Below are 123,394 nucleotides of genomic sequence, written 5' to 3'. Positions count from 1 at the left end.
GAAAGATAAAGAATGGAACCCAAAATGGAACCCAGTGAAAATTTTACCACTAAAAAATGAATTTGAATTTGCATTAGGAAAATACATAGCAAGAAGTTTGAGAAGAAAGCATCAGAATTTTAGGTCTTTAACCAAGATGAAGATTTAATGGTCTTAATTAACTTAAATTTCAAGTTTGATCTTAGACTCCACAGGCAAATATGTTCCAACCAGGTAATGCAATTTGAGGGCTACAAGCCTATGGCCAGAGAATTTACAGCAGTAAATCAGTGAAGTTTACTGAAACCAAGAGAATCGCAGTTGGTATGATGCAGCTCTATGTGCCATTCAATACTATCTTGAAGCCAGTATAGGAGCTATGGTTATCAATTGCACACAGGAAACAAAAAAGCAACAAAGGGCAGGTTCTCTTGCTAGCATTGCTCCATTCCACTGTTTCTCACTCACACTGCTGTAGCAGCTAAGATCAGAAGATCTCTACCATCACAATAAAAGACAAGCTCCCCCTTCCAGCAAAGGAACACATCCTGTAAGTTAGCATAGAGGGCCACAAATGGGCAGGCAAGGAGTACTAGGAAATGTTACCATCCCATTGATTACAGTGCACCAGTCCTCACCATGGGCTACTATTTTTTGTGGCCAAGAGTTTTAAAGTGGTGTGTGAAGAAGAAAGAAGAACATAAAAGGAAGTAAACCAGTGCTTAGTATAAAATGCAACATATGGGCAAGTGAAGTCAGCATCTTAACTGATGAGAAACAATAACTTTAATCCTGATATGGAAAGTCAGATGTCAGACAAATGACAGGCATCTGTCAACTTGTGGAACTGGGACCCACTCATCCTCTGAATGCCAATCTGCTATTTTTGACTCTATAATATACAGAACTTGGGACCCTGCCTCCATTCCACACAAAGCAAGGGAATGAAAGCTGAAGGCCCTCAAAAATGCAAACGTTTGCATGTCTAATGCTAAAAGATTCTGCCTGAAGATCTTTCTAGCTTTTTTAAAACTTGCTATTTTGAATATTAGTTTTCCTGGACTTAGCCTTAACTTCAACTAGCTTGGCTAATCAGATGAAAATAGGAGCAGCTTCAAAGTTCAGAGTCATCTGAATTATTAAGAATGAATGATAACCCTTCAACTGATCATCCATAGCCACAAACCAGAAAACTTTCCATTGGAATGATAGTGCGCTTCCATGGCAAAGTAGTCTCTCCCCATAATGTACAGGATACACTTTCATGACCACCACATCTACAAGATACCCAAATGTGAATTACTATTACCTGCTCCCCAGAGGAAAACACTAGCTTATACCTGACAGCTGCCAACTGGCAGCTGGCAACTCAATGCACCACAGAGACTTTATGAAAACAGGCTCTTAACAAATGGGTATTCTGGCTTCTTGTTCCCACTCCATTTAAATCTAACACCACCAACTCCCACTCTCCACCTTGGTTGGCTCCTGGACTTAGCCTTTGTTCCTGAGTAGTTCAGATTGCTTCATACATACACACACAGACATACACACACACTTTTTATTATTTACATATTTTATCAGAGTAAATATTAACTAACTATATTTAATCAAAGACATTTTTTCCAGTTTGCTTGCAAACAGGCCTGATTTGGCTACATCATGTCAAACAAAAGAAGTCACATATTTCTGTGTCACAGACTTTAATCTTTTGATTGCCAAATACATATTCCCATCCTCTCTTGAGGGAGGACAAGATTAATAGCACAGCAAGAACATATACTGCTGCCCTGAATGTTCAATACTGCCAAGTGTTTTCTTAAGTTAGGCTGCACCTAAACAAGAGTTAGCATGCCTAACTACTTCAAATAAATGAAGTAATTGCTCTTTCAGTTTGAAAAGTTTAGCAAAAAAATGGCTTTTACTTGTCATTAAGTACAAACATGATTAAACCTTATTAGTCCAGTAACTTTTTAATAGAAATTTCTGAAACTATTATAGTGAAATAAGCAGGAAAAAAATTAATAAAAAACAACCAACAAAAAAACCCAAACAAATACCCCAGGGGCTATGTAAACAAATAGCAAAATGAACCCCTCTTGAAAGTGTTCTGCCCCAGGAGGAGTGAAAGACATACCTGTGGAAAACTGAAGCAGATCTTATGGAGGCATTACAGCTAGCAGAAAAATACACAATTTTAAAAAAAATAAGTATTGAAATACATTATTTGCAGTATGCAGTAATAGCTAACCAGACAGAAAATACGAAGACATCTCATCATCTTGCTCAAGACAGTCAAGAAATACAGTGAATTTTAGACCAACTTCTCTCAGATCTGTCTACATCCTACTCACATCATCAAGCTCCAAAGATTAATGAATAAAACACAGAAGATTTTATTACTAAAAGTCACTTGCCCAATGAATGTAGGATACTGAGCATGCCAAGATTCTATGATTAAATTACTTCACTGAAAAGTGAAATAGGCTTAGAGAGAAATAGAAATAGTTTGGTTCATGAAAACAGCAACCTTAAGCTGTATTCTTTCACCTTGTAAAATGAAGGACCAGGCGAGGGTTTAGAAATAACTGGTAACTATGACTTTGTCTCTATACTAAGAAGAGCTGTTTCTTGTGGGTTTTGGGGCATGTAGATGTGCTCACCCTAGGCAGAAGTCATTTCCAGAGGCTGGGAAAAACTCTCAGGTGCGAGATCTCATGCTACAGGTTATTCCTCCCAGAATTGCAAAGAAAGGACATGAGAGTTCTAGCATTAGATCAGTTCTAGTTTACTGAAACGTGTAATTATGAAGTGAATACTATCATCTTATTTACTGCCTTGTCCCTTTACTGCAGCCAGACTGACACTAGCTGGGGGAATCCTTAAGCAAGAGGCCTGGACTAAAAAAGCTTCCTACAGGGCAAGCTCTATCAATTACAGCTCTTTTTAAAAATACTAGCTACTGGAGAGACTTTATGTAGCTCAACAGAGCTACATAAAGTCTCTCCAGTCTTTTTTCTGGAATGATGGAGTATGTAAAAGCCTCTCAAGGCCACAGAATCTTTTATACCTTAAATACACTTGAGTGTTATTTATTTATAACTGAAGATACAAAGTTCACTAGAGAGAACTCAGTTCTTTCATTTGCCAACAGGATGACTAATCAGCAAGTATGTGCTGGCCAGAGCATGGCAACAATTCAGCTATGCACTAACCAGACAGTACACACTATCTGAATCCACAGGGATGATCACAATTCTCAGTGGAAGATGGGAAGCTACTGAAGCAGAGGTGGGAGAGAGTTTAGAGAGACAATGGAAACAAATCTCCAGGAATTTAGGCACAGTATATCCTGCTGCTCCTTGGATAATTTGTTTTCTTTGCTAATGTGGAAAATTCACAAAATTATTTTATTAGACAGAAAGAACTAACAAGACTAGTTCAGACACGGCATCTGGGGCAAGCAGCTATTGGTGATGGCTGATTTCATAAGAATATTCCAGGTTGATTTTGAAAAGCTGCCAAATCACTCACAGGAATGTACCATCCATCAGGACAATTCATTAAATCCATTGCTATTTCTGTTCATCTAGTCTTCAAAATTAAGAATCCTAATTTATGGTCAATAGAGGTTTTTGCTTTTTAAGTAAACAAAACTCTAGAACTTCTGACTAGACATTTCTGCTATTCAGATAGCTCTTTAAGTATCACTACTTTAGCTCCAGCAGTTTTACCAAATGCAGTTGTAGGCTACAGACCTTTTTGATTCTTTCCTGCTTTTGCTAAGCAATTCAGATATCTTGAAAAGAACAAGCAGTACATTGGCAGGAAAGTACCTTCTCCTTCTTATTTTTCCTGCTAATTTCAGTGGCATGTATGACGGCATGTGCTGGGAATTGCTGACTAAGCCTCATTCTCTTGTTGCCACTCTAATGAGAATTGTATTTGTATCTAAGATAACTGAAATAACACTGATCCTGTTTTGTTGTTATCTTTATGTGTAGTGTAGTACTATTTGAGCCTCTCCTGGAAGGTATGACTTCCAAGGCTTATTTCTCATGGTCTTCCAAGAATACACATTATAACTGTTACAGGTGCACAAATAAATGTTTACTCTTCTTCTGGGTATCTCATGCCGTAGGAAACAAATCCACACTTTACTGTGTTGTTACACAGGGACATGACAAAAGGCATCACTTAAATTCTAAAAACATTCACAGTTTATGCAAAATCTAATCACCAGATAAAAAAAATCTTGCTCTGAGACGTTTGCTTCATTCTCAGCTTTGATTACACTCACAGGGATCAATTTACCTGAATCAGACCTGGCAAAATCTGCACTAAGACCTCCACAATCCAAGCAATGCTGTAACACATCCCAGACTACTAAGCCACACCAAAGGCCAAATGGTATTTGAGTTACTCCTCAGCAAGGTTGATCAGATCAGCTGAGAGCAACGAGAACAAGCTTCTGACCTACATTTTACCTTTGTAATTTAAAACCAAACTTTACTTCAGTTTTAGCTCTGCCTGAACCAGCTTTGCCTAGCTCAAGTTCTCTGTTTCTGATATTCTGGATAATTACATCCTTTTGAATGTCTCTCAAACAAATGGCTGCCTTCTATTTGTCAAGTACACCAACTATTTAGAAATTGTTCTAAGATTATATAAGAATATACAATCATAATAAAAGGTGTCTACTGCCATAGAAGCACTGTTAAAATAAAAAAAAAAATAAATAAATAAAAGAGACATTTCCTCATTAAGAATAAACAACTCAGCTACACCTTACTTTACTGCAGATTCAACTAGCTATAAGTGGAACACCTACACAGACAATGCAGTTGTTTATGTTTGGATAACTGAGACACTCTTCACCTTATCTTCTCTTCTCCTCTTCCAAAACATCTGATCTGTTTCTCCACAAGTGATTAATGAAATTTGCCTGATAAAAGCAAATGTCTGGATGCCGATTCTTTGAACTGTCTGTAACCAGAAAAATGATAAACAGTTCAAGTGTCAACTTGATAATCCAAAAAACAAACAGTAAAACCTGTTCATCACCCTCTTCGCCCTATATTTACCCAAGGCACATTTTTAAACACAGTCTTCTTGTGGGAACACCTTTTCAAAGTGGCTAGCAAGGTGCATAGCTCACTCTCCATGTACAAAAAAAATGTTATACAAGAAATAAAAACTTTAAAATTCTAAATGCCTAAGTTTTCAATCAAGAATCTTACACTTTCTTGGAGTTTTTAACATGGTATTTTTAATGCCATCCTGAGAATTCTCTATCTCTTTTCAATGAAGTGTATTAAAACATAAAATAATTTTTCCTCTTTTATTGGAGAATGGGCTTAATAATCAATTGAAACACATTTATTAACGAGAAATATATAATTGAATAGAAATCTGTACGTCACAATGATTAACATGAATAACAGGGACACCATCAGAATGAGGATAAACCCTTTAAGCTTTCAATTATTTTACTGTTTGATAAAGAAAGGTCAGCCTATTAGCAGTATAACAGATGCCTTAATGACAAATTAAGACAAAACTGTGAATGGAAATAAATGATAGCTCTGATTTTGGCACAGGTGAAGGGGAATTTAAAATGTCTTATTCAGCTATGATACAGAAAGTGAGAATTATAGGCTTAATTTAATGGTTCCTTTAAGGAGATGTCACTCATTCTTTCCTATTAATACATGTCACTCAGCATCCCATTTAGCGGTTATAGGCAGGTCATATATTTGCCATTCTTTTAGAAATTAGGAGATTAGAAACTGAATTCTCTTCTGTAATTGTTTCATTGCTGCTTCTGCTTATCATCTTGGAAGTGCTTCTTTCTGTCAAACAGCAGAGTCACTGTGCTTGAATGAATCAGGACAGCAAAACAGCTGTGACTGCACTAATGCAAAGGTATTTATGGAAACAAAATGCACAGTAAAAACATGCATTTGTTTTCTAAGCAGGGCTCATTAATTGGTGTCATTCTTTTAATACAATGATTTATTATACACAGCATAATTTAAATTTAGTTTAGCTGTAGTCTCAACAAGGAGTCAATTAGGACAGTTTGGAGTGAAGGTAAATGTGATTCTTGACAAGAGAAAGGATTTTTTATTTTCTTTTTTTAAAAGCCTGATAAAAGCAGAAAGGCTCCAACTGACCGTTGTGTGGTGTGTCGCATAGCCCTTGGCTTTGTTTAGAACTCCTGGTTTTATGGCTTTAATTTCTTTTGCCTTTGCCTTATCAACTTGCCTTACCAACCAGTAGTTACATTTTTTTTCTGCCCCGTTTCTTTTCCTCCTACAAACAAAGCTGATATTATTCTTTTTGTGGTTTCCTTCACACCCTTACAACGCTCTAAAACAACTAGTTAACTAATTATGGTTAAAGTGAGCCATTCACATGCACTTACACCTAACTACACTATCAGCTTTTCTCTTTGTCATCTTTCCCAGAAATGACATTTTAAATATTCACTTCAATTTGCATTACATTTAAGATCAGAAGGTATTGTCATACCATTTGTAGCAATAGTTACCCCAGCAAATTTAAAACAAATTAGGTGTTCCTTTCTCTGAAAGAACTGATATCAAGCTGTTCTAAGCTTCTTCAATGGCACAACATGGATCCCGTAGCCTGTACAGGATTTGTGTTCAGGTGATCCCAGTAGGAAAATCAGGCCTGCTGCCTTCTGCAAATTAAGCTGAACATCTGCTTCATCTAAAACCATATATCATGATCAGATTTAAATGTATGATCAGAGATATCAGGCAGAAATATAAGAAAAATATTCTCTGATCAGCAGAAGACAATAGTCTCTCTTATTTAACATTCCGTTTCAGTTTACAGTTGCCTGTGGGCTGGGAGAAAAAAGTCCTGATGCTATAAGAGATCAACACAAACCTCCAAATGACCATTAAGAAGGATGGTGATAAGCATAAACATACAATACTGTATGAACATTTGTACCTCTGGGAGTATATTTTAGTCTTACAAGGGAGACTTCTTGGGCAGAAGAGTGTACAAGCAAGTACTGAATACACCAATTACAAAGTGCTGGCAGCTCTGTGCCAAAGTAAACAGAAGTAAGGAATTTGACAGTCAATTTAAGCCAAAAAGTTAATTTACAGTAAAACAACAGCAATATCCTTCTGAGTGTCCTTGCCTGTCCAGTGGCTTCAATGTTCTCAGTATCTCTTTTCTTACCAAAGTGCTATTTCCAGTAGTGTATCTTCAGGAAAGTGTGTCCCACATTAACCACAAACACCTGTTGTCTCCATTGACAGTAATTGCTACTTGCAAGAATATAGTCACATATCCATTTCTTTACTAATTTACAGTATTTTCAGTAATCCCAGTTCCAGATTACAATTTTTTTTTGTGCTTTTCTTAGGACAATTTATTCCTTGCATTGTACTTTCCAATTTGCTGAAATGTTAATAATTCATCTTGTTAGCTTTTCTATGATAAATTCTACATTGCCATGAGTACACCTACTCCTCCCTAGCAGCTTTTAAACTTGTCCAGCAGCTTTAGTCTCACCAAACAAAAGGGAAGCATCTTGAAAAACATTAAGTACTAACACATCATGTGAAAGTAAGAATCTGGTAGAGTGCCATAACCAAGTGAAAAGTTCAGATATTCAACTGAACTACACACGTATTAACTCACATGAGAGTAAGTTTCACTCTTTTGGATGTTCATAAAACTGGTTGCTTTTACTTCTACTGCCTGAAGTGTTATCAGTGTGCTCACAGAGATATCCTGTTACTTGACTAAGTATCTAAGTGCAAATCCCATTTAAAAATGCTGATTAATGCTCTCCAGTAAATTACTGTTTTTGGTTAGCTTCATGGCATTACTATCCAAAACACAGTGCTACCCTTTGATTTGAGAAAAGGCTTCCTTCTCCACACATCCACTTGCAAAGCTCTTGAATTTGCAAAATTGTTTTGACTCAAAACACTGTATTTATGGTCAAGACTCAAAACTGGGTTTTGCTTTTTTCTTTCAGACTTTTTAGAGTCATGCCAAACTGGTATTTAACCCAGTCTCAAACTGAATGTCGGTATCAAGAGGCATCCAGAAAAAACCCAAGTTTATTTTCTAAGTATTAAAAGTATTTTTAAAGCCTCAAAAAGCCTTGATGGGGAAATGACCGTCTGATACTACAAACTTCAAACCCTTTCACTCTGTTGGTTGCAAAAGTGCTCTCTGGAAGGTTTGCCACCCTGTTCCGTAGAATCTGTCACAGAATGGGTCAGGTTGGAAAGGGACCAGAGCGGGGCATCGGGTCCAACCTCCTGCTCAAGCAGGGTCAGCCCAGAGCACACGGCACAGGATTGTGCCCGGACGGTTCTGAGTATCTCCAGTGACGGAGACTCCATAGCCTCCCTGGGCAGTCTGTTCCTGTGCTTGGTCACCCACACAATAAACTTCTTCCTGATGTTCAGGTGGAGCTTTCCGTGCATCAGTTTCTACCCACTGCCTCTTGTCCTATTACTTGGCACTGTGAAAAAGAGCCTATCTCCGTCCTCCTACACCGTTAGGCATTTATACACATCTACGATGTGTTCCCACAACCTGGGCGGTTAACTGGATGCGAAACGCGGTTTAGGGCACAGGGAGTGATGCTTTAGGCGGAGTCGCCACGTAAATGCCGCCCCCTCGCCTCTCCTGCCTCCCTCCCTCAGGGGACGCCCCCGCTCCCTGACGGCGCGCGCGCGCCCCAACCCTCGCGAGAAGCCGCCGCTCGCGCCCGCCTGTGCCACGTTCAAAAGGGCCGGCGGCGGCGGGAGAGCGCGGCGGGCGCGCGCAACTGGCGGGCCGCTGCCCCACCCCCTCGCGGCCCGCCGCCAATCGGAGGCAAGCGGCGCCACGCCTCGCTGACGCGATTGGCTAGCGGCGGGCGCGGGGGCGGGGCCGCGGAGCGCTCGGGGTCGCGCTGCCGGGGCCTAAGCGCGCTCCCGCCGCACGCAGGGCTCGGGTGGCGGCGGCGGCTCCCGACGCGCTCGCGCTCCGCCCCCTGTATTGCCCGACGGGAGGTGCGATGGCTTCCCGCAAGAGCTCCAGAGCCACCGGCGGCAGCCCCAGCCCCGGCTCCAAGAGAGGTGAGCGGCGCTGCTGCGAGAGCGAGGCAGTAGTTCTGCGGGGGAAGGGGCGGGGGCTCCAGCCGCGGCCGGAGCCGGAGGGCGGGAAGGGCCCTCCCCGCGACACGGGGCAGCCGCCAGGCAAAGCGCTGGGATGCTGCGCCTTCTCCCTTCCCTTCCCTTCCCTTCCCTTCCCTTCCCTTCCCTCCTGCCTGCCCCTCTGGTTCCCCCCGCGCTGTGGGAGCTGGGGAGGGGGACGCAGGGTTGGTGGCTGTGATGTGTCCCTCGCGTTCCCGCCGTTCCCTATCCAGGGAGTTCACGTGGAGGAGAAAGTTGTCGGGCCTGGGCGGCGGGGACTCCCCTCGAAAGCTCCCTAGAAGGGATGAGATGAGCGCCGGGCAGGCCTCAGCATCTCTGGGTTACCCCCGAGACCGCTTCCTCCTGGCGGTGAGGTGGAACCGGCATGCCCCAATCTCAAATCTTTCATATTCTCGTATCCAAACTTGGATGTGGAATATCTCCTCAGACTGACCCGGTTAGGTCAAAATTATTAGATCTGTTGTAGGTGGAGCACCTAAGCTGATGGCTTCTGTAACTATCGAGGCAAGGAGGAAGAGTTTCAGAAAAATGCAAGCAGGAGGTGGTTTTGAGGCAACGATCCCCCACCCCACCAGTAAAGAACCCCTTGACAAATCTGACTGTTCACAGTTTAAGTAGGGACAGTTTTATGTTCATTGTCATTTCTCAGCATAGCAGTACACGCCTGAAAGGGGAGAAAAGTGTCTGTACTTCTGGAGTCACTAGGCAGCCATGTGCACTGTACTGGAGAGAGAAGGTTTTTTACCACTGAGTGTTTACGTGTCATAGCTTCTTTGGATTCGAGTTTGGTGTGCACAGAGCTCCAGTGATAAAATGTGGTGATGACACAGAAATAATATCTGTTGTTCCTCTTTGAATGCAGCAATAATAGTGAGAACAATGTTCATGAGAGGCTGAGCCATATTGGATTAGGTTACCTGTCACATGAGGAATTAAGAGGGAAAGATTTCAAATATACTTAAGCTTAAAAGAGTTTAGAGATAATATTGCAAAGTTTGTAAAAGTGTTGTTTTTTATTTTATTTTAAAATCCTTTTTTCAGTTGCTGTCCTATGCTGTTTAGTCTATGTTAATTACATTTTTTCTTGGACTGGACATGCTATGATGATCACCCAGTATTAAGCATGCTAAATACGCCTTTTCAATTTTAATGCCTTAAAAACCTGCATCCCTATTGTAACTTTGAATACTGAATATGTTACTTAATATTTTAAATATCACTTTACATGTTTGCCAATATCTGAAAAATAAATTTATTGGTAAACTGAATCTCTAACTGAATAAAGAAAACATTCTATGGGTTTTTATTTGTAGTCTGAGTAAAATTTTCTCTCTTTATATTAAAAGATGTCTTTGAGGGAATGAAGCAGTATGGGTGACATGTAACCTCTTAAATTTGTTAGTATACAGCACTCCTAGTTAGAATCCCTTAGACAGCCATAGCAATTACAGCGTGAAGCTGATGCTGTTTCATAGTTGCAGCTGCAGAGAGAGGTGAGGGATGGTAACTCCTGTGTGAATAAAGGAACAGCTGGAGGAGCAGGGTGCTCACAGCAGCCAGTAAGCTTTCCACAGTCAAGGGATGTGAAAGTGAGATGAGGAAATGATTTTGAGACAGCAAGTAATTGAGACTGAGAAGTATGAAAACCTCAAATCTGAGGCACTTTTTGCTTGATAGAAATATTCACTTTCACAGCCGTTCTTGAGAGAGGATGTGGCTTCTTGCCAAGGCCTTGCTCACAGCTCAAGCCACTGAGGCTAACAGCTTATTTCAAAATCTGTGCACTTAAGACAATGCCAGCATCAGTAATCTGCTTTTAGGTTTCTCTATCAGAAAATATTTACAGTAAACTAATAGATTAAGTTCTAACTGTAGTTTATATAGGTGTTTTCAGGTGCACTGTATTGTCAGAAGTGGAACTAAGCATCTTTTAGAAATAGAACTCTAGCTTTTACTTTAGAAGTCATATATGAGAAGCTGTCAAATCAGTCTTAATTTTAAAAAACCACTTTATTTTAGCTTTGTAGTGCTACTTATTCTTTGGAAATTACATTTACAGAATGTAAATGTAATTTACATTATTGTCATTGTGGACTGTACCAATGATTTTATTTAGAGTACAGAAGTGAAAACCAGGGAAGAATTTGACAGATTGGGGATCCTTAGTGAGGGAAACATGTGTTTGTTATTATCTTTACTGGAAAGTTTGGCTGCTTACTAGCCTGCAGAATCCATAGTAAAGACTTGGCCTCTCAAAAGGAAGAGTATCAGTTTTAAAGACTAGACAAAGTAATAGATACTTGCTGACTTATTACTTGAAGCATCATTAGATGAAGGACAATTTTGTTACAGAAACAAATGGATAACACCAGGTCATGAATCAACCCCCTCAGATTTCATGAGATGTGAAATGTGGGAATGTCTTGGACATTAGCAGGTGCCTGTGGAGAAGACTTTCGGCAAGACTGAAGATCAGCAGCCCAGCTAACTTTCGAAATACAGATGGCTGAAAAATTATGGATTACTTTGTAACCAATGTTTACTTAGTCCTGATCATAAGACAGCAATCATTATGCTGTGTGTGGGTACATTGTGTCTTACAGTGTGTAAGTGAGGACTTACTTAAACATAATTTTTATTGAAGATAAATTGTGCAATAATTGTTTTCTTTGCATCTCTGGTGTTAAGTGGGAGAGTTCTCCATTAGGCTAAGCACCATACAGACCGCACATTTCCAATGTAAAGCATCGTCTGTATCCACAGAGAACTGTATTTTATATTAAAATACCCATAGTCCTGTCTCAGTTCTGATGCTGTGTTGCCTTCAGTCTCTATGATGACAAAGAACTCTAAAATTGCTTTGGTAAATTTTCTTTAATCTCTACAATAATGACTGAGAATCTTCTGACATTTTCTACTTTTCTCTGCAAGATGCCAGATGTTTTTTTTCTCATTTTGCTGTTTTAATCATGTGGTTTCCTTACATGTGCGATTGTATTACCATGTTTTTAACTCCTTTCACTCATCCTTTGGACCCTCTAGTGCCCCTTGCTGTAATTCTTTAAATAATTTTAGGTGTTTCAACTTTCTTCAGATTTGTTTGGGGCTTTTTTTGGAATGCGTTCAAGGTGACCTGATGTACTTATCCAAATGTAATTTTGTGTTATCATTACAGCTTTTTTTAGTTCACTGTATCACTTCTAGAAAGAAGTTGTGCCTGTTAATTTGCAAGAATTTCCACTTTTTATCTCATTTTTGTTGTAAAGACTACTTTAGAATGTGCTTTTATCTGGGTGAGGATCTCCATTAGCTTTCTAGTTAACCCAAAGAGCAGAGAAAATTCATAAACTAAACATTTTGCTACTGAAGTTCTTTTGTTGGGAACACTGAACTTCGCGTCATTGCTTGAAGTGGGATTGCCCATCCATTCTGTGATGTCTCTCAGCTACCCAGCTGTGCTATGGTATAATATCTCATTTTTTTTACACTGTGGATGCTGTTTAAATATGATGCTTTTATCTATATAAAAATTTGGTCTCTAATTTCTGACCTCAGCTGCTTCCCAGTGTGCTTTTTTATGCTCTTTACAGTTGTGTAGTGTGTCATCTGATTTTTTGTATTGCAATCTATCCATTATTTCCTTTATTTTAATTGAAACCCTTAGGAAGAAGAGTGTTTAGGTATTGGAGGTTCTAAGTGAGATGTAAATTTGGGATGCTCTGTGGAGCTTAACAAATGTTTTGACTTGTCAAACTGTTTGCTGACCAAAAGTGACCAAAGTCCAAGAGTTTGCTGAATCAAAAAGAATTCTCATGATTCAGTTAGTCTGCTGCTCTGTGCTTTGATTTGGCTTTTTAAATTCAATGTCAAAGTGTTTTCTTGTAACATTTTTAGTCTTCAGAAATATACAGTGAATTGTTATTACTATGTTAGAGTTTCTGGAGGTCTGTTGTGGGCAAATGAGAAATACTTTGTGTCTCACTGGTAGAAACTTTGTATACTGTTTAAGAAAATTCTGCCGTGTTTTCTTTTGGAAGTTTATCCTATTGCCTAGTTTAGTTGCTTACAAATATTTGAAGAGCTTGTATTTTTACCATTAATGCCAGATGCTAATACAAATGGCAAAACCATGGAAATGTAGACAGCTCTTTATAATTTTTCATCTGTCTGCCTTGAGTCTTATTCAGGGTGGCCTTTCTGGAAGACATTTTAAAATACTGTAAAATAGTCTGCCAAATTAAAAAATTGTAGCAACAGTAATGGTCCAGACATCAATTATTTGCATGGTGCATTGCAGCACTTCCACTGGTGAAATTACTACATTTTCTGATTCTCCTCCATTCTTCTCTTTTTTTCTTCTTCTTTTTATCTTTAAATGTCTTGTGCAAAGTTGGAGGCAGTAACTCTTCAAACAAGTCAGTATTCTAGCTCTAGCTCTTTTTTCAATGAAAGTGATATAAAAATATCTTAAAATGGTTAACATAGATATTTCTCAGCTCACTTGAGCAGATTTGCATTGAAATAGTGAATCCTCAGTAGACTCTTGATTCATTTGTCTAATACTAAAGTCAAGAGTCAAGTGAGCTCTTGAGGACAACCCCTAAGGTTTATCTGAATGAAAGTTTCTCTACACCATTAACTGTTGACAGGTGCAGTAGCTGATTGCCAAAGTTACTCTGGAAGTAGAAACAATCAATTTGAGCACAGTATATACTTTTATGCCTTTCTGGTTTTCCCATGTTGCCAGGTATTTTTATTTACTTCCTTTTCTTTTTCTCAAGGATTTATTATTTTGGGTTTTAAGATTCATCCTGAGTGTAGCAGGATGGACATAAATACAAAGGATCTGATGCATTCCTCTCAGTTCTTTTTCTCCTGAAGAATTCTGAAGCACTGGGAGAGTCCTCTCCAAACTTCCAGAGATGCTACACTTGATGAAGAGACCAAAGCTCTCATGCCCCTTTTGATCCAATGTGGACTGAAATCTTGGACCTGCTCTGTGTTTTCTAATGGATTTTATGTGTTTGCAGCAAGTCACTGTGGGCTAAAAGAAATTATTCACAGTGCTTCAAATATGGAGGAAGGTTGCACTTCACATCTGCAAGGATGTTTGCTTCAATGTACTTTTTGAGTATTTTGTTAAGTGTTTAAATGATAAACAAGCCTTATCCTCAAACGGCTATTGAAAAGGTAAAATGCTAGGTGGAAAACCTAAAGTATCTCTGGTATCAGGGAGACAGGAAGCTGGAGTATGTTTTCTCATGTTTTGGCAATTACTCTGAAAATGCACATGAGGATTCTTCATCAGGGGTCATAGCTACTCAGTGTTCAGTCACCAAGGATGTATATCATATTGGGGGATTAAGAAGTTAAATTTTTTTAACAGTTTAAGCTGTAGGTCTGCAGTTAGCTTAATCTAGTTTGAAGTTGCTCTGCAGCCTTCCTCTTTTCAAAGCCCCTTCCCTGTACCTGAATTATTGGCTGAGCAGGTGAAGTGCATTATTGGTGCGAGGTGAAGCACATAGGGAACTGATAAGCAGAAAGCTGATTTTTTTATTTCCTTCCTTCGACTGGCTCAATGCATGGCTTTATGGAAAGTCATCTTGGGAGGAGGGAAGAGATGACAATGGGCATTAGGGGAGGGTGAGGTTAAATCCAGAGTTTTATGTTCGATCATGTAATCATGGAGCCTTGGTGTTAACACCGAAAGATGGGTGGTTTGGTTGGCTGTGCTGATGTTATAGCTGGATATATAAGGGCTTCAGTAAAGACAACAAAATTTACTAGCAGGGAAAGGCCTGTGTGTCAAGATTATTTCTAATTATGGAGTGCATAAAGAGGTGACATTTGAATAAGGCTGTCTTTTTTAAATGAAAACCGCTTGGCTGATTGCCTGTATGAAAAGCAAGGGTTCATTTTCAGCTGGAATCACTTTGAAACATATAATAAGAATTCCTGTGCTAATTTGTATGTTGAATTCTTCATTGTAGAGAACTTGAGCAATGAAGTTCTGATTTGCCCCAAGCGGTTCTTTCCTGATGAAGATCACAATCTGGTAATCTGTGTGATAGCCTGCGGCAATTTTTTCCCTAACTGCATCTGTGGGATAGCTCTTTGCATGGAAAAGTTTTGAGCTATGCTTTGAAGTGGAACTCATAATATTATGTGACTTGAAACGTGGTAGATATTAAGTATGCAGATAACTATGTATTGAGTTTGAAAATACTGCAGTATGCATGGTTCAACTTTGTTAGATCTTTAAAGATTAAACCAATTGCAGTTGTCTTCATGTGGAGTTGCACTCTTACTATGCATGTACTTAACCTGATGTAACCAATGTTACCAAGTTGTTTACTTGAAGACTTTCTTTACAAAACATCTAATAGCTAGAGGGAGTTGTAACCACTCAGTAGTGGTTTTCTGGTTTAGTAGTTTTATTTCCTGAGGATCTGTTTGTTAACTGACAATTAATTACTAATGCAACATATCTCACTTTCTCACTCCTCACGCTGGTGTTTTCTAAATTTAAAAATTCCTAAAGAAAGTTCACATAGCAGTTTGTAACTGTAGTCCTGTTTCTTTCTATAGTAGTTAGAGGACACATAGTGACTAGAAGACACAAACATATCTTTTGAAGCCAGACAGCAATTTCTCTGCAACTGAGATCTCGTAAAAACATATTTTAGTAACATATGAGATACCTAAAACCTCTTTTGTACTCCATAAGAGTTTCAGGTGCATAGCACCCCATGGACAAACACTCATTAAATTGGCTTAGTATCAGATTTGAAAACTCTGATAAGTTTTTGGCATTTTAAGCATTTTGAAGTGTTCTTTCTTTCCATGAGCAGAAACCTGTGAAAAGCAGAGTTGTAGGTGCTTGTGTGACAACTGGAGTTTTTCTGTTTGAACTCCCTCAAAGCACGGGGAAAATTTAAAGATAGTCTGTTTTCTTTATTGTGGCTTAATTAGGACTTGTTGCTAAAACAAATTGATGTGACCCACATTACAGGATAGGAAAATGGAACAAGGAAAAAATACCCTTAAATTAATGCCAGCATGTTATGTACGGCGATGAGGATTTTCAACCTTATGTAATAGAATCTTTTTTAAAGGTCACCACCAGCAAAATTTGCATGTTCTTGGCCCAAGTATTTCTTGTATTTCCTCTCTACATTTACCTTCCCTGAACTCTGCTCTGTCCTAAATACAACCATTTATTTAATTAACCTAGTAATTATGTAGGACTGTTGGCTGCATTAAATCATTCAAATGCAAGATAGGTAGAGTGTATAATTTTAGATCTTATTTCCAAATGTTCTGTGGTGGGAGAGAGCTGGTTAATCAAAATAGCAGCTATTAAAATATTTAAGTAATTTGTACAGTTAAAATCAGTGTTTTGTCTACTCATGGGTGTTACAGAGATATTATTCCTACAGCAGAAGGCAAACTAAAATTTCTTTTTAAGCATGTGATCTCAACCTTGAACCTCTTGGCTTGATGTTTGAGTCAAGTAAGTTTACGAGAGGCACGTTCTACATATGTTTGACTTTAATTCTGTTTTGTGCTTGTATACACATTAAAACAAAACTAGAGAAAATTGACAGAAGTGTTTGGGAAAAATATGGACTTTTCTGTACAAATCTATTTAGATTAGATAAATGTATAACAAAATATTTTTTTTCTGTCTTTACACATCTCCTAGTTTTTTTTATTTTTTTCTTCCAGTGCTAATTGTCTAAGCTTATTATTGTACTGTCTTTAAGTTTGTGGAGAAAAGGTTTAAAAGACAAAGTAATCCAAAGTATTCAGATAGTGACAGATGCAGTAAATATTGATTTAAATATATTGCTGTTGATAGTATTATAAAAGTCAAGTTGTAAGCAATGTTGGCTTTAGTCATTTAAGCTGTGTGCACATCTGTGTGTATTTCTTCCTTGTAATAAATCCTTCTTGAGGAATTACCCAAAGAATAGTCATCCAAATAATCAAAAACTAAATTAAAAAGCCAAAACATGGCTTAGATTAAATTTGACTAGGTTTTGGATGCGATCATCTTTCTATCAGATTTAGAAAAGAAGCAAGTATTTCAGCAGAAATCAGAAGCAGATTCAAGATTTTGTCTTATGAATAAAAGTCACAAGTCTGTCTTGTTTTCTTCTCTGACTTGATCAGTTATGCTCAGGTAAGCAAGACTTGAGCAGAAAGTTGTTAACAGCAGCAGCTCTCATGGGGCAAATGGCTGATTTCTCCAAATCTCACTGAGAAGTGTGGAGCCAGTGCTGCGAGTAGAGTCCATTGCTCTGCTGTATTTAGATGAAGTGCTTTTGACAAGTGTCTTGAAACTGCAACCTCCTAAATTTCTAAATTTCTCCTTTTCTTTCATTTGTGACTGTTTTTCTCATAGAGACAAATCCTTAGGGTTTTAAAAAAACCAAACAATCAGCAACCCTGAAGCTAGTTATTATTGTGATGGGTTTTCTGAGTGGATTTCTTGGGAATAAATTTTACTATTTCTGTTGTGGATGTGTTTGAAGAATCACGTAAGTGGAAAGCAATAGGATTTGTTTATAGTCAGAAAAAATGTAACTGCTGAGGAATAATAAATAAATGTAAAAAACCCCACCCTGAGGATGATCCTTAACTTCAGTCAGCCAGATGATAATCTTATCCTTGTTTTGGATTTTTTTTTTTCCTGAAGAATGAATAATTCTGACTTAGTAACACATCACCTTAGCTTGTAACTAAAAAAACTCTTCTAAATATTGTGCTGTTCCCTGTGAGTCAGAAAGCTATCTCTAGGCTTAAAAGTACTTTGAAATATAGCAGCTTATATTCAGAAATGGACTTATTGTCCATCTCTTTATAAAGTGAATATAAAACAGCTAAAAAACCTGTATGTGTCTCTTGTACTTGAAGCATATTTTCAGATAATAGAATCTCAGATCTGATTTTTGAGGGACTAAAATGGCTTTGATCTTATACCTTTGGGTATACTTAAAAATGTCTTTTAGACCTACAAAGAAGTTCAAACAGTGTTCCCTAGAGGAGAGAACTGAGGCTGATCCTTCACAACCTGAGTAAGTGAGGAATTCAAGGAGATGTTTCAATGGAATCACTTAATCTCTTGAAAGGAGGAGCTTCCTTTCACTAGGGAAGTTCAGCAGGATGCTTATGATCCTAGAGGCTTTTTACGTATTTTGTGATGCATCCGTTTTTTTTTGCCAGCTATTTTTTTCCACCCTTCAGTTGGCCATTCCCAGCATCTCAACAATCAGGCTGCTTTGTTGTCTAATCCTGAATTTATGACTTTTCTCTTGCTTTCAGTATTTATGTTTTTACATTGTTTGTATAGTGGGTTATTTTACTGTGAGAAGTCTTGTAGGTGTTGAAAATTAAGTACACAGAGGTTTATGTTTTGATTGATTATATGTGAAATAAGGAAAAGTTCCTCAAATACTAAGATAAAAATCTGTTAAATGTCAGCAGGAGATCCAAAATTGCATTTCAGTTAGTGAATTTTTATTTCAAATATATGTTCTGGTCTTTGTATTTCTTTTGAAGTTAGTGCTTTTTCTGTACCATCAGTTTCCCCATTCCTAATCAGTAAGTTTCTGATGTAGATTATTAAAGTCTTTTGGTAGCATACCGAGGTACCTTTTTAACCATATAGTCTAGATTATACAAAGTTCAGATCAAAGATATAGTTTTAAATGAGAAAATAGTCATTAAAAAATCTATTTTCCTTTCTCCTAATTTCCCTTAAGGTTGTAGTGCTGAAGAAATATTCTTAGAAACTAAAAGGAAGATCAATTTTATATTGCAAGGATTTTTTATTGAATTTATTGAAAGTGAACCTTTTCCTTAAACTTTATATCTACCTCTAAAGACCCTGCTGCCATGACTGTAAAACAAACAAAAATTTCTGAGTATGAATATTAGTGGAATATTTCATAAATGATATAATAAGTATTTTAGTAAAAATCTCTGTTCCATCTGTGAAGTAAACCCAGAGAAAATAATTACCCTGTCATCCTTTAAAAAATAAAATATAGTTCATAAAAGGACAGATTTGTCCATTAGAAGTGTATTATTCTACCTGTGATGTAGAGTAACACTGAGTAAAAATAAAATATGACAATAATTTTGATTTTTGGATTAGCACTTGGAATCAGTATGGTGTAAGGACTTCTTGGAATGCAACAATATGCACAATATGTGCTTACTGAATCAATTATAATATACATATTGTAAAAAGTCTCTGTGTGTGTATACCCTTACATGACCTGTCTCTCAGTAGAGAGAGTGAATAAAAACCTTGTATTTTAATATAAAGGAGAAAATAGATAGGGGAAAATCAACAGAGAAGGCTCTGAATTTCCTGTGACACTTCAAAATGCATGTTACTGACTCAACCCGATAAACTCCTCTATGTAAAATCAGTTTAAAATAATTATCTGCAGATCTATTAGTGGAAGGGGCTTGCAACAGTTGCTTTATCATTAATCATATTGGACAGGATAATTTGGCAAAAATTTCAAGCAGTAGTAGGCCGTGCTTATAAAATAGAGGTTGTTTTCTGTCTTTGCGCTGCTGCAAGTTCTGCTTGGTTGGTGATAAGATGGTTCTTTTGTACCTTATTTTAGCTTTTTAATTCTCTCCCATATCTGCTTTTTATTACACTGCATTTTGTTCTTAAAAGCATGTGTTCTAAAGTCTCCCTTTAATCTAGCTGATTAATAGTTTTTACTTCTAAAATGTAATTTTTTAGTTGTTTCTTTGAGGGTAGTGTTTTATTGCTTTTTCTTTTAGTGTGTATTTCTAGTTTCTAATGATTGCTTGCTTTTGTGCACCCTTATCTTCAAGTGATAAATTGTAATTTCTTCCATGTTACTTCCTAATCACCTTTGTGGGAAATAATTTTACACATTACAAAAGCTTAGCTTGATGATTTGAAGCCTGACATTTTGTGTTTATAATTGGCTTTTTTTCTCCTCTAAATTTCTTTGTTTGTACTTTGGTAGTGATGTAGAGGTGTAACTACTGCTGCTAGTCTGAATTGTCAATTATATTTCTGTAAAATTAATTAAAATACATGGGCTGCATAGTTGTAACACAACTAACTTGAAGATAGTTTTTTAATTTTAGAATGGTTATATAAATCACCAGAATTTGTGAAGAATAATAATTTTGAGTATTAGAGAAGCAATTGGAATTACTTCAAAAAGAAGCAGCATCTGAACACAGTAGAGATGAGACATTGTAAGAAGTCAGCACTGTTGACTTTGCTGTCCCAATGTCAAATTGCATTGTAAGTAAATACATATTCAACTTAACCTTTGTCTTTCATAAAACTAACAAAAATGATATTGTGTGGTATTTTGAGCTAACCTTGATCCATCTTTCTTTTGGTCCTTTTTCCTTTTGATGAATTTGAAGAGTTTCCCCATTTTAGTTGTAGCCTCCTCCTTCAGGCAGGAAGATGTTTGTCTTTCTTGCAATAAATTAATTTTTAAAGGGCACAAGAATAAAACTTTGGGTACTCGGCTAGAGGTCAACATATATGTGTTAGTTCAGATTTGGAGTGTACATTTGAATTGAATTAATTTCTTGATTCTCTCAACTCACTTTCCTTATAAGCCTTATGCTTGTTGTCCCTGAAAGGAATTTGCTCGCTTAGGTCTGAGTGAAAGGTGCTAAGAGGTGTGCTGAAATCATTATGGGTGTTCAGCCAGGTAAGGTCTGGTTCAGATCAGTTCCCCCAAAATACATATCAGTGGATGGGGAGGTTCCCTGCATCAATTAAATGCTTTATGAGTGCACTTGTGGTAAGATCTGGTGTCTGCAAATGCAGGTGCAGCTGAAGTGAATTTGCTATAAATTACCTAATCTGATGCCTGTCAAAACACTGTGTTGTTTATATATAACAGAATAAATATCATTGGGTGTAAAATTATTTTGAATAAATTTTTGATTTCTCCATGTTCATTTACTTTCACTCTGTACATTTCTCCGTGTTTTGTACTTAATAGCTTGTGCATCAGTTACGTTACTGAAAAGTACTATTCAGGAGGTCTTTCTTAAAGCATCTGATGCATTTAATGTATTCAAGTGGCTTTAAAGATAGTTAAAAGATACACTAGTTATAGAATCAACTGCCTATATTCCTTTTCATCCATATGAAGAGTATTTACATCCATATGAAAAGCTCTAGTGGTGTTTCTCAATTTTTTTCCCTTGAACTCTTGGGAATTGCATTTGCTGGATTAAAACCACAGGAGGTATGTGTTGTTTTTCAAAGTAGCTGTAGCATTCTTCTGTTCACTCCATCTACCTGGTAGCTGTGTTATTTAAAGAAGCATGGGAATAACAGGGCAGAGTGGTAGATCCTAAAGCTTTTTTTTTTTGGTTGTAGTGATTGAGAAATTAGTTTGTTTCTGACTTCCATCTAAAAGGAGCTGGCTTTGGTTTGACAAACAATGGGAAATAATCGTTTGCTAAAATTGAAGATGGAAAAAAATGTTTAAAAGTGTATTAGTGGGTTTTTGCTCTTTTTCTGGTCCTTAAAAAGAGGGTGTATTGGTGATTTAATTTATATTAGCTTTAAATTGTACAGACAGTAAGCATTTTGTCAGAATTTGTGGGAGGGGTAAGTGAGATAATGTAGTGTTAACCTTTCTGGAAAGGGTCTGCCAGAAGTAAATACAATGTGCACACTTCTGATATGAAAATTCCTTGGGAAGAATGCATTAGGTTGGTTTCAAGTAATTCTTTTAGAAGACTCAAAACTACATTATTGAAAGTAGTCTCTTTTTTTCTTAAAGTATTTCGCAAGTTTCAAATGAGCAGTCTGCAGGGTACTCAGAGGCTGGTAGGGGAGTGCCAACATGGAGAAAGTTTCTTGGATGAGGGCCAGCGTAACAAATGCAAGCAGGCAAGCTTTGTGTCCAGACTTGTGTTTCAGCTTATGCGAATGGATTTAATGTCCTTAGAGATCAGGCACTGTGGCATAAATTGCAGCAGAAGTACTACAGTACAATGTGCTTGGTTTCATTTGCTGTTGTTTTTGATGTTGGAGGATTAAGGGGAGGGGAAAGGATCAACTACCCAGGATGCTCTGTTAGGAGGAGTAAGTGAATTTCATTGTCGTCAGAACTAGATTGCCATATGAGTTCTGAAAAGCGTTTGGCTCCTGAGGATAACTGCTCTAAAAATAGATTTGGAGGAGAGGTTTCTCTTGGGTCCAGTTTCAGGTTCCAGCTGAGCTGGCTTTAGGAAACCTGTTTGCTTCTGTTGCAAACAGGAGGATAACAGTGAGGATATTTCTTATTCTTCCTTCAGCATTAATTTTTGGATATACTGACACACTCTCTCTGTTGGTGGAAATCGAGCACTAATGTTATGGCTGACGACACAGGTATAATCCTAACCTTTTTTTTTGTGAGCAAATGGAAAATGTGTACTTGCAAATACCAGTTATGTCTGATTTTATAATCAGCAAAATAACTGGCTTACTGTTGTATGTTTTCTTGACAGTTTGCTGTCTAGTCTGTGTTATAGGCTGCCTCTGTTACGTGTTCTCTGGACTAGAGGTATTCCATGAATTTGTGGCCGGTGGTTAATTGTAAATAATATTTTGCCTAATAGAGAATAAATTAACAGAAGACATAGTGTTTTGTCTTCAAATATTTGATATAAATGTTAATTTTAGAGAATGTAAAGTTGTAAGGTGTCTTGAAGGTAAGCTAAAGTGAAAAGGTTTTCATACATTTTTAGCTAGATGTGACTTATTGGGGGGTGGATGAGGTATAGGATTTTATAGATTTGCTGTTGAGCGGTACACCGTGCTTTAAGACTTTCTGATGTCTGCATAAAGACATCTGGTGGTGTGAGCACAGGCTTACCAGATATGGCAAGTGACCTACTTCTGGCATGGCTGGCAGCATGTGCAGGGAAAGGGCTTGAGTTGAGAATTAACTGTTTGGAATGATCTCTGAGCCTGTTTCAGTTCTTGCAGTGTTATGTTCTGACCCTGCTTGTAGCATTGTTTGTGCAGATCATAGGTAAATATTTTTGTTACATAACCTCCATTTATATAAAAGTGTTGTGTGATCAAGCTACCGTGCTTGAGTTGTTATATAAGAGTTTTGTAAATAATTTTGCTATAAGGTAGAAAGCCCGAGAATAAAAATATACCTTTCTGACTATTGTGAACTACATTCTTAAGGCAGAATCTATTTTTGAGGACTTTGCATGAAACGATCTCTTATACTGGGAAAAATATGAATAGTTCTGCTTGATTCCTTAAATAAGTTGTATTTTCCTTCATTTTCCTGTTCTTCTGATACGTAAAGCTTCTTTCTTGGAAGGCAAATAGCAGTAAATGGTAGAAAACAGTAAGGCAAATAAGTGTGAAATGCAGTAAGATCCTCTTTCCTGTTTTCTATAGAACCAAGTTGCAATCTGGAATAATTTAAACTGTTTTAACCTAAAGATTTCATTTTAAATATGTGCAAAGCATTCATTGACTGCCCTGCTACACAGGTGTAGTGAAGCCCTGCTGTTACATACTGTAATTGTTTATTTCTCAGTATTAACATTACCAGTTCAAGAGTACTGTAAGTAATTTTCATACAGTTGAGCATATTTCTGAATGCAGACTGCTTGTCTGTCCCTCAGTTTTCAGGCTACCCCTACGTTTCCCACAAGAGAGATGTTACAATGAGCTGTGTATATGGATCCTGCGTATATATAATTAGAGGACTGTGCAGTAGCAAATGATATATGCCTGGTGTGAGGCTAAGTTACCTCAGTTCCTGTCTGAATATTTTTGGGCATTTGTGTTTAATGTAGAAAAGAAACTAAATAGTTGGTGTTTGATCTTTGAAGGGAGTAGTGTTAATAAAAGAATTTTATTTTTTTCAGTGAAATGCTGAGCTGAATAAGAGTTGTCGTGGGTCAGTGGTTTTTATATTGCTCTGAACTTTGTATAAAGCACAATGAATGTAATAAAAGAGTATTTTATTACAGCTGTAAACCTCCTGGCAAGCAGGGTCAGAGAGTACTTATATATAGTTCCTGTTAGAAAAACAAGTCAGTCACCCATCTCATTATTTATCTTTCAGATGCACCAATTTATTTTTAAAAACAGTTGTGTTGATATTTAGCTTCTAAGAGTATTTTTTGCCTTTTTCTATGATTAGTGTTGATAAATACATCTAATATTACTTTCAATTAGTATAAAAATAACTACTTAGCTTATCACAGTATTCATGACAAAGTTTCTTGCAATGTTCTTTACATCATGTAAGAAATAGTTTTGCTTAAATAACTGGGCCTGCATGTGGCTGAGCAGGCAAAAGTTGGTTTTAGAATGGAATGAAGTGGAATAGACTAATGGACTTGAACCTGCAGCCAAGTGCCACCCTTGCAGCAGTAATGTCAGGGGGCAGAAGAGCAGATCTTGAGCTTTGGAGAAGGCCACAGGCAGGCATCAGTTGTGTACATATTTATTTACTTTTTTATATATGTATATGCATATCCCTCTTTCACTAAAACAATCCTAAAACAACAGACTAAGCAATTTGTCTTCTGTGGGGATGATGCCTGTTTGAAACTTGCTACACATATCCTGGGTCAAGGTCTTTTGCAATCATTTGTTTACAACTGTGTGTAATTTTTTATATATATTTACTTTCCATATGTGCAGTTATAAGTGAAACCATGATTTGTGTTATGTCTCTGTGTCATCCTTGTCATTGTATGTTCCATAGGACTGAAATTCTAGAGTTGTATAGTGTGGAGTGAATCTCTGCTTTATTCCAAGCAGCAGGGAGGATGGTTTTAGGTGGCAAAGTGTTCTGAATTTGAAGTCTTACCCTTAACATAGTTCAGCTTTTAGAGTTTTCTTAGGCTATTTGAATTGTCACGTTGGTTCTGTGAGCTGTTTTGACTAGTTTTGAAGCTTGATTAATGAGAAATTCTTCTCTTGCAAAGCTTTTCTGCTGGCCATACTGGCCTCTGGTGGCAGTCTGGGAACTGTGGGGAACAAATGCAAAGCATCTCAAAAATGTGAAGCTCTGTGTAAATAGACATCAAAGGGGGGAGCAAGGCAGAATTTCAGCTAACTTGTAAGACAAATTAGATGAGGGCTTTTGGTGTTTGGTTGGTTATGAGGCTTTTGCTTAGATAATGATCAAGTGTCTCACAGTAATTCACAGTGAAATGGAGAGCAAGTAAAGGTGGTAGTTTTAAAAAACCCAACCAACCAAAAAACTTCACAACAATAACAAAACTCACAAATTTCATTGTTGCTGAAATGTCTTGTATTCTGTGCAATCATAAGCAACAAGTTTTATAATTGTATCTTCAGTAATAATTATCTAACTCTTACATGCATTTTTTCTTCTTGTTTTATTTTAACAGAGACTAAGCATGGAGGAAGCAAGAATGGAAAGAAAGAAGGCCTCTCTGGGAGCTCATTTTTCACCTGGTTTATGGTAATTGCTTTGCTGGGAGTTTGGACATCAGTAGCAGTTGTCTGGTTTGAACTTGTAGATTATGAAGAAGTTCTAGGTAAGAATTCTAAATCTTAAGATTTTTCTAATAATGTCAATGATATGCATTAAATGAATGCCATTTTATGTTTTTAGATAGATGATATGTCTACTGTAATGTTTGCAAATTATCTGCATTATAAGAATAGGCAGTGTAGTTCAAAATGTATGTTTTAATGCTGAGCACTATTATGATGTTAAAATGGGGTTCTCATAAAAGGGTATGAACATCCTGTAGGATGTCTTTGTAACATGGATACTGTAGCTAATTTGAGAGGTCAGCTAAATATGCAGTTCAAATTTAAGGTCTCAGAAACTTGCAGCAGTGGTTGAAGTTAGGCAGCTAATGTTAGCTCTGCTCTGATGCCTGTAGGGTCAGGACAACTGATCAGTCATCTTCTCACAAGTGAGATGTTGAATGACCTCAGTTTTAAGCTTATAGTGGTGATAACTGTATCTCAATATGACAATTTTAAGACAGTATTGCTAAAATAATATTTAAGGTTACAAAGTAATATCTCAAATTTCAAGATGGATGTCCATAGGTACAGCTGTTTTCCCTGATGTTGTAGGATTCCACATGCACTTTTGCACTTGGTGGCTTTACAAAATTTACAAATCTGTTGGTACATGCTTTTTTTTTTTTGATCTGGACTGATTTTTTTCAGAAAAAAATCTTCTGGTTTGAAACTTAACTGGGTCTAGTGATGCAAATAATGTTTTTTGTATTTTTACCATGCATGCAGCCAAAGCAAAGGATTTCCGTTATAACTTGTCAGAGGTCCTACAAGGTAGGATATTAGAGAAGTAAGCTTGCTTTACAGTGCCTTGGCTGAAAGTTTTGGTTTACTTTTATTATGGTTTTATATTTTTTTTTTTAAGAATTACTCTTCTTCTGCAATGAAATGAAGCTCAACCATTTCTCATCTGTCTCATTCTTCATGGTTTTGAAGATGATATAATTCTTATTTCTAGAGAGGTATATTTTGGCACCAGTCTGCTGTGTTTATCCAGAAACAGATATGGCTCCTTTCTAATGGGTTGTTTCCATACAATGGTGATGAACTTATTTTTCTATTCTAGACCCAAGTCTAAATTTTTTCTTCCACAAAACTGATTTCTTATTTTCAAAGTACCATATTAAGAACTGAATTTCGTTTATTTTGATAGCAAGAAAGTTCTACCTTCATTTAGAGAATGACAAGTGTAGTAAACTGTCAGACTATAAGGACACAAAATTCTGCAAGCTCTGCAGAGTTCTGTCCTGTTAAAAGTTGTGTCTGAGTTTTATCAAGCCTATAATTAAATAACTTTCTACTAGTTTGGTGGTTCCAGGATACTTCAAATCCTGGATACCATGCTTCTATGCTGAAAATTCTCTTTTAATAGAAACTGAGTTCTCCTTTTGCATATACTTAAGGCTGATAGAGCTGCAGTTTCAAAAACAAAAAGTGAGAAAACTGATTTGTTAGTCTTACATGAAAGGATGGACAACTTTTTTTGTCTGCATGGAAGGTTATGCAATTATTGGTAGAATTTGGAAATGGTTTTCCTTTGTCTGGGAAGTAGGCTGCTTACTTTCTCTTAACTTGGCTCTAAAATCTATCTGTATAGTTATCTCTTTTCCAAGGATTTAGAATTGCAGGAAGCATGCAATCAGAAAACAAATGGCCATTGTTTTACAAATTTTTGTTTTATTATTTTCCCTCAAACATGTTGAGTGTTTCTTGTGAACTTAAATTTTATTCTGAGCAAAGCATGTCCATGTCAAGTATGTATTCAGAGTTGCTTTAAGTCTACTGTCTGCAAAATCAACGCAGGAAAAAGACAAATTTGTGTTTGATCTCAGGAAATACAGAAGGAAACTTGAAATATTTGTAGTACTTCCCAGAAAATTTAAAATGTGGTTAAAAACAAATGGTCACAACCTAGCATTGACAGTCAACCATCGCACATTGAAAACTGTGCTGGACACAAATGGCCAAATGCCTAATTGTCTTTTCTTCCTCTCTTTGCACTTCTAGGCAAGCTTGGGATATATGATGCTGATGGAGATGGAGATTTTGATGTGGAAGATGCTAAAGTATTGCTAGGCAAGTACATATAAAGGGGAACAATATATATAATTTAGTTCCGTGTTCATGTTTTGCTTTTTTATTTTTAAGTCAAAACAATATTTCTGGTTTGTTTGTTTGTTTTTTCCTAGTTTGAAAACTTAAACTGATTTCATTGTGAGGGGTTTTTCCCTTAATGCAAGTTGTAGGATTGGGTGTGTACCTCACAGCAATTTTTGTTCTTTCTCTTCTAATGTAGCAATGCTAGTGGAAAACATTTAATCTTACAGGATGATTTTGAAATTACGTGGTTGATGCTACTATATTGAATGTTGAAAGATGGTTGTGATAATCAATAAATTTATCAGGTGCAGGACCTAAGATGCTTCTAGAGTGAAAACATTGTTTATGTTAACATGTTAAGCCAGGTCCATTTTAAAATTACTTTAAATGTGCCTTAGTACTTCTTAAATGACTATTTGTGTAGTGTATTTTTTGTATTGTCTTTCCTCTATTCTGAATTCTCCACAAGTCTGTTCATTTTTTTGGCCTTCAGAAACAGTATATGACATGAATTTTTCTTCTCTGGCATTGAAACGCTGGGTTTAGGCTTCTGTTCCTTGTAATTTGTGAGATATCTTTCTGCTGGCTGTGTATCTTCAAAGGGAAATTTCAATATTCAATCTCTAGACATGCTTTATGGTATTGTTGTTTACTTATATCTTCTAAAGCACTGCCTTCTTCAGCTTCAGTCAAGCCTTGGATAGATATTTCTTGCATACCTGATGGTAGAAATTTTAGTTAAGTTTGCTTTTCTTTAGATTTTCTTTAGCTGGTTTGTTCAAATTTAGACCTCTGCTGAGCACACAAACCTGTAGAATTAAAAAAATGAACAAAGCAATGAACCCCCCAGCATAGTAACTAACACTTGAACAGAGGACAAAATGGAATGTAGCAAACTAGTCAAAGTTATCAGTAGTACATTAGGTTATTCTGGTTTGCTATTTCAAATTCATACTCTGTAAAAATCAGCTTGTCATAATTTTATTTTTCCTACTTTTATCTAGAAAAATAAGTAAGCCTTTGGGAGGATGTGTGTTCATTTGTTTAATCCCTTCACAGTTTGTAGGAAATCCATGTAATAACTGAATCAGTTTGCAGTGGTGTGAATGTGAGAGTCACGCCAAAGAATCTCCAGCACTCTGAATGGCTACAGAGCTATAGATTGGGTATTAATTATAATTGGTGACTAAGATAATACTTGGGATAATTATAATCCTAATCTTTCTCTGTCTATTATGTAGGGTATAGAAACTGGATATCCTTTTCTTGACAGTCGTATACAGGCAGAAGCATTCTGCTGCTTTGTTCCATCTCTGTTTTATGCAGCCTGATATAGCTGGGAGTTCTGCCAGTACATGAAAGTGTTTCTATTCTAAGCTTGTCTTACCATGTATTCAAACCTTGTACTTCAAGTGTGACCTTCAAAGGTCACATATCAAAATTTATTTTTATTATTTTTGAAAAGCTGTTTAGAAATAGAATTTATTTTCATTTAAATTTGAGAATAATTTTAGCAGTATGAAAGAAATGATAGATTTTTAAGTTTTGTGACACTGAAAAAAATATGTATATAAAAAGATATTTTTTCCATTAACAAGCGTGGTATATTATTAACTGAACTTCCTTGTAAGTTACTGTGCTTGTTTACATTTAAAATTTAATATGAAATAAAAAATGAGCACCACAATGCAGACAGAAATTATTTCATTGATGCAGAAACTGGAAGACTGGATTCCCTCTTGAGGTATTTGTCTTCCAGAATTAAGTTATTGTAGTAAAGGAAACTGAATAGTAAGCCTACTTTCTGAATACTGAGGGCAAAGCTCCTTTTATTTGTGAGGATTTTGTTAGGAAGGCTTATTCCTTTCTGGGATTTTTTTCTGGGTCAGAATGCCATAACAGCAAGTGGTTTTTCTGGTATAAAGGGAGTTACTGCAGTTTGGTGTTTAATGATAGGAATTCATATGCTTTTTTCTTCTCTGTTCTGTAGCTATTACAGCACTAGTATTGTGTATTGAAGTTGTGGTATGTACAGTGGTTTAATGTTGTCCACTTCCATAACCTTTAGTTTTCCCTACAAATTTCAAGATTGAACTCCATATTAATGAAAAAATTAAATATCTTTTAAGTTTAAATTAATTTAATTGACTTTTTGAGAAATGCTTCTACCAGCATGAGTTTATTTTGTATTTAAAATAATGGTTTCAATAATTTGTAATGTACTACTTGGCCATATCTAAATAGAATAATTAAAAGTTATTATTTTATTTCTTGTTTGTATAAGGTATAATTGGATCTGTTCTTTTTTTATTTACTGGAATTAAAGCAGGTTTTATGATTAGGTTCTCTTGAGGGATTTGTGTAATTTTCAAAAGGATGTGCGAGAAGTTTGTTCTTCCCCTCTTCTCCTACTCCCCATGTAAGAGAAGTAAAAAACACCAAACCACCTACACCCCCTCCTCCAGTCAACCAACCCCAAGTAATTATGGAGTATCATAGCATTTATTAAAAATTATCTGTGGTGGTAATGCAAACTTGTTGAAGCTAGTCTGCCATTATCTTGCAGATTTTGTCTTTTTCATAGATATTTCTGAGGTTCTGTTTACAGAATTCCTTCTGGTTATGGGAAGAGAGGCTTTGTACTCTGGTCCTTTTGGGGGCTGCTGTTTGCAGTACTTTGCATCCCAGTTTTTGTCTACTTCACTCTCATTGTTCTCAGAAGAGTGTTATTCTTAGGGGGAGTGCTACACATCTGACCTTGCTTTAAATCAGTACAGTGCAGCAGTGGCTTCAGTGGTATTACCAAAAAAGTGTCAGGTACTGATGTTTGTTGTAGTAGTGACTTTGTAGCCAAGCTGTTTCTTGTACTTCGGTTCCTTTTAACAAGAAACAATATCCTGAGAAATTCTCCTTAAATGGTTGCAGTATTTTGTACAGTTTTGGAACTCCAGCTACAGAAAACAATCCCTTTATTGTTCTTGTGCATTTAGTTCAGAGTAGTCCAGCTATGCAGATAATGGCAAAACCCCATCCTTGTGTGTCAGCAGTCAAATGGTAATAAGCAGTAAAATCCAAGTAAGAAATCTCCTTTTCCTCTGTTTCACCTACAGTAGAAGAATATGTTTGCAGGCAGTCACTCTGAGATTTCATGTTCCAAAAATCTGTAGTGAGATAATAGGTGTTAAAAGAATGCTTTTGCACAGTTCAGCTGTTTAGGATAAGTTTCATGCTCTTTTCTATTTTTTTTGTGTTCTACTGTAGCACTTTCAAATATTAAAGGTTGGCTTGTGCTCATTTTCATAAGAGATGTTCACAAGAGAAGAAAAGCTTTGTCTTGTTAAATGCATGTAGGGAAGTCCTGTGCCCTACTGATTGTGGTAACTATTTGAACGGACAACTATTTTGACTCCTTCATTCACTTGGATTTAAACTGTCATGTTAAGACTTTTCTTGAAATAAAGTAACTGTATTTTTGAGTCCCTGCTTTAGTAGGGTATGGTTGCTCTGCTTTGGTCACCATTTTCAGATACTTGCTACGATGCTTTTGTGAACTTATCAGTTTTTCCTTTGAAAAGTAATTCTTGATTAGGGGGCGTGAATGAAGATGAAAAACAGAGTATTAATGAGTTGGTGGTTTTTCTGTAGTCTTTCATTGAAAGCAAGATAAACATATGAAATCCTGTAGTTTTTTTATTTAACTCAGGCTGAAGTGTTGCCTGAGGGTTTTTTTGGTTTTGTTCTTGGGTTTATTTTGTTAAATTCAAAGGCCATTATCTTCATCTTGGATAATTTTTGCAAAGAATTGTAAAGAAAAGGTTTAGGTTTTTTTGTTTGTTAGTTTTTTACAAAGACTGGAAGACATATTCTTCCAATTTTTGTGGTTCCTTTTGGAGTCGAAGTGTTTTCAAAGAAAATATGCTGCTGTACTCCATTTTATAATTGTCTTATTCTTGACTTTGTGCAATAACAGGGGCATCTGTATGGTTCTGTACGTGTGTACAAAAATGACTTCTTGAGGTCTTTTGGGAGTAGTGTGTTGAGGTTTTTTTGTCAGATTTTGGGTTTTTCCCCATTTTTTATATGAGATTCTGACAGATTAGAATGCCAGAAGTATTAATTTTGCATTTATAGCTTAAATTGTACTTTTAGGATTTTTAGATTCAAGTTTCCATTCTTATATTGAGATTTTGTTCTTCAATAAATATCCTTACTTCAGTTTATGTCTTTAATCTTGTATTATCCAAATTTTGAAAACAAATTAGAATAATTGAGTACTATGCATAAAGTTGTCTATAAAATTTAATTTTTATAGAACTAAGCCATGGAAGAAGTTGGAGAGGGATATTTATAATACCTTGATTGCCTCCTGGATTCAATCTGTCATTTTTAAACCTTTGGGCTATCCAGTGAAAAGTTAAAGAGAATGGCTGGTCACTCAAGTAGAGGTTCTGGACATCCAGGTACAAGGATGTGGAATATCATGGACTTGGAAGTTTCTTCAGAATTATCATTGATAATTTCACTATGTGCTGTAAGAAAAACGTGTTGAAATGTGTTAAATGTCTCTGCCATGAACTTCTCTATCTTGAATGTTTCATTAACCTGCATCTAATATTGCTTTGTAATCTGCATGTGCAACACGTTCACTTAATTTTATGTTTCAACAATCTGTCTTCACCTTTAGCTCACTTTTCTGCTTGTCTTTTCAAAACAAATGAAGGTTTGTTCTGGTTAGAAGTGGGGGAAATTCCTCCCTCTGCAGCTTTAAAGTGTACCAGTTATTGTTTGTTGTTGCCTGGTCATTTTGTTGTGCTTTTCCTAGAATGGAAAATTTGAAATGTTATTTAGTAACAACTGTAAAACAGTGATTTTAATTTAAAAAACCAAACAAATGTAGGCAAGACTTCCCCCAAAGCAGAAGGGGGAAAAAGCATTAGCCAGGCTTATTTGCACTTTACAAATGCCATTTAGATCAGTAGGTCTTGTAACATAAAATAGTAACTTTTAATATTAGGGTCTGTAGCAGTGATGAATTCACTCTTTGCTGTTCTGGCCTTCTCTACCTCAATTCTTTACCTTGCTTTAGATTTTCTATATAACAAAACTTATACCCTGTGTTGGCTACCTATTCATTTTTATCTGGTGTTCTGTTTATCCTCAGGTGTGGAAATAATTCCTGAGGATAAAGTGCATCCTATAGAAATCTATCAGAAAAAAATGGTTGAGAAACATGTTAAAAAAATGCAAAGCAAACAAACTGCAAATCCGGCAATTAGAATCCTCACTTCTAAGCAAAATCAAAATTCTGCATGGATAAGAATGTTATCCTTAACAGTGTGTCCGTGATGAGTTTGTTTATAAACTCTTAGCTTTTAAATGTTATTCTTGGCCATCAATTGCAAGCTCTTAAAATTGAACATAATGGTTTAAAAAGTAAAGAAAACAAATTGAGTGATTTTAAAGTAGTAAAAGATTACTGATAAAAAATGTCCAAATTGGTGTGGAAAACCTAAATATAAATGGGTTTATTTTTAGGACTAGGAAGAAAGGAAAGCAAAGCTGCTGCTTTTTTTTCCTCTTTTTTTTTAGTAAGATCCTGGCATAATATTTTGCATGTTTATTGCCTAAATTATAGTCTGTATTGGAAAGATTCAACTTTCTTAACATCCTTCTGTTTCCTAGTTAGCATTCCTGTAAAGACTTCTGTCTATGACAAGAGATATCTTTCACAGATCCTCCTTTTACAGTTTCCTCTTTCCACCTAACTGCTGTCTCTTTTTTCCCCTTCCCTCTCTCTCTCTTTCCTCTATTCTTGTATAGGCCTGACCAAAGATGGCAGTAATGAAAATATTGATTCCCTTGAGGAAGTCCTTAATATTTTAGCAGAGGAAAGCTCTGATTGGTTTTATGGCTTTCTCTCATTTCTCTATGATGTATTGACTCCTTTTGAAATACTAGAAGAAGAAGAGAGCGAAGCTGCAGATGATGTTGATGGTACGTCACAGAATGAAGGGGTTCAGGGAAAAAAGACTTGTGTTATTTTGGATTTACAGAACCAGTGACTGAAAGACTAATTTGATTGGCTTTTGAAAATGTCCATGAAGTCATCAACCTTAATATAGCAAGAATTTATGGCATTGAGGGAAACCTTCCAAATGGACACTCTAAAGATTGAACTAAAGTTAGCCATGCAATGCTGTTTCAGTAGTTGAAAGCCTTTCAATAATTTTTCCTTTTTTGTGACAGGATGGCAAATATTATGCAGGTGTGTAAATATATGTAGAATAAAATGTGTATCTGTGGTTGTGTAGTTGGTTTCTGTTATGTGCTTCAGTTTGTGCATTTTGTGCACAAAACTTACAAAGCTTAAGTGTAATAATCTCTGCTGTTAACACTATAACATTTGTCTTTCTAGCAAACATTAACTAAGCATTTTGTAACAGCCTTGATTATAAAATATTCTAGCATGACTGCATTTTGTAAATACATATTTTTATGTTAATCCTTGATATAGTCATGACAATGATAATTCTCTTGTGAAATATAATTTTAATAAATAACTTATTTTGTGATTCACTGGTTTCTCAGATAGGTTCTTTTTACTTGTTCAAAGAAAAGCACTAATTTAGAAGTGCTTGAAAATTCTACAGAAGCATTTATTTCTAAGTTAGCTAACATCATGTATTCAGAATCTCCACTGTCATATGGTTTATTCCCACTGATTAGTCTGTTTTCAATCTAAACCTTCAGTTATTTCTTTAATATGACAATCACATCACAAGGGCTGTTCCAAATTTCTTTTAGTTTCTAAGGTGGGCCTTCTGTGGAAGTGGGAAGCTATGATTATGTATTTCTAATGTAATACTGAATATATTAAAGACTAATTGGAAATTAGAATTTTATGTCTTCTGTTCCTTGAGAAATTGAAGTATTTAATTAGTCCTGCAAATTTTAATATTTTTGTTGTGAATCTGTTTTATGGCAGTTGTTCCAGTAATATTTTTCATGTATGTGAATTCTGTCTGCTATCATGAAGTTATTGGTATAGAAAGGGCAGTTTATAATTGTGTCCTACAGTCTGTATCAGGTATCAAAAGCTGAAACTGAGCTGTCATTTTAAAACATTAATAATGTTCTCATAAAAAATTACTATTAAAATTGTATTAAATTGGTTTCTGTAATGCCTGCTTTGCTGAAGTTTATATTGGTTTCCTAGATGAAGTTGATACCCAAGTTGAAACACTAGTAGTTGCAGGCTGAAATTTTAACTTCTTTTTAAAATAAATAAAATTTCACTTACTTTGGCATGCCATTTTTAAAGCAATTTATCATGACTGTTTGAAAAAACTTGCTCTAGATCATCCAATCCAGGTTACTATATAATATTTTAAAAGTAATAAAAATGTGCTAGTGTTAAGTAAGTGAAATGTTGTGATGGGCTGATACTGCTACTCAAGGTTTATGAATTAAATAGAGCCATGAGAGCATTGCTCACATTTTCTTCCAAATATTTGGGGATTAGGATATAAGAAAGCTAACAGCATAAAAATTTAATGGATTTTAAAACAAGATATATGAAGTATAAGGCAAAGAAAATAAATAAACAAACCCATAAACATTATAAAAATAAATGCTAGTAGATCTGAAATATTACTCAGCAATTGTTAGCAAGTGCAAGAAACTTGCAGTGTCTGAGATGTAGGAAATAAGTAAGCTTGGGTTGTTTGGTTTGAGAATTTTCTGTATCTTAATTTAGAAGAAGACTTCTTAATTAGAAGAAGATTTGAATTAGAAATAAGAGTTTCATCACCATTTTGGGATAATAATACCTCTTAATGTGAATTAAAAAATTGTCATGGAACAGTGAATTCTATTGTAGATGCTTCAGTAGTGGAACTAGATAGCCCAAAAGAGAAGGGAAACATCGGCTTTAAGAATTCTGTATAATGAAGTTTATACCAAATTTTTTAAAAATGAATTGATAAGCTGGAAATTTTTCAGGTGAAATCAAGGTGGATTGCTTGAACCATGAGAAAGCTTCAGGCACTCAGGTGATCAGTAAACAGTGAACTAGCTTAATGCGCGGGCTGCAGGTATGAAAGGTGGGCCAACAGTTCTGTTTTGATGTCATGCAACTTCCTTGCTGGTTTTATTAAGTGTAAGCATCTGCTCAAAAGCAATTATAGTGGGAATGAAGAATTTGTCAGGGGAGAAAGGATGAGGGGTGGATGCAAAGACCTAGTCTAAGTAAATATCTTTCTAGGGTACTTCCTTTCTGGAAAACAGTCTTCTCAGAAGTGTTCAGTCTTGCCTGGGGTTGTTCCTGTTGAGTTAACAATTGAACCCTCACCTGTGGTTCTCTCTGGAAGTCTGGAATAGAGGAGTTTGGTTTTCATGTATTCTCTTACTGGTTGTGATTACAAGCAGAACTTGGCCTGTAAGGATGGTAATAAGATTTAGTTGAATATTCAGTTATATCGGCATGGCAGGCTTTTTTGTTTGTTTGTTCATTTGTTTTAAAAAAGGCATTTAAAAGAAAAAAACATTAAGCTGAGTATGATGTGCAAATAAGCAAAGAAAACTGAACAATTTCCCAATTTGCTTGTGAGTCTGCCCGAATAGCTTGAAATTAGTTGAGGAACTTGAAAACTAGATTTTTAGTTTGATTGTTCGTGACTATAAAAATAAAGACATTAAATTTTTTTTAAGTATTTTTAAAGTGTGGGTTGAAAGCTGTGGCATTTTGACTTCTATTATGTTAGAATAATTGTTTTAGAGAGCAAGGCTGCTGCTTTCTTCTGCAGTTTCTGGTTTGAGAATTTAAAACAGGAGAAAATTAGTAGTAGACAATGTTTTTTTGGAATGTGTGTTTTTTCCAATGTGTGGAAAATATATTGTTTAAGTAATCGGAACTTGCTAGGTTTTATACCTGGCAAGGAATGAAACTTTACTGATTTTATAATAAATTGGACATGCAAGTTTCATTAGATACCCTCAAATTCCTTACAGTTAATTTATATTTAGTTTTCAGAATGCCAGAAATAAATATCTGTGACTAAAATTGTAGTCTTCCAATTTGTCCAGTGCTTTTAGAAATCTGTGGGCTGTTTTACTTTGTCATTTGTTGGTAAATGTTTGATATTTTAATTGCCAGTCTTCAAACAAAATACTGCATTAACCTTCATAGCAAAGCTTTTGCTTGCTTTCTTGTGATACTAATCAAAATAAATTTATAGGGGTAAAAACCCTTAATACCCATACATCTGAAATGGCTGAAAACTTTTGGAAGCTTTGAACCCCAGATTTCTGTGACCACCTTCAGCAGTATTTAATTTGAAGGTAAAAGAGTGTTATATGGCAGAGAGAAATCCCAATGCTCATAATGTATAGAATAACTTTGAATTGAAGAGAATAAAGAGTACAGATATGCAAATCTGTTAAACATTAAAATATGTTTAACAGATTTGCATATCTGTTAAAATATGTTTGCATATTTTAACAGATATGCAAACATATCTGTTAAACATATTTTAACAGATATGTTTGCATATCTGTTAAAATTTTTCTTGCGAAGATTTTTACCAGTATTTCCCCCTGCCCCCTTTAAAAATTTTTCATTCTTAGTTAGCCTCAATTGACTGGCTATAGAAGAAATCAAATTTTCATGACTGTTATTGGTATAGGTTGCATTTAGATGGCAGCATAGAAGAAGAATATATTGAAACAAGAGAAAGATTTTAATTTAATTTCATGGTCATATGGGAGAGATAAAACCCACCTGTTATATAAATGCAATTTGGGTTCTGGGGAAAGCTGCTGTGTACAGACCAGTCATTTTGGAGCGGTGTGGTACTGTATTCCCTGTTTGGTTTCCATCAGATAAGCAGCCATCATAATGATGTCCCAGTAGCATGAAATACATTAAGTATTGTCTTTCTCACGCTCAGTTAGGATGTATATCTCACGATGAGACGTAATAAAGGCAAGATTCTCTAGTTGGTTTCTTATATCTGCTCATACAGGATGCAGCATAAACATCCATGACTTCAGGGAACAAAAATGCTTTCTGCCACGTGTATCTGATCTGGACTTTTCTTCTGACATTAGGCAGTTAAATAAGCAAGACATATTAAAGCAACGTGTGGAGAATAAACTGAAGTTTGGTGGTTTGTTGTTTGAGAGGTTTTTATGCTAGTTGTATGAATTAAAACTCTTGCACTTGGAGAGTTACAGACTTTGGTAAGACAGGTGCTCTGAGCTCAGTTAAAGGTAAGTGGGTGTTAGCTTTCTGTCAGTAAACTAATTTTGTTTAGCAGATGACCTTGTATATCTAATATAGCATATTATAAATGCACAATCATAGTAATAATTTTGTGCAGGGGGATATACAAACAATCATAATTTTTTTCTGACTTGCAGTTCTTCTGGAAAAGGAAAATAAAAAGGAGAGAAAAAATGTTAATAATGATTTTGGCTTACAGATTTGTATTTCCTCTTTTGGTACTGCAATTTTAACATCTTCTGCTAATTTTTTGTGTGGCTAAGGAGGTTCTTGATGGAAGATCATAAATTAAGGCAATAGTGTGGACACCAGCCCTAGTGTTTTAAAACTCGACACTTTATATTCTGTTATCCAGGCTTTGCATAAATTACAGAAGGGTAGCAAGTGCTGTCTGTCAGCTGCTTAGTGCTAACCTGGCCCATGTGCTTTCTGCAGTAAGTGCAAAGTAGCTGCTCCCTTTTTCACATCTAAGTGGATAAACCACCTTGATTAGCTTACATTTGTTTCCTGGTGCTGCAGGTTAAAAGTGTTTATGCAGGTAGAGATTGTGAAGATTTTGACTTCGAGGAAATATTTCACATGTCAAAGCCTTTTGTCTAGCAGGATTATTAAGTGAATAAAATAGTATTTGCCCATGCCAGGTTTCTCAATATATTGTTAAGTATGAGAACGTTATTTGTCAACATCTGGGAAACTGCTCAAAAATTGAGAACTTTTTTTGCCTATTATTTTTGTTTTCAATGCTGGTCTTTCTAAATAAAAATAGTATTTATATATTTTTCTTCTTATGCTCAAGTTCTAAATCTCTGGTCTCACTTGGGACTTGTTCGTGGATAATGTTCTTGAAGGTTTTTATGGGGAAAAATAGAGAAAACAACTGGACTCTGTTGCAGAATAAGAATGCTTTGTAATATTCCTGAGCTTCAAAAGGTTAGTTAAGATAGCAAGCTGACCACCTTTAAGCACTGTATGGAAATGAACACTTTGAGAACGGTATTTGATTTATAGAATGATTATTTGAAGGAGGTATATAAAATATTTTAAACCTATCCAACTATGTTAACTTTGAACTCAACTTTTTAATTAACTAACTCCAATAATAGCCATTTCTGACCTTCCATTATACCCACATTTGATGTTAAAAATTGTATATTTTCTTCTTGCATTGCCAGCATTGGACATTTGTAATGTGGGATTGAATGGGAAAAAAAAAAAGGAGCTTAAAGTGTGAAGCCACTTGAATTGGACTTTAGAATAAGAGTCCGCAAGTTCAACTACATCATTTATAGAATTCTGGACATTTGTTTGTGTGTCCCTGTGCTGTAAGAGCCTAAGTCTTGGATGAATTCCCTTAGGTGCCAGATTTTGTCACATGGCCTGGACATTGCTATCTTGGAAAACAAAGTGGTTTGCACTCATCTTGCTTCAGCATAATTGGGGCTGACAAGTAAGACTTCCCTGTGCTGTAGGGATTTCCTTTTGTAGGGATCATGTCCAGGTGGGAATCAAGATGCAGCAGGATTTTGGTCTTGTGATTATTGCATGATACTAATGTTTTAAAACATATTAATTTTTATTTATACATTTATATTCATATATATATATGATATATTTAAAATATAATATTTTACATACTTTTCTGGTGAACAGGTCTATTAAGATGTTAAAGTTTAAATTATTTATATAGTTATGTAATGAATTGATAATATGCTGTGAACTTCAGTGCTATTCTTTGCATAAAAGCAGATTGAAACAAAATTATTACTTGTGTGAATATTTAACAAGTGAAATAACAGTAATCAGTAACAAGCTATTTTGTAATCTTTCAACATAGTGAATATATGTTTATTTTAAAATAATTTGAAATATCTGTATGATAATTGTTGTGTATATTGATATTTGTAAAATTTTGCAGTTTTCTTTGTCAACATATGCTATTCACAGTATCTTAAAATATCCAATAATGTTTAATTTTAATATGAAAAGTGGGCAGGGGGTGTAAATTTAAATATGGCTTTGTCCAACTTTTCTGAGTACCTTTTTATTGTTTATATTTTCACTGATAATGTAAATGAAAGTTGTAGTCTTTTTTCATATAAAATGAAAAATAAGGTTATTCTTCCATGCACTGCTTAGAAATAGTAAGACCGAATAATGATTTTAGTCAAGTTAGAGCTCTGGACATCAGCAATGGTGGTAATCTGTGAGGGAGGAGCTCAAAAAGACTCATATCCCAGGTATGAATTTGTAAGGAAATTAATCTAAAGCAAGTATTTTCACTGATTAACCTTTTTTAAAACAATTTTGGCCATAATGTCAACACCTGATATTTTGAAAACGTGTAGTATAGAAGTTAGATGCAAGGTGATTACAATGACTTTGCATTTAAATTCTTTAATTTTATGTTTTCTTTTTTTTAGTACAGGCTATTAGAGTATTGTTTGTTTTTTCAGATAAAATGGTATATGACACAGTTTAGGTAGATACTGTTTCCAGAAAACTTAAGCTCATGGTGCAGATGTTCAGTGTAGGTGTTTTGTATGTCTGAATGAGAAGCCTAATGTTGACACATGGGAATATCTCTTCTCTTCAAAAATACCTAGTTACTGTATCTTTTCAGTTTTTCTTTACATTCTAGTTGGCTTTTAGATAGCAACTTACATGATTTTTGTGGTCAAAATTGCTTTATTGTGGGATTTAATCCACAGCATCATGATAGTGATAATCCAGACTCTTTTAATGGTATTAAAAAGATGAAGCTAAATATTATTTGTATTTTTGGAAAGGCTTTTGCCTTTATGCCTCTTGTGGTACTAGCTATAAAGTACAATCAAGAGGCTGACTGCTCTCAGTTTGTTAGCTACAATGGGAAAAGAAGACTAATTGTCTTAAGGAGTCTGAAGTAATGCAGTTAAGTATTTTAACTCTAATGAACTGGTGACTACTTTTTAGACCTGAGCAATACCTTTGTCAAAACAATTTTTTTTGTTTGGATAAAGAAACAGATGTTGTAATTTATTGTAAGAAAACAGTTTCTCTACTCTGCAATACCTGTGAACTTGAAGGCCTTTTGAGTTAACGTGTTTATAAAATATTTATAAAGTTTTATAGAAACATAAATTAGTGCACTTGAGAGGGAACTGGCAAATACTTTGCAGAGAAATCAGAGGGGGTGTTGGTTGTAATTATGTGGCAGCACTTGTCTGGAGAGAACTGAGCAATCCCCAAGTTCAGGTGCTTCACAAGCACTTTTGGTACTTTTCTTTGATTAGTTTGTCTTTCTCGTCAGTACTTGTGATAGTCCTGCAACTGAAGTTGCTTTCTTTTTAATGAGTTAGTACTTTGTATTTTTCCATAGCATTGCAGTGTGCTATGTTAAGTGAACTTCTTATATAAGATGGCAGGTTGGAAAATTTAATGTCAAGTTTATTAAACACCACAAATATGCTCATAACCTATTTCCATTTTGCAACTAATTAGGTGAGGAGCCAGGAGGGGTAGCCAAGAAAAAAGCTAAACTCAAAGGTATTTTTAATGTTGTTTTTCATGCAGAACTCTTTGCAGATAGTGATGTATGAAATGCATGTGCATTACAAATACCAACTGTGGGTTATAATGTTTACTAATACTAGCTATGATGGCTAAATTTTTTCTAATGTTGCAGCAAACTATTGTTCTTGCAAATTGTCGGTGTTTTCTTTTACTTCCAATTGAAATTCAGTGGCAATGCGAGCGCTTTCCTAACTAGAGATGATATTTCGTTTGTGTGGATTTTTTTTTACAACAGGTGTCTTGTTTGGATTGTGAGTAATTTATGATAACCTGATATTCTGCATGGTTTTAAGTAAGATTTTGCTCCGTGTGAAATTGTCTTTGTTATCTTCCCTGAATTCATGATACCATTACTACATTGTAATTGGACTTGAGTGACTTAATTCTTCTAAGGCTGTGCCTTAATAGTTTCATCTATTTTTTTTCCTATGAAAATGGAAATTTAGGCAAAGTTCAATATTTTCCCCATTAATATTATTTGTGGGATTGATTGCAACATTTTTTGAAAGCTTAGCATGGGATAGCTTGCAACCAATTTATGCCATATATTTATTTATAATTACATTGCTGTATGAACGGGTCATGGTGTTGAAGACAAAAATAGCTAATTAGCCTCAGCAAACACCAAGGTACCAGGTGTACTTCAGGTGTGTAGCTTTTTGTATCTGCTCAGTTATCTCTGGGCAGCATGAGGCTATGGAAACAGTCCCTGTGTTACATTAACCACATATAGACTGCAGGGGGTTTTTCCCTAGCAGTATATGAAAAATGCATGCTGTTCACCATACAAACCTTCATGAGGAAAAAAGTGTATTTGCTAAGGAAAGTTTGCTGCTCATTTCAATGTGGCTTTTCTCGGCATCTTGCATCAAGTTGAAATTTTTAGCATTTGTTCCACTTTGTGCTTGGTATAACTTGGTTGCAAACTGCATGTTTCAAAGAATGTAATAACTGTCACTTAGCAATTCTTTCCTGAGTTTTGAGTTATTTTTCATTGTTTGATTTGAGAATAAATAAATGGCATATTTCAAATATTTTATGTCAAAAACCATTTGGAAGGAAATATGATGTCATTCCCTTTAGACTGAACTATGTAATTGAGTTGTTCACTCCACAGAAACATTGCACAGCAGCTAGAGGCAGACCTGCTTTTTTGCCTCAGCAGACTGCAGTTTCTCTCAAAAGTCTGAATAAAAATAGAGCTGTTTATATGTAGAAGTCATTATCACTTTCTTAATAATGTGGGAGTATTATTTTCAAAATTAAATGCAAATATTGCATATAGATTTAATGGAAAAATCTCTGAATTTTATTGAACTAAAAATTCCTTATTCTGGAGAATTCTACTGTTACTGACAAATATTTTCAAAACTATGGCAAAATGGAAGTAAATATTAAACGTTAAACATATTGAACATAAATTTCAAGGCTTCTGTTCTGATTGTTCTTATGACATATTATCTGTATACCCTGCCACAGCCAAATGTGAATTGAAGTAGAGAAGCACAAGTGACACAACTCCAAAACTAAAACAAAGAAAAAAATGTTACTGATAACTGAAAAGCAAAGTTGTAAGAAACTATTTACAATTATTGCTTTGATTTATTTCACTGAGTTTAGTCTAACCCAGCTAATGTTTTTGGATTTGATTTAATTCATCAGAACATTGCTGTTTCTTATTACTTGCACTTCTCAATATGTACTTCAGTTACCTTTTTGAAGTCTTTGCTTAATATGAGGTAGCAATATCAGTAAACCATAGTATTATAAATTTGTGGGTTTTAGCATTCTGCAGAAGTTAACAGTAAGATAATAGAGGCATGGTTTTCTCTAGATTAACACTTCATTTGGATGCAGCTGTAGTATAAGCCAAGGTTATTTGCTGGCTGCATGGTGTGAGATGTTCCTAAAAGTCAAAACTAATTTGTTTAAATTGCTTAAAGCTTAGGAGTTAACTATACAAGTTTAAATCTAACAAATATTAAATAATATTTGTTAGATTTAAACTTGTGATCAAAGTTTTGATCATAAGTTTTGATCAAAGCTTTTACATGGTTGTTCATAAGATGTGTTTTGGCCTAAGAATGGTTCTCTTATTGAACATTTCCTCTTTTTTAAATGAAAAACTAAAAAGTAAAAGAAGCTATTAAAGAATCACTCAAGAAGTTAAGGGAGAAGCAGGAATCCAAAAAGGAGGAAAATGAAGAAGAAAAAAAGAAAACCAGGAAAGGAAAAGATGCTACTGATCGAAAGGACAAGAAAGCTGTTGATATGAATAAATTAAAGAAAGATTCTGACAAGGCTAAAAGAGACAGAGGAAAGGAAAAAGGCCTAGACAAAAGTACGAAATCCAAGGAGACTACAAAAAGATCAGCTGGTGAAAAGGATGGCACCGTTCAGGTGGGAAAAGACAAAGAAACAAAAAAGGTAGTTAAAAGCCAATCCAAGGAAGACAAGAAAGAAAAGAAATAAACAAGTGTTCCTGTTCTGCTAATGAGGAACAGACTCAAGAATGTAAAATTCAGCATATTTATATGAATGTGGTAAATACGGCAATAAGAAAATAATTATTTCTGGAAATAAGTGTGAACAAAGGCTATATAGAATATTTTTTTAAAAACTGTTCAGTGTGTACTGGTATTATAAACACAAGGCAGAAACATCTGCTGTGAAACTGAAGTATGTACATATGTTAATGTGCCTGGCTACCAATGTGTATTGAAAACATTCAAATGTCAAATTGATGCCAGTTACTTCAATTCTACTCTAAATATGGGTTTGGGGTTTTGTGATTATTTTTTTTTTTTCTTTGTTTACTTTTATTTGCTTGATGTGGAGATGAAAGTCAAGTGTTCTTTATGAAATGCAAGTTTAAAAGCAATATTAACAGGCTTATCTGGACACATGTAGTGAAAACTCATAAAATATTTCTATTTCACAGAAACAACCAAGAGGAGCATTAAGGGACTGTAGTGTCCATTATTAACCCAATAAATGTAACTTATTCTCTGTCAAATTCTTTCCCTAAGGAAACTGGTTTTTTTTCCTGAGAAAACTATTTTGAACACAAATAGTCAAGCCAACTTCAAAGTTGCACTTTATCGTGAGACCTCAGGGTATACTCAATCAAAATGTTCCTACATTTTTGTCTTTTGATCCCATGACAATATGTTTCTGCTTTTCTTCCATTCCCTATTACTTAATTATTTTATTTCTCCATATTTGTGTTGGAAATCTTGATTCATTATCACTTTTTATTTAACTTTGTCCTGGTTTTTTTCCAAGTTCGCCAACCTTTTGGTAATGAATACTGATGAAAATTAGGCCATCTATTTCATCATTGATAGGCATTGTTGTATTCCAATTATATGTAGGATGTGATATGCTAGTACTACTCGATTCTGGTTGAACTTGTTTAGAGAGCAGCTTAGATATTTTGCAGCTATTATCTTCTTCAACACTTTCAAGTGCATGGTGCTTCTATAAGCAAAATCTTCTGTTAGTTAGTTCTTACAGCTTCTCTATTTTCAGCATCAAGGAAGAATTTATTCAGCAGTCTCATTAGAATAAATAAAGTTGCAAAAACATTTCTGCAGAGGTAATGGAGAGATTTTAGAATATTATTTAGTCTATGGTTGCTGTCAAGTTTATCTAGAAATGAATATTTTCCAAATAAATTTGAAAGCAAGTATATTGTATGGAACTGCACAATATAATTATACTGGATTCAGAACAAAATTTGTAATGGAAGCTTGTTTCTTGATGTACTGCAGTGTTAGTTTCAAGAACATAAAACGAAGGAGTGAAATTGAGAATCAGTATATATGTATATGCATGTGGATGGTAATTTAAGATTGAAGTCCTGAAGGTTAATTCTGTGTATGGTTTTGCTAAAACTTTGTGTATAACAGTTGGCAATACACTTAGCTCAGCTGTTCTATACATATGTCTGCATCATGCTTTGATCCCTAGTTATAGGATGTAATAATAAGGTTAAAGATGATTTTATTTTTTTTTTTTAAGAGAAAATGAAGCATTCAAATAGTTGTGAAAAGTAGTTCAAAAAAAAGCAGTAGAAAAAGGTACAGTCTCTTAAGATTCTGGCTGTGATAATTAACAGAGATTATCTACTCTGAGTATATTCTAAATATTTATAAATTCATGAGGAGGGAGGGAAGAGATGTGTATTGTGAACATTACAATGCCTAGCAAAAAATATGAGAGAGTGAAGATCTAATAAATGCACCTCCATAATGAACATTCTCTGTTAGGTTTTGGTGATGACAGATATACTTTTTCAGCCTAGCTCTGGTAAGTGTTAAAATGCGTATTTGACCAGAGGAGCATTCAAATCACACTTCTCAAGGATGGTGGCACAATGGTATGGTGCACATCACTTTTTATTTTCTCCTGTAATGTGCCAGAACTTTTAACTGTGTGGGAATGAAATTTCAAATGAATTGCTGTTCTGATTAAAATATTGTATCCATGACCCAAAGTTTATGGGGTTCTGGAAAGGTTGGGTTGTTTTATTTTTTTTTCCTTTCCGAAGAAAATTTTATTTGGGCAGCACTCCAGGCTATACAGACAGCCACAAAATAAAGTATTTTTGCTCCAGAGATCTGTTGTCTTGTTGTATATCTCTATGAAGTATTGTCATTAAACTTAATGCAACAAGTCACCACATAAGCTCAAAAAATGTACCAGACAAGTAAAAGCTAAATGCAATTTTAATAAACAGAAGAGAGAAAATAATATCTTACAAAAAGTACATTATTTAGTATATTACATACTTGACAAGATTCAATAGAAAACAGTGTTAAGCACAATAGACATGTATAAAAAGCTTGAAGGTTAAGTTGAGAAATGTGCAAGTGAAACAAAGACACTCTTGTTGGTTCCTTCTTTCCTGTTAAGTACTGTAGTGCTTGTTTGGTGTGGAGTACTGGCTGTCTTTTGAAATGCTTTGAATTCATTCATTGTTCCTGAAGCAGAGTATGTGGTTGTCTGATCTGAACATGGGGATGGCTTATTGAGGATACAAAAACTTATTTAAAGCAGTATATGTGTAAAGTACCTGAACTGTGTTTGTGTAAGCAAGGTGGCTGTTTCCATGCTTATGGATTCTGAAGTGTGAGAGTGGTTAATATGACTTACTGGTTTTGTCTCCATCCTAAGATGATTGCAGAAGGAAATAACTTCTTACTCTTGTAGCCATTAATAGTCCTGCAGGAAAAGATGAATGTCTTAATAATATTTTTTAATATTCTAAGTGAGTGGTTCTTTAATGACAGAAGAAAATCGGCCAAAAACTAAGTGTAAATTTGGCATTTTTCTTTAGCTTCTCCTTTTGACTCCAAAGTGGTGGACTCTTAGTTACACTACTTTTGGATACAGCCCAACTACCTATCTTCAAATAATTGAAATTTAAATAATAATATAAAGATAATATAAAATAATATATTTAAATAATATTAAATAATTAGATTTAATTCTGTTATCCTGTAACCATTGCTTGAAATAAATACATGTTTTTCTTACAATGTATAAAGTTATATCTCTCTACACGTATTAGTCCAATTTGCATTGCGATATGTTTGGCTCCAATAGAAATGTGGTAATTACTATTTTTTAAATTGTACTTACTTGAAATGTAATATTTATCCACTTAATAGTTGCTTTTATAAGATTGCTAGTACTACAGGAGTGTTCATTATAGTTTAGCCTCTGCTTTCTTACATTCTATCTTTTCTATTGATTTCCATGTATACAGCTATTGAAAACCTAGTTTGCTTTGGTCAGTGGTGTTTGTTGAGAAGGGAGTCTTACCTTAATTGACCTTGGATGTGGAATTATCAGCAAATGCCATTTGGAAAGGACTTTGGGAGATCCTTATTCCAACATCCTGCTCAAAACAGGGTCATTTCAGAGGAATGACCAGGTTACTCTGGACATTTCCCAGTGTGGTCTTTCAAACCTCCAAGGATGGGAATGCACAGCCTCTCTGTGCAGTCTTTTCCACTGATTTCACTGCCCTCATAGAGGTGGGGGATTGTGGGTGTGTGAGGTTTTTTTTATGCCCAGTCTGAACCTCTTCTATTAGTTTTGCTTGAACCCTCCTAAAGGAGAGTTGAGAGGAGAATTAGTCTAATACCAACACATTCTTGACTGTATGGTGTCTTAAGATGAGACATGATCTATCACAACTGTACCTTTATCTCCTGCCATGATGATGTTGATCATTACATTTATTGATTGCTTTCTTTTCATTGTGTTTTGGTCTAGAAGGAGACTATGGTATAGATAGTCACTATTTTAGTGGTAAAATTCCATCAGTCATTCTTTTTCTATAATCATTTAGTTGTCAAAACAGACTAATCTTAATCATATCTTCTAAGATGTAACACATGAATTTAAAGTAATTCTTATTCAGTGCAGCTTTTCCTAAAGTTCAAATTAGTTTTCCATAGAACCTATAAAATTGATCATATGAAGCACTTTTTGCCTTAATTGAAAACAGAGAGAAAAATTTGCTGTCTATATTTTTTACTGGATACTGAATAGATGTTGAGAAGAGCCTAGTCATTTGTTCAGTTATTTTGAAATAAAGGCAAGTGCTTAAATTTCTGTCCCTTTTAACCTCCTCATTGTATGTTTGTCTTCTAAACATCTTTGTTTACTATCTGAATATGCTTTAGTCTTTTTGTATATCACTGTATATTATGACAGCCCTGTAATTGTGATTATTTGAATGCATTTTTGGAGAGTGTAACATCAGTTAATTAAATTGAAAGAACTTTCTTATTTTATAACTGAATCAGTTCAAAAAGGGCATAAAGTTAACCTTATAACTAAAAAATGCAGGCCTTAAAGAAAGATCTGTCCCAGCACAGCCAGCATCACCAGAATCTGAAGAGAATGTCCAGCCTGCTGAAACATCATATGTCGAATCAGGTAAGACCTTTTGTGGATCATAGGTGAAACAAAAGGCATGATTTGAACTAAAATTCTGTTTTGTTAACATGCCAACTCTTTTATAGAGTTTGTGTTGCTTATCTACTGAAGTTTATTTAACAGGAATCATGGTTTATAACTTCGTATAAATCACTGACTGTGAAAATTGTAACATTTCGTAGTTACCATTGTAGGTATATCACATCAGAATAACTGTCTGATGATGTATGGTTGTGGTTTAGATTGATTTCCGGCTGTATATCCAGTCGGAATAACAGCAAATTCTTCACCTTAAAAAGAAACAAAACCCTCTCAACAAGCAACTTAGTAAGATAATAAAGTATTCCCTTTTCTGCTAAAACTACTAAAATATAATAAATAAAATAAATGGAGCTCCTACTATTAAAAAATAATCTAAATATTTTTAAAGCCCTATACTATTAGTGGAATATATTAGAATTAAGAGGGGTTCAAGAAGAAATATTTTACATGTCACATTTCACATGTGTGATTTGCATTAGTGTTATTCAGACAGTACATGTTTTTCCAGGTTATTGAAGAGGTTATCGTATGTGATGTTTAGGTGAACCTGATACATAAACATACAAATCCAGAGCATATGGCCAGTGGAATCTATGGAATATAGATTTTGCTTCAAAAGACTTGCATTACTTTTCTTAGGATATCAATTATAAAATATATCAAGATATGGTTTCCTCATTGGTGGGGGGTTTTTTTGGTGTGTGTGTGTGTGGTTTATATTTTTGTGAGACTGTTTTTCATAACTGGTGCCATTTTGGATTCTTATTTGAAAATGCAGCTGTTACCTGGTTTAGAGCTTTTTTTGTCAGATGTGTCATTGTAGGGTTTCTCAATGTTAATTTCAGGACATTTATATGAAGACAACACTTCATACAAATTCCTGTTATGTCCTGAGCTGGTGTGTTGGATGGCAATCACTTGTCCATGAAACCAGTTTGTGATTTCTCCTGGCAATTCGTAGCAGAACAAGACCTTGATATTGTAATGTATCTGTTTTCCCTGTTTATGAAGTTGACAGGACCCTACTTCTGCAACTCACATTATGTTGTCAAATATGACTTCCTAGTGCCACTGTCTAAATTGTAGGAAGGTAATGGATGAAAGTGTTAGTAAATAAATTCCTTAGAAGAGAGTTCTTAGTTTGAATAGTTACTTGAAGTTGTTACTACCCCTGGAAAATATATGTGCAAAAAATGCAGTGTAGATAAATTCTTCCAATTCATCTTCAGATGGATGAGTCTGATGTGATTGTTGCATACTTTCTATATTGGAGAATAAGCAAGACAAAGTTGTTTTTCTAATTGTGTGAGTTGCAGAGGTTCAGCAGGTCAGTCTCTAGGGAACTTTGTGAAAGGGATTAAGAACATTATGGAGCCTACTAAAAGCTGCAAGACCTGAATTAATGTTTAGATTTTGCCTTTTGCGCTTACCTTCTCTGCAATTTATAATCCTTTTAGAGCACAAGACTGCTGACATAGAATTGGAAGAGGAAATTCAATCTGTTCTTCATGAAGCTCTCCATTCCCATCCTGGTAATGCATTAACACTTAGAAATCACTGAAGAGTTTATAAATACTGCCGTAGGCTAGATGAATCTCAGAGTCTGGCTTTGGTATGCACTTAAAGTACTTTCCCCTGTATAAAACATTCAAATCCACTCATTTGTCATTTTCAAAAAAATTCAGAAAGTTCAGTCATCAAATCCTAAAACTGTCTTCTTACCCAGACTTGTTTGGCCGTAATAGCTCAAATCAGTCATTTTAACAAAAGCTTCCTCAAAACGCTGTGTAGAAGGCAAGAGTGGACAGAGCAGAGTTGGCCTTTACTGTAGGCAAAGAAGGTCCTAGCAAATTTGGTTTATAATGCTGGACTGTGCAGATAAGTTTTCTGTCACTTTCCATTCCCTTGGGAGACTAGCTGGAAGCCACAAAGGGTGTACTGAGGACTGAATATTTGCTGGTAATAGAATATACCAAAGAAAATTTAATGACTAACAATCTGCATTATTGATTAGGAGAAAGACATGAAGATGTAGATGAAAGTGTAAGTGACCAGTGGCAAATAAAGGAAGAAGAAACTTTTGAAGCTCCTGCAACAGATGACATGCTCAGAGAATTTGAGACTGAAATTTCAGAAGCATATGAGACACCAGACTCAGTTCAGAAAGGTATCTGAATGACTAAATACATTTAAAATAAATCTACAAAAGAAAAGTCAACCCAGACAAAAAAAAAATGTCTCATTAAAACCTGGACTTGTAATTTTTGCTTAAAACAGAGCCTTAGGAAGTGTCAACCACAGCATTATTTGGCAAATGCAAATATTTTAAGTCAAAATGGGATATTTTAATGCTTTGTGTTTTGGAATCCAGGTAACCATATATTATTAATTGCTACTTTATGGGCTTTCAACAAAATTATTCTGTGCTCCAAATATGCATATCTCTCCCCAATAGAGGCATGAATATAATCCTGATAGAATGGTTTTCGTTGAAAGGGTCTTTAAAGATCACCTAGTTCTAACTCTTCTGGCATGAAGGACACCTTTAACTAGACCAGATTATACCAAATCCCCTCTAGCCTGGCCTTGAACGCTCCAGGAATGAGACATTCACAGCTTCTCTGGGCAACTGTTTTCTGAAGCACTGTTCCAGTGCTTCGTCACCCTCGCAGTGAAGAATTTTTACTTTGTGTCCAATCTAAACCTGTTCCTTTTCAGTTTAAAGCCAAAACTCCTTTCCTATCAATATCTGTTCTTGTAAAAAAATCCCTCTTCAGCTTCTTTGTCTTCTTGAGATACCAAAAGGCTGCAATTAGGTCATCCCAGAGTATTTTTGCCTCCAGGGTGAACCCCAATTCTCAGCCTTTACTCATACCTTTGGAGATGTGTTCCATGTCCAGTTTTTCATCTACCAGCACCTCCAAGTGCTTCTTGGTGTGGATGCTCTCAATCTGTTCATTCCCCATCAGTAAAACCTGTATGGAGTCTGCTTCTGGACCTTTTGGTTTATTAAACTAAATTTGAAAGTTTATTAACACAGTCTTTTCTATACTTTATTCTCATTCTTCTTTCATTCAAATATGGCACCCTAAGAGCATTAATTAAATTTAAGTCCTGCAGAGATGAAGACATCATATAAAGATGCTCATCCTGTCACCTTGGGACATTGACTGGATGACAAAAATTGAAGTCAAAATATTCAAGCTGAGTTGTATGATCTAAATCCAACTGGGGGAAATTTTTCTGAATGCTCTTTATTTGTACTGTTGAAATTTTACCTTTCTCTTAATATCTCTTGATATCTTTTGATAAAACCCATGTAATTGATGTCATATAAAAGTTTTGATGCCTGGAAGTGCGCTGAGATTCTTTCTTCACAACCAAACTCTTCAGTCCGGGTCTATTAAACCTCCTTGTTTCTGTATCTGTCTTACTCATCTACTGCACAAGTCAAAGTAGAAGACTAGAGGAGAAATTCAAATTTTTTTTACTTTAAATCTTTGTAATTAAGAAGGCAAAGTGAACATATTCTTCTTTCCTCCAATGTATTCAGAAATTTCTGTGGAGAGTCCTCTTTTTTTGAGAAAATGAGTATAGAGTTTATTCATCTTTACTCATTCTCAATATTGTATTTAAATAAAATAGTAACTTTTTAAAGTCCATGTATACATATCCTGCTGCCATTAGGGGAAATTTGCTTTGAATTACAGCTTAGAAATATTACTGTTCTTACATAATATCTGTTAGAGGTTTGTGTTATTTTTTATTGATTTAAAAATGTTAAAATTTGTGTAAATGTATTTTTCTCAGATGCTGATCCTATGGTGGAGGATGTTGGAGCAGTGGAGTCTGAATCATACGAAATTCCAGGTATCTTTTTGTTTTTCAGTACTCAGTAATAACGGTTTTCTGCCTCAGTATAGCAAATTATGTGTGAGAGAAAAATAGAAAAGGTTAGACTGGTTTAGAAATAGATCCTTTTGAATTTGGTCTTTTTCTCTCAATAACTTGTTATTGTCTTGGAGAATTTTACTTTGAGATGACTGTATCATACTTGCTGTTGAAAATATTTATTACAGATTACAGATGACATTTATGGAAACTTTGCTTTCATTGGTGCAAAACCATTTTATTTACTATGTGTTCCTGCCTGTTATGTATTATTGGGGACTGTGTAGGCAAATGATCTGTGGTTGTACAATCTAAAAAGAGAGAATAGATTTATTGCTTGTATTCTCTTCAGACGGTCTATATTACCAAGGTTCTTCTAGAATATTTTTCTTGGCATTAGGAGCATCCAGTTTTTTGTACCTCTCCTTCAGGACTGTTTGTCCTCTGCTATCAGAGAGTGAGTCAACACCAAGGATGTAATTCTGAATTATCCTTGTTCTGTCTTTCTGCACATCTTAATTAATCTTGAAAGCTTTTTGAAATTTGTCTTGGACTAATCTGATTACCTTATAGTCATCTTGATGTTATGCTTGATACTGTGTACAATGGCATTAGCTCATCTTTCCCATTATGAAGAAGCCTTAAGTGGATATTGCAATTTCCCTACTGTCTGATAAGTATTTTCTTCAGGATTCTAAACATGTTTCTTTACAGTATGGACAGTCTCTGTCATTTAAATTAGACATTGATTTCTATTTGTCCTAGGCTTCTTATGTTTGACTCAGTGTTAAGACTTTGTAAAGACTTTAGACTTTGCAGTTGTGTTTGGTATCACAGATGTGATGGAAAAATAGTTGTATTTGTTTGATACAACTAAAAACTGTTTATTCTAAACTGTGAGGGGGATAACTGGTTTAGAATCCAAGCTATTATACTTCCAAAGTAAAAGGATAAGTTACTCTACCTTCACTACTGTGTTTTCTCAGATGTGTTATAGCGAGTATATTAACAACATTGAAAAGAATTGTCGTTCTAGAGGAAAATTACCCCCAGATTTAGCTAGGTAATGAAAGGAAGTAAATTGCTCTAAATCTGAGATGCCAGAAATAAAGTATGTATTTTGCAAGGTCAGTTCCCGGTTCATATCTTGTCTTCTATAGATCCATCACCAAGTGAACGTCCTACACGTTAGTAAAGAAGATATTTTGCAATTTTGCAGATAGAGTGTGTTTGCATTTTTTATTCATATAAATATTAAAAAATATTGATGGAGAGCAGTGGCTCTCATTTCTCTCATTTTCCTACAGAGAGTATGAAGGCTGAAAGAGAGAGTGGCCCAATACCTTCCATTAGATTGCTGTGTGTCAAGTTGCAAGCGTCCGTATATAAAGTTTTAGTTTTTCACTTTTCAGCTAAGGATCTGCATTTAACCATTGACATTATGGATACAAGTTAAAGCAGTGAAATATTAAACATATTTCATATTTTAATTCAAGATATTTTTGTTATATTTCATTACAGCCTAATTAAACATATTTCATATTTTAATTCAAGATATTTATTGTTATATTTCATTTACAGCCTTAGATGATTATGTTGCAGATTTGGAAGAGACAGTAAGCAATCCAGACACTCCAGGTTTGTACATCTTCATTACTTCAAATGATAATATAATCACACTTATTAAAATGTGCTACAAAGTGATGTGTCATATTGACTGTTTCTTCACGGTTTTATTTTCAAATGGTTTTTAGATAGTTTAAAGTAGGCCCGAATTTTATGCCACTATGTTACCATTACATTTGTAAGCATAACACTCCATGAATCCAATCTACAAATACTTAGGTAAGTATTTTGTTCTGTCAGGAGTTTCCCAGTCTAAGCAATGGATTGATTATCCAACACCTACTTATATTCCTAACTTTAAGCCTAAATACAAATATGCATGAACTTGTTGTTTTATGGTGTAGTTCCTTGCTGTATTTTACAATTCAGCTGTCGCTTTCAAATAAGATATTGTAGTATTAAGTCACTATGATTGTTTCTTTAATTTTTGAGCTAACTGTGTGACCTTTTTAAGCTCTCTTGTGTTATTTAGCTGTTGCATGAAAATTCAATTGTAATATAAAATATTCTATATTTCTATTTAAGGTAACTCTGAGACAATGCCAGAAGATGCTGTGGAACATTATACAGGTACAGTCCAGAGTCTTCTTTTTTTTTAATTGAAGATTTGCTGAATTTTGGCCCCAAACCAAGACAATCACATTCCACAAAAAACACCAAACCAAACAAACAAAACAAACCACAACAACACACAAGTCTTTGGAGCTTCTAGGTAATATTTTTTCAGAATGTAAATTGAAAATGTAGACATAATAACTTCTTAAGGAAATGATGCTAAAAGCCTGCATGAATACTACTTCTCTATAACATCAGCCAAATAGCCAGAATTATATTTTGAGGCTTGAATTTCCAGGAGAATGGGCATTGGTATTTTAAATTGTATAGAAGTGTTTCTGTGGATAAAGAATAATTTAAATATGCCAGAGGTGTTGCTGTTCGTGTGACATCAAGAAGAAACTAGTATCTCAAAGTTTTTTTAAAAGCAAGTAAGCCATAACAAGTAGATGCCAAAATTACTCTGTAGAAGTCAGCTGTATATATAAATGAATTATAAATAATTCAGAATCAAGATATTTATGAATATTTATGAACTGTATAAAAAAGCCTGCTGATATTGCTTTCTTTTTTAAGTCTGTCTTTTGATGCCAGAAAATCAATCAGTTCTCCTCATAGGATCTTTTAGAAATCTTCACCTTTGCACTTTTATTAGCTTTATTCCAGTATGAACTACTATAGTTTCAATTTTTTTTTCTGAATAAATTTGATATGGTATTGTATTATTTGTGTGTCTTTATTGTCTAAAAATTCCATACATTTTCCCGCTCATTTTTCTTTTTTCTTTAAACAGAGGATAGAGTGCATGAAGTTTATAGTGAGGACCAAGGTATGACAACTACTATGTTTAGTGAAATTACAGTATCAAAATATTTTCTAATGTGCAAGTGGAATTACTTTTTAAAAAACATTTCCTATGCTGCCACATTACTTTGTAAGTTCTCAACTAAGGTTTTGGGTTGTTGTCTGTTCAAACTCCCTGTGTTTGTAATCAGTCAATCAATCAATCTTTTAACACTGGTCCCAGTGCAGAGTATGCCTACTCATTATATTCCCATACTGGTCCTAATGCCTTAGTTTGTGCATATGTGGAAAAAGATTGTTGAAGCCTTTGCCATGTCTTTTTCCTTCTGAAACCCTGGCCAGGTCAGATGTGGTTTATTGCATCTGTTTAGCTCAGTATCACCTTTTCATCTTGTCTGCCACTACCAGTTCTTTGGGAATGACCGTTTTAGTTTGATTGGGTTGATGATTTGCTAATGATTGCTGAGACCAAATCAAAAAGTAAACAAGAAGAATAGTAGTCACAGCCTTAAAACAAAGGTGTGTGGTTATGATTCCTGCTGTGATATCCTTCTGGAGACTACCACACCTCAGAATAGTTAAACATACCTTTAAGGCACTCTTGTTTATTTCCCATGTTTATGTAACCAGAGCAAAGGACAGGGTTTCTTCAAAATATTTGCAACAGAAAACCTTGAGGTACATTCTTTGTTATCAGGAGACAAATTCCAACTTCCTCCTTTGGGATAGAAGTCAAAATTCAATTGAAAGACTTTCAGCGGCCCAAAGGTGTACTTAGCCCTTAGCCTATGTCTTTCTCAGTGTGCAGAAAAGAATTATTTGCCTCAGTTATGGTACCCTTGACAAAATGTCTCAGCAGTAATAGGATATTAAAGCAAGTGACTCTAGTTTTTTCCCAGGGCTTATTTTTTTCTTGCCTTTTCAGGACATAGTTTCTAATCAAGAATCACTTCTCTTGCTTCTCACACCTAGATATAAAGAAGTGCACCTTCTAATGTTTACTTTTCATACTCTTTCATATGTAGTGGTAACACAAACAGAAAGTGTTTCCATGCCCTTGGGAAGAGACATTATATCTCCTTTTTGACTAGGTTGATCAGGAAGGTTACAAAGTAAATTGCATCAGCTTTTTTTAAAATCGGTTCCAAAAGCATTTAATATTCTGCTGTCTCTTCTGGCACCCCAACACAATAACAGTGAATTACTGTATTTTGTGACTCACAACATACAGTGATTCATTTACTTCAGGAATCAGCAATGCTTCTCTGGACTGTAATGAGAGTTTTAAATAGTATCAGATAAATCCCCCTACACTTACTTTATTCTTGCCCATCCTCTGATTAGGACAATAAGGAGAATAGGAATTTCCATTCTTCCTCTCAAAAGGAAATTGTAAGGTAGCATGTGACTGTCAAAAAACCTCTATTATTCTTGGCTATTAAACTGTCAGGCTTCTTTATGTAGTAAATTATTTCCACAGTTCAACATAATCCATGGAAAACTGCTTTCCTCTTGATAAAATTTGCCTTTTCACAACATAATTTTACCTTGCTTTCAAGTTCCACCTTGAAGGCATTCTCGTTGTGAGAGAAAGCACAATGCGTCCTTTGTACTTTTTAGAGGAATTTAATTTCAGAGCTCCAGTCTGAAGCAGTGGAGAAGAAAAAGACCAGTGAGATGAGGCTGCCTTTCTGTCACACACCATTTTTTTCCTTCTCAGTTCAGTCTGAGTTCAGTCCATGGAGTTTCAGGGCATGTTCATGTTCATGTGCTAGACACCATTTAGCAGTTGCACCTGTTTTTCATCCCTTTTGTCTCTAGGCACATCTCTCTTTTACCTTTTGACATGGTTTTGGTTGGTGAAACAGATTTACTTTGTTTTTGGAGAAGAGTGATTTTGGCTCAGTTTTCTGAAGTGAAAGAATGCTTGGAGGCCATTGTGGGGATCTGAAATCCTTCCTCTCAAATGTGAAACTTGTGGTTTTTGTATGGGCTCCAAAACTGCAGTCGAACCCCACAAGAAGATTCACATTAAAGCCTTCATATGCAGTTGTCTGTGAAATCAACAGAAGTATTGCTTTGAGTCAATTTATCTTCCCCATTTCTATCACATGTTTCCCCTCTTCTGGCAAGACCTTCTGGTGAAATATTTCTTCAATCCTGTTGTTTTCTAGAGTTCTTAAAGCTGAAGACAGTGCAAGATGATTGCTGGCCAGAGCAGTCCAATTTTTTTTGTGACTCTGGCTTTTTGAAGCTTGGTTCTTAATTCAGATCAGGAGCTTCTCTAATAGGATCACTGTAATCACATCACTGAGGTTATTGCTAATGTTAAATATTCTTTAGTGGAAATAAGTGCCCACAGTGGAGGGTGTAAATGATTGATCCTAGAATTTGGAATACAAGAACTCAGTTATTGTACATAACTTCCAGTTTTATGAAGAGTTTCCTACATTTTCTGGCCATGAAACCAGAGAAAATCTCAAGCTTGCTTTCTTTCATTAGAAATAAAGAGTTCTGGATGTTTTTTTAAGGCTATTTTATAAGACCTCTTTTTCAAAGGAGTGTGGGGAAAGCCACACAACCATTAGTAACATACAACAATATTTTAAATGATACAATGATAATATAAAGGTGAGGGGGGTTTTTTGTTTTTTAATGTTATGTAAATGGCCTTTTTCAGATGAGGATTAGTACCTGTTAGATGGTTAAATTATCCAAAGTGAATGAACCATTTTCAGTCTAAAATTCACAGTAAGTGTATATTGAAAATTCAGACAATGGATAGCATTTTGTCTATTTTCAGACATTACCTAAAATTAAATAATGAATATTCTTGATCTGTTTCTTCTTCAGAATTACAAAAATTAGACTGACTATGCAAAGATTAAGAATGTAAGAGAATTGTAACAACTGTACTGAATGATAGATTTGTTGTGATTGCTTTCAAAATTTCATCTGTGTGATAGAAAGTCTTGAAATTTCAGCGATATGTACACATATGGATTGGGGTTTCTAATGTAGAATTTCTACTGCAAGCTCCAGAAATTCAGGCCCTCAAACCAGGGGAAGTTTATTTTTAAGGTGTTTGCTTTTGTCATTAACAAAAAAACTGTATGTTTAACCAAATTTTTAGAACACTTTGTACTTATCAACCACCCAGGAACTTTATTTTTCTTTCCTTTCAGAAAAGCAGACTGAGACTCAAGATACAGGTATAAACCTATACACACACACACACACACACATATATATATATATATATATATATATATATATATATATATATATATAAAATAAATATTTTAATCAAATTAGCATAAAGATTATAGACTTAATGTTTCTGTTTATATATATTGAAGTACACAATCTATGTGACCTTCAGTCAGGGTATTGCCAGTTATGAAGTTAGATTTTTGACTGCGAACTGAGAAACTTTGTTCTGATATGCCATCCTTGAGGATTCATCTTTAAGGTGTCAGCTAACACAGAGTGGGGTGTCTGAGGCTTTTAGTGGACAGCTAGACCACAGTAGTTCATCACAGACACTGCTTCTTGTAATGAGCCCTCCTCATAACCCTGCAACCAGTGTGTAAGATCATCCAAAATGTACAGGCTGTCAGTGCTCTGCTTTGATGCAGACCTCTTGTTGGTGCAGTTGTCTGATTAGTAGAAGCAATTACAAATTATTTGTCTGCAGTATTCTCTCTGGGTTCTGTGTACTTTGTTGTCTTAAAATGCCTGCTCTTTTGAGAGTCATCTCAGACAGCTGACTGAAAAAACCCCACAATCATTTAGTTTAGAAGGAAGTTAAGAAGTTCTCTAGTGTAAATAAATGGTAAGAATCTGTTTTGTCACCTTTGTTATCATAATCATAAGAGGACAGTCAAATGAATTTAAAAAGTGCCATATTAATAGAAAATAAAAATAAATTATTTTTTCTGTAGAATCCATTAAGTTGTAAAATTTATTTGTTGTGCTTCAAGAAAGAAATTAGGACTCACAAATGAATTGTATGTTTATCCAAATAAGACTTTTAAAGTTTATAGTTTGCAGTTTTTTTGGTTGGTTTTCACTATGTGAGATGGAGTTGGAGTTGATGCTGCAAAGCAAGAACATGGGAGTACTTGAATGTACTTAGAAAGATTAAGAAGTGGTTTTAAAATTTCAGTTATTGTGTCTTAATCCAAACGACAATTGTTGGAAAGGTACAATTTTGAAATAACTAGCTGATGAATACAAGAGCTATTTAGTGAAACAGGAAAGAATATTTAAGGTGTATTTTTTATTCCCTGGAATTTATCAAAGTGTCTGCTTGTTAATGTCAGGTAAACATGTCTACCTGCTAGCTGTGTTCTTTTGTGTAGTGTGTAAGTTCCATTGCTTGAGGGCTTAACTCCATTATTGCTCTGAATTGAATATTTTCTTAGCCGTTGAGGACCTTCCAAAGGGGGTGAATGATGCCATAGGACTGGGCATATATTTTATAATTATGATCTTAGTGTTTTGATGACATATTTATGTTTGAAAAACAGATTTAAAAAACCAAACAAGCTGATCATACACTTTTTTCCTTTTTATTCTTTTAGAGGAAATTAATGAAGATTTTGATGTTGCTAAAGACCTCTCAGGTATGAAATTTTATAGCTTGATAAAGCTTTTTTCTTCCATTTATATTTATTAATATAATTTAAAAAATAACCAAACAAAAGAAAAACACAGCAGAGAATAGAGTAGTGGAATAGTTTGGATTAGAAGGGATATTTGAAGATCATCGTGTTCAATCTCCCTGCCATGTCTAGGGACGTCTTATTCTTAGTCAGCTTGTTCAAAGCTCTGACTTTAGTCCAGCCTAACTTTAAACTCTTCCAGGGATTGAGCATCCACTACTGCACTGGCCACCCTGTTCCAGTGTCTGACCACACTCATCATAAAAAGTCTCCTTATGTCCAATCTGTTTCTCCTCTTTTTCACTTCAACATCAGTTGTCCTGTTGCTACAGGTATGAGTAAAAAAATCTCTCTCCATCTCTTTTACAAGATCCCTTATTGAAAGGCTGTGGTAAGGTCTCACTGGCATCTTCTCTTGTCCAGGCTGAATGGTCCCAGCCTGTCAGCCTGCCTTCCTAGGAGAGGTGCTCCAGCCCTCTGATCATCTTCATGGACCTCATCTGAACCTGTTCTAACAGGTCCATGTCTGTCTTGTACTAAAAACTCCAGAGCTGGATGCAGCACTCCGTAGTAGGGCTGGTGACAGACTCCTCTTTAGATGCATCCACAGATGCAGTTGGCCATGCGGGCTGGGAGTGCACACTTTTGGCTCATGTCCAGTGTTTTATTCACCAGAATATCCAAGTCATTCTCCACAGGGATGCTCTCAATCTCTTCTTCCCCCAATGTTTATTAGTATTGGAGGTTGCCCTGACGCTGGTCTTGTTGAACTTCTTGGCATTCTTATGAAGTGTTTATTCCATTGCTCAGTTTGGAGCTCTGTGGTCATTTCCCACATTGCTATTCAGAGAGGTTATGTTGTAAATTTTTGTTTGCTGTATTGTTCTTCAAGAATTTTAAACGAGTACTGTGTTAAAATTAATTTAAAGATCTGCTCTAAGAAGTTAAAAATTTTGTTAAAGAAGTTTTTCTCAAGCATGATGTTGGGTGAGTCAGCCAGAGCAAAGCGATTCAAGCAGTTTAGCCTGAGCACTGTGTGTAGGATTTGTGCTATATTTAGCATCAAATAACAGATTGAGTGAAACATTGTTTCACTCAAACAACAATTGTAACTGAAGTCCTTCTGGTGTGTGCAGTAGAAGTCCTATTTCTAGCAGGTAAACTTTTGGATGTGAAATGCATTTAGTACCGTTTTTCCTACTCTTCAGTTAACTGAACTTGTTAGTTTGTAATTTAAGTCTTCCTTTTTGGTTGATACTAATTAAATTGTGTGGCTGCTGGGAAATAAAAACAAAATTATGAATGTAATGTGAATAACTTTCAACGCTTCTTTTCTATCTAGGAATAGAAAGTAAGCAAACAGAAGATGACATGGCCATTGAACCAGAGGAATCAGGTTTGTATATTGTGTTTTCCATGCCTTTGCTACTTAAAAAATATAATAATTGGGAATGATAAATACTATGGAATAGGATTCTATCTTGCAATAAAAGTACATTCACAATTTTTTCTGCAGCTGTTTTCTTTCAAGTACAAACATATCTGTGTTTTTGGAATCTAGCATCTTGGACTTTTTAATGACATATTTAATGGCTTAGAAAGCACTCTTCAGTTTTAGAAGTTGAGAGTGCTTTCTTACAGAAAAACTTGTACCAATAAAAATGACCGTATTTAGTTATAGGATGGAACTGAAAATTTCTTTTCCATGTTCTGTTTTCCACCAGTCAGTCAGGTGTGCATACTCAGGAAAGAGGGTATATGTAAGGAATAAAGTGGAATGTCTTCTAAGCTTTGAGCTCTTTATTTATGGACGTCCCAAATCAGAGAATGTATTTCCCCTCCTTAATTCTTCCTATTATTTACAACCAGCATCCTGGCTATTGTGAAGTTTTTCTGGTGAGCCTGACTCCTTCCAAGCATGTGTGCAGACTTCAGTTTGCACAGAAATAGTAGCACTAGGTGATGTGTGACATGTCTAATTTAAACATACATATAGAAATAGAAGTGAATTTTGAAGTCAAGTATTTCACAGTTACAGCTAGAAACATAATAGCTATATGGATGTTTTCTAAGCCATCCTGTAGTAGCATGTGAAACTGGGATAGGTGTGCTTTGGGTAGTATAGTTTCAGAAATTTGAAGTATTGTTTTTGAAACTATGCAGTCCTACAATAGGCTCATTGGCCTACTTAAGTATGAGTCTTCCCCTTGGAAAAATTTAGCCAAAGTAGAAGTTTGCATCCCACTTCTGCAAAAATAGTATTACAGAGCAGTCTTAATAGGTCACTGTGAAAAAAAAAAGAGGGCTTTTTGTAAATATTTGGGAAGCAGTTGAGTTGGAATTATATTTACATTTTTTATTTACAGAAAAACCTGTTAAAGCTGGAGATTATTCAGATGATGTTCAAGTGGGTAAGTCAATTTTGGATGCTTGGTTTTCTTCCTAAAAAAGTGAAGCTCTAGCTACATGAAAATTAGTAATCAAATTACTTTGCAAGGGGATATCATTGTCAAAGTTGCTTCTTGGTTTAGAAGCAATATTTTTTCTGTTATGCTTGATAAATGCCAATGATAGTTATTGGGTTATATGAAAGCATTCCAAATAAACTAAGTAGTTCTAATTTAGAACTTATTTTTAACAATTTCAGATAGAGCTGAATACTTTTGAAAGGGAAATACAACAGTTTCAGGTCTCAATATGCATGTGCTTCCTCTCCAGAGCAATTATCATAGACAATGACAGTGTTACTTCTCTGTGTCATTCGGATCTATTGGAATCTGACTGTGGCACATTCTTTGGGTACTGATCTGGAAACAGGGATTGTTTTGTCATGTCATCACATTTTTCTTGGCATAACTGATTTTAAGAACAAGAGCGCTTCCAGTTTTTCCATCTGTTGCCTGACACTAGTAGACATGGATTTTACCAAAGCCATTTTTAGCGTCGATAAGTGGCTTCTAAATTCAAGAACTGCATATTGTTACATTTCTTGGAGTTAACTACCTCAGTTTGCTAATTTGCTTGTTGTACCAAACTCGTTGTGTTGAGTGGAACACAGAGTTGTATCTCATGGCAGTGCATCAGAGAACCTGCAATCCAAGACCTCTAACAGCTGTATTCTTGTTTTGTGCTGGGTAGCCTGACCCCCTTTCAGGGTTAGTTATTCTTTGTACTATGCAGGAGCTCTTACAACATGTGGTGCCCAGAGAGCTCTGCATTTTTGTTTCTTTTTCTTTACAGTATTTGTAGGTTCTTAGTCATGCCAAAAGTGGCCAGAGAAGTGAAGAAAACACAGGAGGCTTTTTGTGGTTGTCCAGTACATATTGGAGGCATGGTTTAGTTCATGTTTGAGTTTGTATGCTGAACCTTGGCTGAGGTGGTTTGAAATGCTCATATTGGTGCGTTACTGTGCTGTCTGCAAGGTTTTTCCAAGCTGTTTATCACAACAGCCATGTGGTGTGTTGGAAAGTTTGAAGCCATAGCTATTATTTAATAGATGCATTAACTGAAAGTGTTTTGTTTCATTATGAACATGAAGTATTTTTAACCAAAGCTTATAATCAGTGTAGGAACAAACAGTAGTTATCTTTGACAGTATGGGCAAGAAGTTCTGCAAAGGTAGTCTTCACTCAGTTTTTTATGCATTAAGTTGGAACTGGAGAAGAGGAAAAGATGTTTGCTCTCAGAAAAGGTTGCTGTTTAAAGTTAAAATAACAGGTAGGCCCTTAAGAAATGTTACAAAATTTCAGCAGTAGATAGTTCCACCACAAAATTTCAGTTGAGGATATTGAGATGATTTCTTGATTTACAGATACTATTTTAAAATTCAATCCAGCCTAGAAGTGCCAAGTTGCAATCTTGGGATTTTGGACCATATTTCTATCAGTTTTTATAATGTAATTTATGGCTCAGTCTTGCAGGTAATTAATTTTTCTACCTTCCCCAAAAAAAAAAAAAAACAACAACTTAGGTGTTTTATATAGTAGTGATGGATTTTGAAATATGCCATTTTGAATCATAGCATCATTTCCAATCATAGATTGGAAAGTCCAGCCCAGCTTTAGACCTAAAACTGGCAAGTCCACTACATGTCCCCAGGTGTCATATCTACACATTTTTTAAATGCCTCCAGGCTGGGAACTTCACCTCTTCTTTGGGCAGCCTGCTCCAATGCTTGACCACCCTTTTGGGGAAGAAATTTTTTCTCACACCCAATCTAAACCTCTCCTGGTGCAATTCAATGCTGCTTTCTCAAGCTATCTCTTGCTTTTTGGCAGAAGAGACTGATCCTCACCTGGCTACAACCTCTTTTCAGACATTTTTGGAGAGCAGTAAGGTTCCTCCTGAGCCTCCTTGACTCCAGACTAAACAACTCCGGCTCGCTCAGCTGGTCCTTATGAGACTTGTGTTCCAGACCCACCCCCTGCCCTGTCCTTCTCTGGACAAGCTGCAGCATTTCAGTGTCCTTCTTGCAGTGAGGGGCTCAAAACTGAACACAGGATTCGAGATAAAGCCTCCCCAGTGCCAAGTGGAAGGCAATGATCACTCCTATAATTGCAGATGTATTTGCAAATAAGATGGTGGAATTGAACCTTTCTATCTACTCTCCTTTTGTTGTATTGTGATACTGAGAGACATCTTGCCATTTTCAAACACTGCTAGAATGAGCAATAGCTTGTTCTACTTGGAAATTGTAGGTATTTCTGAATAAATCTTTTTGATTTATTCTTTTTTTTTACCCCTGGTTATTTTCAAAATTAGTGCAACATACCATTTAAAATCACAAAATTATCTTGACATCTATCCAGGCACAGCTTTTGGAAACACATAATAGCAGCAGCACTTGAAGGAATGAATTATTTTCTTCTTCCCTTCATAGGGAAAAAGTGAGAGGATCAATCAAAATGTGTTTAAAAGACAGTTATTACAGTTATTAAAGACACAAGTAATTATTAGATGTAGTAAAATGTTCATGATCCTTTGTTTAGGAAGTAGAAAATGAAAATAATTTGATCAGCACAAAATCTGAGCCCTGTGCTAAGTTAAGAATCCTTATAATTTGTGTAGTTATGTGGGAACCACTCGGAAGGCAGAAGAACCAGTATTTGTAACTTTTTCTAAAAATCTTATTGTTTCAGCACATAAAATTCAAGTAGCATTTTGGAAACTGACAGAAGAAACATAGGACATAAATTACTGACAATGAATAAAATTATATTAAATTATTAGTTTTTCTGCTATTAAGCATATTTACCTGTCTTTTTTTAATGTGAATATTTCAGTTTGAAAGCAACATCACTCTCCAGTTTTCCTCACAGATTATGACATTCATGTTTCCTGGGTTTCTTTTATATCTTTTTTGTGATTGAGGATTCAGTATGGAAGATTTTGTTGTCGGGAGTCTTTCTTCTTTGTTTGTGATTTTATTTCATCAGTTGTTCAAAGCTAATATTTCCTGTTCTTTAAGCAGTAGCAAACATAACTTCAGGCAGTGTAAAAGAAATTCAGAAATGTCGCTATGCATTTCTTATTCTTCAGTAGTTTAAAATATGCAACTGCATTTGAAGCATGGTGGCACCAGTTTATATCAAGTTTGGAGCAGTTGTTTGTTTTTTAGCTAAAACATAGGAACTTAGGGTTTTGGAAAGGAAGCAGGAGATAGCTCAGAAATTGAATTTAGCTCTTAGGAACATTCTCATATCACCAGGGAAAACACTGGGTGTGGCATTTGAATATACTGGAGTGCAAGTCAGAAGTTTTTTGCTGACTTTAGGGCATGTCACAGGAAAGTTCATACTAGTCAAGTACATCCTTAGGTACCTGTAAGTCCTGTTTTCCAGTTCTCTGAGTTTATTTCTGAAATTACTGCCAGTATTCTTTTCCAGATGCAGGTTACTTCTGCTGTTATAATCTGCACTTTTATAAACTAATGGACTTTATAAACTTATGGTTTGATAAACTAGCTTGAAATATTACTGGTTCAGATTTTCTGGCTAATCCTGCTTTACACTGGAACTTAAATTGCAGTGGTTGTGACAGAGTGGTACTTGTTGGACACATCTTAGGGAGACATGGCAGGTTTAGGGGGTACCATAACTCTCTGCATTTTCTTGTATGTGTTTAGATTTAAAATATCTACGAGCTGCTCCACTCCTCCCCTTCGCCTTGTATCCCTGCCATTTTTATCACTTTACATTTATTTTACCAACTGCTGAAACCCTTTTTTGTGTAGAGAAATTTCCACTTTAGAACCTTGACCCTTCCTCATTCCCTGGCTCCTCTTTTCCAGTTGCCTTTGACTTTAACAAATAAAACCCAAAATCAAACCGACACTAAAAACCAAACCAAAACCAAAATCAAAATGTTTAAATGAATTTGTGGCATGGCCTAGATATTCTTTACAAGGTAAATAAAGTGCCATATGGTAATAAATATACTTGTTGCCCACCTTACACAGCAACTTTGTGTATATTCATTAAGGTAGCTCTTAGAAATGATAGCATTTTCATATTAACTAGTCTGATACAAAGTTGCATTTTTTAGCATTTAAGATTTTTTTTGTTGTTGTTTTAGAGGAAGTTGTGTTTTGGTTGGTCCTTTAATATAGATTTCCCCTTATTTTTTCAGATACTTAAAGCTTCAAAAGAAAAGTCCCTACATCAGGAGGACCAGTCCTAACCATACGCTACAAAAGGGGAGCAGATGGTTGAAATAGACCTTATGATGTAATTACCAAGCAGTTCAGGGTTTGGGGAATGAACACTAAGATGTTGTAAATGGGTTTTAGCCAACTGTCATTTTAGTAAGCATTTTTAACACTTGGATGTTTAGTTTACATTCCTGTCTGATATTTTTTTTCCCCTTGGTCCAGTTTAGTGAATTCATTATTTTTCTTCTGTGTTTGTGACAAAGTTACAGCTTAGAGCTGCATTTCATGTACTGTTTAAGCAACTGTTAATATTCTATTTATAACATAGCAGCAAGTACATTTTTTTCAGATTTTAATATATATCTTTTGTTGTGGATTCATACAGTATGTACAGAGCAGTTTGGTCAAATGAAACATATGATGTTATGAATTTTTCAATGTTTCATAACTGCTGATATAGAATACAGCCTAATTTTATTAAAAAACACTAATCAGGCACACACTATGCTGTGAAGTTTGACTTATATCTCTTTGCACTGATGTTATGTCAACTGTTAACAACATGAATTTCAGATGATTTTTAAAATACCCTAACAAGGTATAAAATGTGTGTTTAATTCATACTAGTAAAAGGCCAGATTACAAAATCACAGTTTTCAAAAACCCATTATGTAGGAATTAGCACTTTTTAATTATGCTCATCTGATTTTTCAAACAAAAATGTCTAGAGACTAGATGCTAACCTGACAGGGAGTCAGTGGAGATTGCAACAAGACTGAGTTGCTGGAATCAGGTTGAATTCAGTAAAATTATTCCATTTTGGTTCACCTCCCAGTATAATGATCTCAAAGCTGGCTTTAATAAGCTTTATGTTCAGTAAATTATTTTAAAAGTCAAATTTGCATAAACACTTGATTTGCAAATTTTATTTTAAAAATGTACTTGGAAATTCAACCTTAAAAAGAATGTGATGTCAGAATTTAAGACCTATAGGTATGAATGCTCTTAAAAATGGTACATCTGAAATTTAGGTACTGTGAGTGATTTAGAATTTTAATATAACAGGTGTGCTTTTTACCTGTTCTGTGCTGCTGTTCCACAATTACGAAGACATATTTTATTCTTTGATATTTTGCATGTGTTCCTTTTTGGCTCAGGAATAATTGCTGTGATTTTAGGAAGTTGCCAAGCCTGTTACAGGAGCTTAGGAGAAATAAACTAGGATAAATTTATAAAAAGAAAAACCAATTTGGTGACCCTAACAGTTGGTTGCCTTTTGGTTTACAGGAAGACTTTCAATTTCTGTAACACTGTTTTGAAGTCAGGGTTGTAGATGCTTACATTTGTAGTGAAAGGGGCATCATATATGCTTGCCCTTCTTTTGGGTTTGGAATGTCAGTAAGACTCCATGTGTTACATCTGATCAACAAATAGAGATGTCCCAAAGTGATATCTTTAGACTTTTCAGGAAAGCAATAATACTCTTAGACTGTGATGTGTTTTGGGATGGGATATTCTAGTAAAATTACCTGTGATTGTGAATTGCAAAGCAATAATTTTTACAAAGCCATATTTTGTGAGGTATCTTGGGAATTATTTTAGAATGGTGAATGGAGGACTTTTTATATAACAGTGGCAGCCTATTTGTAGAATTATGGGACTGTGAGAGTATATTACGCTGTGATTGAATTTTAGTATTTTGTAACTGGGTATGTGATTTTACGTGCTTCATGTTTACAAAAATATGCCAAGCTAAGCAAGGTCAAGTGGACTATTAAAAATATGTATATTTAAACCATTTTAATGTTTGGCTGCAATAAAACACAGAAGAATATCTTTGTCGTTCTAGTGTCATTATTTATTCCCAAATGTATTAAATATTAGCTATAGGGATAAACATTTGACTCAGCCACTAACTTATTTTTTTATTGTGAATTTGAATATTAAAAAATATATTTGAAAGCATTGTTTACAAGGGGGAAGTAGCAAGTAAAATGAATTAATTTTATTTCTGGCTGCTGTTATGTGAAGGAAATGGGCAGTATGCAAAGGTCTGTGTCTTCTATAATTGTGTCGTGATTGTCCTTTCGGAGTATTGACATTTGCAACCATCTAGGCCTGAATTTTTTCCATGAAACATCATTTCTTATTGCAACTTATAATGGGTGAGATAGCACTTCTTAACAAACACAAATGTCTGGGAAAAGTGATATATCTGTTTTGCATTCAGAATATTATGGTTATGGTCCATAGTTTAAAATCAGAAATCTGATAAGGTCCGTGCACTTCTGTGAAAGCAAAAATCTTCCTTGACCTTTTCAGTTTTCAGACACCTCCAGAGCTTTAATGGTCTGGTATTGCTGAATAGTAGTTTAAGAAAAAGTCAGAAGATTGCCTTTTCCTTAATATTTTCACATTGCTACCTAGCCACTTGTTATATGTCAGTGAATCTGTGAAATCTTGGATTCAGTTGCTTTTTTTTTGAAAATCACAGGAAGAAATACCAGTAAGTAAAGAGTAGAATAGTAAAGTTGTATCTTAATACTGCAAATTTACTACAGTTTAAGTGACTTTCTAACATTCTCTCTAATGGAAAAAGTACCATATCATGGCACTTCTTTCTAGGAAGTAAAGAAAATGGCTAAGATTTCATAGCGTAAAGATACTGAAAAATGTGATGATTTTACTGAGCATCATTTGTAATTTTACATGTTTCAGAAATTACATATCTGTAAATAAATTGTATTGTGCATTTATAGTGTTGATTGAGATTCATGTCAAATCTACAAGGTCTGAAACACATCTTTAATTGTGACTTGGGTCTTTCTCATATGCCATCCAACATTTAGTTGTAATATGAAAAATAAATTGATTCTTCCTGATAGAAAACCTGCTTGGGAGTCCCTGGTGCCTTCATTATATAGTGATAGCACTCCTAGCCTATAGAGATTAGCTAAAGCTGTTTTGTCAGTGATTTTCATCTTGAATTATTTTGCTGGAAATGAAGACATTGAGTAAAGGATCAGAGTAGTTTGAAGAGCTAAGATTTTTTTGTTTGTTTGCTTGAGCTACAGTTGATTTAAGTTGATGAAAAAAATAGTCTCAAGATTTATTATCATATCCCTATCTTTGAGAGAGCACATTTTTAAGCCTTGTCAGAAATAGCGTAATTAAAACCTTTTGCACCATTGAAATATGCTAGGGATCAGTGTGGAAGGAACAAAGCAACATGTGCTGAATATGATACTGAAGTGAATTCTTAGTGAAGTGTGAATTCTTAGCTTCAGAGCTAACAAGATCAAGTTGTGACGAATTTCAAAAGCAGCTACATAGGAGGAAAAGTGGGAGTATTTAAAGATCATTGGAGAGGCTTTAGTGAAGTCAATGGCAACTAATCTAGCAGAATACAGGTTGAAAATAGTCTGAGAATTTGGAGAACTGATTCTAGTGCATAAATAGCTATAGAGGGCTGTACGTTTTATGTTGCATGAGTCCCAGGAGTAGAGAAATGTGAAGCCAGACAAGGAATGGGAGATGGGAGCAGGCTTTAGAGTAATGAGGTTGTATACATTGTTCTTGCTGTAATGGCAAAGAAGTTGCAGAAGTAACATGAATGTCCAAGAAAGGTCAGGTGAAAATCTCAAGTGTTGCTGATAAAGGAGAGGAAAATGGGTGGCTAACTAGCATGATGTGTCATGGTAATGGGAGGTGGTAAAAAGAGAAATACGAGTATATTAACTGGTTTGTGTGAAAACTGTAAGACTAAACTATTATTTCATCATTGTTGCTCTTTTAAAAATGTAGTGTTTTGGATGACATATGACCATTTTATTGATTGTGTGATATGTGCAAAAAAATACAGAAGCCAGGGTTTTAGGAAGTAGTGTACTATGCTTTCATTAATATACTGCTACAGTAATAATTGTTCCTAGTATGTAATTGACTCTGTAGATCTTTTGTCATTTCTTACCATTTAATTGTCAGTCTAGATCTCATGATGTAATTGAAGAGGTGAATGACTTTCAGCATGATCATATTTATTTAATTTACCATATAATCAATTTTAATGCTCATTCTGCCTTGTACTGAATATAAATTAGAGTTAGAGTGTCCATACATTCAGGAATAGCAGTTGTCAGCCTATAGTAAAGGGTGAAATTAGAGCGTTAAAAAATTTGATTTCATGTGCGTGCATAATCCAGTTTATTCACTAAAAAATGCAATGTTTTTCTGCATTTTAAAATGTCATATTCACACTATAATGCTTCTGAGCAGTCAGTTTAAAAAGCAGTAAAGACTGAGTATTCAGAGAAGGTGTCTCTAAATTACTTGGAAATTAAAGAAAATGTTTTTTACATATGTAATACCTCAAAATTAACCAGTGTATGTTAAAGAGAACAGTAACTAGTTAAAAAGGCAACAGACCTCCCTATTTAGTGTTCTCTAAGTTTATTAGGAGGAAATATTGGAAGTTTATTGGGAAAAAAATGGAAATTGAAACAGAATAACAGTGTTACAATTGTGAGGCAAGATGCTTTGTATGTTATAGAATAGGACAGGATCAAAAAGTTATGGGGGGCGAAAGATCTTTCTGTATCTACCACCTTCATGAAATACACATAGATGTTTTTGGTCCAGGATTTAGTTTGCCTGTGCTACAGACTGTCCTGATGCTTACTTAACATCTACCTCTGCAGTCAGATGATTGCAAAACACCTGTTACACTGTTTTAAAAAATGAGAAAAGACAAAAGCTTTCAAGTGCCCAAGTCACTTCTAAAAAGGAGACTTAAGTTCCCAATTGATTTTTTCACATTTTAACCAAATGTATTGTGTATTAAGCTAGTGTTTCCAATATCTTTTAATTAGTGAACAGATTTTGTTTCTTGCAAAATAGCTTGCATTGTAAGTGTATATCAACAAAATATATTAAATATCTAGAGGAGAAATTCTGTGAAATGTTTTGTGATAGAAGCAATATTGTCATATTTGAAGCATCTGCAGGGAAAGGCCTTTTAGGTAACTATATAGTTCAGAAAATAATTTATGGTTATTTTAAAAAATAAAAATGAAAAAAAATTCCTGTTGACTCAATTATGTTTTGAGTATAAATTGCAATTTTCTTGTATCTTTTTCTTATCATAAAATATTAACACAAATTTATTTCAATAAAATTATATTTTTAATGTTCTAGGGGAAAGTGAAAAAGAAACTGAACAAGACAAAACAGAAAAAGGTAAGTCTGAAAGTAACATTCTGTTCTGAATTCAAAGCCATGCTTTCTGGGAGGATTGATTTAAATCAGACTAAAGACTAGTGAGGCTTTGCTCCAGTACATCTCATGTAGATAAACTGCAGTTGAACAAACATCCAGAGAGCATGTACTTTTATAGGCAAACACTTGGTTGTTTCCAAGGCTGCACCAATGTACGCCCATCAATCTTACCTGGTTGCAGAATGGGATGATAGAATTGTTTAGGTTGGAAAAGACCTTTAAGGTCATTGAGTCCAACTCATAACCTAACACTGAACCATGTCCCTCAGTGACATCTTATAAATGCCACTAGGACAGCTTAGCAACCTTTCCAGTGAAAAAAGTTTTCCTAATGTCCAATCTAAACCTGTCCAGGAGCAACTTGAGGCCATGGCCTCTTGTTCTGTCCCTTGTTACCTGTGGAAAGAGACCAACCTCCACATCACTACAGTCACTACAATCTCCTTTTAGGGTGCTGTAGAGAACAATGAGGTCCTTCCTGAGCCTCCTTTTCTCCAGGTTAAACACCCCTAAACACTCCCACCAACCTCATCAGATTTGTGCTCCAGACACTTCCCCAGCTCTGTTGCCCTTCCCTGGACACGCTCCAGGACCTCAATCAAAGTCTTTCTTGTAGTGAGGGGCCCAAAACTGACCCCAGGGATTTGGGTGCAACCTCACCAGTGCTGAGTACAGGGGGACAATCACTGCCCTGGTCCTGCTGGCCACACTAATGCTGATACAGGCCAGGATGCCATTGGCCTTCTTGGCCACCTTGGGAACAGGCTGGCTCATCAGCTGCTGTAGACCATTACCCCTGGGTGCTTTTCTGAAGGGCAGCTTTCCAGCCACTCTGCCTCAAGCCTGTAGCATTGCACTGAGTCATGGAATGGTTGTACAACTCCTGTTTCAGGACTAAAATGTTCAGTGTCATACTCCTAGATTAGCATTCTGGAGGTCAGAGTTCCACCAAGCTCTTTGTACATCTGAGGGCAAGAGGCATTTGTGGACTACCTGGCCCCTGGGGCTGGGTTCAGCACTGCCAACTGTGCTAAGTGGGAAGAGACAAGTGACATGCAAATCAGTCCTTGTTTGAGACCAAGATTGCCAAGTCTGTCTTAGGTTGGGTAGGAAGGTGCAGAGACAGATTAGATGGAAAAGAGGTGACGTTTTGCTGAAGAATCACTGTGAATCTGCTCTGCCTGCAATGACATTTGTTCTGGCCCCACGCATTCCCTGTCACTGCACAAAGTTTGCAAAACCTCCTTCACTGGGATCATTGTCAGCTGCTTGCTGGCAATGCCCAGAAACCTCGGGGTCTGTGCCAAAGGATTCCATAGCTGTACTCCTTTTTCATTCTCTTTCCATTTTCTTTGTGGCTGTTATTTTATATTTGAGTATTTAGAAATGCTGCTTTCCCAATATTTTGATATGGTTTATTTGGTTTGGATTTGTATATTAGTGGTTTAAACATAAGTTTCTAGGACTGGCAAATTTCAGACATTTTATTTAAGGATTAAATATGTCACATGTAAGTATTACATATAAAAAGTTAAAAAAACCCAACCAAAACAACTTGTAAAGCTTGGCAATTATGCCTGCATTTCCATTTGTTGGCAGGGAATATCTTACTGCAATGGATTTACCTACTTGGTAGTAGGAAAAAAATCACCATTAAGTGCTGCTTTTACTGACCTGTTAGAAAAGTATAAAAAAATGATGTACAAGAGCCATCCAGTATGGGAAAAAAGCAGTCATAGGTAAAAATGCCAGCTTGTGTAAGAAACATTCTAGTATGCAACTTTACTCATCAGAGCCTTACAAGAACTTTAGATTCTGAAAGTGGAGCAACTTCCCTTTTTTACCCTAGGTGCTTTATGGTTTTGTTTCTTTTTAAACAGCAACTAAATAAATGTCACTGCAGATTACAGAATTTCTATAAGATAGAAAAACCTTGTTTTCCAGGTTAAAATGTTAGAATTTTTCATCCTACCTGGAAAAACAACCCTGCATTTTAATGAATTTTGTTTATGGTAACACTGCTTGTGTGATTTTCATACAAGCTGAATTTTGTTGAACTTTTTTCATAGTTTGAACTGTTTTAAGTTTCCACTTTCAATAAAAGTGGTCAGCTATAGAGATATCCTAGTGACAGGAAGTGATATAAGGTGACTTTGTTTATTTTAAATTCCCCTAATAAAACACAGCAATAAATTGTTGAGAGAGGGATTATAAAATATACTGTACTGTGACTGGTATATGTAGGAAACTTGGAAATCTAGGGAGTTGAGAATTTGAAATTTCATGTTTGGCTTGTGTTTAAGGTTTTCTTCTGATTCTGAGAGTACATTCTGACGTGCAAGTCTGCATTTGTTTTTTGTGGTATTTGAACATAAAAGCTCCAAAGAGCTTCTGTGCAGAAAGTATTCATAGCTTTGAGTAGCTCTTGCAACATAAATATTTTTTCCTCCTACAGCCTTGATAGTACTTGGTTAGCAAAGTGTCCTCCTAATAATTATGTAAATTTTAGTATTCAACAGTAATTAATCAAGTTTATTAAAAGTCTTACTGAAAATTCTTTGATATTAACAAAGCCCCTCTCTGGAAACAACATACAGTTGCTTCAAGGTTTCTCTGTTATATTTAATTGAGGTGGATTCTTCATCTTCTCTGTAAGAATATAATCAGAATTTATATTTAAACAACTAATTGAAATGGGATGGGAATTCCAGGTGAATATGATAACGAATTCTTTAAAAGGTTTCACAGGTAGTACAATGCACACATCCATAAGTTGTCTTTCCATCTGAGGTGGTTTTAGTTGTTTTCGATCTAGACTTAAAAAAAAAAGATCATAGACTAAAAAAAAAATTAAGCAGCCTGATTTGATTTATATTGGACATATATTAAATATTTACTTATTCTGTTTGGCTGGAACACTCAGTTGCATTGCATTAGGAACAGAAGTACATGTAAGCCAGGCTTAGGACAATATCATTCCACTCAACAGGTCAGTGTTCACCACTGTTTACTCTAGGCATTTACCTTTGAGGATATGTAGGATTCCACTGTGATACCAGTAGAGATCTAATCTGAGGAGATTAAAATGCTGTTCTTTTGACTAAATGTAGGGCTTTGCTGCAGGGGTTTGCCCTAAATTCCATTGGGAACAGAGTTCTGTTGTCTGGAGAAAGAGCTTACAGGGTTAGCTCACCTCCAGCATTGTCTCCTGGAGTTAGGTGGGCTGAGTTCCACCCTTTCAAGCTCTGCTTATAACAGTATGGGTAGTACCTATTGATTTACAAATTTGATACAGACTACACTTAAATATCTGTGAGCTGTGTGCAGAATGACCAACACAGAAGTGTAGTTATCAAAGTCCCAAACTGCTAAATAATGCCATGCTGAGGTAAATGTATAGGACATTTGAATGTTACAGTGTATTTTCTAACAGAAAGTCAATGCAGAAATTTCTTTCTGGTTTTGTCAGAGGATTGTTTGAGTTTAGCCTTTGAGTGAATCCAGAAGTCCTAATGGTGAAAGAGAGGTGAATGATGGAAATACATGCCAAAACCAAAATTATCATTCTGCTGTTGTTTCTTATGATTAACATCTAACCAACCAACCAACAATAATTTCATGCAGAAAGCCCTGTAGAATACTTTTTACTGCAAGGGAAATTGTTCTGGAATAACTGCAGTTAAAGATTTATTATAGTAATTAGATTCCAGCTTTATTAGTCTCTAAAATGCCTCAGTTTTTATTGTCTGATTACTTCCCCAGATAAGTTGATTATAGTGGTTTTGCCTGTTCTACCAATAGAGTTTACAAAGATCTTTTAATTATTCTAGTGCTCCTGGCTTTAAATTGTGTAGCTTCAGTTTGTTTGGTTTTATACCTTATAAGTTATCATTTATAGAAGCCCATAAAACAAGTAGGTAACTTACACTCACTGTATCTCACCTAATGAGCTTCCCAAACAACAGGACAATGACAGGAGTTTTTCATCATCATCAAATTCTCATTCAAGTGTCCAGTGAGATGCAGCATGATTTCCAAAACTAATTTGGGTAATGATATGGGGCTAGTATCAGGAGGGAGGGCAATTACTTGAGCAAATTTTGAATTCCAAGTAAAAGTTTCAATGTATGTTCTTCAGAACTTAATTGAAACTTTGAACTGGGAAGATGTGGTATTGTTAGTGGGTGGCAAAGGCAATTAGTAAAACAAAAGGTCACAAAATTATTTGGAAAATAACTACAGGCCATCATCATCAGTATCTATTTGTCATTGTCCCACACTCAGAAGTTGCCATTCACAGGTTGCCAAGAACATTATTACTGAATTTGAATCACAGCAGGGATGGGAGGATGTTTAGGAAACAAAGCCCATGACCCCCCCCCCCGGAAATTGCTTCCTTAGTTTTTCAAAGTTTAAAACAGAGAACTGGCAGGAGGAGCCTTTGCTGCAAGATATGAGACTGTATCACATGAAGGAGTTTTTATTTCAGATTAGCTTTAGAGATGGCATAACATAAGGAGACATAATTATATGGTTATAGTCTCTACAATTAAATAATTATAACTTCTATTAAAACTTCATTTATGATTCAAATTATAAAATTATAGAACAGTTTGGGTTGAAAAGGACCTTTAAAGGCCATTTTGTCCAACCCCTGCACTGAGGTAATTTAATTTTCTGGTTAGCAGTAAGCACAACATAAAGTCAGTGGAGTAGGATTGCTCCAGCGTACTTTTCAAATCAGTAACTGGGGACCATCTGTCCTCGAGGTGGCTGTAAAGACCAACCTTTATCTTGGATCACTTTTATCTACCAGAGTAATTAAAACTGGAGTCCTAACTCCTCTCTGTTTTGCATGCGAGTAATAGCAGGTGTAATATCAAGGAAGCCACCAGGAATGCTCCCTTAACATCATAGTGACAATATGAATGAATCAATAAATGAATAAAAAAATCTAATTACAAGAACCAAACCACATTTATGAGGTGGTTTGTTAGATAGGGTGTAGTGTCTTTCCATCCTCATGTTTTCTCCCCTAGGTCCACAGAGGGATTGTAATGTTATTGTCTCACCATTTCTGAGGACCTAGAAATTTCATTAAAGACAAGTTTAACAAGAAATACTTATGCTAATATGTAATATGGACTCTCATGCTCACACAGCAGGCCCCTCTCAATTGACTGTAAATCTTACAGCATTAGTTTCCAAAGACTGAAGGAAGACTGTTTATCCTGTGTGGAAGGCAACCTTTCCCCAAAACTCCAAGTCAGACCAGCCAGGCTGTCACTCATTGCTCTCAGTGAACAGACCAGGTTCAAAATGTCAGCTCCAGCACTGGAGGTAAGCCTGCTCTCCCACCCCACCAATTTTCCTAGGCTCTGAACATAAGAAAGGGAGCACAAGGCTTAGAAAGGGAATCATTAGTACTGAGAGCAAGAGGGAGGAGGAGAAAAAGGCAGCAAGTGGAAAACTGCCTGGGGTAGTCCCAGTAGAGATTTCCTTTTGGTCATGGCTGCACATCAGCTAACAAGCTCTCTGTTTGAGGTGCCCTTCCTGGCCTGTCGGGACAGAATAAAATCACAGAACTGTAAAGTATCTGCTCCCTATATTTTACAAGGGATAAGAGTGAGAGATGTTTTGTATTAAGTGCATGGAAGTGCATACTGGTTTTTAGATACAAACACTAATTGTTCTGGAAGTGTTAAAAGCATGATGTTATCTCCTACTTACTTGCTCAGGAAGAAAACTGTACTGCATCCTTGGATCAGAGGCTCAGAGTATGGCAGCAAGGGCAAAACAATTCATGCTATGTGTTGTGGTAAATATACCCTATCTTTTAAATTATCTTCTCAGGAAACAACAGTTTGAAGCCTTTACAGTGTAGAAAATACCTTCACCCACGTAAATTTGCTATCTGTTAAAATGCCAAGTGTGTGGCATCTCTCTAGGGTAAAAGATGTGTGTTAATTGTGAAAGAATCATGATAGCATTCAATATTTTTGTCCAATTCTGGCTAATATTAACTGTTTTGACATACCAGACTGATGTCTGATCAGGCAGGTCATCAGTGTTTTCTCTTTTAGGAGAATAAGGTTTTCCTTAGCCTGGATGATAGTGTTATATTTCAAATGAAAATATGAAATGGAGAGATTTCACATACATAACCATTCCCACTTCTCTGGAAGCTAGAGGATTCATTTACTCCATTATAGAAGTGGTATTACTAGTTATTTGTGACATCTAGGTATTTGTGACGTTTCTGAGGGTTTTTTTCTCTATTGCTTTGGACTTAGAGTCATATGTAATCAATTTTTTTGCCATGTAGTAGTTATCTCTTTTTGTTTTCCTTGTTATCCATGTAACTGCCTTAACATAATTGTCTACTTGGTGCTTTATACCAATTTCCAACCTTGGGTTCTGCTCAGTTACACAAGAATTTGCAGGCATTTGATCATGTGAGGACATTGTCTAGAAAATCTAGAAAGTTTTAATTCCTTGATTATTATATCTTCAGGCAGCTTTTCACATTAAAAGTTATCAAGTATCAAGAAATACAATTCTGTGAATAAATCAACAGTTTGCAAAACTGCTTTTCTGATGCTGTTTGGATGGTTTTTGAAGGTAAAAAATCTGCTTCAGATGAAGATTTGCACAACTTGATTCTTTGAATGTTATTAGTATTTTGTTTTTACAGAAAAAGCGAATAAGAGCAGTGGGAGTTGAAATTGCTTTCTATCACAAGGCTGTTTTTAATCACTTTTGGCTTTCTGGAATTATAGCACTGAGGTGAAACTTTGCATTGGGAAAAGTTTTGTAGCTTCAGTATTCTGTTGCTGGCATTGGGCTAGGAGAAATCTCAGCTACTGAGATGACTGGCACAGTGAGTTCCTGTGAGGATTTCTTTGGTTGTCAAATGAAGGAGTGAAAGTTACTTGTGTACTAACAGTGTTGGCACTAAAGCACACTGACATATAGTGGTATATTACAGAAGTTGTGGAATATATGACTAAGTGGGACCCTAAAGCTTACTTTGTCTCTTTAGTTGACTGAAGGTCTTATCAGCTGTGTGCATTGTTCTTGACAGATGCTTACACATCTTGTTATCTCAAATAAACAAAATTTTCAGTAATTAGAATTCCACAATTGCCCTCAGCAACTGTGCTTGCTCAGAGACAGTAGTTCCAGATGTTCAAGCCAAATTTTCTGTTATAGCCATTTCAAGCCTTCTCTTCCTTATCCTATGATGATACAGAAAATAATGTATTATTTTCATCTCTGTGGCTATGTTTTACCAAGTAGTGTGTACCTGTATTCCCGTGGCAATTTCTTTATTACTGCCTTTTTACCCTTTGTTCTCCCCTCCCCACTCAGTTAAAGGCAAAATATTTTTAAACCATTCTTCAAGAGTGATTCAATTCTGTTTGTTAATTTGGTTAGTTTTCCTTAATTTTGATGTGATTCTCTTGTGGTCTGAAAAATATCTAGCAGTGTGTTCATTATTATTCAAAAGGAATTTCTCTGTCCCTTGTAGAAGTAAGACTGTCACTGCTTTTGGTGATGACAAGGTGCTTTTCAGCATAAAACCAAAATATGCCTGGTATTTTAGTTTTCATTTACCAAAACAGTTATATGAAATGTTTTATCAAATTTCATTGGATTATATGTACAGTTTACTGTACATTTAATGCAATACATTGTAATACATTGCTGTTTCTATTTTTTTAAATTCTGTATCTTGATAAATGAGATATGAGATTGCTTGCCATTGCTGGTAATTGTCTTGTCTCTAGCAAAAGAACAAACATAGAGTTTCTTGTGAGGCTTCTTCCTAGCTTGCTGCTTTTTCAGTGGAATCTGTTTTCTCTAAGGAAGTCCTCAGGAATCCTATGACAGCAGTCCTAGATAGAATGCCTATTCTCCAAGGCTATTACTGAAAATCCTTAGTAGTATTCTTGAAAGTCCAGGATTATTACCATTAGGTAAAAGGATTATTACCATTTTAATGCTCAACCTGATTCGGACCACAAACTGACCAAGCAGTTGTGTGATCATGCACGACTTCAGTGTCATGGTAAAATTTGTCATTGAAGAAAACTTACATATATTTTCCTCTGAAAACAGATAAGTTAACTTCTTTGTATCATTGAATTTAATATATTGGGTCACATCTGCTCATGGATTATTGCACTAGAAGGAGGCAATGGATAATTTATTAAAATACCCCTGCAGGGAGATAGCAGGCTATCTGGCTGATATAGAGGAATGCTTGATGGTTACTCTGAAAGCTCCCTGGTGAATCCTTTAACATAGGAATAGAATGGGGGATGAAAATGACTGCTCATTATATAATGTTTACTGTGTTATATTGGTGTCTAGCAGATGAATAATATTTATGTTAACAACTCCTTTCCAGCTTTTTATATTGATCTCCTGCTGGTCTAGGGCTGATATATAATTGTACTGAAAATAGGAAGATAGTACTTTTTTTTTTGTAATGGAAGGTGGTAAATAGGTTCTTCCCACACATCACCCAAGTTGGATATGAAAGAGAAGATATTATATCTTTGTGCCACGGACTTGTAAGATTTTAATTTACTTTTTTAATTTACTTTTTTTTTCTGAGCTGTTTCTCATGTCCTTGTAAACTTAAATGAACTTGTAGAGAGTGTCCCACAGGCAGTGGGAGTTTCCTGGTGGGTGGGAAAGCTTCTTTCCTTTGCCTCAAAGGAACCTCACTGTTGCCATGCTTACCGAGTTGGAGAAAGACCGAATGACTCTATCTTTCCATGAATGCTCAAAGCTAAAAAAGCTGACAAATAGCTGTCCTGCCTCACTGAAATACAGTTCCTGTGTAGCTGGCTGACCTTAAATAAAGATTTTCATTCATGCCATAAGAACTGAGAACTCACATTTTAGTTGCTGTGTATGTTGCTTAGAGAACAGAAACTAAACCAAGTATTTGGTGGCAATATCCCATCGGAAGCTCCCCAGATACTGTACCCAGAGGAACTGACATGTCTCAGTTTTATTGCTAACAGCAAAGGACAGTTTCACATGGCAGCTAAGAGCAAAATGAACCTAAAAAGTCCTCAAGGTCACTTGCTTTCATTGGTTCCTTGGGTTGATGTTTCTGTGTTCTTCCACTCCTGCTGTTAAGTAAGCCAGGCCTTAGAAATAGCAATGGTTTCTTGAAAAACTGAGCTGGCATATTTTTTAAAAAGAAAAAAAACAAACACAAAACCCAACAAACCTTTTGCATGTTATGGGTTGTTCTTTTCAGACCAAATGACATTATGTGAGAAATTTCACACCTGTCAGTCACTGTGGACTGAAGGTTTGAAGTGAAGGCATCCTTGCACTTGAAAGAAGAGCTGTTCATGTGAATTTTACTGGATTTTACCTGGAAGAGAGCCAGTGCTGTGCCCCTTAATGATTATTATCATTAAATGCATGAAAAGGTAGTGAAGGCATTGCTTTCCTATGAAATGGAGGATAATAAATAAGACAGAAAAAGACTGGCATCAGCGACAGATTGGTAAGCTTGGTGATCTGCACAGTAAAGAAGTTCCTCCTCATGTTCAGATGGAACTTCCCAAGCATCAGTTTCTGCTTGTTGCCTCTTGTCCTATTGCTTGGCAGCACTGAGAAGAGCCTGAATCCATCCTCTTGTCACCTACTTTTAAGATATTTATATACACACTGATGAGGTCTCCTCTCAGTCGTCTCTTCTTGAGGCTGAACAAGCCCAAGTGCCTCAGCCTTTCCTCGTAAAAGAGACACTCCAGTCCCTTAATCATCCATCTTTATTGCCCTCCAGTGCACCCACTCCAGGAGTTCCGTGTCTCTCTTGTCCTGAGGAGCCCAAAACTGCACACAGCACTCCAGATGTCGTCTCAAGAATTGCTCTATGCAAAGCATTTAGTCATAACTTTTAGAAATGATTCATATGCCCTGATGATCATGTTTTTCTTGATACCATGTAAATGTAGGAAAATAACAGTTCCCTTTGCTCCACATAGTTGAACCATTTGGAAAAAGAAGATCCTTGACTGTAATGTGATGAAAAATGCTTTATTCTAAACTTAACTGCCAAGTTACTTAATTTGAATGACTGAAGTTTGCTTTTTCATATAGGAGTTTGTGACTGTAATAAGTAAGAAATCAGTTTCTTTTCAGTGTAATTTGAAACTGCCTTACTTGAAAATGATGCACTTTGCCAGCACAGTCCCTAGCTAAGTGTTACTCCAGGCAATTGAAATACAAAAGAAGTAATGAAGTGTCTGTTTGTTAAATCTTCTAGCTAAAAAGAAGAAGAAGCCAAAGCTCTTAAACAAGTTTGATAAGACCATTAAAGCTGAACTAGATGCTGCAGAAAAACTACGTAAAAAAGTAAGTTTTGAATGTTTCCCTCAGGACTGTACACAGTGGACAAAAATCAATAAATTAAATACTTGTAAAAAGGGAGACTGAATTTTAGATTACTTTTTGTGAAATTAACTTTTTGAAATAGTCAGTGCTTCTTTGTCCTTCAAGTTTAATTTCTGCTGGATAGTTTGTCTTTAATTTTTTAAAGTTGTAAGTGTATGTCTGTTCATATGTGTTTGTTAACCTTGAAGATATGTGGCTTAATCATTGAATTTCTGCTTAAATGGATCACATCAAACAGGGTTAGTTCTGTCCTATCACTCTTGTTCAGTTGACTACTGAAGTCAAGTGCTACCAGATAACTCTGTGTGTGTTAGCAGGGATCTCTCAGTGAGTGCTCTGATGGCTCGTGAGCATTAGGTGCAGATCACTGAAGTAGGTGTTGTTTCTGTTGAGATTCTGAGTCCTGGCAGTGCCTAGGCTGCTGTACAGCTGCTTAGAGGGTGAAACAGATGTTCCTGCTTCTCACCAGGGGCAGCAAGACCTTAACATCAATCATTCTATTTGGGTAGTTCTGAATTTAATAATTTGACCATGAAAAAGAAACAAAAAAAACCCCAAGTTCTTCAGTCATCTTCCCCTTATAGCTTCCAATTTTATACTTTCATTTGAATATTTCAGAAAATAATACCTTTTTAGAGATGTCCCTTTTCCAGATATGAGATTAAGCAGTGAAGCAAGATTGTGGCTGTTAAAAATGAGGGACTTCAAGTCTTTTGAATGTATTTCTTGTTTAAACTCTGATATGTCTCACAGGCAGTCCTAGCACATAAAGAGCAACTGCAAGTCTTTGTTGTACCCAAATTTGAGGTGGATGAGCAGTGAGATTTATTATTTTCAGTACAGTAAAGTAAAAACCAATTTGGTCATTGCAGGTGCAGGATTATATTCTTGATTTTCAGGACATGCTGTGCAGTTTTGACTTTATCTTGCCATCCATGCAGCCCCAGAGTTCTGGTAGGTCTGTGATGGGGCTGGAAGGCTCTTGCATAGGGAACACCAGCCTCTGGCTGCCACTGCTGTTGTTCCTCACTAGAGGCCTTCTTTACATGGTAGAATACAAAAGCAAAAGAAATTTTCATGCTTCTTGTAACTTAAGCAATTGCTTAATCAGAAGTAGGTGTACTAGACACATTTGATGTGAATCTGTTGGGTCAACTTGTTGCCTTTTTTTCCTGCTGTATTTCTTGATATGTTACTGATAGTCATGTAGGAATCAGGATAAATTTAGGAGCAAATCAGACATGTATAATATTTGAAGATAGCAGGGCAATTGTGTATAATTCATACACATATAACTCATATTTATAAAGCTGTAAAGAGGTGGAAGTGGCAGCAAGATCTATTGCCAAATGTTGCCAAGCAGTGCTTAGCATCTGTTTGACAGTGGGACTGGCTCTTCTCAACTTCCATCTGTACTTGGTAGTCAATGTCCAACACAGGATCAGCATGCATCAGAATACCACAGTTGCATTTGGACTTGTGTGACATGTCCTGAGGGACTTTGTCATGCAAAAACTTGGAGGAAACAGCCATACACTGTGGTTTAGTCTACAGTATTTCCCTTAAAAGAACTGTAGTTAGGATGCTGTTCATCATGAGAGGTATGCAGAGGGAAAATTTCCACCAGTCTCCAGAATTTTCTTCTTGTTCTCTATTATTTCTGGTCTGGAATTTGTTATTAGCAGTAGGGTCTTTTCTATACAGACAGCTTATTTTCATCTCAGCATTTTATCCAGTCAACAAGGGAGAGTGAGTAAAGTATGAAAAAACAAGTTATTAATTTTCACCATGAAAATTAGATTATATTGTTTCATAAATAATGACAATTCCTCTTAAAAAGGCAATCCCAACAAAACTATGAGTGAAAGCTGTTGATGCAGTCTGCACTGTTTAGTGTTTGATCTTTAATTGTAAAACTGATATGTTATTAGGTCCTGCATCCTTTAGCATTTTTATTAGATAGAATTGCTGATAAATATCTCTGCTTTTCAGGGAAAAGTTGAAGAAGCTCTAAGGGCCTTTGAAGCATTAGTGAATCAATATCCACAAAGTCCTCGAGCAAGATACGGGAAAGCACAGGTACCTAAAAAAAAAGTGATAGGTGTTGAAAAAAGCTAAAATAAACATTTTGTTTTACCAATAGAGTTATAAACACTATTTGCAATTAATTTATAAATTCATGCTGGTTTTCTAGGTAAAAAAAGAATAATGAGATCTGTCATAAGTATCTCTTCAGTCAACTGTCCTTCCCCAATTGCTTTGGCAGCTTTTGTGGAACTTCAGTGGGAAGTACTGTAAATAACAAAAAATGTGGTACATCCTGTAGATCTCAGGAGAATTGTCAAGTAAATGGCAAGAGATAAACACCAACTAATACCCAGTGCAGGAACTACAGAAAGAACTATTTGCTGTAACTGGGAAATCAACATGTGTGTCAGCCTGGGATAAATGCTGCTTTTGCTCTAGTGGGAATAGAGAAGAGGATTTGGAGTTTTTAGAGAGAAGGAGTTAAAGGATAAAGAACACAAATTCTCAGGCAGTGAGGCTTAATTACTTGTAGAGTGAGTTATGTTTCAGGTGTTTCTCTTCAAAAAAAAAAAAAACCACTAAAAAACCAATCAAATCCCAGAAGGCATCAGAAAATAATCTCTGCATTTATAATACTTCTAGGCTGTGTTGAGATGTCTCAAAAGGGAATGATAGTAGGATAATCCTGCTGCACTAGGAATAATACAAAACTCCATGAACTCATGTTAATCAGGATAAAAAAGTGAAGCCCTTGCTGCAGGAAGGAATGGTGCTGTTAGACAATTGATGAGGACCTTGGAGCCACAACCAGTCTCCACTTGGTTAATCATAGTCATGCTGAAACCAAAGCTGTGATTATCCAAAAATCTATCACACAAGCACTTGATAAAGAGCAGACCAAATGCTTCAGTGCTCTCTGTGTGACAGTTTGCTGAACTCTTTGCCTCTTTACAGGAGGAGACCACTTTGTTCATACACATGATGAGTTAAGTGTAACTGTTAAGTTACACTTTAATTATTTACCATTTTTTTACAAATCTACTCATTATAGCTAATGGAATATGCTTCCTGCCTCCTCAATGGCTTCAGGGAGAAGGGCAGATCACTGCAGCCAGTTGTGAAATTTATTCTCATTCAGAATTCCCATCTCAGTGACCCAACTTCATTTGTTCATTTACAGCAGTTTGTAGTTGCCTACTGCTACTTTAGTAATCCATGAAAGGTCAATACAGACCAAGATGTGAAGAAATAATTAAGTGCATTTCCTGGGAGTGTGTAAAAACAACAACAAAGTCATTTTCTATAGCCTTTGAAGGTTCATAATAGTAATTTTACTGAACAGTCTATTAATATTATCAATGGCAGTTTTATTGAACCCAGTATGTGTAAGTTTAAGCTGTTTGAAGGAAGAGGAAAACCATGGGCTTCAGACAGATGAATTATTCTTAAGATTTGCATTGTAACACAGTATTGTTTTTAAATGGGTATTCATACCAACAAAATTCATTTAAATTTAAATTTCTCATCACCAACTAAAAGTAAAACTGCAAAGGATATGGTTAAAGGACTTGAAAATTAAAGCTAAAGAAGGTCAAGAATTCACCACAAAAGTGTAGTTCTCCTTTTCTTTGAAGTATGAACCAGCATTACATGCTAATTTTGTAGCTTCAATTTTTAAAAAAACATGAGGATTGATTTTTTTCTGGATCCTTCAATGGATTTAAAAGGCAACTGTTTTCCAAAAAGAGCTGCAAAATATTTCATTGTTGATGTGTTTTTCAGAAATATGAACAATTCTTTATTTAATGCCTGAATTACACTTGAGCCAGATAAAATTATACTCTACAGAATTCATTAACATCTTTACAGCTGAAAAGAACAATGGATAGGTTTTTAACCTCCTTATATGATTTATATCTTATATCATAAATCATATAAGGTGGAGTTATGCAGATTTTATGCTGACAATTTTTGCTTCTTTGTTATAGATCTGTAATATTCTTTGCCCTGCAATTCCTTTGGAAAAAGGGGAAATAAATTTCCTAGTGAACATACATCAGAAAAAATAAGTTATTGCTTAAAACTGATTTCTGAAGTTGTCTCTGAAAGCTGCTTGATGAACTGTTTGGCTGAGTAACCATAGTTTTTGGTATTTCCAATATTAAGTTTTAAAACAACTCAAGGGAAAAATTCAAGGACAGAAGTGGAAAGAGATTTCATATACTTGTTATAGCATATAGAGATAACACAGTTGAAGCAATTTCATTTAATGTGTGCATCTTTGATGCAACAGTGAATTTAAATAGATCAACAACAGCTTCTGCACCATCATGCTTGTGATACATTTGCCATGGCTCTAAAGAAAGAACATAAGCCAATAAATTTAGAAGTATGTGAGAAGAATGCATCAAACATGTGAAAATACATACATTTCTATAAACAATTCAAAATAAGGCTTTAAAAATTCTGCATTTGAGACACAATCTTTTTCAGCCATGGAAGCAAAGTATGAACATGCCTTACCACAGGTGGGATCAGTCATAGATTCTGTTAGATTCATTGAAGCTGTAATTTCACTGTAGAGAGCTCTATATATGCTTTGGTCTGCTTCTGAATTTGATGCTCAAATTTAAGTTTTGAAGGAGTTGTAGGGTACATATTCTATCAACATGGGGAAGGCAAAAGGCAATTCCTAATTAATTTTGCAGTAAAGAGTGTAAATAAATGTGTCAGAATAGATAAAAATGTTTGTGGGTGTGTTTTGACCTGGGTATTGCTTTCAAAGTAAGGCTTAGTATACAAATAGGCAAAATTTTGCATTTCTTCTGTGTTAATAAAACAGATTGCTTCATCTGCTTTTGAAAGCAGGAATTATGAATTCTACAAATATTAATCAAAAATCTGTATTAATGTGTGTTTAGGTGCAAATTTTCTCATACTTCTCCTTTCAAATAGTTTGTAGGTAACAAGATTTAATGGTAATTCTAGTTTGCTTTCCCATAAAGCAGAATCCACATTCTAACAACTGCAGTTTGCCTGGTAAGAAAATAGTTGGTTTTAAGACTAACGGATTATTAGGAGTTCTAATAATGGTTTTGTTATTCTTTCTAGTCTGAAGATGACTTAGCTGAGAAAATGAGGAGCAATGAGATGCTGCAACAAGCTATCAACACCTATGATGAGGTGGTTAGTCTGCCAAACGTCCCTTCAGACCTGATAAAACTGAGCTTGAAGCGAGAAGCAGACAGGCAGCAGTTCCTTGGTAAGTTTGGAGGATGGTATAAAAGTTACAGGAGTTGTCTGAGTGAGGATTTCAAGATATCACTAAGGATTTTAAGGTGACAATTCCACTGAATTTTTGGTTGGACTTGTCTTCCTAGTATCTTTAATGAAAACCATTTTTACATTATTTAATTTTTTCTAGGGAACTCTTGTCTATAATTTAGGGTAATAGTGCCTGTAGAAAGCTGCAGCAGATGCTATGAGAAGCTATGATGAATGATAGTCAAAAACTTTTATTGCCAGACAAAGAAGAAACTTTTTGTTTTTTACTGCAGCTGAAGAAATTCAAGAGGAAATTACTGGCATGAGCAGAGTAAACAGACCCAGAATAATCTTTCAGAAAACACAGAGAAGAATGGAGTTGAACACAGGGAGAACAGCCCCAAGATTGAGGTTTAGATTCTAGTTTTAGATCTCAATTCTGTGATGTATGAGAGGGGATCATTAGAATATGAGGCAAAATCAGGAGCTCTGTTCCTATAGGTTGGATTTTTAATATCAAGTTGTTTTGTTCTTGCTTTTCTTTAGCAAGACCTCGTTTAGGAAGCCAAGGAACATCCTTAATTTTAAGCACATAAAGCATGCTAAATTTCATAACAGGAGTAGCACTATTACTTAACACTAGAAGTCAGTTGAATTTACTTAATTACAGTGTAGTTTATTAACATATGTTTACTTCATTTTGTCCACTGCTTTGCTATCTGTGTATGATAGAGCAACCAAAGCTTAAACAATATTATTTCTGCACTGTGAAGGGTCCTCCACAAGAGGCTGCCATAGCACTGTGTGATTGCAGTGATTCTCTGAGATATTCCTGCTACACCCACAGTGACAGCCAGGCTGCTGAATGTGCTCCTGTCTGAACAAGTTTTTCCAGGTTCTCCTTCTTGATTGTTAGTGAAAGTGGCCACTTGCCTTTGATTTGTGTTTCCTTAGATGTTGTGTAAACATCTTGCAACTGTTTCTTACATCTGCACTGGTAATTAAGTCTTGTTCAATCAAATCAGGTCGCATGAGGGGCTCTCTGGTTACTCTACAGAAATTAGTTCAGCTGTTTCCCAGTGAGACTTCATTCAAGAATGACCTTGGTGTTGGTTACCTCTTGATAGGAGATAACAGCAATGCTAAGAAAGTATATGAAGAGGTGAGTTTCCATTCCAGCCAAGGAAAATTACTATTTGCATTTGTATGTTCATTTGAAAGATTGATTGATTGATTTTAACATTTTTAGTTGTTAAACAAGTCACATGTGAGATTTTTGAAGGGTTAATACAGATATAATTTTATTCTGCAGTTATCTTCTAATTTTAATTTATATTTTCTGATACTGTCATGCTAAGTTTTTCTTCATTGACAGAGGAATGCAGGTTATTTCCATATGCTTAATAATAAAAATCTTCTATCTTCTGGTAATCAAGTCTGGAATATATTGACAACACATCTAGATGTGTTATATATAAAAGGTAATACATAATGCATACTATTAAAAATGATAACCAATCTTCAAGACAAGGGAAGCAGAAGTAAGCCAGTTTCTTTACAGGAACAGCATTTCTAACCATGTAATCAAGTAGATCAGTTCTCACAAAGCTATTTTACCTTAGTTTCTCATCTTTTTATAAGCAGCTTAAAATCTGGTTTTCTTTCATGATGTTTGTAGCGTGGACAATTCATTGGATTTATATTTCTGTCTTATACTGTGGGTATCTGGCTGGGGAAACTTCAATGCCAGGAAAGGCCCTTCTGCTCCTGTGATCTAGAAACCCTGTTAACATCTGGAAACTGTCTGGCAGATGTGGAGTCTGACATCATTGATAGAGCACAAATCATCACACCTGACCAGGAATGGTCCTGTTGATGTTGGCACACTGGTGGTGCTTGTGTGGGACAGGCTTGCTAATTGTCTGGCAATGGAGGCTGGAAAGGGAGCAGCAGGATTAGTGCCACCTCCTGAGAATAAAGGCTTAATTTTCCATCCCCCACTTCTGGGAGGCTGAAGAGATTCTCATCTCTTATAGCTTCTCAGAGAGAAGGAGGATGTTCAACCACATGGTTGGAAGCAGAAGCCAAACACTAGGAATACCATTTTTTTTCCTCAAGCTCCTCTGGTAGTCTCAGATGTTGCCAGAATAATGTTTGCTTTGCTACTCTGGCTACTTTTTAGATTCTTCCATAAAACATTTCTGTCCAATAATTTTTGGCTTGCAGTCAAAATTTCTCAGAGGATTGGAAATATTGGCTTTTAAAGGTAGAATTTATTAAACAAACCTACTACTCAAGCTGCAAGGAATTTGAGAAAACAAAAACATACTCTTTTTGAGCAAGATTTTCCCATGCAATTATTCAGTGTTTTGTTGCAAACAACATAATTGTTAGAATTTCTCAATAATCACAGGGATTTTTATACATGGAAGAAGGTCATGAGTTTGCTATATAATTACTTTGATACTGAGTTTTATATACTTCAGAAGAAATATATAGGGCTCTGATGAAGAACAGATATGCAACTAGTGTGCTTTTAGCATATTGTTTTCCATTCTTCTTTATCCAGTGTCATTACTCTGTTTTGCAGTTCACTAACACTGAAATAGAATAGTGATGTTCTGTCATTGTAAAAGGAGGACAAATAATTATTTTTTTTTAAGATTTGGATTAATTTTTTTTTAAATCATGCTGGGTTTGTCTGTATTTTAGGTATTACTCAGGCTGAATTCCAACACAATAGTGGGGTTTTTTTGTTGTTGTTATGGTAATTCAGGATAAGTTTGTAAATTCAGGATAAGAAAGAATACCCAAAGGAACAGGGAGAATCTCATGTGTACCTGCTTTGGTGCTTGGTTCTGCTGAAGGCTTCTTGGATGATTTTGGGCAGATTGCTTAGGGCCTACATGGCCTGCTCTGGAGTGCTTTGCTCAGCTGTTGCAAGGCATATTTATAAAGTGCTTGGTTTTGAGCTCCTACCATAGTTGCTCTGGTTCTCTGCATGGTAGAGAAGAGAGCAAAATGAATAGTGGCTCTAAGGGCCTCAAGGAGATGTATTGCTCTTCCCATGATTTTTAAAAAAGCTGGAAAACTTCTGCAGTGTGACTAAGTCTTCTGCAGTGTGACTTAGTCCTTCTCACTTGTGTAATCTTTTCATACAAAAATGTTAAGAGAGCACAGACAAGAGCATGAACTCATTGCTGCAAAGTAGACCTCCAATATTTATGAATCCTGTGTTCTGTTTCCCAATGTAAGGATGTTCATACATTTTATTCAAGTGTTCTTTAATGCAGAAAGGACAGGCATCTTAGACTTCAATACACATCCTCAGGAGAGCATACCCCTTATTCAACTTAAAATCTCAGCTTTTTGTTGATTTCCCTCTAGCCTTATTCATGGTTGTCTAAATTCCTGTGTATGTGGTACTTGTTTCTGCTGCTCAGGAATATTCCCAAGTAGTTAAACACTATGCAGAGGAACTTAAACTCCAAGTTTCCCATTTCCTGGGAAGCTGCTAGATTCATGGGCAAAATCTTTACTTCCTGCTATAGCATTTCAGTCTCCATTCAATGCTACTGATCTGTGTTAAGCATGCACTGAGCACAGACAGCCAGATGAACCCTGCACAGGAGCTGTTCCCTACATGGGATCACTGTACTTGCCGTTTCAGACCAGGCTAACCCAAGCTTGCATCCTCTCCAAGGAATTGAATAGAAGCCCAGGGAATCCTAGTAGATGAAAACTTTCTGCTATGCTTTGCATTTAATAGCCAGTTTACTTATTTGCCAGTCAATTCTTATTTTTCTTGCCAAATTTGTTACATCTTAGCAGTTTATTTTAAAAGTCTTAAATATATGTTTCTTCTTTTAGCTACAGAAGCAATGTGTATAAACACTGAACTTCAGACCAAGAGAGTTTTTTGCTTCCAACTGTAGTGTGGTATAGCATAACTTGCCCAAAATACACTTTTCTAGTTTGTGTTTGCCAGAATTTTTTGCTGAACCACAGATGGAAAATAGTGTCCAGCTGGAGAGGATCTCAGTTTTGCCTCTAATATTAAATAATTTTCTTTTGAATTCACTTAGGGACGTGGAAACATAATGTTAAGGATAATCCTAGTAGAATTCAGTGCTATTTCTATTTTCAAAGAGAACATGACTTTAAAAGTAGTCCCGGCTCAAACATCCACAGATTTAAAAAAAAAACACAGCAAAAGAGAACTTTTTAAGACTGGTTACTCAGCTAATAGCTCTTTTTCTGCCTCCATGCTGAGGCATGTGTGCATGGTTCAGTGCAGCATTACAGAGACAGGCATAAGCCAGCTCTGATTGAGCTGTCTCAGGTACCAAAACCAGAATATCCACATTAACACAGTACTCTGCCATGGCTAATTAGTCTCTGATAGCCCCAGAGGTTAATTTCTATATTCATGATTAATATTTAATGGGCTATGAGCAGTTTAGTAAAACTTATTTCTAAACATAATTAATATTGCACGCAGCAACAGCAACAGAGTAATACAATTTACATTAAATACTTCCAGTGTAATTTCTGCTGATTGTATCTCTTTGCTTCTCTTTAGGGGCCCTGAATGTAGATCATTCCTTAATGCAACTCGGCATAGTTTAAATGAACCGTAATACAGAAAATTCTATTCTGTCTTAATTAATCAGATAGCTTTATCCTATAGTTAAAGAAACTGTAACGAAATTATGTGGCTAATAAATATTTCTGTCAGTCATTTCGTTTCACCCTGCAGGTACAGATTCTTGGATCAAAATAATTATACACAGAATCCTGTAGTCAAAAGCCATGAGATGCAGAAGGTGGTAGTGTAGTCTTATTCTAGGGATCAAGCTCATCCTTACTGTGGTACTTTTTCCTAATAATGTCTCATGCTATGGACTTCCAATATATTCTCAAGTTGTTTGTTCCTTCATAATAAGTGTTTTCTGTGAAAAGAAGTAAAATATTGCTATTTTTAACTCATAACATTTTGTACCTTCATGGCTGTGATTTTTGGTTTTGCTTGGATGTAGTTGGTGTGTTTAAGATTTGAGAAAAGAGAGAAATTGGTCCAGAAAACCACTTATGATTTTGCTTGTAATTATTTTGATTGAAAAGTGATGTCAGACAGTGACTGGAAAAGGCAGAGAGAAATAACTATAATGTATGCAGGCATTTTATCCACAGCATAAGTTTAGTAGCTTCAAAAATGGATTTAGGCAAGAGAAATTGCTCATCTGTCTGTTGTTTTGTATTTAGCAGCTGTCTAGACATTCAGTGAATATCAGCCTCTCTAATTCCACTGCCTGCCAGGCTCCTGTGATGATCCTCATGGGCTGATGGTCTATCCTGATGAAACTGTCCACCCTTATTTTAAGGAAAGAAGAGATGTAAAACCAGATTAGCTTAACCATGTAATTGATATTGCATAGAGCTACAAATGATTTTGAATATGTACATCATAGAAAGGCAGAGCTGAAAAGTAGATCAAGACATTCTCTCTAATTTTTGCTCTTGGCTGAGGAAGACAAATGCACTTAAATTATCTGACTGGTGTGGGGTGTGCATGTTCCAGAATTCAGGTTGGCAGCTTCACACATCCTTCCCCTGAAACACTGCCCCATACCCTGATCCTTTCCTACAGCTGTGCCTTTACTCACAAATCCCTCTCTTCTACAGTGTGCATGAAATATCCATCTCCAGACATTTGCCAATGAGTTTCCCTTTTCTGCAAAATTAAGCCAGTTTGTAAACTCACATATGATCTGAATCTTGTTGAGGGTACAAAATCTTTTAGCTGAATTTAGCATGCTTGGTCTTGGTCAAAGAGTGCAGCACACAACTACACAAGAATAATTTATCCATCAGCTTCTAGTGTGAAAGCACACTACTGCAGTAGACTTTTTATTACCTTCTTTGTCATGGCCAGAAAAGTGCACACTGTTCCAGAGAGTGCTCCAGTTCACCACTGTGCTGGGAGTGCTCTTGGTGTTCCAGGGTTTGCACATCCCTGCCTCAGGATGCTGATATTACGTTACAGCTTCTTTCTGAATTGTAGTCATAATGCTTCACATAATTTCTCTTGCAAAAACTAGTTTGCTAATACTGGAAATCTAACTGAAAACTATTTCAGGTATGTTTCTGCGGCAGATTTTTTCAAGAGTAGCTGCTTTCCTTCTGATTAGTCCAACCTGGAATAAGTAACTTAAGTGTTGATAGTGGGTTTAATTCTGTAATGAAGCATGCTATAACTCAAGAGAGGATTGTAGAGAAGAATAAGTGAAAAATAAAGCAATTTCTGTTAAAATAATTTTACTTCTGAGTCTTCAAAGTTTATTTTTTCTGGAGAAAGCACAAAAGTAAATGAGGAAAAGAAAGCACAGACAAGCCAACGGTTTACCTGAGAATCAGTAATGGAGGAAAATACCATTGCATTACTAAATAGTACTACGTACACAGGTTTGTTAATTTGCATAGATTCATACAGATGTATTTAGTCAATTTTCTCTCAAACAGGTTCTAAGTCTGGCTCCAAATGATGGCTTTGCCAAAGTACATTATGGCTTCATCCTGAAGGCAGAAAACAAGATAGCAGAGAGCATACCTTATCTACAGGTACTTTTTCACTCACAGTAAATGTTTTACCAACAAACAGTAGAATTGGAATGTATAAAATGTGTCAGACTAGAAGTGTGCTAATTACAAATCACAGCTTAAGCTATTTGTTGGAGTTATACTGGGGTATCACTGCTTACAAACTGGAACAAACTTGTACATTGGAAATCATCAATTCTTAAACATCAAGTATTTGTTTTATCAATGGTTGACACAAAGTACAGAGCTCTGAGCCTCAAATTCTTTGAGGTTGGTTGTATGCTGCAAATCTAAGGTTCCTGAAAGATCCAGAGAAGGCTTATGTATACTTCTGAAGGTTTGGGAAGAAATAGTACAGTATAAGACTTTGGTCCAGCTCTATAAAATGCTTGTGTATATGTTTATAGGGTCAGGGGCAAGTATCCATCTCTGAATATTCCTCTCTCTTGGAGGGATTGAAGGGAGAGGCTGCGGAATTTGGAAAACTGGTAAAGTTTCTCAATGACTTTGTATTGACATATTGTATTTGATCAGCCGAAGTTCCAGGTTACATGGTGGTTACATTTTTTACCTAATTTCATAGCCTGTCTCTTGCATAGGATTGACAGACTATTTACAGCATCAAATGAACTCTTTCAGAAGTCCTGTAAGTTTTCTTATACCTTTCATTTTTATTTATTTATGTAATTTTAGGAAGGACTGGAGTCTGGTGATCCTGGCACAGACGATGGACGTTTTTATTTTCATCTGGGTGATGCGTTACAGAGAATGGGAGACAAAGAGGTACATGTTTAACATGTTCTTACTTTAAAATCTAAATCTGTGAGTGGCTGCAGAACCCAGAAAAGCATTTAATGATGGGCTTAATGTTGAAAACAAGAGTAGTCCAATTGCAACAACAATCCAGCATGTGTGTGTAGAAGTCAAGATGAACAGCAGCAAAAAATCTGTTGTAGGCATTACAATGCAATCTCTTAGCATCCCTTGCTTTAGATTTAACTGAAAATGTTGAGGCTGTCATAGGGCAGCTTGAAACAAGGGACTAAAAATTTACAAAAATTTTAAATGTTTTTAGAAGCTGTGTTCTGCTTTTATCACTTACAACACAGATTGTAATGAGAGTTAAAAGAATCAGTTACATGTATATTACTGTATAGAAGTTCTTGTATAACGCTGTTTTGTTAATCTTCCTTTCTTTCTAAGGAAAAAGCACCAATGAGTATGAGATAAAAGAGGATCATGAGAGGACTGAATGTGTGGGCTGAGTTATGAAATTTTTTTCAATAACTAAATTAGTAAATGAATCAGGGAAACAGAAATTTGTACTATGTATCTGTTGAGTGGCCAACAAAAACAAACATATGATGCTGGAAGCTGTGAGAGTTTCTCTTTTGTTTATTTGAAATCAAATTATACTTAAAAGTGAAATTTCAGCGTATGACTTTCTACTACAGTCATGGAAGGGGAGCAAAGGACCTTTTTTGAAGACTCTGATTAGCCATGTACTTTAATATGGGCATGAATTTAGAAACAACAGCAAAAAATGAAATCCAATTCCTAGGTGGGAAATATGAAGAGAACAAGCATTAAAAATCAGAGTAGAAATAGCCATGAAAATCACTGCTTTTTAATTACTTACTTAGTAATGTAAGTAATAATACCTAAAAAACTGTAAAATTAATACCTAAAAACTCTAAATATATTAATACCTAATTATTAATGATTAATACCTGAAACTGTAAATTTAATATTAACATCAATACCTAAAAAACTGTAAAAAATGCTGACCCCTTTAGTGCAGTGGCCCAGTCAGTAGGTGGTTCTCCAGTATGAACTGTAGACAAGTGGGCTGTGGTGGAGCCACTGTATGTGATCTTTCTCAAGTCTAGTTCAACAGTTTGACTTTTTTTTTTAATAATTCATGGAACTTTTATTACGATAATTTATACATCCAGTAGATCTAGAATGTAATATCTGAATTTTAAGCTAGATTGCCTTCCCTTAATACTCTTCCAATGACATTTTTTTAAATTGTTCATTTATTAGTGAGAATGAGTTTACTTCATTTTACTTAGAAACACATGCACACACAGAGTCTGCTTTCACACTCTATCTGACTCTGTCTCCTTCTCTCAAATCCCTGTACATTTCCATGGCACATTCTGGGTTGAGTTGTTGAGCCTAGAACATCCCATTGCCATTTGTTTGGATAAAGACACCATGCAGGTGTAATTAATGTACAGCATCTCTAACCCCAGGATAATTATGTGCTAATGTTTATGGAGTTAATGGCCAAATCTGCTGTAGAAAAAGTTTAATTAATGACAAATGAACTTCTTGGGATAGAGGAGACTTCTAAATTTATCAGTGGAAAGTCCATTGTTCAGCTAAATTTTTCTCACTGACCTTGCAAGGCTTGCTGAATTTCAAGATTTAATCAAGGAAACAGATCAATATTTAAGTTAGATGGGAAATTGCTATCACTGAAGGTTTGTTGAAGGGAGATATTCATCTATTAGAGCTAAATTAGGAATTATGAATGTGGCCTTGGCAAATCTGAGGGGAGCAGTATTGAGTATGCCCTTTCCAACTCTAATTTGATAAAATGCCATATTGGCTTAAAAAAAGAGAAATTAAAACTGTGGAAGTTGTTACACAACAAAGCACTCTTCACACACAGAATGTGTGCATCAAACAAACTGGGTGCATCTCAAACAATTTCTGTCCTGGAAAGGAGAGCTACACTGTTGTAGCTGTCCATGTTCCCCTGCCAAGACCTGCATGAGAAAAGAAAATTTTCACTGAGTCTTGGGAATGAAAAGGATGAGTGAGGCAGCCTAATCCTATTCCATCCTGATAAAGGCAATTTCCTTTAGCACAATTCTTCCAATAAACAAAACTTAATTTATTACAAATCGTAATAATAGCTGATGTATCTTAAAGAGCAGCAACATTCATAATCATCACTCAGGGGCTGAAACAAATAATTCCACTTTTCATTTGGGCTAACTCCAGGCACTGCAATTGAGTGCAGGCAGTCAGCATGAACCATCACTTGATATCTCACTGGTATTTTAACTTTGGGGAACAAATGTTATAAATCTTAATGCTTTCATTTCAGAAAGTTAACCAAGACAACATCAACATTTAAAGATATGCTGTGTATTATCTTTGTGTGTTACCTTATTATTTTTTTGACCCATGCACAATTTTACTGAGCTTCTCTGTGCAGAAAAAGATGACAGGTTATATGTAATCTGCTGTTATTCTGTTAATCCACACTATTTTTTGAACTTCAGATAAATACTGTAGGGCAACAACATATTGCAGACTTTGCTCCATACTTTGGGAGAGTTATAAAGATCAGAGTACCACATTTTTCAAAAACCTGAAGAGAGTTTGCAGATTCTCAAAGAGGACTTTGGCCAGTTTCTGTTCAAGGCAGGGATTGCTGCCTGCCTCAGTCCCTCTGCTCTGGAATGATTGTTATCATAGTTCCCTACTTAGCTGTCCTGGGTTTTTGTAGTTTATGGTCAGGTTTTTTTGGTGTGGTTTTTTTTTTTTTTAAGGGGGGGGGGTTGTTTTGGGGTTTTTTTTTGTTTATTGGAGGATTTTTTAAAATTATGTTTTCTGAAATATTGCAGCTGTAGCAGCAATGCTGGGCAGGAAGGAGGGAGCTCTGTGTAACTTTCTCTGCTTGTGGTTTCTCACAGTACTACAAATGCTGGATCTTTTTTTCCAAGGATCTCATTTTCTTTTTTTGCTGCTATGCAGGGGTAAAACAAGTTGTGTAAAGGGAGAGTAAAGACAAGAAAAGGTCCAGTATTAACTTCATCAGGTTTCTGTCATGTGATCAATTAGGGTGTGGTGAAAAAACATCTGAACAAACTCAAGTGCATTTAAGTATTAGATAATTAACACTTCAAGTCATCGTTGTTTTCATCATCACAGCATCTCTACTGGCAGCAGGAGACAGTCATCTTTCACTTGTAGGTAGAGGATTGAAACAGAGAAAATGAAATTGAATAAGATGAGAAACAATTGGACATTCCAAGTCCAAGGACAGGGCACGAATTACCAGCCCATATTTGATGTGAATGGTTGTGAGAAGATTATTGTTTTGTTTTGTTGGACTGGACTCTCTTGGCCAACTGATCTATTTTGTTATTTGGGTTTTTTTGTTTGTGGTTTTTTTCCTTAAAGTATTCATTAGTACATTTTATTAAAAGAATAACCCCAAGATCCAAAGAGACAGTCTGCTGTCTTGCCAGGAAGTGTTGCTGTTTTCCTGTAGGAGCTTGGCTGATCTGAATTGGGTTGTTTACAACTGCAATGTTTCAGGCATACAAGTGGTACGAACTTGGATACCAAAGAGGTCACTTTGCATCAGTTTGGCAGCGCTCCCTCTACAATGTCAAGGGACTGAAAGCTCAGCCTTGGTGGACAGCAAGGGAAACTGGATATACAGAACTGGTGAAGGTAAGGCTTCAGTATACTTTTGTTTTTATTAAAATAACAGCTATAATTTCAGTTATTAAGCAGAGAAAATTCTAATCAATGAGGTCAGAACTACTGACTGTGAATTCCGGACAGCACTGTCAGACTGAGTACAAGAATTAAATAAGATACTATAAAATACACTTGTACATTTTCAAATTTGAGAATGGGAACAGGATGGCTGAAATTATTAATAAATACGAAATTTGCATGATAGACAAATGTAACATCTCAAGTGGAAAATGACAGCACAATTTGATAATGTCTGGAATACCCATTGTGAATTTTTAATTAGTCAGGAAAGGCTGTGCTTTTGAGCCCTTGTGTAATATTTAGTGACTTTAGAAGCTTTTAATTGCATGAGAGAAACAAGTGTAGATTCCCAGTGATGGATTTAACAAAAGATAACAATGCAGAATTTGAATTCTTTAAAAGGTTTTTTATTTAATGCAAGGCAAGTAGTGTGGTTATTGTTCATAACAATAGTTTTTATTTCCAAAATCACACTGATTTTTATTAATTTACTACAAGTCTAATAATAATTCCTAAAAAAATTAGGAAGAGCTTTTTTTCCTGTATGTTTCAATTACTGGTGTGTGGTTTAGAGAAACCATTATGGATAAATGATTTAAACCCAGAAATGTATATTTGTAAGGAACAAATTCCTTCAGAGTGGTTGTTTCTTTATACTTAGTTACATAGCATGTTTTGAAAAAATACTATGGAAGGATGGTTATTAAAAAAAAAGTAATTTAAAAAGGAAGATTGCTTATTGTTATGGTTTTGATGGCAAAAAAAATAAGGCTAGAAATTTTGATTAAAGTGTGATTCTCCAATGTGATCTCAGCTGCACCAAAAAGCAGTGAGCTTTATGGGATAGCACATAAAATGTGCTCAAATTGAACTAATTCTTGAGGTATGTGGGGAATGGCTCCTTCTTGCCATAAAAGATATGGAGAAACTGGCACCTTCTTAATATGTTTCTGTCAAAGAGGAAGTATGAATATTATTTGATTAGTGTTTTAGAGCTACTCACGGTGATGTTTTAAAGTTCCTTACATGTAAACCTTTCAAATTCCTATGTCTCAGAAGGCAATGATCCATTCACCCTTGGCATGAGTCAGCTTTGAAGGGTGAAAGAATTCACTTGATGTTGTAAAATGGCCAGAACTTCACCTCGAAGGTTTTTTTTCAGATGAATCAAGCCTTGGTTTGGATCAGCATCTTGAGTGGCTTCTAGAAGAGCTGCTCAGAAAACCAGCAAGGATAAAAATTCACCCTGACCTCCACAGTACAACTGTCTCTCTGCAATTCAATAATACCTTTTCATTCCAATCATTTGGTGGTACATGTTTATTAGCAATATGTCAGTGAATCTAGATTAAATTGTGACTGGTAATTTACTTGCACAGGTATCATAATTTGGGAGCAGTAAGATCTTTAAGACAACACTCACTGTTTAAAGTATAAAGCCAAAATGTAGTTATATGCATCAGGACAAATATTTGTATTGTTGGGGTTTTTTTGTAATTCAAGAAAGTACTTGAAGTTTTGAAAGAAAGAGGGTTTAATTCTAATTACATAGAATGCTGCAAGCAAGACTAGAGGTAGTGTTCTTCAGGAAGCAGCAAAATATTGTTGATGACATTAGCTTTCTAATTTCTGAAGTACTCAAACTCCTGTACATGTTTTAGTTAAAAAAATTATTTCTCCTTCTCACAAAGCAGAAACCAATCAACAGTTAGTTCCTACTGCTTCATTTCATTATGTTTGTCTTCTGTCTGTGTGGGAAATGCTTCCAAATCACTGTGGTAGAATTCAATATGGATACATACTGTATACATTGATATATACTGTACACACTGATATATACTGTACACAGCACTGGAGGCCCTGACCCTCTCTCTGAGTTTCACTGCTTCTTAAATGGGAATGAACAATATTTATACCAATAACTTGGTATCTTAGTAATGCTAACTGAGCATTTATTTGGGGCTGGGGCAGTAGTAAGGCTGAACTCTCTTTGGTTCATTCCATTAACCAGCACAGCTGTGGTCAGTGACATCTTACAGCACAGACCTGGCTTGATTTTCTTATGAAAGGTCATCTAGTTTCTTGGGCCTAGAGATGGAGATGTGAATTTTGACACTACCTTGCTTCTTCCACAGAAAGTCTAAAGAGAAAATTATCTTTTTACAGTATTCTCAGTTTAATAACTTCCTTCTGAGGGGCATTCAGCTTAACTAGCTGTAGCATACAGACTGAGACATACTGTCCATGCTAGTGGCATTGTTTGCAAGGGAAAGAAAAGGGCATTTTCACAGGATGATTCATTTTTACAATGCTAAATAACTGTCTAATCATGGCATGTCTCCTTTTCTGGTGTTAACTGTCCTACTGCTTTACTTAAAAAATGGGTCCTGATGCTTAACTTCCTGATGGGTAAGGTTAAAAAAACACAATTTCATACTTTATCTCTTTTAATATTACCTGCTTGCCTGGATGTCTTAAGGAAGAGGGTTTTGGGTTGGATGTTTTTTGGGGGAGGAGGCAGGGAAGACTGAGAATATCTCAGTAGCACTTTTCAGGACACTGTAGACCTTAATTAGTGGAACTGTGCTGAAGGGAAGTGGAGTTTTGAATCTCTCTGCAGCTCACTGAGGCTTACTGTTATTCCTTGAAAGAATAGGGAGAGGCACCTGATTTCTCAGGGAGAAGGAAATACAAACCTTTATATTAGGAAGGGTGTGGTGAGTGATTTATATAGAGATCTTCTACTAATGTTTCTGATTTACAGGCGTTTTAGTTCTTTGGATCTGGGGATTCAAGAAACTGTCTTCCTCTTTTGACCTCAGTTGAAAGGAAACCTTACTTTCATCTTTGAAAACCCATCCTTTTCCCTTGGAATCCTAGCTTTCCTCAGCCAGTCTTACTGAGTCATTGCATCTTTCTCCAGTACCTTCTGTAGAACCTCATTTATAGCATTATTCTATTCTGGCCCCCATTTAAAAAAATAATAAAAGAGATACAATGGTCTCTGGATCCTAGAGACTTTCCACTGGTCTGAAATTAATATGTAGGCTTAATTAACTTTGTCCTTTCTGCATGCTGTGTCCTTTGACATTTGGAAAGGACCCAGATGATGCTTTGCCAATAATTTACTACAATTTACTGATTGATTAAAGTGGATCTTGTATTGTTGCTTTTCTCTGATGGCTTAGATTTTATTATATAAATTTTCAAGTGCATCAAGAAAAGTGCAGAAAGACAATGAAAGTGTTGGCAACAGAACATATCTTTATAGTTTTCCATAGGTTGACAGCTGGCCCTTAATGGTTTTGGTAATAATAGCTAAACATTCATAGGCAAGGGAGAAATTAAATCGAAATGTGTATTTAAAGTGTGGTTGGATGCATTAAGGGGAACCTTATGTTGAAAAGAGCAAAGATGATGCATACAAGTGCTGAGGTTTAAGCTCTGAGAGTGATTGGATGGGTGCAAGGAATCTATTTTGAACAGTTTGAAACACTGCCCCTTGCTTGGAGCTTATCAGCATTACCCAGTGGAGATGTGGTAACTGATTGTGAATGCTTTCCTGTTCTGTTTCTATAGCAAAGTGAAGTACATTAAACTCTTCACCACGATTTTATTTTATAGTTCAGTGAATTAAAATGGATGTGTGGTCAGTAGTTATGCCTCACATGAGGGGTAGCCACCTCTTAATCTCTTCCTGTGTCATTTATAACCACACATTGAAAGGGTTTGACAGCACAGAGTAAGGATACTTTCAATGTAATAGTCTCACATAAAAATCTCCAATATTAAACAATCCCTATTTAAATAAAATCTACATTATTGCCAGATGTACAGCAACTGTAAACTTCATCTGTTATTAGAAACTGTATTTAAAAGCCATATGGAGGTTTATGGGAATCAGCTGCTAGCAAACAAGTACATATGCTCCCATTGCTTGTTGCCTCCTGATTTTTCAGTTGTAATCAGGATACTGCACCAAATATAATATTAATTTTTTGCTCTAACCTGGAGCTTGAATCTTTGCATTTCATGGAGCCATAAGTACATTTAATTTTTTTTCCTGAAGATACCAACTCTTAGATCAGGAGCTGTAAGTCCAAGTCCTGGACTTAAACATGCTTGAATGGTTTTTTGTGTTCTTAACTGTTCAAGATATCCCTGAGAGTCTGTAGTATCAGGGAGACCAAGGCTGGGTGATGTTTGAACTCCCCACTTTATTTCTCCCTAGGAGTTGTCTGTTGGTCATTATAAAGCACTGTCAGTGTGTTTTACAGATGGGGGTCTATGTTTTCAGGACAGAAACCCTATTGATATCTGACCAATTTATGTTTAAAACCATTGAGGATTTTGCTCAAAATTGATGAGATATAGTCAAATAAATTTGTATCTAACATGTTGGGGAGGGGGCCTTTAAACACAAGGACAAACACCTTTATAGGTTAACCTTCAACCTGTGGCACTTGAAAGAGAGAGTAGAGGTGACAGAGCAGCTGTTGCCTACAATGCCTTGGACCACCAGGGCTCTTCATGTGTCATCTTGTCTGCATGGATGAATGCTCCCTGTTACCTTTTTCAGCTGAGGAAGTAGGAAGAGTTTGAGGAAGCACAGAAGAACTTGGAATATCTTTCAAAGTTTTCCAGTTTTGTTGCTCTATATAATTTTTTGAGGCTGGTGTGAGTGTAGGTTATTTTCTTCTTTCTCTTCTCCAGCCAGTGAAAAACCAAGTACTGAAGCTGGCATTTCCTTTTGTAGATAGGGAAGTGCTAAATAAGTAGCAGCACTGTTCTCATATACATCTCTAATTAGGTGGAAATTTTCAATCTTTTTTTGTACCCTACATTTTGGAAAAGTCAGTTTTCCAAACATATTCTAAAAAAAAAAAAAAAAAGCCAAACAACTCCAAAACAAGTCTTTGCAATTTTACTTAATGCTAGCTGTTAAATGAGTGTTATAGAAACCATAAATGAGGGAGAATAACGTGAATACACTAGGAAAAATAAGTGTTCTTTCCCATTTTTTGATAGGTGAGAGAAAAAACCAATTTGTTATGATAGAGATTACTGTAATAACAGAAGTGAAATCCATATTTTCATACATTTTAGCCTAACTAAAATTGTTCTAGTGGGAGAAAGTGGCTGTATTATAGACAAGGTGTTCTAGGCAAAGTTTGCTTTGTTGAGCCTTTTATGATCTAGCAATACAAACCAATTTTGTCAGATCAACTTTTCCTTTAAGTAAAAAAACTCAAGTGGAAAAGGTAACTGTTTGTTTTACATGAGGATGGCTAATAAACATATGAAGTTTTAAGTCTAAAAGGGGGCACTTTTATCACCTAGCACCTATATCACCTTTTACTCATCATATAAGAAAGTAGTGTGGGAACATACCCTAGCTTATTTCGGTGTGAAATGGATTGAAAATGTCTTACAGAAGTGCATTGTTCAAGAGCACAAAGGGAAAATGAAAACTATTCACCCAAAATAAGGTTTAGTGAGAAAAGTAAGCTGCTGGGAAATTGAAGTTACTTTTATCCAGATCCATTGTTATATTGTGGGTTTTCAATTTATATTGCTATAAAATTAAAATTACTTATTATTGGTAGAATAAAAGGTTTTCTAAGCTATCTGATTTCTCTAAATATAATGTCCTAAGGCAGCAGAGAACAGAAAATTCAATTCTGCTATTTTGTGAGTTTGTATGTATGAAGTGTTAGGCAGCTCACACATTCTCAATCGTTGTGTCCATAAATGATCACCTGGCATTTCAAGTTGTATATGACTTTTGCAATAGCATCAACACGTGCAAGTGAATCTCAGCAAGCCTTTTTGAAGGTCTCAATCATAAACTCCAACTCAAGTGGTGTGTTTAAATTTGGCCTCTTTGGCCTGTAATATTCTGCCAACACCTGGAGTTCCAGGTTATGTAAGTGGTTTTCCAGTTGCAGGAATGATTCCAGGGTCACATGCACAGCATTTAGGAAGATCAAAACATTTAGCTTGCAATACAAAATGATCACTTAAAGAGCCCTTAGGCTCATCAAAAAGCAAATCAAAGTGAGGCCTGGTCTGCAAAGAGGCTGACTATTGTTGAAAACTTACAATCCCAATGTAATTGAATCTGAAGACTGGTGTGAAAGTTGTTTTTCCTGCCTTAACATGTCAGAAGGAAATAGAATTTAAAGCAACTTGATAATAACGACAAACACTTTCTTTTATTGCTTTTAAATAGATTAAAAAAGCTAATAATGGCAGGAAAAAATAAAAATGGTACTAAAGCCAAACACAGTAATTTCTCAGTGCAGTGACATGGCTCTCACAACAGTCCTTAGAGAAAAACTGGAAGCTCATTCGGGACGAGGGTCTTGCTGTGATGGATAAAAAACGAAGCCTCTTCCTGCCTGAAGATGAGAACCTACGGGAAAAAGGAGACTGGAGCCAGTTTACCTTATGGCAGCAAGGTAAAACATTCTGTATTTCTTCTCTTACCTCAATTTCATGACCTCAGATTAACATAGTGTAATAAGGAGTATCAACACAGCTTTTTCTAAAGCTGTTTTTGTAATCAGCATGTACAGAGGAAGGGACTAGATCAAACAGTGTTCAGGACCCCTGTGACAATGAGCAGGAGTTCTTTATTCTAAACCTTGTTGTCCCCAAATACCTCTAAGGGTCCCTTGTATGGTAACTCTTCAATGAGTGTAGTCCTCTTCTAGCAAGGCTGCCAACCCTTTACCTGGTTATGCATAGTACAGGTAAGATGGGGACCTGGGAGAAGGCACATCCTCAGTTCTGGGTTGCCAGCTAGGGGAGCTCTGTCATTCAGAAATGGTATGAGCAAAAGAATATGACTTTAATATGCTTGTGTGCTGGGAGGCCCAACTCTTGGAATGACCTTAAATTCTTATAAAACTCCACATATGAAAGAGTACTGTAAAATAAAATATTAAAGGCAAATTTTTATCAAAATATAATCTGGTGTTGAAATTTTATGATACTGGGGGCATTTTAAATCTCTTTCTGCTATGCACCCACATTAATGATTATGCATTTAAAATAACACTTTTTAAATGGTAGAAAGCCTGGTGTTCACAAATAATGCAAAAGTAAAATGTGTAGGCTGCTATGATATTACAACATGGAGGTACTTAGGTTGCACAGTCCTAAAATGAGAACAGTAATATTCACCTGTCTCTCAGTGTCAAGTCTTTGGCAGCTTTGTTGCTCTTCTGCAAAGCAGAAAATGGAAATGTTCATTCATTGCTCTTACCAATGCTCTCTCCATTATTTTCACTAGGAAGAAAAAATGAGAATGCTTGTAAAAGTGTTCCGAAAACATGTGCTTTATTGGAAAGATTCCCAGAAGCTACTGGCTGCAGAAGAGGACAGGTACCAAATTTCTTCATTTTTGCAAATTCATAATGCTGGAGCAGGTGATTTTGAGGAATAGAGGGACATGTATAGAGGAATGCACAATTTTGGTATATTTAATGATGCCTCAAGCACACAATAAACTTAACAATAAAAATATGCCCTATTTTAACTGCCAGCAAATGCCAGGTGAAATATGTTAGCTGAAGCCTTTCTGTGGACTCTTTAGTTGAGCCATTTCACCTTGTGTTTCCTGGGAGCTCATGGTAGGTAAGTAGTTACTTGCCATGGGTCAACCAATAAGTAAGGCATTACTAAACCTCAGCCTGAAGTGACCTAATCTGACTCCTAGCCTAACCTCCTTTGAGCAGGAGGTTGAATCAGGTCTTTTCTAACCTGAGCTTTATTTTCTGATCTGAACCTAACTTTACATGACCAGTTTAGTGGGCCAGATTCTCACTGTGCTAAAGTTCACCTGTCTCCTCCAGCCTGGCTACATTAGACAGAGGGAGAATCACCTTGTGGAAGCCAAATAGTGCTGCCACATGCTTCTTTCCTGAAGGTGAAGGGAAGAAATTTTACACCCATGAGTGTGGGCACCAACAAAATTTGTTTCAAGTGCCTACAATGACTATTCAGCTATTAGTAAACCTCACTTAATCATGCAGTAGCCCTGTATAGGTCAATGCACATGCATTGGTTGTGTAGGACATCAGTTTTCATTTTTTTCCAAGTTATTATATTTTGTCTACAATGACTACATGAGAATATCCTTCACATGGCAAAATTAAGGATGCAAAAGTTGAAAAGCACAATGCTAATGTAGCCCTAATTCAGACCCTTGAGTGTATGTGTTCATCTTTTTGACCAGTCCCTTGCTTTTGATGTGCAGAACTGCACTGGGTGGCTACTGCTGGGGGAATGAACAAAAGCTGTTGTTCCATGGGTTGGTTGCAAAGGCAGGTTATAGTGAATATAACTGATTAGAAGTCATCACACTCAATGTGGCTGCAAGAAATCTGCCCTCAGTCACATCCAGAGACAAAGTGGATCCCCCTCTGAGAGCAGATTCTGTTTGAGAGCTACTGTTTTGTTCACAATTTCTTGGTGCCCTACATGTTATCACCATCATATGGTTTGCAGAGATGTTTTATATTTACAGCTGTAGCTGTAGTCACCTATTTTGAACATATAAATGTAAAATAATCTGAAAAGTCGTGCTCTAGAAGTCTAAAGTTTTACACCCACTATTGTGAGATGCCTAGGGCAATTTTGGTTTTATCCTAGCCATGACTCAGATGTTACTGCTAAAATAAACCTAAATCAGCTGATGCCTAGTCACATATGAAAGCACCAGTAAGCAATGGGAACAAACACAATCAGGAAAAAAGGAATTCTGTGGTGGATAGACTATTTGGATGCTTTGGTCACCTCATGTAGTGACAAAGATAAATGAAATGTAAAATAATCAACTACCTGCTCAGTGCTGCTGAGACACTGTATAGAACAATAGGAAGTGATCAAAATTGTAACATTCTTCTTAAAAATAGCAGTAAACTAAAAACTATCACAGCTAGTTTTAATTCTGGACATTTCTTACATTGCAGCCATAGTACATCTCATTGGTAGTTTAGAACAATTTACCTATAGCACTTGAGCACAGCAGGCAGATATAATTGACAGACATATCCAGACTGATCTGCATGGGCAGATAATGTACATGACAGCAATCAATGTTCAGTGCTGGCATATTAGCATTACAGAATGGTTTAGCTCAGATATTAGTAAGCATCCTACAAAAAAAAAAACTCCTCAGACAAGAGGCACACACTGTCTTCTGCTGGTTCTGTTAATGGCTGAAGACCATGCAACACCTTAATCTAACATTTACCAAAACTACTCTGTCCCAGCCAAATGTGCAGATTTCCCAATTGAAAAGGTGCTTCTCATCACTGTCATTCATTATTCATGCTTCCTGTACCCCGAGATGTAGAATGAATCAAAAAGGTCAAGGTGAGAAGGGACATGTGGAGATTACCCTTGCTTAAAGTATGATGGAATTAGGACAGGTTGCTGTGTCCAGCCAGGTTTTGAATGCCTCTGAGGATAGAGATTCTATTGCCTCTCTGGGCAGCCTGTTCCTGTGTGCAGTAAAAAGTGTTTCCTTATGCTTAAATGGCATTTCCTGTGTTTCAATCTGTGTCCATTGCCTCTTTGCCTTTCCCTGGATGCCATTGAGAAGAGCCTGCCTCTGCCTTCTTCACTCCTCTCATCAGGTATTTAAATGCATTGATAAGATCTTTCCTTGAACCTTATGTACTCCAGGCTGAACAGTCCCAACTTCCTCAGCTTCCCCTTGTATGTTAGATCCTCCCATCCCTTAATCCCCTTTGTACCCCTTCAGCTGCTCCAGTGTGTCCATGTGTCTCTCATAGCAGGTAGCACAGAACTGGGTCCAACATTTAAGACATCTCATGAACTCTTAGGAGAAGGATAACCTCCTTCAGTGGGCTGCCAGAGCTCTCCATACTGCAGCCCTGGAAGCTGTTGGTGGCTTTGCTGCAATGCTGGTTCCTGTTTAATTTGGGTGCTGTGAGGACCTTGTGAGGACCCCTCAGTGTCTTTCTAGAAAGGTGCTTTCTAGACAGTTGTCCATCAGCCTGTATTGGTGCATGCCTCCCTAGTGCAGAATTTTATGCTGCTTTTTGTCAAATATTTTAAGATTTGTGTTTCCTCCTTTCTCCATCCTGCCAAGGTCTTTATGAAAGGCAGGGGAAAAAAAAGTAGTGTATTAGCCATTCCTATTCAATTTTCTATCATCTGCAAACTTGCTGAGGGGGGTGCACTCTGTCCCATCTTCTGAGTCACTGTGAAGCTCTTAAACAGTGCTGGACCCAGTACTGAGCCCTGGGATGCACCCCTGATGAGTGGCCTTCAGCTGGACTTTGTGCCTCTGATCATAACTTGTTGAGCCTGGCTTAAATGCCAGGTTTCAATCCTCTTCACTGGGGACTTATCTAGGTTCTATTTCCTCACTTTGTTGATTAGGATGTTTATGGCAGACTGTTCAAAGACTTAGCATTGAGATAAACAATGTGCTCCAAGCTAGAAACCTCACCACAGAAAGCTGGTTAAGTACAGAATCCCCTTCATAAACCCTTACTGGCTACACCCAGGTACATTCTTTTCCTTCATGTGTTTGAAAATTGTTTCCAGGATTTCTTGCTCCATCTCCTTTCCAAGGGTTGAGGTGAGGCTGACTAGACAGTAGCTCTTCAGACCTTCCTACTTGTCCTTCTTGAAGATAGGAACATTTCCTTTCTACCAGTTCTCAGAGACCTCTGCTGGTGGCAGTGGCCTTTCAAAGACTGCCTGGATTATGGATGGATGCACATCATCCATTTCCCTCAGGCTTCATGGATGGATCCCATCAGGACCCATGAACCCAGTTTAAATGTTCCCTAACCTGATCCACAGAAGGTCAGTCATCAGTGCTCCAGTCTGTTTCACTGGTCTCAGGTGCCTGGCACTCCTGAAAGTCAGTCAGACCAGCAAAGATTGAGGCAAAGAATACATGTAGAGCCTCAGCCTTTTCCATGTCCTTTGCCATCAGATATTCTGTCATGTTTAGTAGCTGGGCATGTTTTCTCTAGGCTTCCTGTTATTGCTGAGATATTTGTAGGAATCTCTCCTGTTACCTTCAGTTCTGTCTCCAGATTCAGCACCAGGAGAGCTTTGACTTTCCCAGCCTCATCCCTGCCCTTGCAGAGAGTGTCTCTACAGTCTTCCTGGGTGACCTGACCCTGCTTCCACCTCCTGTATGTTTCCTTTGTGTTTCTTTTTTTCTGGGTCACCTTGCTTCCTGCACATAGGAATTATTGAGTCGGACAAGGTGCTACTTAAAAATCAACCATCTGTCCTAGACCCCTCTTCTCTCATGGGATTTTTCCCAGCACATCCCTGAGTAAGACCAAATCTGCTCTCCTGAGCTGTGGGTAGTAATTCTGCTTTTTTATTTTTTCCATCCTCTCATGATCTTGAACTCCACCTTCTCAGGGTTGCTACAGCCAAGGCTGACAGTGACCTCCAAAGATGTCATCTGAGAGGGGCTGGCCAGTCTGATGAACACAGATTTGTGTATCCTATTGTCCATCCTTTTAAATCTTTCCATAGGAAAGAAGATATTTTTTCTGACTGTAAACAGAAGATAATTATTTTCAGCCTGAAATGTGAATACTGGTTAATTTAAGTAAAATTAAAATTGTGTACTTTCACACACAAACACACCCCTGGTTTCACACACACGCACCATGAGACATATGTTTCATAGTATTAAATGCCTTTAGGATATGAGAGAGAATTGCTGCTGAAACTCAAACAAAAGATGGCATTACACTTTTCACCCATCACCAAGGATGAGACTAAAAGGAGTCCTGACCTACTGCAGCATGGTTGTGAAATGGAATGTGTTGAAAAATGTGCCTTTCTCTTCTTACAGATCAAATATTCCATCATGCACCCAGGGACTCATGTCTGGCCCCACACAGGGCCCACCAATTGTAGGCTGAGGATGCATTTGGGCTTGGTGATCCCTAAGGAAGGCTGCAGAATACGGTGTGCTCAAGAGAACAGGTATGGTTCCAGTACTGGGGGGGTTTTACTGTTTTGGGGGGAAGGGGCTTGCTTGCTTGCTTGCTTGTTTTTTGGGTTTTTTTTCCCCTACTTTCCTCAAGACTGAAGAAGGGATGGGACTGCATGTAGTTAAAAGAAGAAAAAAAGAAGGGTGTTTTGATTACCTGGATGTGTAATAGATTTCATTAAACAGGCAGTTTGCACTCTGAACTCATGGTACAAACTCAAAAATATCAGTTCTGAAACAGTGCCAGGGGAACCTTTCGAGACAAACCTGCTCTTCTCTGCTATGGCATGGAAATAACAATGGATTTGGTCTATGGGGTCTCTGTTTATTTTTACAATGCCAATCTAATATTGCTGCCAACAGAGTTCCTGTATTTATTTTGATTTTGGAGAGACATAGAATTTGTTGCTGTTTTGGCAGACGCTGACTAAGATATACCTACATTTTTTACTTCTGTGACAAAATACCATAGTACTTCCAGCAGAAATCTCCTTTTCACCTTGTATTATTTGTTATAATTCAGTTAAAATATTCCAGTTGAAGTTGATCTCAGGATGAAGACATCTGTGAAGTTTTAGGTGCAATGAATTACTCAGGTGCCAATTTTATTTTAAAGTGTGCTTTAAGGGAAGTTTCTTTCAGAAACTTCTTCATGACGAAAACATTGTATTGAATTTCAACTCAATTTTATCTCTGTTTGCTCAGTCCAAAATGAAATTAAATGGCATAGCTTATACATTTACAATCAGGGCATATACTCCCCTTAGAAAGATGGGAAAATGTGCTAAGTTTTTTGTGTTACATTACTAAACATAGAAAGAAAAATGTAGTGTTAATTTGATTTCTTGTTGCTTACAGGCTAAATTTGCTGGACTTAAGAGAACCTCTCATGATGCTTAATATTTGTACAAATATTTTGAAAGATTCTGCCGCTTCTGAGGGCAACGAGGGCTAATTTTGAATTATTTTCAATGTAATAATATAATTAATGGTAGAAATGGAATTAATTTGATATTGAGAAATGGAATGCTACTCCTGTTGGCATGACTGCAATACATAGCAAAGGAGGGTTTTTTTAATAACACTTGAAACAACCACAACTGGAAATCTTTGGAATTTTTGAGGATAGAAGTATCCAGCTGTTAAGAACAAAAAGTGTTGTTACTATACTCTCCTGCCAACATGTAGCTTATAGTCAGTGTTACAACCTACACTACCTACATATAGAAAGTGACAGACATTTTTTTCCAGCATTCCAATCCAATATCCATATCAAGTTGGGTGGAGGGAGAGGTAGCTAATTGCCCAAGAGGACTGATATAGAGGCATGGAGTCTTTTCACTTTGGGACATTAGTGTGAGTTCACATTGGTGGTGACTGCATGGCATTACCATTAGGTGGCTGTTTAGTAGCTGGTGTGAGCAAAATAGTAGTTTTGCTCTGCTGCCAAGAGAGCAGGTGTCCACAGCTCACCACCTGTTATAAGGCTGGCACCCTTCTTAACCTGGACAGAAGGGATAATCCTGTAACTACCTCCTTGGTATCAACACTCCCTCAAAGTCAGGAGCAGAAAAATGCCTGTTGCTGCAGACAGAACATAGAGCATGTCAGTGTTCAGATTCCAGAACCTGTGTCAGTCCTATGCATCAGACATTCATTTCACATATGAAGCACTCAAGAGCTGACTACAACTTCTGCTGAAAGTGTTAAGATCAGTTGCTTACAGCAAGAGCAGTACACTCAGAAACAAGGGCGAGATTTTCCCTGGAAGCACTCAAAGTGTGTCTACTGCTGGCAGTGAAAGGGCTTTTATATATCCTTCCCCTGTGGCAGAGGGGGTGTGTGAACTACTGGCAGAGGGAATGGTGCCAGGAGGAAGACTTAGCCTGAGCAATTTCCATTTCTTTCCTCCTGGTGCTTCAGAGCAGTGATAAACTGGTGGTTTCCAATAGGAGAGCTGGCTGGAAGAGGAAGGTTAGCATCATGGCTTTTTCTGGCCTCCTGTGCCGCTGCTGTGTGCGAGAGAGAGAACAGAAACAATGAGAATTTCATCCTTGGTTACCTCTGTGCCACCCTCTTGGGGGTCTCTGTGGTCATGATGACCCTGAGATGTGTTCCAGCCTGGAAGCTGAAGAAGGAGTCAAGATTCTTCTGTTCTCATTCTCTAGGTTGTTTATTATTTGTTATCTATGACATTCTTTCTCTGACCCGCCGAGGTCTGTCTGGCAGGTCGGGTTGAGGCACACTGACCACCTTCAGAGGCAGTGTTATCTTTTTATACTAGAAACTGTGTGGAAATAGTTTTCCAATACCTATCACCTATGTTAAACAGTTTGTCTCAACCCTAAACCAATCCAAAAGTGCCACCATCACAGCAGAAGATGGAGGCCAAGAAGAAGAAGGACTGGACACACCCAGATTCCTTCACCTTGCCCCCTGAACCCCCATTCTAAAAACCCCAAAATTCTATATTTCACCCTGTGATAAACTCACTGACATTCTATTCAAACTCTTGTGGCTTGTACATCTTCATACAAAGTTGGTAATTGTTTTTTCCAGGTGCTAAAATCGAAGGCACAGGTGTTTTCAGCTCCATGCCAAGGTCTCCAAGTCCCCTGTCAGGGTCTCGAGTCCTCCAGGGCAGCCAGAGGAATTTCCTGGGTTCTGACACCCCCCAGTATGGTTGTTTACAATGGAACTCATCATTTGATGGACAGGCAAATCAGCACTGTCTAGTGCTGTGTTTTACTCCTTCATTTGCAGAAGAGCTTTTTGCAGCTGTTTGGAGTTGGTGTACCTCACAGCTGAGGGCCACAAAGATGATCAGAGGGCTAAAACACCTCTGCTATGAGGAAAGGCTGAAAGAGCTGGGGTTGTTTGGCTTTGAGAAGAAAAGGGTCCAGAGAGACCTCATGATAGCCTTTAAGTACTTGAAGGGAGCTTTTCAGAAAGACTGGGACAGTTTGTATCAGAAAGGTTGCAACAGAACAAGGGGTAATGCTTTTAAATTAAAAGAGGGTCAGTTTAGATTATAAATAAGGGAGAAGTGTTTTATAGCGATGGTGGTGAGACACTGGAACAGGTCACCCACAGGAATAGTGGGTGATTATAGATGTTCCATCCCTGGAAACATTCAAGATCGTGCTGGACAGGTCTTTGAGCAGCCCGATTGAGTTGAAGATGTCCCTGCTCATTGCAGGTTTTGCCTTTAAAGGTTCTTTGAACACAAACTATTATGATTCTGTGTTTCTTGTTCTGTATAGAATTGATAATTTTAGGTCACTTGGTGTCCTGGTTTGAAAGGAAGTGGTTTTTATTTTTGGAGACAGTGGTTAGCCCAGTGGGGGCTCAGGTGTGACTATTGGCACCTGTTTGGGCCAATGAGGAGATGGTTCCGCCTCTGAGAACACAGGGTATAAAAAGCAAAACTCCCAGGAAGTAGCTCTCTTGCTTTTCAGTGAGCAAAGGGATTGGATCAGTTCTCTCTCCCCCTCCGGCTGTAGGCCGGGTGGGGGAGGGGAAAAGGCCACGAGGCGCCGTGAGCTGGGCTGGAGGCCTTGGATCTTGGAGAGAGAGAGAGAGACCGGGGGGGGGGGCAGTGAAAGGATGGAGGGGTGGAAGTAGTGAGAAGCACCGAGCAAATTTCCCCCCCCCCTGCTTCCTAGAGATGAGAGAGAGAAAGGAGAGAAAGAGATAAGATACGGCTTGCAGCTCCTGGGAAGTCGGCCAAAAGTGAGAAGGGAGTCCAGCACCCATAAAGATGATTTTTAACCCTTTTTTTTCCTCATGATGGAAACCTTGCAAATGTTGATCCTCCCGGAGGAAAGAGATAAGGCTGGAACAAGAAGAAATGGACAAGTGTAATGAGAGGTTTGAGTGAGTAGGGTGTAGCGGAGATAATGAGAAGAATTTACTTGGGAGGAGATAAGCAGAGCAGTTTTTTTGGCTGAACTTTTTCTTGTATGCTGTGGACAGACTGGCTTTCTATTGTAACACAGAGACTGCGGTTTTGGGGGGAAAGCAATGGCTCGGATCCAAGAAAGGCAGTGAAGAGTGGTGATGGGCAGAGATCAGGAATGGGAAGATGATCTCTGTCATGAAGCCCTAGCCCCGGGGAAATGGGGGGGATTTTATTATCCCAAATTGGAGAGACTGTCGTTTTCCTGGAGCTGACCAAAGTATCCTTAAAAAGAGAAACCCCAAAAGCAATCTTCTGGTCCATTTCCATGGTGGGAGCATGGAATATGGAAAGGGGTTAGTCAAGAAATGGTACAAGGAGAAGACTCCTTTCTCTTTAATAGAATGAATTGATTGTTTGAAGAAGGATAATGGACTGAGAATTAAAACCTGGGAGATGGGGACTGAAGGAAGATTTGAGTTGGTATTGTATGTTGTAATGTGGGTTGAAAGGGGGAGGAGAAATGTGTTTGAAAGATTTCCATTCTGTTCTTTGTGTGTGTGTGTGTGTGTGTGTTAATAAAGTTTTTTTTCCTTTATTCCTAAGTTGGAGTTTGCTTGCTCTGTTTCTGATCACATCTCACAGTAGACACCAGGGTGGATGTGTTTTCATGGAGGCACTGGCATTGTGCCCAGTTCCTAAACCATGACACTTGGCCATTTTGAAGTCCCAGTTCTGTAAAGTGCAGGGTATAATGCACAAAAGTGGTAGGTAAATAATACCTAGTTATCATAATCCAGCATTGCTATCAAGGAAGGTAACCTTATGTTGAAATTAAGGTGAAGGTGCAGCCGTTGTGCAGAAGCCAGTCTGAGATCTCGCCTTTAACAGGTGACACTAGAACTGATATGGAGAATTATCTGGAAACCACCCCAAAGGGGCTCGGCACCAGACCGGAACAATATGGTCCCTGTGTTACCACTGAGAAGTGTTTCTCACACCATCAGGCTTCTAGAAAATATTTATTTGCATGCTAATAGTGGGGTTTGTAGCCTTTTCAAAAGGGGCTAATAGTCCTGTCAGCTTTATGACTTTTTCTTTGTTGTGCAAAACAGCCGATCCCATTATGATGCAAATTATAGATCCTGGGTTTTAACCTCTGAAGCTACTTCATCTGGATGCCTGGGTTTTTATTGTCCTTAACTGAGTTGCACTTTCAGGCTATTTAGAGCAGTTCTTTTCAGGCTTGATTTAATTAAAAAAAAAAAAAAAAAGAAAGAAAACCAGAAACAACAGCAAAAAAAAAAAAAAAAAAAAGCCCTCAAAAAACCCCTAAACCAATGGAAAACCAAGCTACTCCCCCAACAAGAAAAACAACACTTGATCTCAATTGCTCCAGACAAAGCAAAGCCAAATCCCCCAGCCCTCCCCACCAAACACCCCTGGCACCACCTCCTAAAAAAACCCTACTCAAACCCACCCAAAATCAACACCCCCAAAAAACTGCAAAAAAAAAAAAATAACCAGAACCCTCCCCCCCAAAATAAACCAACCCCAAAAAACCAAACCCAAAGTCTGCTTGAATTTTTTTACCACATTATAGCATTGTAAGTGGTTTACTCCCATGGACTTGAATAAAAGCAATGTAACTTTAGTGCAGTACCAGTAACTCAGGGTCTGTGTGACATACAACATTTTCATTACCAGAAAACTGATGTGCAATCAAACAACCCCATGTGATCATATCTGAAACCTGCAAAAGGCTGTTAACCTGGGCCTTTAAGGCATGTGCAAGTGTGAATTTTTTTTACTATGTTATGCTCTCTGGTTTCTTTACTCTTGTTTAAATCATGTTTAGCTGATTATTTCAATTGATCCTATTTCAATTTCTTTTCAGAACATTACAGCACAACCCCATAAATTTTGATGGTTACATTTTCCTTTGGTTGAATTAAAAATATGGAGATGAATTGGAAGTATGAACCTAGTTTTCACCCTGTTTTTGAAAAAGATAATTGTTTTCCCTGTAAATGAATACAGCTGAATGAGCTTAAGCAATGCATTCTCATCTTTGATGGCAAGGCCTTTGTGTCTTTAGCATTTTTACTGTTCTTAGTGCTTACTTTCCTCTGAGGGCATCCATCCCCTTGGGTTGCTTCAGCTCCTGTGGGATCCTGTTAAATAAATTGTGTGTGTTCATGGTAGAGTGGCTTTAGGAAGGAATGTTCCTTTGACTGTTGTTACCTTGACTGGTATTCATCCACTCTCATCTGGAGGTGTATAATCAGGTGTTAAACTTCTCTTCAAAATTATGAATCCAGGTCTCAGCAGGCTGGAGAAGCTGCCAGCTGAAATGTGATGAAGTTCAACAAATGCAAAAGCGAAGCCCTGAGGCTGGAAACAGATAAACACCTTGTGGCTGGAGTGGCTGGTGATGACTGCCTAGAAAACAGCTTTGCAGAAGAGGGCTTAAAGACCCTAGGGGCCAAGTTGAACATGACTTATAATCTTCTTTTGTATTGATGAAGTCTAGCTGTGTACTGGACTGTGTTAGTAAATTTGTAGGAAACAGTTGGAGCAGTACAATTTTCTCCTCTCTCTTCTGCATTAAAGACACTGCCTCTGCAGTACAGTGTCCAGTTTGGGATAGTTTATTACAACAAAGTCATTGATAAACTAGAGGGACTCCAGTGGAGGATGGATACGATGATTAGGATGAGAAACTTAACAAACATGTTTGGAGTCTGGAAACCAGAAGGCTATAGAGTAGCCTAGTTACTCTCTTAGCTACTGAGGGGTGACTGTGAGGAAGACAAAGCCAGACTCTTTTCAGAGAGGTGCAGTTGTAGAATGAGAGGCAATGAACACAAGGGACAGTGTAGGAACTTTTATCTGGGTAAAATGGAGGTTTGACAATAAGATGGTAGAGTGCTCTTATGGTTGCAGATATCTCAGGCTCTTCACTAGTGGATTTTTTAATATTTCATCTAATCTCAAAGTTGTATCTAACTTTGCAGTGAGTCCTCCTATGAGCAGAGGGTTGGACCACATGACCTTCCAAAAGCATTGTTCTGACTTTTAGAAAAAGCAAATTGATTTAAAGTAATTTCTTTTTGAACTGTATGACCATGTTACTAGTCATTCCCTCAGTTTTCATCACTTATGTACATCACTGATGTATCTGATTAGAAATGAAAAAAGTGGATTATCACACCAGTACATACTCATTAAAATAATATAAAATTAAAAGTATAATAAATAACATACACCATAAATGTCTGAAAGTGTTTGTGAACATAACTGTGCAGAATAAGGGGGAAGGATCCCTCAATAACATAAAGGTCCATTACACTAACCTTTCTGTAGTTTCTTTAAAGCTCCCATACTCCAGGCTCTCTGGATTAGGCAGTGAAATCTTGACTGTGCAATCTGTACTGTTTAAATCTTTCTCATATGTCAAAGAGCATCTTCAGAGCTGATCTATAGCTTACCTGCTCCACAGCCCTTCAAGTACTACACTAAAGCATGTTTTTTTTTTTTGTTTTACAGAGACTGGGAAGAAGGGAAAGTTCTTATTTTTGATGACTCCTTCGAACACGAAGTGTGGCAGGACGCTGAGAGTTATCGCCTGATATTCATCGTGGATGTGTGGCACCCGGAGTTAACAGCCCAGCAGAGGCGTACTCTTCCTGCTATTTAGGGGGTTTCTTCTGATCTGTGCAGCAGAGGAGTATTAACTCCTTTGGAGTATGAAAATAGGATTAATTTATCCAGCATACAAAGTATACAAGCATTTTAAGGGTAAGAAAAGATAAGGATGACGTTCTACAATCAGAGTGGACTTGGTTTAAAAGCAGAAAGAAGCCATGTTTTGTTTCATACTGATACAGCACTGATGTGTATTGTTTTTCTGGTTGCAAGTCTGAAAACACAACACTTGTCAGCCAAAAAGCAATAGATCTGGATTTTCAAGCTGAGGAATGTGCAGATGTTTTTGCCATGCCTGTATTTTCTTTACAAAACCAGTCAGTCAGTCACCTGCTTCACTATGTTCAGGCATGTGATTTATGATTTTACATCTAGGGAATACTTCCTGTCTGGGAAGCAACTTGTATGATATTTGCAAATGTATGCACACAACTGACTTTGAAAATCAGTATGCAGGTGTAATGTTAGCTGCTTTAGGCATAGAACATGTCCCTATGTTATCACTGTAGATAATGTGAATGGATTATGTGTGTTTTGTACTTTTTCTACCTGAGTAACTGTATTTTTCTAGCTTAATTATGAACAAATCTTCTTTAATTAACCACTATTTTTTAAAAAGGTGATATATATACAAGTGTGTCTCTAGCTATCAGCAGAAGGAAAACACTATATATGAACAAATTTCATTTTTACCAAGTGTGGCCTTCTTTTGCCTTCCTGGAAATGTAAACAGAAACTTGCATAATAGCTGCCTAGTCAAGGTTTGTTCTTTAAAAACAGAATAGTTCTCTTAGTTAGCAGGTGACCTTCAGTTTGATAATGTGATTTTGGGAAATGCTGAGCAAATCTGACATTTTTAAGCTCAGATCTTGAAATACTTGACCATTCTTAGGATTATATGGTAAGCTGCTGTTTCTCCTATCATTACAAAAGCTTCTGGTGTAATATCCTTTCTACCCACTGAGGGTCTGGGGCCCCTCCTTCCAGGGGCTCCTCCTTGGTTGCCCTTTGGTGATCATTCAGAAAAAAAAAAAGAAAAAAATAAAAAAGGAGATTTTCTTGTGCTTTGGGCAGAAGTACAAGGTCCATCTTGGCTTCCTGCCAGAATGCAGAGCAGACAAAGACCTTCAAGTCTTGTATTAACTTCCACTGCCAGCATCCTACAGTGTGCTAGAATGATCCTGTAATTGACCTAATGGCATTTTCCTTGCCTTGAAATGAATGATATAATGCTGAAGTAGTCTGATCCCCAGTAGTGTTTACAGTGTACTCTGTATTTGCAGAGTATACTGCAAAAGTAGAATACAGAATTTACTGTATGATAAAAAGGCCAATTTTCAAGAAAGAAAACTAGTTAGATATTTAAGCAGATGGCAGATCTTTTAGGTCTGTACTGTTTAATGGGAGCTGGAGTGTGCAGGACCCTCCACTTTTAACTTCTAAGAACACTAACAGGAGAGAGAGAGAGCAGAGATTGCACTGCTGATGTTTGTGGCTGGCTGTTCTCCTCAGCCACAGCACCAGCTGGGTGTGGACAGGGGTGCTAGGGTGCTCTGGGCATCGTAACTGAGGGTTGTGAGTGACAAACACTAAGCAAGGAGGCACTGAGATTATTCTGCAGCTTTGGCTTTCTTGTCCAAAAGACACGGAACAGTTTTTATTTGTGTGGTACTCAGTGGTTTATTGCTGCAGAGTCTACATCGTGGCATTGGAGTATCGTGACCTGAATGTCACATTTGCTGAAGCAAACTGCAGATAAGAGCTTTGCATTCCCATAAACTGAATGCTTTTCAGATTCCTGTATTTTACTAGGTCATTAAATCTTGTAATGCCATATAACACATGGTGACTGCGCCATAAATTAGTGTGAAGAGTTTCTGTGCACTTTAATTTCCTTTTTTGAATATTAAACTGATAAACCCTGTCTTATCAAGAGTCACTTTTAGACAGCTAAGATAATTAGGTTTTAACGTGTTGTCCATATCAAAAATAATAATGAAACTATAACAATGTACCAGAAAGTAACAGTTCTCAGTTAATAATAATGAAAAACTGTAAAGGTTTATAAGTTTCACATAATATAAATATGCTTTTGGAGATCATTTGGAGAATCATACAAAACTGGAAATAAGATACTTTTTGTGGGGGGTAAAAGAGTCAAGATATTTTTTAAATATCCCATTATTTTTTAAATATCAAGTCAGAGCCTATATTTTATATCTTTTTGAAGTGATCAAACAGTACAAATTAAGGTAATTCTCTGAAATAAAGATTGTGCGTGTAAAGAAAAAATCAAGAACTTCTTAAACAAAAATTGATGATTTAGAAATATTTTTATTAATGTTGCATTTTAGTTTCTATTGCTCAGAGTAAATGCTAAAGGAGTGGTAAAAACTTTTGAGCTTTATTTATGAAAATCCATGCCATCCTTCAGATTATTTCATTGTTCCTTGTTTAGGCTCATACTTTATCTTGTCCAATTGCAATTGGCAAATAGATAAAATTGGCAAACAGATAAAAGTAATCTCCCCAAGATGTGTGTGTGCCAGAGGAGCACTGTTTATTAGATTGTGTAGTGATACATTAGCCATTTAAAAAATCTTAAGTGCCTCAAATAAGACAAGGTGTTCCTGCAACACTGAAGGGAATCTATTGTATGCCCACCTGTCAGGGAGCAAAGAGTGGATGACTTTTTTAGGTACAGTTACTGGATTAGTTCTGTATGTGGGGAGGATATATAGAGCAGAAATTCTGCAGTGAATTACTGGCATATTGGTTTAGGTGTTCCTGTTTGCCAAGTGGTATTCTGTCTTGGAAAAGGTTTTCAATGTTGGAAATGCCAAGGGAGGAAGTGAAGTGGTTTTTCAATGGAAATCCATTGCAATTAGCATTTTTTTTTTGTTAGATTTATTTACAGAAGGAAATGGCAGACAAGGGCAGTATAGTTTGTAACACAGTGTGTACTTATCATGTTCCTCCCTGCCTGTTGTTACCTTGCTTGCACAGAATCTGTGTAAGAGCCTATGGTTAAATGCAGGCTTCATACAGTTATTTATATTACAGTTAAAGAAAGTAAATCATTTATCCTTTGTGAGGTTTATCCTCAGTGACTAGATTTCATTAGTATTTGCACTTCTTGGGCAGGACAAGACCCACTTTAATGAACAGTGATTGTAACAGATCATCACAAATATTCAATGGCAGTGGGGGTGAGTGTATTAACAGAGAAAAATCACAAACCAAAGTAATTCTTCCTCAATGCTGCAGTATAATAGCAAATGTCTGTCTTTTTTTGTCTCTTTTGGTTTTTGCTTTCTGATTTAAGTGCATTCTTTTTGACAAATCCAAATGCCTTTTAGTCTCTGTGAGCCCAGGGAAGAGAAAGGAGCTGCTACCAGGCCTTGACATCCTTGTTTCCTGTAATAGGTGGTGATGATGTCAGGTGTGTGGGGGGGGAATGGAAGAAACCCCAAAGATACATGGGCTCAGTCATCTTATTTTTTTAATGTTCCTGCAAGCTTCTGTTTCTTTTACTGACTCCTATGTTGCCTTGCTGGGACCATCCACAGCCTTAGAAGCTGGCTCTCTGTCATGAGGGCCAGGCTTTGTGTCAATGACATGTTGCTGCAGTAAGAGCAGAGTGAGTGAGGTTATTCTGCACAGACACTAGTGGGTAAATCCCAGGTGTGTTGATAGGATCTGGCAGGATGTCCTTTCTGTCCTGTGCAGCCATAAAACGTTGCTGTAGGTAAAGGCAGTATTTTGTTATTCCATCTGTTAGGGCTGGCCATGTCCACTTGAACTATATCATCACTTCAGCCTAACACTTGGGAATTCAGTGGGTGTTCCAGTGCACATTAAAAACCCTTGTGCCCATTATCATCTCATTTTGTATGTATGGTTTACACTGCTACCTTTGATATATTGTTGCCAACTGCTTGTTCTAGTGAATTGTCAATGTATGGCAATTTAATTGAAGATTTAAAGTGTGTACAGTGATTGTAACTGTTTTAAGAAATAAAGTCACTGCACATGCAATTTTATAATGATTGTTCTTTTATTTCTTTAATCCGATTTCCATTTCAATGAAGGGATGGTACTCTCTTTGCAGCTAGAGCAAACAGAGATAAAACAAACTGATCTTTGGCATTTCAGTTCTTCTATTCTTCAACATTTCCTTCTAGCAGAAACTTGTACTGTATTGTATTCTTGTATCCTCCTTCTGAAACTTGTAATTGTATTCTAAGTTTTCCTTTTTCATTTTAACCATGGCCTACATCTGCAATCAGCATACCTTTCTGGCTACACTTTTCCCTGACTGCAGGAGGGAAGGGGGTAAATGGTTCTGCAGAGCTTTTATTTGCTGTTGTGACCTAAAGGAAACAATCTGGATTGAACCTTTAATCACTGCTGAATATGTCCAGTGTGCCTCCCTGGAACCACCCCTTTCACACGTGCACACACATGCACACGCACATGTCTTATAGGCTCCTAAGTTGCCTGTGGAAATTTTAATCATTATTAAAATCAAGTAATTGCATTTCAAATTGTTTGTGTCTGCTGCTCACACAGCTCATTCCACTCAGCTAGCAGTTTTGGAAGGGCTTCTAAAGTTGAGAACAATTTTTGCTAGATACTGAAATGTGACCCTCATATAAGCTGCATGGATGAGGCAGTCACCACGTGTCATGTTGAATGGCATTGTGCTGGCACTGGGGTTTTTTTTAAAATGCAAAATCCTTCTGTAAAACTCAAGTACTCTGTAGATGCTGATGAT

At 36.4% G+C, this 123,394-nt stretch overlaps 1 protein-coding gene across 9 annotated transcripts; it reads left to right on the top strand.

Moving 5' to 3' along the window:
• Positions 1-8,943: 8,943 nt before the first annotated feature.
• Positions 8,944-122,655, top strand: ASPH (aspartate beta-hydroxylase). 9 transcript variants are annotated; one of them, XM_030230593.2, is made up of 26 exons: positions 8,944-9,104; positions 25,608-25,757; positions 27,763-27,831; positions 48,554-48,643; positions 50,143-50,217; positions 50,700-50,852; positions 52,496-52,555; positions 54,158-54,214; positions 54,728-54,772; positions 55,551-55,586; positions 58,747-58,773; positions 60,148-60,189; positions 61,571-61,624; positions 62,595-62,639; positions 72,071-72,112; positions 82,452-82,540; positions 84,572-84,658; positions 87,719-87,869; positions 88,897-89,033; positions 94,394-94,492; positions 95,165-95,254; positions 98,813-98,950; positions 105,327-105,462; positions 106,299-106,390; positions 110,871-111,004; positions 118,459-122,655. In XM_030230593.2, the coding sequence occupies exons 1-26, from the start codon at positions 9,044-9,046 to the stop codon at positions 118,607-118,609; spliced, it is 2,310 nt and encodes a 769-aa protein (XP_030086453.1). In that variant the 5' UTR covers positions 8,944-9,043; the 3' UTR covers positions 118,610-122,655. The 9 variants fall into 9 exon arrangements, with proteins under 9 accessions (XP_030086453.1, XP_050827114.1, XP_050827112.1 ...); XM_050971151.1 differs by lacking the exon at positions 8,944-9,104 and adding an exon at positions 22,198-22,311; XM_009085602.4 differs by lacking the exon at positions 8,944-9,104 and adding an exon at positions 22,326-22,599.
• Positions 122,656-123,394: the final 739 nt, after the last annotated feature.

Source organism: Serinus canaria, chromosome 2 (assembly GCF_022539315.1).
Source record: "Serinus canaria isolate serCan28SL12 chromosome 2, serCan2020, whole genome shotgun sequence".
In the NCBI taxonomy this organism is placed as follows: domain Eukaryota; kingdom Metazoa; phylum Chordata; class Aves; order Passeriformes; family Fringillidae; genus Serinus; species Serinus canaria.
The sequence above is the reverse complement of the archived record's forward strand: the minus strand, read 5'-3'. Positions and strand labels throughout refer to the sequence as shown.

Excerpts from the sequence above, each read along its gene's own strand:
- ASPH (XM_050971151.1), top strand. The coding sequence starts at position 22,221 with ATGTGCTTGGTTTCATTTGCTGTTGTTTTTGATGTTGGAGGATTAAGG. Across the intron at positions 55,587-58,746 it reads AGTTTATAGTGAGGACCAAG|AAAAGCAGACTGAGACTCAA; the intron begins GTATGACAACTA and ends CTTTCCTTTCAG. Across the intron at positions 106,391-110,870 it reads CTGGCTGCAGAAGAGGACAG|ATCAAATATTCCATCATGCA; the intron begins GTACCAAATTTC and ends CTCTTCTTACAG.